The sequence below is a fragment of the Schistocerca americana genome, chromosome 6 (assembly GCF_021461395.2).
Source record: "Schistocerca americana isolate TAMUIC-IGC-003095 chromosome 6, iqSchAmer2.1, whole genome shotgun sequence".
In the NCBI taxonomy this organism is placed as follows: domain Eukaryota; kingdom Metazoa; phylum Arthropoda; class Insecta; order Orthoptera; family Acrididae; genus Schistocerca; species Schistocerca americana.
In genome coordinates this window covers 330,323,408-330,426,898 of record NC_060124.1, presented here as the reverse complement: position 1 = coordinate 330,426,898, position 103,491 = coordinate 330,323,408, and the positions used below count along the sequence as shown (strand labels likewise).

Sequence of the window (103,491 nt, the reverse complement as noted above, 5' to 3'; positions counted from 1 at the left end):
TACAGCACAAAAGCGTACAGGCTGACCTCATCTGTTGACTGACAGACCGCCGACAGTTGAAGAGGGTCATAATGAGTAACAGGCAGACATCTGTCCATGCCATCACAGAAGAATTCCAGACGACATCAAGACCCACTGCAAGTGCTATTACAGTTAAGTGGGAGGTGAGAAAATATGGATTTCATGGTCGAGCGGCTGCTCATAAGCCACACATCACGCTAGCTAATGCCAAACGATGCCTTGCTTGGTGTAAGGAGCATAAACATTGGATGATTGAACAGTGGGAAAACGTTGTGTGGAGCGATGAATCAGGTACACAATGTGGCAATTTGATGACAGGGTGTGGGTGTGGCGAATGCACGATGAACATCATCTGCCAGCATGTGTAGTGCCAAAAGTAAAATTCGGAGGCGATGGTGATATGGTGTGGTCATGTTTTTCATGGAGGGGGCTTGCACCCCTTGTTGTTTTGCATGGCACTATCACAGCACAGGCCTACATTGGTATTTTAAGCACCTTGTTGCTTCTCACTGTTGAAGAGCGATTCGGGGATGGCGACTGCATATTTCAACACAATCAAGCACCTATTCATAATGCACAGCCTGTGGCAGAGCGGTTACACAACAATAACATCCCTGTAATGGACTGGCCCGCACAGAGTCCTGACCTGAATCCTACAGAACACCAGTGGGATGTTTTGGAACGCCGACTTCGTGCCCAGCCTCACTGACTGACAGCGATACCTCTCCTCAGTGCAGCACTCCGTGAAGAATGGGCTGCCATTCCCCAAGAAACCTTCCAGCACTTGATTGAACGTAAGCCTGTGAGAGTTGAAGCTCTCAAGGCTAAAGCCGTCGGCACACGGACCGTGCAACCGAACGCTGAGTGTGCCGAGTTTCTGACGTCATAGCGTGGAATAGCACATTTGGGAGTCTTTCCAAACGTGCAGAGCAATATCTAGCATATCAGATATTCTGAGCATGCGTCTGAGCGTTGACCAACGAGAGGCCACAACGCCACCTATGTCACATGCACGCCGTCTTCCTTCAGTGCAGAGTTGTGAGGCGTCATATTGGCATTCATTTCAAGCCTGTACATATAATGCCGTTTCTGGGCACCAGCAAATTGAGAATCACTGGAAAACCCGTTGTTAACTGTGTGATTAGTTCCAATAAAATAATGAGAAACATCATATTCGTAGCAAAATAATTATTGTAACTTGTGTATTATGAGAGTATGCTATTTGAAGGCAGTGACACACTGAAGATCCACTGAAAATGCATTGTTCTTGGTACAATTTGTTATAATTAAATTTCAATTAGTAACATATCTACGATTAATGTTTTCAGCAAGACCTAACATGCTATGATTGAGGAGTAAACTCTTGGTGTCGGTTTAACTGAGTGAGTAGCGTCACTGATCCCCATGCAGGATCAACTTTGGGCAGTGGTTCGGGACTCGATACTTCGAAATTTTTTTCAAACATTGCGTTTTTATTAGATTCTGATCATTTATTATTAGTTTAATGTAAGTATATACTATAATATTTGATGTTATGTAAATAGTTGACTTTTTCTTGAAGGGTGACTGACTGGCTTAATCTATAGGACAGTTTGTGCTACTTGTATAAAGATATTTTGCTCCTTTTTTATTTATGCTTCGTAATTCACATGTTGCAAAGATTCTGCTACTGGGTGAGAACAGTGATCAAGTCAGGTTGACCTTAGGGTTTTACTAAAATGTGGGAATGATGAAATAATGTTTATCTTGTGCGGAGAAGCATTGCGAATTTGTATCACACTGTTTGTAATGGAACTTTTATAAGCCTTTGTCCATATTGATTGGACATGGTACTATCTTTCTCGTGGGCGATGGAGGAAATATGCGTTTTAATAGAGCTAATGTGGGAATATTATGTGCGCCCTTCTCGTAAACAGTGTGATTTACGAACTAGAAACATCCCGCAACTGCTGCTGGAGTGCGTTGTGATCGCGTATACCACGTTGGGGCCCACGTACCGTAGGGGCCAATGTACCGTATGCACAAGTTGAGTCATTTCTGAGCGTTGAACTCAGCACGCTCAACATTGATGTTAAACGGCACGGCCTGTGTGCCGACGGCTTAAGGATGGGCCAACACCAAATTGAATTCCACTGTTACCGATTGAGGGCGCCATGAACTTTTAAGTCATTTTAAACCAGATGTTTGGATTTTTTGATCATACAGTGTATGAGAAATTCACCAACCTGTGAAGTGTGGAACTTGATGGCACACTAACTTTCCCTCTACAATAATATCTACCTGCTATTTGATTTAACAGTGTTACTTGTAAACAGGCATTTATTGTTATTATAAGCAAATAACTATTTATTCTTTGACAACTGTCTGTGTAGTTATGCAAATATTAATTAAATATTAGTTGTACATGGCAATTGCTTAATTGAAACTGCAATATATTCTCTCTTTTTCCTTAAGAGCACATACCTGATAGAATATATAACTGAACATAATTTTACTATTTGTACTTACACAGTTTATGATTATAATTACAGGTAATTTTTAATTCAGTCTATAGAACTAGTTTTGCAGATACTCCATATCTAAAGAATAAAAAGAATGAATATTTGGAGTTTGTGTTAACATGAATGTACCTACGTCATTTAAAGACTTATTATCAAATGTGTGTAAATGTGGCATTGTGCTGACCACTTACATGTAAGTTATATTTTAAAATGAAAATACATGATAAATATCTTAGTGCTATTTTATTGTTACATTAGAGAGTAAAATATATGGTAGTTTATAATAACTATGTAGTTAATAAATTACTGAGAAAGGGAGTCTGGTGGTCTGTGCAGGAACGTATTTTCTTTATTTATTTTGTTTCAGAAGCACTATTAAATTCCTAGGAACAACTGAATGGATAAATAAATTCTACACACTGCTGTACCACACTGTTACATATACCCACCATGAATGAGAAATGTCAGGAATGTGAAATTATTATACATTAACAATTTGAAGAGGCTGTTGGGAACTGGAGTAAATTATTTGTGCTTATATTGCAAAAATTTGACATAGAAAAGTTAACAAGAAGGCTACAGCTATTGAGATGGGGGACTGCTGCTTTAGAATACAATACATAAGATAGCTGTGATACAGAAATAGCCCAATGCTCTAAGTAAAATCAGTAAAGGGTGGCACAAGGAACTGGGAAATTTTGGACGTTAGTGTTGTTAACACTAGTGCCAGCAATTCAGAACCAATACACAATAGTTCTGAACACAGTGTCTTTTACTAATCGTACAGTACTGCAGTGGTGTGGAATGTGCTACTGCTGTGAGAGCATTTTACAAGCAGGGTGATAGTGTGAGTGCCGCACAAAGGGACAGCATTACAAGCTAGAGATATGGACATGTCCCACCTGCTCATGGATTTAGAATGGGGATGAGCAATTTTGAAGAAACTGATCCAGCCTTGAAAAATATGCCTCCTGATGGTGCTTGTACGTACCCAAGTGACCATTGCAGCAGTTCGCATTTCCATCGTGAAGAAGCCTTACAGATTCATTTGACTATACGTATCTGGGCTATAGTTTGAGTGACAAATTGTGCAAAGAATACTGTACGAATTAAAGTTCCACTCATATGAGTTACAGGTTGTGCAGCAATTAAATCCACGAGATGCTGTGTAGGGAGTTTAGTGAATGGGTCAGGCTAAAACCAACGAGGATGCCAATTTTCTCAGCATCGTATGGATGTCAGAAAAGTTCACTTCCACCTTAATGAATACTTTAACAAACAGAATTTCCATTACTGGGCACTGGAAAAGCCTTTAGATCTTCACAAGTGTCCATTACATAGTGCCAAGGGGACAGTATGCTGTGCTGAATTGTGTCATGGTGTCATTGGTCCTTAATTTTTTGAATGTGAGGATGGCACTGCAACAACATCTGCTCAGAGATCAGGACTCTTATAAACAGGGTGTGAGCCTACAGAAGTACTGTATACATTCACTTCGGGCAATAAAGAATGTTTTACCTGTCCTCATTCATGCAAATAATGCTGCTTCAACATTTCCTGTTTCCTTGCAGCAGCGTGTAAAAAAGATTATCAACTTTGGAAATCTTCAGTAACGATATATATAAAACAGAAGAATCCACCACATGGAATTTTCAAGCTAATTGTAATCTCAGTCTTAAGCAAATGTTAGCCTTTCAGTTATTCAGGTCCAAGTTTAACTTTCATTAAACTAAACAAGTGAAGCATTAAAAAAAATAACAGGTAGCCACACAAATTATTGTGTGTGTTGAGGAATGGATTCAGAGCACGGCATACTATAGAAACAACTTTATTAAAAAATAGTACAATTAGAATCTCTTCATTACAAATTTTATTTTACTCATTTTGTAAAAAAATTACATATTTAATGCCTAAACTAGTTAACTGGAAATAAGGTAAATCTACGACTCACCCTGAAGTCTATTTACAGTTCAGACAAAATTCAATTGAATGGAACTATGTAATATTCACATGAAATCTGCAACAACAGATGTAATAAATATGTACACAACATGATTTATATTTGTACAATATATCACACACAATGGGAAACAAAGACTAGTAAAAACAAAATGATGGTTTGCACAATAGGAATTTCCAAAACAGGCACTATAATATATATATTAAATAATGAATATAACAATACAAATTTTTTTCAACCATGATCTGTATGAATCATTTCCATTATTCTGAAAATTAAAACAGTAACAAATATTTTCATGGTAAATAGTTTACCACTGACCCACTTTCATATATAGGTAGAAAATACAGTTCAGCTCTTTCACATAATTGTGTGTCTGTTTTAATATCTGCATTGCCCTAAATGAAAATGTTCTTAGAATATTAGCACCTGATACTGTGAGTCAAATCCTATTCATTGTAAGTTGATGATTTTCATAAGCTCCAAGACTACTGAGATATAGCCTTTTGGTTTCTTTTAACATTTTTTGAAGGTTGCATACTGCAATAATTAATAGGCATGAGCGACAAGCATGTGGAATGTGCGGATAGTTTCAAGAAATGTTTGTGTGTGTTCAGAATACAATGAAATTGAGATAACAAAAGAAAAGGCAAGACTGAAGAGGCACTAATGAGAGATGCACCATAATTTTGAGCTGATTATTTCACATGGAAATAAGACTTTAAGTGAAACTTATTTAAAATATGGGGAAAATTGGGGAAAAAAAGCTGCACATTTCGTAGGAAATTTATGTCCCAATTAGATCCTTGGGATAAGCAAATGCAAATGATGTAACTTCAGAGAGGGGGGGGGGGGGGGAGAGAGAGAGAGAGAGAGAGAGAGAGAGAGAGAGAGAGAGAGAGAGAGAGACGTGAGTATACAATTGTCTAAGGCATATAAACTGCCATTGGAAGCAGTATTCTCTGATACTGTTTTGATTAACAAATATGCATTTACTGCTGACATCAGCTTTACGTTAGATTTAAAGTTTGGCAAGAATCATTCACATGCACACAATTAAGTTTCCAATGGCAAGATGATGTGCTTTTTGACATATGAACATAATCAAAAGGGAAACAATATGATCAACAGAGCATTTTGCAGGACACATCACGAAACCTTACATTTACAGTGACTTAATAGATAAGAATTAAGTGTGTGTGTGTGTGTGTGTGTGTGTGTGTGTGTGTGTGTGTGTGTGTGTGTCAAAATTTAAAAATCCTACAATCTGCTCTAAAACTCAAATCCCATTTAAATTCTTTCATAATAAGTCACCTAAATGAAGAAATCGTTAGTTCTGCACCATATATAGACTTCATTAATTGATAATTTTTCATATAGCGTGCCACAAATTTAGGCAGTGACTTCACTATCACCTGATTGCACAGGTAATTTCTGCTCATGCGAAGAAGAGACTTTGACAACTCCAGGAAAATTTGGTAAGAAGTCCTAATGTATTTTAACAAGGGAAAAATTTAATTGTTAATATCCCACTCAGTCACATGAATTATCAGCTAAGGTCAAGTGATATGGATAAGGATTGTTGTCAATACACTTTGAAGAACATACAATGTGAAAATGTTGATATAATTAGTATGACATTACACAAAATAAAATGACTGTCCAAACTGTATTAATTGAATCACAATAATAATACTAATGCCACTGCTAAGAAATAAATGAGTATGATAACAGTGTTGAAACCCATGCATGAAGCTGCCAGACCCACACATGTGCAGCCCCCCTCCCCCACTACACACACCCGTGCATGTTGATTGATTTTTATTTATCTTATGTTTTGAGATTCCTTGGCTTCACAACAGATTTCTTTCTTATCCACATAGACTTTGTCCATACATATTTTTGAGGACTGCAGTGTGGAAAACTTCTGCACCAATTGTAATTAGAGCTTTTGCTTGTTAAACAGGAACTAGAGTGTTCTCTAGACCCCTGACTAGATTTCTGACATACATTAACGAGATAAAGGATCACAATGTTAAAGATATTTTGCATGAATTTTAGCAGAAATTTGAAATCACATCACATTGTCAGTCAGAGCATTGCTAATCACTGTGATTAAGCTCAGTTACTCTTATCACCAATTGTGCAATCAGAAAAAGACTTACAAGATTTTTTATGCAGGTTTCGCTGTTGTTTAATCCTTCATGATGAGGAAGTTCAACTTTAACAATAATTATCGACAACTGTAAAAATACCTTCCCACATCAACAAAAGTTAAGCATCATTCCATAAACACAACACCATCAGTTTCAAAGTTTCACAGACAGACATATTCTAATATTACCAAAACAATACACAGTTGTGTGTCACTGATCAGGCCATGGAATTTTGTACTTGACAGTTGCTAGGAAGTTTATTATGAGACAGCAGAAACAAATCTCTGTTGTAGATTGTATCACACCAACATTGCACCATCAATGATAACATCTCCAAAGCAAATATTTGTATACACGTTATCCACCAAGTCAAATCAATTACCAATGGAGACCTATAACAGCATGTTCAGACAATCAATATGCCATCCAAAATGAACTAGATAGCTAGTCCCTCGTAAGAGGGACCATCAGATTCAGGAGATTCTAGTCGCATGCGAAGGTGATCTAATGTATTGCTGAGGTGTTTTGTTATCTGGTCAGTTTCTTCACTAGCTTCTAGATTTGGCAGTTCCTCACTGATCTTTGCAATTAGTTGATTCAGCATTGTCACAGTAACCTGAAACAAAGAGTCACTTTGATAAATTATGTTTTCACCAATCCTCACCCTCATAGTTAACAAAAAGCAAACCAAATCCCTCATACAAGCTCTATTCAGAAAATAATGGAACTATTTTCCAGATGATGTTATTAATTTTACAGATTATTGGTCCTTCTCCTCTTCAAAGTCCTCCCATCACCTGTTTATACACTTAACCTAGTGATGTTGCCATTTCATGAAGCAGTCCTTGACAGCTTTATTCGAGATGGCCTGAGAGATCTGCGATGAATTTGCTTTGACACCCTCAATACGCTGAAAACAGTGGCCTTTCAGTACTGATTTTAATTTCAGAAATAAGAAGAAATGACAAGGACCTAGGTATGGGAAGTGAGGCCAAGGACCTAGGTATGGGAAGTGAGGCCAAGGACCAAGGTATGGGAAGTGAGGCCAAGGACCAAGGTATGGGAAGTGAGGCCAAGGACCAAGGTATGGGAAGTGAGGCCAAGGACCAAGGTATGGGAAGTGAGGCCAAGGACCAAGGTATGGGAAGTGAGGCCAAGGACCAAGGTATGGGAAGTGAAGCCAGGAGGACAGCCATCTGATTTTGACGCAATACTGAGAAACTGAACAAGCTGAGGGTAAAGCTGCATTGCTGTGGTGCAAGAACCACGAATTCTCTTTTTGCAGGTTTTTCCATGTAATCACAGCAAAATGCCTTGACATTACACACGGTTCACTATTTCACCTTTTCTGAATGTCAAAGTCATCAGTTGTAGCGGATGTGGCCTTTCTGCTCGAGGATCATCTTTAATTGGCTGATAACTACTTTTAGATCTTGAAACTCATTTGCACAATTGCATGCAACATAGATCACCATCTCCACAAGCTTATTTCAGAAGATGTAATATTTCTGTAGTAGTTTTCCCCAGTTCGATGCAAAATTTTATGTTGCACCATTGCTCCGGAAAATCACACATTTGAAACAACTCCACGAACACATAAAATGATGCACTCAAATAATGATCTCAGGAAAACTAAATGAGGTAATAACACATTGTTATAAAAGAGGTAATGTGCAAGGTAGTGTTGCCAACCGCATATCACTAAGTATCTCTATTGGCAAGCATTTCAAAATGTTCAGTTATTTTCTGCATAGAACTCATAAGCGTTGTGCATAGTAAAATAATTTATTAATGATTTGGTTCAGCTGTATTGCAATAGAGAGGTCCCGATAAACTCTCATTCCTTCACCCCTGGCCAATGGAAGTAAAAGTATTCTAGACCCACAAAAAAATTTCAGACTTTTTCCCTTTTTTTTTGGGTAGGGGTTTACTTATGATTATACAGTGGAGTCTTGTTAGCACATCCCTTCCTCATAGTATTTTCATTTTTGGAAGTCCCAGTCCCAATTGAATTAAACACACATCAAAATATCTTGTTTATACATTCTCTCTCCCCACTTAGCACATTAAAATTTGGTGGTATCGGTCCTGTTTGGCTGTTGCAACTTTTTCCGCAGAGTGTTTGGAAGTGGACATTTGCAGCTGAGGGGTGAAGAAATGTGTGGGGAGAGAGAGCACATTCAGTGCCGGCAACTTTGTGTGTCCTACAGTTTTGGTGTTTGGTGTAGTAGTACTAGTAGTGGCGTAAGGAAGTAGTTTGTATAGGATGACAATAGAATGACTTCCACTACTACCAACAAGTACCGGCTGGAGGCAGGGGCAAGTTGTAGAGGCCAAACAAGAAACTATTTATTAACATGTAACTTAGTCACTGGTGTTCTTTGTTCATATTTAGCATTTGACTATCAGCCTGTGATTCCTTTCTGTACCGACATTGTGGACAGAAAGACAGTGAGATAGTTAACTGAAGGAAAGTGCAACATTATTTAGGAAGTGACAAAAAATTCTCTTCATGTGAAGCATGTTGATATTGCACGAGACTTTTACTGAGCAAACAAAAAATGATTGACACAATATGTTTGGAAGGAGGAAATGGCTAACAAACACGAGCGTACGATGGCAGTTTCCAGAACTGGAAAATGTGCTACTGAAGTGGATAAAACAAGCTCATGCCTTGAGAGTATTTCGACTGATGGTACTGAGGTTCATGCTACAGCAATATATCTGGCACAAAATCTGGGACTCACAGATTTCAAAGCATCCAATGGTTGGATCGAGAGTTTGAAGAACTGACACAATTTACCTTTTAAATGTTTCCAGAATGAGATTTTCACTCTGCAGCGGAGTGTGCGCTGATATGAAACTTCCTGGCAGATTAAAACTGTGTGCCCGAGTTCGAGTCTCGTTCGGGCACACAGTTTTAATCTGCCAGGAAGTTTAATATCAGCGCACACTCCGCTGCAGAGTGAAAATCTCATTCTGGAAACATCCCCCAAGCTGTGGCTAAGCCATGTCTCCGCTATATCCTTTCTTTCAGGAGTGCTAGTTCTGCAAGGTTCGCAGGAGAGCTTCTGTAAAGTTTGGAAGGTAGGAGACGAGATACTGGCAGAAGTAAAGCTGTGAGTACCGGGCGTGAGTCGTGCTTCGGTAGCTCAGTTGATAGAGCACTTGCCCGCGAAAGGTCCCGAGTTCGAGTCTCGGTCGGGCACACAGTTTTAATCTGCCAGGAAGTTTCATACCTTTTAAATGTGTTTTGTGTGAGGCTTGAAGTGTAAATACACTGTTCAGTCATGGAAAACTAATCTTCCACATCAATCATTGAAATGTACAGTCCCAGTGATGTTTTTAATTCAGATGAAATGGGTTTTTTTGTCACTTTCTGCCTGACAAAAATAAATAAATAGAGTTCAGAGGCGAGAAATGTCACAGGGGAAAATTTAGTAAAGAGAAACAGTCTTATCATGTTGTAATGAAAGTGGAGCATAAAAGCTGGTGCCACTAATTGGAAAGGTGAAGAGTGCACAATGTGTAAAACTGTGTGGACATTTCAGTGTAACTATACATTTACCCATGCTTTCATATTAAAGACAACTACATTCGAACTATTCATGCATGCAAGGCTGGGTGTTGGAAATAAGGAAATCATTCTTTTTACTGATTAGTGTGCAGTGCATCCCCAAGATATGTTGTACCTGTGTAATATAAATGTAGAGTTTTTTCCTCCTAACTGTACGAGTCACCTTCAGACACTCGACCAAGGCAGTATAAAATGACAAACAAAAATACAAGAAGATTTATGTACACAGGAATTTGGCCTGTCTTCATATTACAATGAGAAAGGTAATGATCTTGGACACTATGCATTTTGTAAGACATGGGATTCTGTACAATAGAGCACAATCTCAAGTTGTTTCAAGAAGGCTGGCTTTCATCTGGTACTTACAGAAGACATCACGCCAGAAAATGAAGGAATTGCTGCTGAACAGTGACAGCAAATAATGGGGCAACAACAAAACAAACACTGATTATCTTAGTTTTGATGCATATGTTTGTGACAAAGGTGTGGCCACCTGTCAGTCCATGATAACTGATTAAGTCTTGCAGAAACAGATGGCAGAGAAACAACAAGAAAGTGAATATGTGGAAGAACCAGAAACATTGCCAGTTTCTACACTATCGAAAGCTACTGAAGCAATGGACTTAATTAGGCATTACATGCCAAGTTCTGAAGTCAACAGAAGTGATGACTATATTAACTACAAAATTAACTACAATATTAAAATTAGGACAAAAGATACAGTCAACTATTGATATGTTCTTCAAACCTTTGTGACGACAGGAACATGTACTGTAAGATGTACAATATACCGATAGTTTGTTTTAAATGGCAACCCCTATTCAAACACCAGTAGAGATTTACTAATGTAACTATGATGCTAAATGAACACATTAGAATAAAGAAGCATAAATTTAGAAAATATGGTGACTTGCTGAATCCAGTATGTCAGATTTGTATATTTCTGCCACCAACTGGAATGCACTAGTCATATGACACAAGAAACTCGCCTCTAGCCTACAGAGTAAACTCGCCTCTAGCCTACAGAGTGCAAACCTGCCTGGTAACATGATATTTAACTTTATTAATGAAGTTGGAACATGTTTAAATTGTTGTTTCAAAATATGTATAATAAGGGTATGGCAGTTATGTGTCTATTCTTAAAAGTTTTTTCTGTGACTGGTATAGTGACTGATAGTAGCTTTAAAATTTTAGTAAAACCATTCTCAAAAAGATCCTTACCTAAGAGCTGCAAGTGCTGATAAAAATGAATACTGTATTTTGAAACGGTAACATTCTTCAGCCAACCGGCACTAGTCCCTTGTGCTGGGAAAATATTACATTAACCTCTTCCCAGAATTAGGAATGAGTGTTTAGCTGCTTGAAGAATGTGCCCTTTTGAAGCTGCTCATTTGTATTGTTCATGGTAGAGCCTAAGCAGGGTCCTTTATTAGATTTGTTATACTAATGTTTAAATTATATTCAGTCACTTCACTTGTCGAAGAAAAAAAACTGTGTGGATATGTTACTCACCATAACTTAGTTATACGTATCTAGTAACATTGGCGTAAACTCGTCCCCGCTTCATGAATAAATATAAACATCACATTCCAGGTTTGTATTCTGGACTCTAGAGGCTAGGCTCTCATGTTACATGACTTCCCTGCATTTCAGTTGGTTGATGGCAGACATTTGTGTGTCCAACATGGATTTAGCCAGTGCTTTCAGATTCTTGTTCCTTGCATACTAATGTGTAATTATGAGAATTTCTGGGTGTGATTTTCTGAACATATTTCAGAAAGGTGTATTCTGAATTATAATTTTTTGAGTTAGCTCATATCCTCAATTATGGGACCTTTAATTCTGCATTCTCACAGTCGAAAAAATCAAATCATTACAAATTAGATATTTTTCAGAAGTATGTTCTGTCACTTATGACATTCAATATCTGGCATCCCTTCAAAAATGTGCATTAAAACACACATTCTTTCTGAGACAACTGTAAAATAAAACTCAACTGACACAATAAATGAGCAAATTGCTATGGCTAATGGGATCATTAAGTTTGCCTGTAATCAGTAACACAGAAATGTTCCAATGCTCAGCTCAAACCTGTTGTTTAACTTTGTTACAGCAACTTGAAAAACAATGCACCACGTTGGTAGTCTCACTGAACCTGTTACTTTCACCAACACTCTTTATAGATTGTTCCGATAGCTTTCAAGACCTTTTCATAAGTGTCTTATTGAAAGAAAACTGGTTGAGATTTGTGACATAACTGCTGCAACCCTGTACTTACTTGGTACAGATTGCTGTCTTTGACATATGTGTGTGATATTCATTTGTGACAAGTCAGTTTATGATAAAAACTTGCTTGGTACCGGTATTACTTCTCTGTATGTCCTAACCCCTCTCCCCCAATGGTTTCACTGTTTTTCCTTGCTGAACGTATGCACAAGGAGGGCCACAAAGGTATAATGCTTAAAAATAAAAATTCTAATCTGGCAGTACAAGATTATATGTCAAAATATTATTTGAGAATTTTTATGTTGGTACCTGTTCACATCCCTTCTCATAGAAGTATATGTAATGATTGAGCAATTCAACAAAGAGCTGCATCTGAACCAGTGGATCCATGCACTGGCTGCTGATCCGAACACCTTTCTTCAGGCATTCCAAAACACGCCTTTCATCATGAATCTGAAAGTAAAGAGTTATTTTAGCTGAATTACAGGAAAATTATAAGAAAATATCTAGATTTTTTTCTGTGGCAAGCACAATCCAAATTCCTTTCCCAATTATTTTCAAACAGCAGCAGCTAGTTCTCCAGCTTTGTTATTAGGGCAACATTTTTTATGACATGTATGAAATTACATTGCCATCATGAACAAAGTGTTGACACACACACACACACACACACACACACACAAATCAGATTCACTTGAAAAAATTACAAAATTATGGGATAGAATTGTTTGGCTAGTTTGTTTATCTTAATATAAAGATCTTTGCCTTCCTTTGTCCTCACAGTGGGTAGGTGTGTCTCATTCTAGGGTCTGAGTGAACTGCCTTTACTTTTTCCCCTCCATAAGGAAGGCACTAATGGTTCCAAATAGATTATATAGGGTGCCTGCATTAAACATACAATAATATAAAATGTAATAACTTCAAATGTAATTGAGATTCATTGGCAGTTTGTTTGTTTTCTGTGTTTGCTTGCAGCAGTTGATACTGGCTGCACATGTAACTACTTTGTTTCACATAAGGGCGTCAGTAGTCATGTAAACTCCACAGCAGCAGCAGCAGGTGTTCTGTGTGCTTTCTCTTGCAGAGGTAACATCTATTACACGGACACAATCCTTGGCACAAGTACTGGTTGCAACCAACTGGCAATGTTCACATTTATATGGCAATCAAGAAATAGGACAAGCAGCTTCGGGGAAACTGGAGGTTTGCTCTCGATGGGGAGAGGCAGTCCATCAATTACATGGCCCCCTTGAAGTTCAGACATTATCCCAATGTGTGTGTGTGTGTGTGTGTGTGTGTGTGTGTGTGTGTGTGTGTGTGCGCGCAGCTAGCATTCTAACATTACCTCTGTAACATTTGAAACAGTTTCAACTGAAGTTGGTAAACATGCGACTTAATACCAGGAGACAGTTACCATGTAGGTAATACACACCTATTTGTGAAGATGGAGGGGGGGGGGGGGGTGGGAATGTAGTAATATGTAGGCAAAATTCTGGGGTGTCTGAAACAACTAAAATTAAACTTTCACTTATGAAATGGAAAATAAATTGTTATGGTAAGATGTCTCAGTGCTCTTAGGGGTGGGATGCAGTGGTGCATGTGAAGCAGGTGAAATGCAAAAACGTTCAGAAACAAATTATGGGGTTGTTGTTGTTGTTGTTGTTGTAGGAGGGAGGGTAGGACTCATAGGAGATGTGGGTAGGGAAGGATAGTGGATGAAATTTCAAAATAACTGATATTAGTAATAAATCCACAACTTCTCATGTCACTGGGCTGTTTAGCAATCATTCTCATGACATTTGTGATGGTGTGGATAGAGTATAATATAAAAACAAACAGAAACTGTGGTGAAACTTGCTGCGAAACGCAAAGGTCCCGAGTTCGAGTCTCGGTCGGGCACACAGTTTTAATCTGCCAGGAAGTTTCATATCAGCGCACACTCCACTGCAGAGTGAAAATCTCATTTGAGAAACTGTAAGTATTAGTGTTGCATCCATAAAATTTGCATATTGATCCTGATGACAAAAAATTGTCTACACAGTTAGGTAGTGGTATTGGATGAGGGTGGGATGGGCCAGCTGACATTTAAAGCATAAATTGTGACATGCATGGGGCACTTTCAACTGAATTTTGTACACATGTCAATATGTAGAGAAACATTCAGTTTATGACATGCCTAACACCAAACAACGTGGGGGTGGCAAAGTGGTGACATGGAAAAATAACTGAAAATGAGTGACATTAATGTCACGTCTACAACCTTCAATGTCACGTCTATAACCTTCAAGGTCATTGGTTGCATTTTGATAGTTCCAATGACATTTCATCCCTACTGACAGGGCAGGTATAGTGGAGGTGACATGTCAAAATAATCTAAATTAGAGGTGAATCTGAAGTTTTTGAGGCTGCTAGCTGGTTTGACGAAAGCAGGGACATTGTGATACGTAACCGAACCGTCAGTTAGTTAGTTGGTTACAGAAGACAAGTGAAATTCTCAAACCAGGAACTCTTAATTAGTGAAATGGTGGCAAAATAACGAAGTAAGGGAGTATTTTTGTGAATATCCAGGGAAAAAAATGTGTGTATAGAAACAGGTGGTGGTTTGTAATGAGAATTTCTGAAGAAAAATTATAAACAGTTCCACCTGTGAATTTTGTTGTCTTTATACCAGACAGTCGTAAAACTACATACAAGGATGGCACTGATTAAGAAAATGGAGATACAAATGTGAGAAATGACAAGAAGGGGGAAAAAAGAAAATACTGGTGACAATTACAAACGTGTGCATTGAATCAATCAGTTTAATGAGAGAGTCCTTCCAAAGACGTGGAATGCAGAAGAATAACTATAGAAAACTGATTGTTGGAAATATTTAAATTGCAGGGGCCATAATAATACAGAAATTGTTGAGTGCAGCTTATATAGGCACGAATACTGATTTCTACAAATTCACTTACTCTGTTTATGAGATTTGAGACAGACTCATGGTTTGATATACAACAATGGATAAATAGAAATATTAAGGAGGAGGGAAGTTGAACCTAGTCCATGCACTAATTCATAGGTGGTGAGGCGTAGCGCCTTCGCTTCGCTCCTGTCACTTGTTAGGACGATACCGTTATAGGTATGAGTCATTGACAGATGTCACCAGCTGACATGGACCTGAGTTACAGAGCTGCACGTAGTTGTATTAGTAGGCGGCAGAGGTCATTAGTTGACGGACAGTGATAGCAGCCGTAGTCAAAACAATGTTGTAAAGTTATGTCTGACTAATATTTAATGTATTTGCATAATTATAATTGTTTTATATGTGTAGTAATTAGCAGTTTGTGTGTGTGTTGTATGAGTGAAGAAGAACAGAAGTAAATGAAAATTGTTTTGTTTGTTCATGAAGTACCAGCTAAACTATACAGGGGATTTACTATAATTAAATGTGCAGTCAGTTTATGGTACTAATAAATTGTGAGTAGAACACAAATTAATCGGTAATTTCGGAAGGAGTAATTTTATATTTGATACTTTGCTAAATTTATTTATTTAGCAATTGCCATAGAAAGAAATGTTTTACTATGATTGGTCATTGAAGTAAAGCACAGGTTAGCGCGGTATAATACTACAACCTGATTGCTGTTTGTGATATAAGCCAATCAGAAAAATGCAGGCTTGCGCCAATCTATGCTGGGAACAAAGCCTTTGGTGTGATATAGGAAAAGTTGGGGCTGAGGGTTCAAACTAGTAACATCTCATTGAAAGCAGCTCCGACGAAAGTACTGTATATCGTGGAAAAATGCTAATTACGAGTTCGCGAAGTAGTACGAAGTGTATTTAAGTGAACGGTATAGTGAAAGTCATGTGGAATTTCTGACGGAATATCAAAATTATTGCTTTTGACTGTTAGTTAAAACCACGTGGCGTGTTGTGCGATCTAAGACTGGAACAGGTATTACGTGTAGAGCAGAGTGCACAACATTTGAGTGAGCATTTTCATAACTAAATGATCTAGTGAACTCTATTAACTTCGGTAACGGGTGTAAATACCATAAACTGGCTACGTGTGTGATTGTGGTGTGCATGGAAGCTTTACATTGTGTAGACACTTAGTACAGACTTGGCAGTATTAACTGTGATCTTTATCGTAAAAATACACCTGATTTACATTGCCAAGTTAAAACTTTTATTTCAGTAGCTGGCCACATCCCATTTACTGGACAATTCTATGTATGTTGCGACCTGCAGTAGACAGTAGTGGTCTAGTATTTTCTACTACAGCTTTTAGCTAGACAAATGAACATTGCTGGACATTGGCAGGGCGGTAAAAGGAAACGTGCCGCGCTGCAGTGGGAATTGCTAGAACTTTAAACATGCGATGAAGTCAAGTAGGTATGTTTTGTTGGTCACATTTGTTGGGGTTGGTAAGTGATTTTGATACATGCATGCCAATCAAGTTATGTATGCACTTAAATTCTACATCATTAAACTAGATTTAACAGTTCATGTGTGTACTGCCAGTTAACAATGTCCAGTAGATACACTATTTCAGTGATCAGACATGTGGCCATTGTCAGGTGTTCTGACGAAATGACCCCGTGGGGGCAGAAGACTGACTATTGTACTATCCCCTTGTGGATCGCACTGTTTGCCCATGAGCACGCACTGACAGGGCATTGTGGCTGCGGCAGCATGCAAGTGGGCATCCCACCTGCCGTGGCTGCCAGCTCATGTCGGCACCTCATCCACTGTGGCTGCCAGTTCCTTATGTCTGCTGAGTGTTTTCTTAATCAGACCAAGTGCTGGTTGCCAAGCCTTGCTGAGACTTTACCTGCATTCTCAGTTGACAAGATTGTCTGTGGTGCATACTGCAATGGTCTCTATAATCATGCTGCCTAGTATTTCAAAGTTTATGTTCAAATCCTGGTGTGTGTGTGTGTGTGTGTGTGTGTGTGTGTGTGTGTGTTTTCTGCTGCACGAATCTTGGACAAACAGTGCTCTGTGACTGCCAACTTGTTGGGATACATCAGCTGAGTGTGCTGCTGGTGTTCCTGGCATTGAGATTCTACATCCACATCCATACTCTGCAAACCACTACAACTTGCACAGCCGCCATTCCATTCACACACGGAGCATGGGAAGAATTATTGTTTTAATGCCTCTGCGCATGCTGTAATTATTCTAATCTTGTCCTCATGATCTCTATGTGAGTGAATGTAGAGTAATCATTTACAGTCAGTTCTTGAAACTTTGTTAGTAGACTTTCTCGGGATAGTTTACATTACCTTCAAGAGCCTGATTACTGTGACTCTCTCCCACAGGTCATATCAACCTGTGATCATTTGTGTCGCCTTTCTCAGTATATGTTCAACATCTCCCACTTGTCCGTTTTTCTGCAGGTCTACACATCTGACCAATATTGTAGAATGGGTCACACAAGCGATTTGAAAGCAATATCCACTGTAGAATGACTGCACTTACACACTATTCTAACAGTAAATCGAAGTCTACCACTAAGCCTACATGATCATTCCATTGCATATCCCTATGAAGTATTACACCCAGGTATTTGTACGAGTTGGCCAATTCCAACTGTAACTCACTGATATTGTAGTCATACGATACTACAGTTTGTTTTGATTTGTGAACAATTTTTCATTTCTCAACATTTAAAGCAAGTTGCCAATCTTTGCACCACTTTGAAAACTTATTAAGATCTGACTGAAAATTTATGCAGCTTCTGTCAGACAGTACTTCATTACAGATAACTCATCTCCAAAAAGTGTGAGTTACTATTAATATTGTCTGCAAGGTCATTAATATACAACATGAAAAGCAAGGGTCCCAACACACTTCCCTGGGGCACACTGTAACTTACTTCTATATCAGACGATGACACACTATCCAAAATTTTAGTTCCTGTCTCATTCTTTAGGGGCTGAACACTAACTTTGGTGCTACTGACAGAATTTACATACGACCAGAATTTCTTTGGGTTCTGCGAAGGATCACTTGACAATATTCTGCTACGGCAGTCATTGAAGGCATCACGTATTGCTCTCTTGACAGCCAAACATGTTTCATTCAGCATATCTCTATCTATAGCCCTAACGTTTTGTTTTAGATCTATTATGCAGTAATCTCTGTTTCTTTAGCAGCTTCTTTACAGTAACTGTATAGCATGAAGGTTCCCTTCCATTATGAACTGTTCTACTGGGTATGCATCTACTGAATGCATGGTCAACTATTCTTCTAAACTTGAGCCAGAGTTCCTCTATAGCCTCCTGACCTGTGCTGAAAGTTTCAAGTTTCTAATTAAGATACGACACTACCGATTTTTTATCTAGTTTACTGTTTGTTTGGGTTGTCCTTTGTACTCTGGTAATCATTGTTGCCATAACCGTGTCATGGTCACTGGTAACAGTTTCAATATGGACATACTCAAAGACATCAGTTGTATTTGTTGCCATTAGATCCATGATGAGAAATGAAAAAGCAAGTATATGGGGATAAGTCAGATGAAAATAGATAGTTGGGTAAAAAGTAAGTAAATTGCTTATTATTTCAAAAGTTATCACCTTAAATATTAATACATTTATCCCATTATCAGAGATAACTGTCACTACAATGTTTGTGGTTTCGTAGAGAACCCTGATTGTACCCAGAAATCAGTGCCTACGAATGTCTTTCTTCAGGGCTCTAAAAATGTGGAAATCACATGGAGAGATCTTGACTGTATGGAGGATATGTTAAGGTTTCTGAGCAAAACTTCTGCACTGTAAGCTTGGCAACTTTTAGGTGGGTATTATCCTGCAACAGAATGGTGCCATCCCTCAACATTCCTGGGCCTTTTGTACTTTGTTCTACACAGTCAATGTGCAGAGCGCACTCTTGCATTCACAGGAAAAGGTCATCATAACTTTCCTGGACCTGGTGTGCCTGTTGTTTGAATCACACTGCAGAAGTTTCACTGGGAAGCCCTTACACAAAACCCAATCCACACAGTCCTGATCTCTTCTCTCCCCATCCAGTTTCCATATTTTCTGGAGCCCTGAGTTATGATATTCACTGCCATCAATTTCCTTTGGACAAAGAGGTGCATGGCTGGGTACAATCACAGTTCTGTAGGCAGCCGCAAACTTTTTCAACTGGCCATTTCATCTCACAGAGGAATAAATGTGTTAACAGTTATGGCAATTACTTTTGAAATAACAAACAGTTTATTAACTTTATTTTTTTCAAACTGTTGCATTTCACTTGACTGTCCCATTATAGGTTTCTATGAGCAACAAATTTCTTTTCTGAAAGCAGTTTGGTTTTACTCGGTATTCCAATATACATTGTTATTCCCCATTCTTTTGGATACAAAACCCTATTTTACAGCATAATCTTTGTTCAATGTGACCGCCTCATGCCACCTTACTGGGAGGGCCGTTATGTTCACATGATACCATTCTACTCATTGACGTCAGAGCTAATGTCTTGCTGCATCAATGAGCTCCCCACCATTCACAGGAGATTTTACAGTTTTGCACGACCTTGTTGCGATGATGAGAGGCACCTCACCCAATGATTCACTGTGCTTTTGTTCACTGCCAGGTCTCTGAAGACATTTTGCAAGCACCTACGAATATATGCAATGGTCTAGTTTTCTATCAAAATGAACTCAATGACAGCTCTCTGATTAGAACGCATCTCCATTAGAAGGCTACGTATAGCATTGCCACGTATTGTGAACTTCGTGAAACTCTAGGGGCTGTGTACTGTTCCACAATGTCCCATAGCAAATTCTATGTTTTTCAACTGGAACTAGCTGGGGGGTGGGGGGGGGGGGGGGGGGGGAGTTGCATGACTTATTGAGTGGCCCTTGTACAGTTAAACTGTGCTCAAATTGGCAAGTGTAACTTAATTGTTAGTTATGATCTGAAAGGTGTGTTCAATGCCAATAAAGGGGACTGTTTTATAATGGGCTACCTTCAAAATCGCTAGCAGTTTGAGGTAAAATTGCCCCGGCGGAAAAATGTCCAAGGAAAGACTCACTGTACTGCAGTGTGGAAACATGTTACATGAAATGGAGAAGCCACTGGTGACTGTAAAGATGGTAAAACAGCATTGTTTCAAAAACATATACCACCCAATAGTAACATTATCAAATGTGAAATTCATTTGGTTCCCTTCAGGTTCAACCAGAGGGTTATTTACATGTGTCATTATAGACGATTACTGTTGTGTTCTCTTATTCTTGGTGTTGAAGAAGGTGAAAGTGCATTTACTCTTGCACAGTCAGTTTCTGTCCTGGATGCAGTAAATTGGATTGGCTTGGCAGTAAACAGTCACCAAGTGCTTCAACAAAGCGGGGTTTGGGGGTCACGAACAAGACGCTTCTGTGGCCATCAAAGTTCAAGAAAATGCAGCAGCAATTGCTGAATTAATGAAAATGTGAAACATTTCATGTAGTGCAGATGATTACATGTGAAGTGGTGACTCTGTCAACTCACTTCACATTAGCTTCAGCAACAGATTTAATAGAAATTTGCAACGCAGAGGATGATGATGATGAAACAAAGGAAGAAAAAGAGGAGCAAAATGATATCCATAGAAAAATAATATGCCTGAAGAAGCCATTGCATGCATAAACAATGTTATGCAATTTGCAGCAAACACAAATTCTCCCAACTTATTGGAACTATTGTATGGTGCAAAAAATTGCGTAGAACAAACAATTTTGAACAGGAAATTAAAACAAGTTTCCCTACTTGATATGTGGCAAAAAAGAGTGAAATGTAATGCAAATAAACATGGGAATAATATGTATGTACATACAGTAAGAAATGGATTTAAAGTTCAAGTAAAAATATACAGGGCTATTACAAATGATTGAAGCTATTTCATAAATTCACTGTAGCTCCATTCATTGACATATGGTCACGACACACTACAGATACGTAGAAAAACTCAAAGTTTTGTTCGGCTGAAGCCGCACTTAGGTTTCTGGTGCCAGAGCGCTCGAGAGCACAGTGAGACAAAATGGCGACAGGAGCTGAGAAAGCGTATGTCGTGCTTGAAATGCACTCACATCAGTCAGTCATAACACTGCAACGACATTTCAGGATGAAGTTCAACAAAGATCCACCAACTGCTAACTCCATTCGGCGATGGTATGCACAGTTTAAAGCTTCTGGATGCCTCTGTAAGGGGAAATCAACGGGTCGGCCTGCAGTGAGCGAAGAAATGGTTGAACGCGTGCGGGCAAGTTTCACGCGTAGCCCGCGGAAGTCGACGAATAAAGCAAGCAGGGAGCTAAACGTACCACAGCCGACGGTTTGGAAAATCTTACAGAAAAGGCTAAAGCAGAAGCCTTACCGTTTACAATTGCTACAAGCCCTGACACCCGATGACAAAGTCAAACGCTTTGAATTTTCGGCGCGGTTGCAACAGCTCATGGAAGAGGATGCGTTCAGTGTGAAACTTGTTTTCAGTGATGAAGCAACATTTTTTCTTAATGGTGAAGTGAACAGACACAATGTGCGAATCTGGGCGGTAGAGAATCCTCACGCATTTGTGCAGCAAATTCGCAATTCACCAAAAGTTAACGTGTTTTGTGCAATCTCACGGTTTGAAGTTTACGGCCGCTTTTTGTTCTGCGAAAAAAACGTTACAGAACACGTGTATCTGGACATGCTGGAAAATTGGCTCATGCCACAACTGGAGACTGACAGCGCCGACTTCATCTTTCAACAGGATGGTGCTCCACTGCACTTCCATCATGATGTTCGGCATTTCTTAAACAGGAGATTGGAAAACCGATGGATTGGTCGTGGTAGAGATCATGATCAGCAATTCATGTCATGGCCTCCACGCTCTCCCGACTTAACCCCATGCGATTTCTTTCTGTGGGGTTATGTGAAAGATTCAGTGTTTAAACCACCTCTACCAAGAAACGTGCCAGAACTGCAAGCTCGCATCAACGATGCTTTCGAACTCATTGATGGGGACATGCTGCTCTGCGTGTGGGAGGAACTTGATTATCAGCTTGATGTCTGCCGAATCACTAAAGGGGCACATATCGAACATTTGAGAATGCCTAAAAAAACTTTTTGAGTTTTTGTATGTGTGTGCAAAGCATTGTGAAAATATCTCAAATAATAAAGTTATTGTAGAGCTGTGAAATCGCTTCAATCATTTGTAATAACCCTGTAGAATTGCCGTGTTATTTGCTAATTAGTGCCATGTTATTTATTAATTAGTGCAATAGTCTAGTGTTTTGTTGTCCAATATACATTAAATGAACATCTACTGTGCTGGAGTGAAGGTACATAAATACAGTAAATGCATAATTAAAAATTATGGCAACCACAGGTGAGAGTGGGACTCCCTGCATACCAGTATCAGGTTCAGTATGGGCACTAGGCAGAGGTATGACCACCATTCCTGGACCTCAAGGTAAAGAGAAGAGCAAATGGCACTGTGAACCACAGTTTATACTGCAAGCAAATACGCACCGACCTGTACCTACATGCAGAAGACTGCCAACACCCTGTGCAGTACACAATGTGTGCACCATCTCAATTACACACTGTCTCCCCCAGGAACTGGAATACCTCAGAATGGTCTTCTGGAAAAACATTTACAAGTAACAGCAGATGAGGCACATTCTGGACCCTACCACTATAGTAAAACCTGTGGAAATGGACTACATTATGGAGGAGGAGGCGACCACAGTCTTTACACTGTACACCAACACACTATCAGGAAAATTTGAAACCAACTAAAAATGCACAAAGTAAAAATTGTCCTTTGCCCACCTAATAAAACACTGGTATTTCTGGGGAGTATGAAAGATGACGTCTGTTTATGGAAGGCTATGTATAGCAGATTCCATGCCAATGTGGCAAGACGTATACTGGGCAAACAGTGCACAACATCAAAGACTGTTGCCGAGAACACCAGTGGCACACTATACCAATGTATCCTACACAGTTAGCAGTCACAACACACTTTTTGTCAAAGACATCAGATGATGTAATAGAAACACATCCGGATTTTAGCACAAACTCTTAAATACTGGGACAGCATAACTGAAGAGCCATCAATGCATGCATCAGGTACAATCTTACTGACCTGGAATGTGGCTATGGTCACAGAAAGGCTTGGGAACCAACACTGGGCCTTATTATGAAGACACTCAGCAAACACAAAATGGCAGCCAGGCAGCCTACATCCAAGTGGCCACAGTCATCACACCCCATCAACTTATACCCTCATATGGAGTGGGAAGAGTTTTCCAAGTTGGCTGTGCATCCCCATGAGACCAGTTCAACAATGCACCTGACAACAGCGGACTGTTTGATCAACTAACACAGAGTGAAAGTGAAGAATCACAGAAAAACTTAGGTCGTGGCTGTAAAGTAAACATGTATTACAGTGGCACATACAGACTGTTTCACTTTGATGAACCATGTCACACTGTGTGACAGTCTGATGAACATATGCAGTCATCATAAAATCCTTGTGTACTAGAAATCCTTGTGTGCTAGGTCAAAGTGAAATTTTGTGGGAGAGTCATATCTTTTGGTACTTTGGTCTTGGTTCATTGCGGTCTTTTGATCCTTATCCAACCAATACTTTCACGCGATCGGCTAATGTTCACCTTCACATGCAGTGATATTCTGTCTTTCAAGCTACTGCACTTTTTATGGCTTCTGGGTTATGTGCCGCCCCCACCCCAAATAGGGAAAAACACACCCTCACACACATTCACAACTCACAGACATATGGCCATTGCCTCCAGGCACTGGAGATAGTGACCCTAAAATGGTGGCTTGATATTTTAGCAGTCTTTTTCATTTTGCCTGCCTGTGACTTGACACAATGTCTATGTGGAGAGAAAAAATATAAACAATAGATGAATCAATAATACCATTACCAGTGATTTATCATGGCCTGCTTTATCAAGAACACAAAAGAACTGTAATTTGGCATCTGACATTAAATGTAGGCAGTATGCCAATCACTTAGATTGCATTTTTAATGAGTTCTTGTCCATAATAGTGTGCAGCTAATCACACAACTTGAGCAAAGGGTCTTAACTATTCTGGAATCATGTGATATTGTGTATATTGTGACAGCAAAACTAGTTATACACAGTTCTGAATTTTATGTCCCTCAGTAGAAACAATTTTTCCAATACAGAAATTCCTCGTTAATCTTAATAGGAGAATTATAATGCCTGTACCATTTTCAGTGACAACAATTCTGTTTCGTAGTGGTTTACACTTAGTGTTTAAGGAACAAAGCCATCAAAGCAAGGCATGTACTTACCTCCTTGCCACCAGTTGCGAGGCTCTTTCCAGACCAAAAGAGATGCGCACACGTGGCAACACCACGACACTGGTCTGGCTTCTTCAGCAGTTTAGAAGCTGCAAGTGCACACTGTGTCCGTAACGGTTCATGGCTCTCTTCACTAAAACAGGAAGTCTGCTCCACAGTTGCTACAATCAGTGTTATAGCTGCCAACTGGGCTTTGCTGTCCGAGATTTCATCCTCATACAGTGAGAATGCCTATGAGAGAGAGACAGAGAGAGAGAGTATAAGTGAAAGTCAGAGAGAGAGAGTGTGTGTGTGTGTGTGTGTGTGTGTGTGTGTGTGTGTGTGTGTGTGTGCGCGCGCGCATTACCACCGTACTTTGTTCAAAGCATTTAAACACTGTCAGCAGAGGTGCACCATTTGAAAACATGTTTTAATATATCTACAGATGAAGGTTGTATGGAATTAACCAATGGACAACCCCAAACAGGAATATTTCTTTGATATATTTCTTGACAAGTTATGAATGAAGCATCTGATCATTTTGAATACATGTACAGTACATTTGTGTCTGTTCTTTATGGTGATACTGAAGTTAACAACTGGATTCACACTGAGTAATGGAGGTTACACACACAATAAAATGTATATGTCACTGTATTACTATGCAGCTGGTTACCTGAGACATAAATTCATATGCAACTGTTTCATGATTATCAAAACCCACACGACCAACGGCCAAAGCTCCCTGTAGAAAAAGTCTTAGTGGCAACTCAGCCAAATCAGCTTTCATAAGAGCACTGATAGTCTGATGGCAGAACTGGAAGATTTTTTGACATTTCTTCTCCCACATGTCATCCTGCAAATGAAATGTGTTGTCCACTAAGTTGAAATACTTATCTAATCACATCATCAGTAATACAATAAGAGGAAAACAGTACATATTACACATGTGATATGTATTCTGTTTAATTTCTCTTTTAAGTCAGTGAGCATAATTTTTGTATTGAATGATAGAAATACTATAGGAATATGATATCAGAAATGCATTTTAGTGTTAGAAAATTACCCCCGTTCAGGTTACACAACAGCGAGGGGAGCAGAATATGTGATACAAAATGAATACTTACATACTTCATTTGGCTAGTCTGGAAGTAAAATGATGAAAACCAGTTTGAGATACCTTACATCTTAATAATAAAAAACTTAATCAATCTGATGCGGTGACATGGGTAAGATTCCACACCCACGATCGAGAAGAACAGCTGTACGGCATGCCATACTAATCGCAAGACGCCAGTACTGGCAGAGGCCCTCACTCTTGGATGCGCATGCAGCTGCTCTGTAGTGCACTCTACCGGCTGACGGAACTGCTTAAAGAGCCAGACTCACCATCTGATGTGTACTTTAGCCAATGTGGCCTGGACTAGTAGGGCTGCAACTCTGTGGCAAGTATTTTTATTGTACTAACATACCTGAAGTAATAATGTCCTGTGTTCTTTATTATCTGTATTCTTGTAGCCAGAACACATTGACAGTGGGTAGGATCATTTTGCACAAGTTACATTCTGCCTTTGCTTTTTTCATTTGGTTGTGAGATTTTTCTTGTGGTGATAATGAAAGCTCTGCATCGAACACTGGTGCAAAAACAGATAGAACTTCATATGGTCCTGTAACAGGTTGTGCTGACATTGCTCTCTTCCCCTTCGTCAGCAGCTACCTTTCCTCCAGTGTTCACACCGTTAGGTGAGGTGGCAGAAGATTGGGAAGCATACGAACACCGCCCATGACAATATTTACATTCCTTTCACATTGACAAACGTGGATGTATGTCGTGCACTGTTCTTGTCCTGGATTTTTGCTGCCTTGCATCAGGTGTTGCGGCTGTTACAGGAAGTTTAGTCGTCGTCGTTTGAAAATTTATGCTTGTTGTTATCTTCATATGATTGCCACTGCACACACATTGTGGGTACTAGGTTAAATTTTACCAATGCAAAAAATGGCCCCATCAGTCTTATCGTGCCTGGGCGACTCTCCATGGCCTTAGTCACAAGTGCCATTTTGTCATGTCCGAGTCAAAATACCTGTATGCAGTCAACGTGATTTGAGATGGTATGAAACACTCTGCTCTGGATAAGTAAGTCTGGCAATAGGCCCTCCAATTAGAAAACATTTCCCTTGACGAGGTGTTGCCCATTATCCAGTTGTATGAGGTCCTCTCACGCTGCTGGTCGGAAGTCGGAAACATGGTGTGGCAGCGAATGATGGCCTGGCTGCATCCAATGTGTCCGGGGAGACTGTGTAGTGGTGGTGCAAGCCAGCTGATCCAGTAGCTTCCACACAGCATGTAAACAGCATTCCAGCCACTGCTCCCTGTTGTCGTCATGTGCATCATTTTACTCCCAACAAGATAGATCAGAGTCACCAGTGTTGGGCTGTCTGTCATGCAGGAAAAAAGGCCACATTGCAGTAGTCTGCCAATCAACAGCACAGAACGCAGTATCGGACAACATGGATATCCAGAAAATGTCATTGTCACAACCGGTTCTCAATCAGGCATCAACTAGCTTTTTATCTCGAGGTTTTGATTCTCTCACAACTGTGTCTGCAGGTGAACACCAGCATGACAGTTCCCCTGCTTAATGCCCAAGCATATTTAGACCTTGGCTCTCCTGTGCTGTCGCCGGTAAATGGCTGCCTTTTTGGATATGGTAAGCAGCAAATCCCCTACTTGGTCAGTTCACAGCTCAAAAAATGTTACCTATAGATTGGTAACTTGGCCTTTACCTTTATTGTTGTTTATAATACCTTTCAGACCTTTGGCTTTTCAGTCATGGACTCCATACAGTTGGTATCTGCTGACGTTCCCTATCAATCATTGGAATTTCTGTGCTTTGAATTTCAGGATATTTTGTGGAAGGCCTAGGGTGCACCACAGACTTTAAAAAAGCAGTCCGCTTGTCCTAGATTTTTTCATGCTTGGCAGATTCCGATAGCTATTCACGTCCAAGTCAAGGCAGAGTTGGACTGGCTGACATCTCTCAGGGTTGTAGTTCCTATTTCCTCTAGTGAATGGGCCACACCCCCTTGTTGTTGTGATGAAACCCTTGGGTAAACTGCAACTTCGCAGTGATTGTAAGGTCACTGGGCCATGACTCTGGGTTACAATCTACAGAAGTCTTTATGGACCTGACTAATCCATCGTCGTTTCTTGGAATTGCCTATTAGCACTGGTTCATTTCTGGGGCATCCATCATTGTGTGCCCTCTCTACCTTCTTCTCCTCAAGCATGCTTCCTCTGTACGACCTCCGGCGTGCAACCAGGCCTTTTCTATGTTGAAGGACCGCCTCAGGTCGGCACTGAATCTAGCTACTTCTGATCCTAGCAAACCATTATTTTGGCGAAGGATTCCGTACAGCACCGACTGGGGGTTGTCCTTGCCCATTGGAATGCCGATGGCTCTGAGCAGCCACTGGTGTTCGCATCCAAAACTCTCAGTCAACAACAGGTACATTACTCTCAGGGCGAGATAGAAGCTCTGGCCATTTTGTATGCAGTCACTGATTTTCACATATTATTCTGTGGCATCAAATTCCAAGTCATTATGGGCCACAAGATGTTAGTTTTGTTAATCAATCCATCAGCTCGAGTCCTTGATAAGGTGGCCCACAGGTTGGAGCAGTGGGCACTGTTCCTCTCCAAATACCACTATGACATCCATTTTCGCCCCAAATGGGCACCATTGCCAATGCGGGCAGCTTATCCAGGCTGCCTGATGGCCGGGAATTGCTCTCCCCTTTTGCCTCCGAGGCCTCTGCAGATGCGGGCACCATCCATACATTGTGGCTGTCCAATCCTGACCTGGGTTATCAGCAATGCTCCGCCCCCAAAGGGGGATGGGTGTAGTGACCCACGTACGATTCCACACCCGTTATCTCCAGGCGCGCAGCTGTATGGTGTGTCACAGATGTGGCAAGACACTAGCATCGAGCTGGTGACTTATAGAGTTGGGCCTGCCAACTCTGCGCACAGTCTTATGTGTACTTCAGCCGATGTGACTAGGACTAATAGGGCAGCCACTCCATGGCAATTTTTTTCTTTTTCTGTACTAATATACTTGAAGTAATAAAGTGTTTGTTATTATCTGTGTGTTCTTGTAGCTACAACAGTGCACAGGACAATTTCTCAGCAAATGCCTGAATTTAAAAATATTAAGTGTCAAAAACAAGATTCCTCAAGACAGTTAAAAACAGACATAGTTGCTGGCTACTACTGATAGATATCTTTAAAAATAAAAGTTACAGCACTATTCTAGATTTTTAAGCTATGACACTCTTCCTTAGAGAGGAGTGAGGAAGACAAAAGCTAGAATAGCGTGTGTACTTTTGTATGTGTCTATCAGCAATAACCAATATTTAATAATACTAGTTTAGAATTGATACATACATCAAATTTTATATAGTTATTAGAATTGATACACACTTCAAATTTTATATAGTTATTAGGTGCATTTTCCCTTAGTGACACTTTTAAAGCAGACCACTTTTTCTTACCATATGATGTATATAACAAATAGTGTTGCTTATTGTTCCTACAAAGACAACTATTGTAGCATACACTTTGTTTCTAGTATTCTGTCCCACAAGAAAAGGTGAAACTGTAAAGACGATGTCTTTCTGCTAGTTTCATGGGGATACATTAAACGAACTTGTAGGAGCTTCTTCAAACAAGTTATCTCTACCGAAATGTAAAGCGTACTGCTGAAGAAACCACATTTTAACGGCAGAGGCTCAATTCACAGGACAAACCCCTACTTAAAAATCATTATCCGCAGCTGCTCCTATTGTGCAACATCAATTGTAGTTGTTAAACGTGAAACACTACAAACATTGACAATATAATCACAACTACTATGAAAATGCAATAGCCAGAAAAGATTAAAAATATTCACTACCAGATCGAATATAACTGACTAACAGTATGTGGTGTAGCTCCTTTATTCCCTGATCTCCAAGTACAAGTCGAACGTCCTCCATCAGAAATAGTGTTTATGACAATAGCACAAGCTTTGGAGTTCAGCAACTCGCTAGGACTGACAGAGATCTTACCACATGACTCATTAAGCATACTATTAACTCTCAACACTGCAGCAGAACAGAGATGTTTGTTCATCTCACGATCTTAAGATCAAAGCAAAGAGAATCAACAAGCACCCACGAACTCAAATATTTGGTTGCAGACCAAAAGGTGTCCTATTGTATGTGGAAAGCCTTAAATTGGCTAAGGACAGGAGTGTCATGAACCTGATAATGGTTGCAAATGTGGCAAAGAACACTCGAAGGTTCATCTCCTTGCCTGCCTCAAGTGAATGACAGATGCAGAACTGGAGATTTAGCCCTGGAAAATGACGGTGCAAAGCTAAGTTAAGAAGCACTGGGGTGGTGCTATTTAGTTTGTTATTTATGGACTTGGAAGATAAGTAATAGTTTAATTATATTTGGAGTCTATCAGTTTAGCCTGTTGATAACCACATTCACATTTCTCTTTAAAATGAGAGTTTTGCTGTCAGAACCCACCTGGTCCTTGATGGCCCTGTACTTAAAAGCGAGCTGGTATGCCTGAAACACTATTGGTGGCAGAGTGTACTTGATCCTTCTGTTTCCACCTGCTCCAAAGTGTTTCCGTGCAGTGCTTAGGATGAGGTACTGCTGATCAGGAGTGTCAGAACGCAGGTGGTGTATAAATCTGCCAAACACAACACATACATTGGAACATTTTTGAATCAGTTCACAATTAATACATAACTTCTCTCTCTCTAAATATACCTATTAGATCACAACTTCATGCTTTGTTAGTAATAAACAAATGCCTTAATTAACCTTAAAATAAAATGACTGCAATCTTTGGAGAGGTTTCCTTACACGTTACTCTTTGTGGAAATTTCAGTAGTAGGATTTTCAACACGGAATTGGAAGGTAACTACAGGGCATTAGTATTTATATATGATTACACCGATTGTAACAGCCCATATGAATCCTCATATGAATCAGGAGCTATAACATCAGATAACAGTTCAAAATCAGAAATAAATATGGTTGCCTTATGGGTAGTGATCTGCAGCTTGCAAGGTGGCTAGTGAGTTATGAGAAAAGATCAGAATGAAAGTGACAGACATGGAACATGGTATTATAGCTGGAACAAAATCATGGGTTTACTTTAATATCACCCAATCATCTGCAATTAGCCAAAGAGTATAATGTCACAACACTAAAGTGTGTGTCACATCAGAAGTTAGCCCAGTTTTGATACATTCTGCTCATCCCCCTCTACGAATCCCCAGCAGCCAAGCCACATGGCTTATGGGGAACAGCACTAAATGGTGATAAATGCCCTCCTTCACACTGTGACACAGCCATACTTCAGTGGCGACACACACACACACACACACACACACACACACACACACACACACACACACACACACAAGGTCTCTCTCCTGTAAGTCACCAGGTGTATTTTCTATGGTGTTTTGGCAGATATTTGCAATTTAGTTTTTGCATTGTGTAGTGGGAGTCAGCTCAAACAATTAGTGCTCATCACATCATTTATGTGACACCCGGTGACAACAAGGCTTTGGTTTGATTACCTATTACAAACAAAATTATTTTTAAATTGAAATTTTATGTGACCATTCGATAGAGCGCTCCCAAATTAGTCTAGTTCGACATTTGTTTTACCAATATGTATTAACTGTGACAGTAAAATATGAAGAATAAACAGCAATCCAGCAGTGACTCAGTAGTGCTGGATGCTTGGCGGTAGCAGCCAGCGCGATTCGTTTTTTATTGTCCCTTTTAACACACACAAAATTAATATCGAACCACAATAATGTGGACCACCCTATCAAATGGGCACATAAAATTCTGCTTGCAAAATCATTTTGTTTGTAATGGTAAACAAATCAATGCTTTCCATGAAATGCCTTTTGATGTGACATATAGTAAAACCAATCATTTTACAGATAAGAATTGCTTGGTTGAAAACTATTTCTGAGCTTGGCTGCTTAGCACCTCCTTGCTCTGTAATATGTGGAAAAAATTAAGTCTCAAAATTCATCATCATTGAATAACATTAATCCAAAATTTGTGTTCTCTGTAATTAAGATTCATTCACAAACACAAATTTCGGTTTTAAATTATATGACACAGGGACATTCTACACACCTTCCAAGAAGTCCTTGTTCTTCTGCAAAGTCCTCTGGGTCATCTTCAGCTGCAGGCTGGTCTGGCTGATCTTGGACCAGTGGCGAAATCATTGCTAATACAGCATCCACCTGGAAATCAACCAAGTATTAAAAATGACTTCATGAAGTTTATTAAAAGTGGAAAAGTCACCTTCATTATCCTCATCACTTCCCCAACTCCAGTTGCCTCAGTGTGGTGCACAAGCTGCAGCTATTTCTTGTTCTGGCTACATAATTTTTGGCCCACAACACATTCCCACTTTTTCATTCTGATGTGTCTACCTAACATTTCCTTGCCTTTCCTCTTGATCTTTTACCCAGTGCTTCTGCATTAAAGTTGCATCACTGCATTCTTCATTTTTACCAGTGACCATACCATAGCACTTTTCTGTAATATCTAAACTAAACCCCTCCTGCACTGGCCATGAAAGCCCAAAGGTACCAACTGGCTGCCGTGTCACCCTCAGCCCACAGGCATCACTGGATGTGGATGTGGCGGGGCATGTGGTCAGCACACCGCTCGCCCGGCCGTATGTCAGTTTCCGAGACCAGAACCGCTACTTCTCAATCAAGTAGCTACTCAGTTTGCCTCACAAGGGCTGTGTGCACCCCGCATGCCAACAGCGCTCGGCAGACCAGGTGGTCACCCCAAGTGCTAGCCCAGCCTGACAGCGCTTAACTTTGGTGATCTGAGGGAACCGGAGTTACCACTGCGGCAAGGCTGTTGGCTTTCTATAATATTAGTAATTGGCATTTTGATGTCGGATTCATTTCTGTTTATTTCATTTTGCAACCTGTCTATCTTAGTCGTCTTGCAAATTTACCAACAGGAGGGTACACGTTTCCAAATCCGCAGGTCAAAATTGGTACAAAGTAATTGTGAATATGGTTAATTTAGCTAGTATTTTGCTATCCCACAGTAGCTTTCTCACTTGGATGTGGAACTGCAATGCCTTTAGTGTCCTGTTGTGTATTTCCTGTCCTGCTATATTGTTCATGGATAAAACACTCTCCAGATATCTGGAGATGGGAGCCAATTCCAACTAGTTCCATCTAAAATGTATTTGAAGTTGTTCCTTCTCTTCTGACTACCATTTCTACTCTCTTAGTTTTTATTAATTTAAGCCCAAACTCTCAGAACTGGTTATTTTCAAGAAATCAGTCACTCTTGTAATCTTACTTCAGATATTCTCCATATGAGAGCATTTGCATGTACCAGGATATTACGTTTGCCATAACTTTTGTTATTGGATTTAATGATTTGGTCTGTAACTAGCATAAACATTAGTGATAATGCACTTTCTTGTTGAGCTCAGCTCCTATGTTTCAAACCAATCAGATATTCACTCTGAACACAGCTGTACCATTTTTAGCTCATCTTATTAATCATGAAGATTGGCACATTTACATTTAACAGGAATTTTCACATTGATGTACCTTCACTCACAATGCGCGCGATAAAGAGGATGCCCTTCTGTACAGTTCACAGGCTCACTAATAGAGGCCGCCTGGCCACCTGGTATACTCTAGTGAGCTGCCAAAAAAACAGAATTATTTAAGCATATCGCAAACGAGTACTCTGCCTATTCTGTAACCTACATTACTGCTGTCCGGTCAATGTATTTGGTGCTACGCACACCCTGTCCTTTATTGTATCTTACATGTTGCTCTATAAAGCACTATGCACCATAGATAAGTCTTTGTTCTTGCTATAGCAAAATTGGCGACAAGTGAGGTATACATTTTTCTCCGCCAGTTAGTGTCAGTGCTAAGTCACCTGACAAACATCTCGATGGAAGAAATACTCCAATATACCGTTGCCCAGCAGCAAGCTTTCGTGGAACAACTACAGGCTCTAGCCACTGCTCTCACTCAAGTAGCATCTGCGTATTCATGGCAGGTTACTTTCCTGTTAGAGCACTTGCATATGATGAATCAGAAGACTGGGACACCTACAAGACACTAAACCTATGTAGGGCTTTCTTCCTTCCTTTTTTTCCTGGCTTTCACTGTGCATTATAAGTTGTTGGGCCACCAAGTACCCTTGCAAGAACTGGCCAGCTTATTATTTGATGAAATGTGCAAGCTTCTCTCAACCTATTACTGTGACAGAATGCATATCACTCAATGCAAGTAGAATTTTACCATTGTCAGAAGCCCAAACCAATCTTTCAAACCCTGCACTGCAGAATTTCACGGGTTGAGCCATCGCTGTAAATTTGTCACTAATATCCGTCACGAATCCTACTCTGATCACAAGGTCCGTGATTAAGTGTCACAGTCTGCAGGTGATCAGATCGCTGCGTGGGGGGAGATATTGGAAGTTGCTCAGTCAACCCCTATTAGGCACGCTGCAAGGGTTCAGGATGACAGGAAAACCACTGCAGCAATAAAACCTCGACTCAGTATCGCATGGGGCAGAGTCGGTTATGGCAACAGCAGCAACAGAGCCGTCGCAAGAGCAGCCGCATGGCCCCCCTTCCATCTTGCCCATACTGCTTCGTCCAACATAAGCATGCTGCATATCCTAAGTGTCGGAAGAGAGGCCCCATTGTGTCGACAGAACAGAGAGGCCCCATTGTGTCGACAGAACAGAGAGGCCCCATTGTGTCGACAGAACAGAGAGGCCCCATTGTGTCGACAGAACAGAGAGGCCCCATTGTGTCGACAGAACAGAGAGGCCCCATTGTGTCGACAGAACAGAGAGGCCACATTGTGTCGACAGAACAGAGAGGCCACATTGTGTCAGTGTGTAACTCCTTTTCAAAGCTGCCAGACACAGTAGTGCCAATGGACATAAACTGTATGCCAACAACTGTTTCCCAAAACAAATTGTTTATTCACTTCTGTGTGTTTAATAAACCTCTAAAAATGCAACAGGACACATGAGATTTAGTAAACACACACCGCAGTGACTTTAGCAAACGCACAAACATATGTGGACTTGGGCTCCCCTTGCCTCACACAGGTTCCATGGAAATTGGTTAGCTACAATAAACAGCAATTCTGATCCTAGGTCAGTTCTCCACTCCTGTCTCTTAAAAATCTGTTGTTCGCCCTCTCACCTTCCTTGTTGTGGATTCTACCCATACTACAGACATGTTCATGTTAGATGCATTTAACGCTTTCAGTTCTCCATTGTTGAAGAGGTAAATTTAGTGTCAGATCAAGTTCCATATCAGCAACTGGAGTCCCTACGCTATGAGTTTTCTTCTCTATTTTCCCCTGGATGCAGTTGTGCTATCGTTTTTCAGGCCCACATTACCATTAAGTTTTTAGTTTTTTTTTGGTGTGGCAGGCAGCTGTCATGTCATGCAATTTTGTCATAGCCGAATTACACTATTTGATGTCACTCAATGTCATTTGGCCTGTTTCTCCCAGTAAATTAGCTACACCACTGTTCATCGCTAAGCAGGCGACAGGGAACCTCCACCTCTGTGGCGACTTAAGTTTCACGATTAATGCACAGTCTGTGCAATACCCCTTGCCCCGTCCTGGCGAATTGCTCACAAAATTATCAGCTGGCCTCTACTTTTCAAGACTGATTTGTAAGAAGCGTACCTCCAGTTCCCCTTGTATGAGGCCACTAGGTACCTTCTCATTGTCAATAAACCTTTCATCCTATACCAATATCAGTGCTTGCTTTTTGGCATCATCAATGCGTTCACAATTTTTCAGCATTTTTTTTAGAACAGCTTACAGCCTCTGTGCCTGGCTGCATCAATTACTTCGATGATATTGGTTCATATTCTTCCGCCAAAGACCACCTTAGAAATCTCCAATAGTTTTTTTTCTGTTTTGCAGTCTGCAGATCTAGTGGATTCTTGCCAAATCTCAATTTTTTCAGCTGTCAATGGAGTACCTTGTTTTCGAGGTTTCTTGCACAATGATCAAGCCGTTGCATCACCTAGTTGATGAAATTGAGGCTGTGCTGTGGCCGACCTCGGTTAAGGAACTGCAGGCATTTCTACTTTAAGTTACATACTACCAAGAGTTTTACTGGACACATCCGCTGTTGCTTGGCCCCCTGCACGTGCTTTTGTATAAAAATGCTTTTTCCTGGTCGTCAGCTTGTGGCCAAGCGTTCACTTTGATTAAATCTAATCTTCAATCTGTTCCGGGTCTGGTCACTTTTCACCCGGCTCAGCATCTTGTGCTAGCTACAAATGCCTCTCAGCATGGTCTTGGCATGGGGTTGCTACACTAATTGCAGGTGGGTCTGAATGACACATTGCTTACACTTCTAAGAGCTTTAAATCCTGTTCAACAGCTGAATTCTCAGATTGGAAAGGACGCTTTATCGACTGTGTTCACCCTCAAGAAAGTTCACATCATCTTGTATGATTCTACGTTCCATTTAAACACACACCACAAGCCGTTGGTTGCTCTTTCTAACCCTTCTACTTCCTTGCAGGACAAGGGAGCACATTGTCTGCAGCAGTGGGCTTTCTTCCTCTCCCGTTATCATCATCAGATCCATTACTGGCCGACGCCTTATCTCACCTTCCAGTTGAACTGGACACACCATTTGATCAGGATGAGTTGCTTTGTTTCTATTTAGATACTGAGAACCACAACATGGTTGATGGTTTTCCTGTCACTCGTGTGATGCTAGGATCTTGACATGGATTCTGTACTTAGTCAGGTCTCTCTTTTGTGCAGCATGGTCGGCCAGAAAAAACCCCGGGCCGGGCCTTGGATGACATGTATAATTATTTCTCCCTCCAGCACTGCCTTTCTGAGTTTGATGTGTGTGTGTGTGTGTGTGTGTGTGTGTGTGTGTGTGTGTGTGTTTGTGTGTGTTTTTATTTTTATTTTTTTTTTATTTTTGTTTGCTGTGGAGAGTGCTGCTCCCCAGGTTGCGATTCCCACTTCCCTACGCCATAACATATTGCAGCTTCTGCATTTTGGTCATTGGGGGACCTCTTGCACCAAACTTTTGGCCTGTTGGCATATGTATTGGCCTGCCATAAATGGGGACATAATGCGGCTTATCGCCACTTGCAGTCACTGTGTTCAGCAACAGATGGCTCCGCTGGTGTCTTTTTTTCCCCGTCTGATGCCGCAGTGCCTGTGGGAGCACCTAAATGTCTTGCTGGGCCCTTCCTAAATCAGTATTGGCTCATTGTAGTGGATGCCTACTTCAAGTTTTTCTGTGCCTAGTGTTCTTATGAATACATGTGGTTTTCCCACCCCATAGGCGGAGGAGGAGGAGTGATGTACCTTCATTTGCGATGCATGTGATTTTAGAGATTGGGCTTCTATACAGTTCACAAGCCCGCTTACAGAGGCTACATGGGTTGGCCCCCTGGCACATTCTGGTGAACCGCTGAAGAAACAGTATTATTTAAGCAATTGCAAATGACTGCTCAGCCTGGTCTGTAACCTGTGTCACTGCTGTCAAGTCAATGTGTTCTGTGGTATGCACAACCTGTACTTCACTGTATCTTACGTGTTGCTCTATGAAGTACAATGCCACATAAATAGTGTTTGTTCTTGCTGAAATATTTCTTCCATCCTAAATTCCCATAATTTTTGTAGTGCAAGTATATATCCAAATCCTGTTCTTGACTAGTTTATATACTAACTGGAAACGTAAGTGAAGGCAGGTCAGCAGATCCATCCTCTGTGGGTCTGTAAACTCAAGAGTGAGCAGCCCAGTCCCCAATAATTCTACCCTCCCCCCACTGCCCCCACCTCACAACAAGAAACTAAAAAGTTGTTTCACAAAGTTATACCAACACTTCCACAGCGTACTTCATAAATCAGTGGCGATGCAGTGCGCAGACATTTTCTGCAATAATATATTTACATTGCATAGAAAAAGAACTGGGTTACTAATGCAAGAAATGCATATGGACAGAATCTGCATAAATCTCTGCACAATGCTCCAGGTTGGAGGAGGAAATTGATTCTTAGTTATCCTGTTCAGTAGTTTTAACTTTCTTCCAGAAAAGATGACTTCTCATAACACCAGCATTGCTTGTTTTTCAGTTTACAGGCACACTATACCTCACCTGCATTTCCTGACCAGTTTCTCTTACATGAGTAGACAAAGTAAGTTTACTGTGCTTGTGTTTATATGGTGGAGTTATTTTCTGTCTATTAAGTTTGCTTTCATCTTCCATTTAAAAAGATTTGTTTGCTATGTGTGGTATTCTTCAAAGTGCACAGGCAAACAAGAAGAAGGGACAGACATAAAAACAGCTGCCACAATAATCTTGGAAGATACAGAGTTGATAAGAGTATGACATTTAGGTTTTCCATCTTCTGTCAAATTCTGTAGTGTGGCTGAGGAAATGGTATTTCATAAACTCCCTATCTTCAACAATGGAAAATCCAGGATGGATATAACAATATTATGAAAAGGTTAGCTGCTACTTACCATAGGCACAACAAAAAGATGGTCAGAAAATTATCTTTCTGCCAAAAAGGCCTTCATTGGAGACAGAACATACATACACACTCACTCGAATGCAATGCGTACACATATGACCACAGTCTTTGGCTGTTGAGGTCACACCTGTGTGTGTGTGTGTGTGTGTGTGTGTGTGTGTGTGTGTGTGTGTGTTCTGTCTCTAACGAAGACCTTATTGGCCGAAAGCTCATCTTCTGACAGTCTCTTTGTTGTGCCTATCTGCAACTATGGTGAGTAGCAGCTATCCTTTTCATAATATTGATACACTATGTTCATGGACCACATTTCCGAGAAAAAAGAAAAGTGACAAAAAGCTGATGTCTGTATCCTATGCCCTCATTATTCCCATTGTCCCCTATCACCCATATCTTCTAAGCTACATGCTGACATTGTCTTCATTCACACGAAGTTTGGATGAAAAAACTGGTTTGGGATTAAGTGATATTTATCATGAAGCTGAACAGCAATCTAGCTTCCGCAGCAATCCAGCCTCAGTTCTCCCATCATCTAGAGAGTTTCACAAGCTTAAATTGGCTCAATCTGCAACAGCAGTAGGTCAACAATATACAGCAATATATTCCAGCCTGAAATTTCCACAATAGTAAGTCACCTAGGTGTTATGGAATGTCAGATGTTTAAACATCTGACAGCTAATGCACTACAGCAGATTACTGTTCAAGCTTTAAAACTGATCAGACCCATTCCTCAAGATGTATTAATGCCCAGTTTGTAAGATATGCTGTTGATGTATGGGACGTGGCTCCACTCAATGTAGCACATACTACACATATAAGCAATTCCTTAATGGAAGATATTTATGCAGTCTACCATTAACACAATTAATGGTGAGAGAAATGCAGTAACCTTCCTGCCATTCATAAAGTCACCACTAAGTGACTACAACATGGTGTAAACAGCTTTACAGTACGCCAGCAGCAAATTGCCATGTTTAACAATGCAATACTGTCCCCACTAACATAACATAGGTCACGAACATCATCACATTTACAAATTAACACTTCTCAGTAATTCTTTATAGGAACATATTTTATGTAAAGACTCACTCAATAATTGCTCAACTTACTCAATCAACTGAAAATAATTCTACTATGTAAACAAAAGCACAGAGAAGTAATTTTGTCCACTCAAGTAAGGGAACTGGCTAGGAAGGTACAGTCTATAAACTGAGGAACAAGCAGTTCTGGTGGCGGGAAAGTCATCTTTCTGAGAAGAATACCACAACTATCATTCCTCTTTACCAATGTACTGCAGTGCGCAGATTTTAGTTGGGCTGCAGCCTCCGGAGATAATGGCTCTGTGTGCGTTTTCCCTATTTCGGAAGTACTTCGTCCAATAGCTCAAAATTTTGGCAGTCTTTTTCATTGTACCTGTCTGTGACTCAACATCTCATCTATATGGTGAGTAGCAATCTATCCTTCCCCTTTCTTCTTATTCCAACTAGTGCTTTCCACTGATCCATTTACTTTTCTTGCTTTAGTGTCATTAGTAGCTCCTATCTGTATCCCATGTAGTGATAATGCATTTTGTGGAAAATAAACAATCCCTGGGCTTGTTCTGGACACTATACTGCCTTTAATTTACAAGGAGCACTGTGGTAGTGTTGGCAATGGCTTTGCCGCATTGGATACACCGGTTCACGTCAGATTACCGAAGTTAAGTGCTGTCGGGTGTGGCTGACACTTGGATGGGTGACCATCTGGGCCACCATGCGCTGTTGCCATTTTTCGAGGTGCACTCAGCCTCCTGATGCCAATTGAGGAGCTACTTGACCGAATAGTAGTGGCTCCGATCAAAGAAAACCATCATAACGGCTGGGGAGAGCAGTGTGCTACCCACACGGCCCTTGTATCCGTATCCTCAGCTGAGGATGATATGGTGGTCAGATGGTCCCGAAGGGCAACTTGTGGCCTGACGACGGATGGAGTACTGTGGTAGTGTTGGTATAAGTTTGTGAAATACCCTGTGCCTGCTTGCTGTTAATTTGGAAGGGGGGTGGGGGGAGGGGGGGGGGGAGGAGGAGGAGGAGGAGGAGGATGATGATTGTGGATTCGGCAGCTCTGTCTTCAGTTTACAGAACCACAAAGGAGATACGAGCATGACCACAATCTGGTGACCTGCCTTACTTCACACTTCCAGCCTCCAACCCCACTCCCTCCCCTCCACCCTCATACATCCTCAGTATACAATTATCCCTCTAAGTGGATCTCCAACTAGATGTCGCACACACATTTAAAGAAATAGTATCGACAGAAACTGAGAGATTTACACCAAATAAATTAACAAACATCGGAGCTGATAGCCCTTGGTACACAAAATGAGTCAGAACACTGTTGCAGAAACATAAAAAGCATGCCAAATTTAAATGGATGCAAAATCTCCAACACTGGTGATCTTTTACAGAAGCTTTAAATTTAGTGCGGGCGTCATTACGAGATGCTTATAACAGTTTCCACAATGAAACGGTCTCAAATACTGCCAGAAAATCCAAAGAGACTCTGGTCCTATATACAGTACGCTTGTGGCAACACACAATCAATGCCTTCTCTGTGCAATAGCAATGGAAATACTACTGACAACTGTGCAGCCAAAGCAGAGTTACTAAACACAGCCTTCTGAAATTCCTTCACCGAAGACAATGAAGTAAATATTCCAGAATTCAAATCAAGAACAGCTGCAAACATCAGTAACTTAGCAGTAGATACCCTCAGAGTAGTGAATCAATTTAAATCACTTAATAACCAGTTATGTTCCTTTCAGAATATGCTGATGCAATTACTTAATAATCATACACAACCACTGATAATAATCATATACAACCACTGACTCCACGAAAGATCCATACCCAAAGGCTGGAAAGTTGCACAGGTCACCCCAGTATTCAAGAAAGGTACGAATAATCCACTAAATTAGAGGCCCACATCATTAACATTGATGTGCAGCAGGATTTTGGAACATATATTGTGTTCAAGCATTATGAATTACCTTGAAGAGAACGGTCTACTGACATAGACATACAGTCAACGTGGATTTAGAGTCATCGTTCTTGTGAAACAAAAGTAGCTCTTTACACACATGAAGTGTTGAGAGCTATTGGCAAGGTATTTCAAACTGATTCCATATTTCTATATTTCCAGAAGGGTTTTGACACTGCACCACACAAGTGGCTTGTAGTGAAACTGCTTTCTTATGGAATATCATCTCAGTTATGTGACTAGATTTGTGATTTTCTGTCAGCGAGGTCACTGTTTGTAGTAATTGATAAAGTAATCAAGTGGAACAGAAGTGATTCCTGGCATTCCCCAAGGTAGTGTTATATGCCCTCTTGTTTATTGCGTAATAAAGTCATCAGAAGATCAAAACAAATCACAAAACAATTAAGACAAGATATCTGCACGATGCGGAAATTGGCAATTGACCCTAAATAATGAAAATTGTGCGATCATCCACATGAGTGCTAAAAGGAATCCTTTTAAGTTTGGTTACACAATAAATCACTCAAATCTAAAGGCTGTAAATTGAACTCAATGCCAAGGAATTAGAATTACGAACAACTTAAATTGGAAAGAAGACATAGAAAATGTTGTGGAGAAAACAAACCAAAGACTGCGTTTTATTGGCAGAACAGTTAGAGGATGCATATCTACTAAAGAGACCATACACACTACACTCGGCCCTCTTGTTTTGAGTACTGTTGAACGGTCTGGGTCACTTGCCCGATAGGATTAATGGAGTATATCGAGAAAGTTCAGAGAAGAGCAGCACATTTTATATTATCGTGAAACAGGGGACATGATACAGGATTTGCTATGGACAGTTGTAAAACTAAGGTATTTTGTTGAGGCAGAACCTTCTCATGAAATTTCTATCACCAACTTTCTCCTCTGAATTCAAAAATATTTTGTCGGCGCCAGCATACATAGGGAGAAACAATCATCATAATAAAATGAGGGAAATCAGAGCTCGCACAGAAGGACACAGGTGTCTGTTTTGTTCAGGATTGGAATAATAGAGAATTATTGTGAAAGTGTTTTGATGAACACACTGCCAGACACTTAAGAGCGATTTGCAGAGTATCCATGTAGATGTGGATGTAACCCACTTCATTTACCAAAACACATTAATATCATACTGTTAAGTGCCATTTTTAATACTCTGCATTTTTTAATCCCTTGCACAAACCATTAGTGCAAGAGAAAAAAATGAATAGGATCTTTCTTGTAAGAAATTTAGTGTAGTTTAACTTTGTTCTGGTATATGTTTTCACTAGGTGCTGTGGCTGTTAAGTTATTAATGAAAAACATAAAAAAGTTATTCAAACACCTGCCCCTGCATCAATAAGTACTTTCAGTATGTTGTTCATTGCACTCACTCTCTCTCTCTCTCTCTCTCTCTCTCTCTCTCTCTCCCTCCCTCCCCCCCCCCCTCCCTCCTGCCACAATACAGAATTTTAGAACTACACAATTTATTTCTCCTATTCGACCTTTTTTGGGGTCCATAGGCTGTTAGCATTTTCCCTCTAAACTTTTCGAAGTTTTCCAAAAACTGGTGAATACCACAAAAAGCAGCAATTTATTCTTCTAGCCGGTTGTCTACTGCGCTATACCCAACATTTTGCTTCGCTTAACTGCAATCCATTGTTTTATCTATGAAGATGGTAACTTCAGTGAATATCTTGAACATAATGGGGAAGAGGCTGATAGATCTGTATTGTTTTCTGTCCTATCTGTCTTGTACAGGAGAACAAATACAGCATTGCCCAGGACTGGAGAGTTATCTTCTTCTCAGACATTCTGTAAACAATTTTGCATGTTCCTTTTTTGTTATTGTCCTTCTGTTCTACAGAAATGCAGTCATCTGAAGGTATCTTTTCTACCTTGTATATTAGATGCATCATATGTCATTACATATGAAATTTCAGTATTAACTATCAATGCTTCCGGTTCATCTCTTAAACTATACAAACGTTTAAAGATATATTTGAATTCATGTATAGTTTTCTCTCTGTTGTTGGTGACTTATCCATCAGCTTAAATGATGAAATGTGATGTAAAGCCTACATAGTTTCCTATTTTCTCTCCTCCACACTACTATTGTTCTCAATTGTTTCTCTTCCCAAATTTTCATTTATCTTCTCACATTCTCAAATACTTTCTGTATTATTATACTGAATTATTTATTACCTGCAAGAGGTAACTACAGTAAAACACTACATAACTACTTCTTACTGAAAAATACAAACCGTTAATACACCCATCAAAAAAACTTTTGCATCACCCTGGTTCCCAGAACTCCTGAAGTTAGACGTTGACTGTGGATATTGTATCACAGACACAGTCCCTTTGACTGTTCAGAGATGTCACCCACCCAAAGATGTAAACAACCATGCATGAGCAGCGTTTATTAGACGGAGGGGGGTCCGACAGCTAATCAGTTGCAGTCATTCCACAAAGAAGGAGGTACACGGCTTGGGTTATCTGTAGTTCAACCATGCCTAGATGGTCAATACTGAGGTTCAATCATGTCCGCATTGTTACTTTGTGCCAGGAAGGGCTCTTAACAAGGGAAGTTTCCAGGTGTCTCTGAGTGAACCAAAGCGATGTTCGGACAGGGAGGAGATACAGAGAGAGAGAGAGAGAGAGAGAGAGAGAGAGAGAGAGAGAGAGCAAATGTCGATGACATGCCTCGCTCAGGCCACCCAAGAGCTACTACTGCAGTCGATGATCGCTACCTACGGATTATGGCTCAGAGGAACCCTGACAGCAATGCCACCATGTTGAATAATGCTTTTTGTGCAGCCACAGGATGACGTGTTGATTCAAACTGTGTGCAATAGGCTGCGTGATGCGCAAACTTCACTCCCGGTGTCCATGGCGAGGTCCATCTTTTCAACCACGACGCCATGCAGCGCGGTACAGATGGGCCCATCAACATGGCGCATGGACTGTTCAGGATTGGCATCACGTTCTCTTCAGCGATGAGCGTCGCATATGTTTTCAACCAGACAATCGTCGAAGAAGTGTTTGGAGGCAACCCGATCGGGCTGAACGCCTGAGGCACAATGTCCAGCAGTAGGATGGAGGTTCCCTGCTGTTTTGGGGTGCCATTATGTAGGGCCGACATACGTCGCTGGTGGTCATGGAAGGTGTCATAATGGCTGTAAGATATATGAATGCCATCCTCCGACCGATAGTGCAACCATATTGGCAGCATATTGGCGAGATATTAGTCTTCATGGACAACAATTTGCGCCCCCATCGTGCATATCTTGTGGATGACTTCCTTCAGGATAATGACATCACTCGACTAGAGTGGCCAGCACGTTTTCCAGACATGAACCCTATCGAACATACCCGCGTTAGATTGAAGAGGGCTGTTTATGGACGACGTGACTCACCAACCACTCGGAGGGATCTATGCCGAATCGCCATTGAGGAGTGGGACAATCTGGACCAACAGTGCCTTGATGAACTTGTGGATAGTATGTCACGACGAACATCCATCAATGCAAGAGGACATGCTACTGGGTATTAGAGGTAAGGGTGTGTACAGCAATCTGGACCACCACCTCTGAAGGTCTTGCTGTATGGTGGTACAACATGCAATATGTGGTTTTCATGAGCAATAAAAAGGGTGGAAATGATGTTTATGTTGATATCTATTCCAATTTTCTGTACAGGTTCCAGAATTCTCAGAACCGAGGTGATGCAAAACTTTTTTTTTGATGTGTGCACAATTATTAAAGATCATTATGAATTACGGTGTCATACTCTAACAAAAACAAATGGAATTTTTTTTAGCTCGACTACTGTTTTGCTTACCAGGTACCTTTCTTACATATGACTATCAGTTTTAGTATGGATAATTTCTTGTACACTGTTGACAAAAATTAATAAAACGATTTACAGTATTACTTCTACGAACTACTTAACGTGTTGTTAAGACTTTTAATACTTGCAGACCTGTTCCTGATTGGAGACATATGTCTCATTTTCCAGAGCATTGCTGACAATATAGGCTGCAAGCGATTTACGGCCATGATAGTCAAAGTGTTCCAGTACAGATGGGTAGTTCTCCAGTTGCAATACTGTTAGCAAGTTACTGTAATGGTCCACTGGAATCTTCATCAGTCTTGTCAGTTCACGAGCAAGAGGTGTGTTGTATTCAATCCTGGCAACATGATAAATGGATAAATATTGAACTATTATACAACTACTATGCACAGTATTCCAACATTAATTCTTAATTCCAAATCTAACCCTATTTTAAATACAAGTACCTCAACTGGCATCTTTGCCAAAAATTAAATGGTTCATGTTTATTAAGCAATTCAGTGTCACTCAAATGCCAAATAACATGAGGGCTGAAATAATATGAGGGCTGTTCAATAAAGAATGATCATAATTTTTTTATGGTCATAATTTCTCGCACTAAAATTTAATTGTAATTTAATTGTATAATATTCTGTGCAACAAACATGCCATAGTAGTTTCGTTGTTGGGAGTCCTGGTCCCACCTGTGAGAGGCAGGCAGGGTCAGTCATGTTCAGTATTATCTGTTGCTGTAATGTAGGTAACATGTGAGGAACAATAGGTGGCTTTGAAATTCTGCTTTCCTGTCAACATATCTTCAGATGAAGCCTATACAATGTTACAAGAGGCCTATGGAGAGTGTTCTTCCCCACAGCAAAGCTGAAGGTGGTTTAAAATGTTTAAAGACGGGAGACAATCAATTTCAAAGTAAGGTGGGTGCTCCACTTACTGCTCTTACAGAAGAAAACATCAACAGCACTGCTGCTGTCATTGCGAGAGAGGATCGACAAATTACCTTAAGATACATTTCATTGGGTGCCACCCACATGTTGCTGACAGAAAAATTACACAACACGTGTTTGTGTGCGATGGGTTCTAAGACAGTTGATTTCCGAACAAAAAGACATTCGCGTGCAGGTCTGCATATAGTTATAAAGTTGATGTTAGAGGAAGATCCGGAGTTTCTTTCAAATGTACTCACTGCTTACATCATTTTGATCCTGAGAGCAAACAGCAAAGGCCAGTGTGGAAATCTCCATCACCAACCCCCAAAAAAGCAAAAGTAGTTGTTTCTGCTAGGAAATTTACGGTCATCTCATTCTTTGACATTCATGGAATGGTTTATCAGCATTTATACCTGCACACACACACACACACACACACACACACACACACACATGTATATCAGTAACTGGACAATACTACAGGGATGTCCTGAAAACATTGCAAGTCCATATCAGGCGCAAAAGACCACATTTATGTGACACAGGCTGGATGCTGTATTGCAATAATGTGTTGCCGCATATTGCCAATGTTGTTGTTGAATATGTTGCAAAAATAAACGTAAAGTGCAGCCCTTCCCTCCCTATAGTCCAGATTTAGCCCCATATGACTGTTTTCTATTCCCTAAGGCGAAGAAATGGCTTCGTGGGAGGGATTATCAATCATCAGAAGCAGTGGTGAAGACTGCGGAGGTGATTTTGAAGGACCTCTCAAAAGGTGGTTTCCAGCATGTATTAGAAGACTGGCAGAAACAGTGGGACAAGTGCATTGCATTCATGGGAGACTACTTTGAGAACGACCATCAAAATTATGAGGATGAGCAAAGGTACATTGTCAAAAATAATTATGATCATTCTTTATTGAAGAGCCCTCGAATATTAATTGGTGAAGACCTGTATTGAAATTTCCTTATAGAGCAGCAGCACTTTCTTTGACCACACACCATGCATATATATGTCAGCCTGAAGACAAAAAGTAGTAAAGAGAACAGGAAATCTATTTGTGCTTTCAACTTGTCTTAGAAAATCTGTCCTTGTGTAGTAGTTTATAGATAACATTCCTTACTCTCTTTCGAAATATATACTTCTCTGATACTGAAATCCTTAAGGTCATCAGAGGTCCCACACCAAAGAAATAGTGAAATATTACTTTCAAAATGCCTACCTTATAAATTTAGTTCAATACTGACTAATAGTTAACTTTCCTCTGTCCAGAATAACAACAAAAAGTCCAGAGCACAACTGTCTACAGTCACATATTTGGCAACTTTGAGAAATTTCTTACATGTATTCAGAACACAATTGATAAGAGGGGGAAATAAAGGTTCAAAGAATGCTATCAGTTAAGTACATCTACACAAAATTGAGAAAAAACTCATAACATTTAATTAGCTGTTACACTGCCACATTTTTCACCATACTTTCCAGTGAGAGAGTGAGTGAGAGAGTGAGAGAGTGAGAGAGAGAGAGAGAGAGAGAGAGAGAGAGAGAGAGAGAGAGAGAGAGGAGCAGTAGCTGTCTGTTACATGCATGTATATGCCACAAATCAATAATCTGCATGGTGCATTCAGTCAGTCAGGGTTAAGTAGTGGACATGCGACCATAGTGTGTCAGTGTTGTTGAGTCACAAATCACAATGGAGCAACCATCTCTAAACCAGAATGGTTTGAAGAAGAAAAAAGTGTTTTTGACTCCCGAACAAAATCAATGCAATCACGCATACTGTGAGGTGACTGAAACGCAGAATGTAAACTGTTCTTTCCTGGAAAAATCATCATGGATAACAAGACTCGATGTTATCCACACAGACTGCTACAAAATGACAAAACTGCAGAGTCACATGAAAGATCAATGACAGCCAAGCTTATGTGACATGCGAGTTAAATAACATCCCAAAGAAAGTCTTTTCTGACAGTTAAACACAGTTGTATGAATGTTCTGTGCACTGTGCTAAAGTTGGCGAGACTATACAGAACACCTTAAGCAGTGAGACTACGACCTTAACTTTTATCCATATTTTATTAATGAAATCTCAAAAGCTTCTGGACTGACGGGGTAGATTAGGTCAAGTGCCTAAGAGGAATACAGTGAGTCTTTTTCAAACAAAATTCTTTTCTTGAACAATGGAAAATGGAATAATGACAATTTTACGAAAAGGATAGTTGCTACTCACCATATAGCGAAGATGCCGAGTCACAGACAGGCACAACGAAAAGACTATCAAACAAAGCTTTCAGCCAAATAAGCCTTCTCCAGCAGAATTAATAAAACACACACACACACACACACACAGTGGGCATTGTGAGAGTTCCATTTGCCTGTTTGGTCAAAAGCTTTGTTTGACATCTTTTTGTTGCACCTATCTGCGACTCAGAATCTCTGCTATATGGAAATAATTTTATTATATATTTTCAGCCTCTTGTATAACAGGGCTGGCCAATGCTATCTGTCTCAGCATTGCTAGGTATAGCATGACATGTAATTTAGTACTCTGGCGTGACCTTTTTTCCATCAGAGCAGCTATCTTCAGGCCGGCAGATTCACGATGTCAGTAAAGTTTTCCCTTTGCTATTTGTTTGTGGTATGAAGTATGCTTGTAGGGCCAGTGGATGTTTGCACAAAAAGAGGCAGTCTAGCAATCTATCACCTGGCAGTCTAGCAATTAATTGTCAGAAGCCTTTAAAAATGAATGGGAACAACAGACAAGAGGGATGAGAATTCTCAATATAAACAATCACGTAAGCGACAGGTACTGCAGATTTGCTATGGAATGGTATTGATGCGAACTCTCAATATACATTATACAATCATGTAAGCGTCACGTACTGCAGATTCGCTATGGAATGATATGACAATACCATACAGAAAAAAATTTAAAGATTTGGTTGACAGTTAAAAAGCAAAAATTTATGAAGTGCAACTGACAGGATTCACTATTTAGTATATCAAGAAGCATTTTGTACTAAATTTGCAGATATGCAGCGTGTTAAGGTATTGGTTGTATGAACAAATTCCTGAAGTCGTTTTCATAATTCCACTGCGAGTTTCAACATTTTTTGATGGAACCGAACAAAGTGTATGAAGACTATATGTTACAACAAAGTATGTTGGTTAAGTCAGATGGGCATGTCTGGAGAAAAGGAGTGCAAGAATGAAAATTAGAACATCTGGAGTGGCTTGCAGATGGTGCATTTCAAGGAATTTGACTGCACATTCCCCACAATAGACAAAAGTTATAGAAGGAACATGTTTTGATAAACACAGTCCAGTTCCATAAGCTCACTTCTGTTAAATAAAATTCGAGGTTGGAAGAATTCATTGTGGCACTGAAAGAATTACACTGATAGTTTCCTAATCATTTTGAGGACACTCTCTGTCTTACATTTATTTTTGAGCTGTTTTCAAGACAGCTTTCGATTTCACGTGGAAACACTCCTGTGGATGAGCACATGTAACTGACTGACCTGCAAGGTAGGGCTAATTTCTGTTTTAATGACAAATCCTCTTACGCTAAAACTGTCTAGGATGTCCACATTGCTTTCCTCAGGTAGAGTTTCTAAGTCTCCATACTAACATTGCAAAAGTACTACAATATTTAGATTGACATATCTGTGTGTAATACCATTTTTCGATTATGAAAGTATGTCACGATTACAGGGCAACTTGAGCGCGAAAATCTGAAACTCTAAATCAATCCATATGCCGACAGTTTGTACCAGATAAAAATATATTGTCTCCAGTGCGCCTAAAATAATTAAATAATACTTAAAATTTGTTTTGTGTGTAATCTGTGTTGTTGTGAAATGTGAAATACAAAACCAAGTCATAAGCTGTGCGACTGCACTGCCATTTAAATGTGATAATTTCACAGTTTACCAATCTCCTGCTCAGACAGCGCATTGTTGCAATGGGGGAAACATGCAGCACGGCTCTGCGCTATGGCACTCGTTCCAGGGCACGGCTTGTGAGCTGACACCTTGAGCAACCCTGATGTACAATGTGCGATGTAATGGCTTTCTTTTTCAGAAAAATCTATCGCTATAAGCTACAATTAAGGAGACACTATTCCTATATATTGTTGCAGAAGCAGCTGAGTAGCACCGTGATGTAGTGGTTATGATACTAAACTGTTGCATGGAGGGTTGTGAGTTCAATACTCACCTGGACTGTACAATTTTAATTTCTGTATTCAGTTCAAGTACATTCTAGAAGTATCCGCAAATGTCAAGCATCATTGTACTGGAATGTTCTGCAGCCATATATATACTGTACGTGTTCTGGCCGGAGGCAGTTTGCTCTGTGCTCTTATGTGTGAGTGCTGAATAAACTTTCGTAAAGGGAAGTTAGTGTTTGTCGTTCATCAAATTACACCTTCTACATGACATCACATTCTGTTGGAGATACTGGGTATTGGAACTTGTCATAGCGCACATTATCGATGACACAGTGGCTCCCATCAGGCCACGACAGAGCCGTCGTTTACGTGGGGAGAAACCCAAGTTCGAGCCATATTCAACAGATCGCAATCTATCAGAGACAGGAGAAGGAGAAGGTTGAGAAGAAGAAGAAGAAGAAGAAGAAGAAGAAGAAGAAGAAGAAGAGGAGGAGGACATTATGATGACAGCAACTGTGTGCCACCACATCAGACATCCTTCTGGGTTCTCTGGTGACGATGGCCAAGAAAGTGGCTGAAGGTATATGAGAGTGTAGCCAAATTTAACAAATGGGATGACACTGAGTTTGGCTAACATATTTTTCTACTTAGAGGGCACTGCCAAGCAATGGTATGAGAACAATGAGGAGAAGTTCACAAGCTGGGAAGTATTCCAGGCAAAACTGAAAAGTATTTCGGAGACACACAACAACAGAAGTGCAAGGCTGAAGGTAGATTAAAGTGCAAGGCACAGCGTCCAGGAGAAATGATAGCATCCTACATTCAAGATGTCTTGGAGCTGTGTAAAATGTGGATCCTAGAATGGAGGAGGAAGATGGCTGCACATCTCATGAAGGGTGCTGCTGAGGACATGTATCAAGCCCTAATCCTGAAGGAGGTTTTAACAGCAGACAACTTCATAAAATGGTGCCAGTATATCAAGACAATGCATCAAAAAAGAATTACATGCAGGAAGTTTGAACGGATTCCAAATGTCGTATCAATGTCTGTGATGGAGGAAGTAACTGATTTCACAAGTGTTATTCGTCAGATAGTGAGAGGGGTCATCAACACGCTGATCAAGGTCTCCATCACCGTTTAGAAGCTCCATCTGATCATCTAGCCGCCGCAGCCTGGGAAACTAAAGGGTGCAACCTTCCTTGGAGGTGAGGCCACCAAAGAGAAAACTCCTCCCCCGTCGATCACTACAAAAATGATAGGAAACTACGTCGATATTCTCATGGAAGGCTGACCAGGCCAAGCTCTTGTGGACTCTGGAGCATCATATTCGGTCATTTCGGAGAAGTACCGTCGCCAGTTGCAGAAAACCGTATTCGTCGACAACGAAACATCTCTGCTGAAGGTGGCTAATGGGAAATATGTAAAACCTACAGGAAGATGTACCATTCGTGTGGGTATAAGTGGCCATACACAGCCCTTAGAATTCATCGTCTTACAAGAGTGTGGTCATGATGTCGTTCTCGGATGAGACTGTTTGAAAGCTTCTCAGGCAATTATAGACTGTGGTCGCTCGAAGATTCTCCTAGACGAGATGAGATACTGTGGACAGGAAGACGTGCATCCGTGTGTGTGGAGACTGTGTGTGCTGGATGAAGTGATCATTTCCACAGTCAACACTAGAAAGGTACCTGTCATGTACCATGCCATGCATCAACCCATAGATCTTTTAGTGGAATGTAAGAGAAGCATACCACTGTAGGATAACTTGGTCACCCCAGCCTCTGTTGTCTCATTTAAGAACGGATTCATTGAATTGTGGATAGTTAACTGTCGCTGAAAACCGCAGATGCATGTGCGTAGCAATTCTGAGCCGTTAATTACAGAACAGCTGAGCATCATAGAAACCTCCCATGCCGAGTCTGTGCGTGAAATGAGCGCTACCACTACGAGACAATATCTTATAGCTCGACTATCACCAGATCTCCCTAAGGAACAACAGAAGAAGCTACTTGCCATTCTTCAAGAGTTCTCTGAAGGCTTCAATCCACAGGTGAAGAGCAAATTAGACGAATCGACTATGAAGCACTGGATTAGCATTGGAGACCATCAAACGATAAGTCAGAGAGCATACAGTGTGTCAACAATGGAATGTTGAATAATTCGCGACGAGGTAGAGAAAATGATGAAGAATGACATCATTCAGCCTTCGCAGAACCCATGGTCATGACCAGTGGTTCTCGTCAGGAAGGAGGATGGCCGTTGGCACTTTTGTGTTGATTACAGGAAGCTTAATAAGATAACTAAAAAGGACGTTTACCCTCTTCCACGAATTGATGATACACTAGATTGTCTGAAGCGGGCTAAGTTTTTCTCAACCATGGACATGTACCCGGATACTCGCAGATTGAAGTAGATGAGGCTGATTGAGAAAACTGCATTCATCACCCCTGAGGGCCTGTATGAGTTTAAGGTAATGCTGTTTGGTTTGTGTAATGCACTAGCAACTTTTGAACGGATGATGGATAATCTTCTAAGTCACCTGAAATGGACAATGTGTTTTCATTATTTAGATGACATTATAGTGTTCTCAGAGACATTTGATGAACACACAAAAAGACTGAGGGCCGTTCTTAAGTGTCTCCAACAAGGCGGACTGAAACTTAATCCAAGAAAGTGTCTCTTTGGAGTAAAAGAAATCAAAATACTTGGACACCTTGTGTCAAATGAAGGTGTGCGGCCAGACCCAGAAAAGGTGAGATTTATTACGGAATTTCCTATTCCTACAAGTATTAGAGATGTGAGAAGCTTCCTTGGATTATGTTCTTATTACCGTTGTTTTATCAAAGACTTTTGTATCAAAGCCAGACCACTCCAAGAGTTGTTAAAAGCTGATGCTAAATTTATCTGGGGTGATTCTCAACAAGATTCTTTCGATGTGCTGCGAAAAGCTCTGACGATTGACCCTGTACTTGGTCTGTATAATGAGAGAGCACCTACAGAACTACACACAGATGCCAGTGGGTATGGGGTCGGTGCTGTTCTGGTGCAAATTTCAGATGGAAAAGAGAAGTTTATAGCCTGTGCTTCTAGGACACTTACAAAAGCCAAGAGAAATTACTCAACTACAGAAAGAGAATGTCTTGCTGTGATCTGGGCCATGTGCAAATTTCGACAGTATCTCAATGGAAGGTCATTCACTGTTGTTACAGACCATCATTCACTTTGTTGGTTGACAAGTCTTAAGGATCCAACAGGACAACTTGGCAGGGGGGCACTACATCTTCAAGAGTATGACATTACCACAGCGTACAAAAGTGAAAGAAAACACCAAGATGCCGACTGTCTCTCGAGAAACCTTGTGCAAGACTTTGATGAAGATAGTGACTGTCTCGCTGCACTCCAGGATCTCTCTGCTGAGCAAGAGGAGGATGCCAAGATATCTCAAATTATGCTTCTTAAATCGGTCAGAGAATGTGAAAAGACAATTTAAGGTAGTCAATGTATTACTTTGCAAGAAAAACTTTTATCCATTTGGAAAGAAGTGGCTACCAGTGATTCCTAAACACATGCGCTTAGATGTTTTACAGAAATTCCATGACACAACTGAGGCCGGACATTTAGGATTTATTAAGACATATGATAGGATTTGCTAGAAATTTTTCTGGCCAGGTTCATTTAGGAGTGTCCGTCACTTTGTGTCGCACTGTTGAGCGTACCAGAGGAGAAAGGTAGTTCCTCAGAAACCACCCGGCCGATCATACCAATTCCACCAGCCAAAACGCCTTTCCAGCGTGTTGGGATTGACCTCCTCGGACGATTTCCAACGTCTGCTACTGGTAATAGCTGGATTATTGTTTGCACTGATTACCTGACGCGCTACGCCATTACAAAAGCCGTAACACCATCCTTGTGTGAAGTCCTGCATGGCAGAGAGCAGAAATGAAATGGCAGATACTGCTGCATGGATATTTTATGCACGGGTAACTATTCCGCTGGAGGCAGAAGTATCTTCGCAGTATGGAAGCTCAATGGATTCTGGTAAGTGCACTATCTTCACAGTATGGAAGCTCAATGGATTCTGGTAAGTGCACATGTAAATTTGCTTAATTATTGTAATGCATGTACGCCAACCAAATTGTAGGATGCAGGACCTCAATATTGTATTATGATTCTACCAGATTATTTTGATCTTTCTTTGATGGTGTACCATTCTCTCCTGGAGTGGTGTTGTATTAAAGTGGAATCAGAGTTTAATATAGCAGCACAGTGCATGAACAAATGCATAACAGGTAAGGGTAGGGAAGGTTAAGAGATCGAGCATGTGTGTCTGAAACGAGTATTCAATACTCACCATCAAAAGGTAGGTCTGTGTTGTCACTATCCAAAAATGGCACATTGACTATGAACTGTCTGCAAGATAATGAGGTACTCCAGTGGCCAGCAAGATCCCAACCTCTGTCCATGATACAACATGTGTGCGTCCAGCTTGGATGCAGTATCGAGTGTCAGTATCCAGAATACCAACAATATCCAGAATACCAACAATCAGTTGCAACAGCTGTGGGCCAACTTGTCTCAGAAGAGGTTACAACAGCTTTACAACACCCTACTGAACTGAATCATTGCATGCATCCAGGCAAGAGTGGGTGCAACGTCATTCTGCTAATCCTACTGAGAACTGAACGAGTGACCTCATGATTATGTTAAAAATGTTGTAGACTTCAAAGCACTCCCAAGTTCTTCAAATATTCAAAGGCAGTTTTTTTAAGTCTGAGAAGTTCAATCTGCTGCTTTAGGATATTTATCTCCAAATGTTGATATTCAGATTTTATAAGTATGAAGAAAATCGAAAAGGGCCAGTCTGCATGGTCCCTTTGTCAGCAGGGCACTCTGTAGGCACTAAGGTGGGTAGGAAAGGGATCGGTTGAGATGGCAGTTGGTGAACTTCAGTAGTCACAGGGAGGCGATAGTGCCATTTCCGAAGATGGTACCAATCCGTCTGTACTGTATGACGTCACATCTGTCAGGATCTGCAGTGTATTGCTTAATTCGCATTCCTATGAAATGGAAATTTGATCCATCCTTGGATTATTCTGGCCTTAAATGTTTTGCAAATATAAGGGCACACTGCAAATAGCGGCAGCAAGAAGTTTCATCTTCCAAAGCCAGTGGCAGTGATACTGTTAAAAGGTTGAAAATCATAGTTCAACTAAAAACAAAAAAAATTTATTTAATCTTGTTCTTTATTTAGTTACAGTGACTGACCCACTTACATTTATGACAGAAACTAACACTTGTTTGCTCAAAGAAAAGTTTACTCTGTCCACAAGAGACAGAGGCAGAAGGTGAACAGCAATGGTGTTCAGAAGCATTAGTTCATACTAAGTCATCCACAACAGCAATGAGATTACAGAAAAATGACAAGTGAGTATGGAGAAGGTAAGTCAAACAGAAAATTAATTCTGGATGACTTGTCTCTTATTGGCAAGTCTGTTAGCTACATTTCAAAGAGGAATCTCAAGAAACTTGCTGCTAGAATCTTGTGAAAAAGGATGAAACACTTATATTGAACAGAAGATACGATGACTGCAAACTGATGTATTTCATAACACTGTATTCTACACTACACTGAACATACGTACTTTGTCAAATACCATCTCATTACATTTTCATACAAGTAATTGCTGTCACCTGACAGCAAACATTTACATTACTGTTATTGTTGAACTTTATGATATTACTAACTGATCACAGTTCATGTGCGCTGATTAAATGCAAAGAGAAAGTGCATCTGATGGGCATTAAGATGGCAGTTTGAACTTTATGCCACTCCTGCTACATCAGTTTGGCAGCGATACAAAAAATTTGCTCATCAACATAATTTATGACCTGGGAACAAACATAACTGCAGGCAGTATCAACATGAGACAGGAAAGTTTTTTTATGGCAATTCCATGACTCGTCAACTGCTGCATTCACCAATCTCAACATCCAGGAAAATTATATGCAACCATTTATTGGGGACACTACACATGGCAATTCGTGCACAAGCATACAACTAATGATCCGATAAAGAAGGAAACATTATTTGAAATTTTATGGCCATTTTTTAATACAGTGCAGTTTGCCATAACAAATTATATTAGTCATGCAGAGCCATTTTACATCTACATATGGGGAGGCAACATACTCAATGCTCAAATATATGTCTCTGAGAAATCATGCACTGTCAGGTAAAGGTTTCTGCCGTTTCTGTTTGCGGAGCGTGATTCATTTTTGCCGAGAGAACTATGACAATAAAAAGAAACGTTGGCCTCATAGCATGACACATGACAGAGGAGAAGGGTTGGTTGGTTGGTTTGGGGAGTAAAGGGACCAAACTATGGAGTCATCAGTCTGTTTTTACTCATTAAAATAGGTCTCGAGTTAAAAACAGTCCCAAAAGAAGTCATGGAAAGTTAAAGGCATAAAACTAACTTCAAATCACACTGAAAGACAAAATGACAGCAGCTAACAGAAAGGAAAAAGTACTGAAAGATACCGAAAAAATATAGCAGATGGCCTGCATTGGCAGACTCCAGGTGGACCAAGTTGTCGGTGGTGGAGAACCCTTGTCGAAAACTGCACTGGGATGGAGCCAGGAGGCTCTGAGACTCAAGGAGCCAACACAACTGCTGGCTCGCCATTCGTTCAAGCAGCTTGCACAAAATGTTGATGAGGCTGATAGGACGATAGCTAACCACATCTAGTGTGTCCTTACCAGGCTTTAGCACTGCAATACTTTCCAGCCATTGCGATGGGAATTCACCATCACTCCAGATGTGGCTGAAGATGGCAAGGAGGTGGTGTTGGTAATCTGCTGACAGATGTTTAATCATTTGGTAATGGTTGTGGTCTGGGCCAGGGCATGAGTCTAGACAATCAACAAGGGCACTGAGAAATTACCACTCACTGAAGGGAGCATTATATGGCCCAGGGTGGTGTGTAGCGTAAGAGAGGTGTTTTAGTTCCACCCGCTGTTTGAGGAGACAAAAGGTGGAGCAGCGATTCTCAGACACAGAGATGGAAGCTTTATGTTCAGCAAAACACTTTGCGATTACGTCTGGATTGGCTGATACAGCTCCAGGTATGAAAATTCCAGGTACAACTGCAGGGGTCTGATAGCCGTAAAGGCATTGGAGCTTGGTCCAAACCTGGGAAGGAGAGGTTCGTGTGCCAATGGTGGAGATGTATCGTTCCCAACACTCCTGCTTCCACTGTTTGATGAGTAGGCCAACCTAGGTGCAGACTTGTTTGTAGGCAATGAGGTTCTCCACCGACGGGTGGCCCTTATGACATTGCAGGGCCTGCCTACAGTCTCTAATGGCCGCAGTGATTTCCGGCAGCCACCAAGGCACCGACTCCCGCAGGTGGAGGGGGGCAACCTGAGAAACAAGGTATTGCCAATTCAGCTGTGGCAACAATTGTGGTAGTGATGGTGTGGATCGCTTCATCGATGTTGCCATGGAAAGGAGATTCAATGGTGGATGGTGGTAGTGGAGGTGAAAGCGCCCCACTCAGCCTTGGGAAAAGCCCATCTGGGCAAGCATCCAGATGAGTGACACTGGGATACGGACAGGAAGAGTTGAAAGTGGTCACTACCACACAAGTCGTCGTGAGCTCTCCAGTGGATAGATGGGAGAATACCAGGTCTGCAAACCAAGAGATCAATGGCTGAGTATGTGCCATGTGGAACACTGAAATGTGTGAGAGCACCTATACTTAGGAGGCAAAGGTCGAGCTGAGTTAGTAGGTGCTCGACATCTTTATCATGGCCAGTAACCTTGGTTCCCCACCCTCACAAAGGGCTATGGGTGTTAAAATCACAAAGATGTAGCGAAGGTGGGGGGGAGTTGGGAAATTACTGTAGCTAATACATGGGAGGGCACTTCACCATCTGGAGGGCGGTAGATGTTACAGATGGTTATTTCCTGCGTCATCCTCACCCTGACAGCCACATCTTCTAAAGGTGTTTGAAGGGGCACACAGGTTTTCTAGACAGACTACTCCCAATAGCCACGAAGGGTGGGGTCCACATTGCGGGAAACCAGGTTTTCTGAAGGACAATGCAGGTGTAACGCTTAAGAGTTGTAGTTAATTCAGCCAGGTGGGAGAAAAAACTGCTGCAGTTCCACTGGAGGATGACACTTTCTGTAGCTGGGGAGAGCATCAAGTGACAAAGGAAACAGGTTATGCCTTAGCATCACCTGCTGCCATCGGCTGAGTATTTGTATCCATTTCCATTGTGGATGAGGCATCAGCGAGATCCAGGTTCTCAGGCGATCGTAAAATCTCCACCTCATCCTCAGACGCAGAACTGGTATGGAGTGGTGGTGTTGGGGCCACCGGAGGGTCCTGTTTCTTAGCAGACTACTATTTCATCTGCTTGCTCTCTCACTTCTTGTTAGAAGCTTGCTGGGAGGGTTTCTCTGAAGTAGCTTCAGGTACAGAGGAAGACACCTTTCGTTCAGCAGCTCATGGCTCCTTCAGCTACTGGCGAGTGTCCTCTTTGGCATTAGTGGAGACCTTGGTACCTCTTCCATGTGAGAGTAGCTTGTGGAGGCTGTGGCCTCTCTGGCACTTCGGGGGTTATTGTTCCCGAAGCTGGTGCTTTGGGGACAATGGAAGAAGAGGTGCCTCCAACAACCAAGGGGACGGTTGTATTTGGGCAGCCCAGAGGGCCCACTGTGCAAGACAGATATGTCAGAACTACCACCGCAAGTGAGGGTGAAGTCAGCGTAGTTGCAGCATACATAGATGTCAAGCGAATGGTGTGCAACCATTCAAATTTACGTTTAGTCTCTTGGTAAGTCAGCCGGTCCAGGGTCTTTTTCTCCATAATTTTCCGCTCCTTATGGAGTACTGCGTAGTCTAGTGAGCAGGGGGGTGGTGCTCTCCACAGTTGACACAAGTGGGAGGAGGTGCACATGGAGTATTTGGATGAAGTGGACGTCCGCAGTCTCTACATGTGGTGCTGGAATTGCAGTAGGAAGACGTGCCTGAATTTCCAGCCCTTGAAGCACCATACAGGAAGAGGAGCGTACGCTTTTACTTCACATCGGTATAGCAGCACCTTGGCCTTTTCAGTGTGAAAGGCCAAGATGAAGGCACATGTAGCAACCCTATTGTCTTCAGGTCTCTATAGACGTGCCAGATGAAGTAAACACCCTGCCGTTCTAAATTGGCACAGTGCTTGTTGTCAGACTGCAAGAGAAGGTTGCAATGGAAAATAATCCCCTGGATCATGTTAAAAGCTTTTATGGGGGTGACAGACACAGGAATACCATCCAGCTGGTCACAGGCGAGCAATGCCCAGTACTGGGCTGGAAATGCTGTCTGAATGAGGACTGCCTCATTTCTCTTTTTCGACAGCGCAGCCACTTCCCCAAACTCATCCTCCAGGTGTTTGACAAAAAGAGTGGCTTTGTAGCTGGAAAGGAGTCCTCATCCTTTCTGCTGCAGACTGAATACCTTGGCAAATAAGGCTCGCTCTCTTCCATAGTTCTACGTTGCTGCCATGGCGTGGCTAGGGAGGGGAACGGTTTGAGGTCATTTCTCAGTATTAAATTCGACTTTCCCTTTTTTAGACACATTTGGTCCCCAGTAAAAGATAACTTAATCCACTTCATTGTGGGTCATCTGTCCTGATACCACCCATTCCAATCAGGGGCTCTCCCCACAGGAGCCACTCAGCCACAGCAAAGGCCATCTGGCGTGATAGCCATTGCTGGGAGTTCTGGTGCCCCAAGAAGATTAGTATCTACTCCTAGGCATACATGGGGAGTATGCAGCTCAGGCATCAGCAATGTAATAATTGTGTTGCCAGGGGGCTACCACCTAATGGGTACATGATGGCCCCACAACGACGGACTGGCTGCAGCTGGATATTAGGTGCCGAGACATCCAGTATTGTCATGGGGGTGAAAGATCAGCGGACGATGAAAGTAGATTATGTATGCTGTAAGGCACTCTTGCCCGGATAACTGGATTGAAGACAGAATTGCAAATCCAGGACAATATCAGGTGCAGAAGGTCTAATTGCACACTGGATATATGGTGCCCCAAGTAAGGCATCCTTCCACAAATGACCCGCACTTCGGATAACTTTGAAAGGTGTGTAGATCAAACCTTAAAAGTGAGGCCATAACTGATTAGGCCAAAAAATGGGAGACTCCTTTTAGTCACCTCTTGCGGCAAGCAAGAATACCTCGAGCCTATCCTAAGCTCGCACCCGCAGGGGGCCAAGGGAGAAGGGACAGCAGTTCAGTTCATTCTCCGAAAAGATAATGCTTCACTAAATCCGAATGATAGAATGGTCATACTTTAATTGCAACCAGCACCACCACAACGCCTTTCCATTTGTGAGATCTCTCAGTGTGTGGTAACTTTATGTTGAATTTTTATGAAGACAGAATTTGCATCCCTCAACATCCATTAACTTTGTCAGGGCTCAGGAAACAAATCAGAATAGCTACCACATCCAGTGCCTTTGTCAAGGCTGAGGAAGCAAATCAGAACAGCTAGCAAAAACATCCAAACATAACTATTTAGGTGTGCCTTGTACAAACAGAATCACTGGCTGCACATCGGTTGCATTACAATTGAGACTGTCTTTTGGTGCAAACCAGTCTAATAATTTCAAAATTTGAATCTTTGTTGTGTATTAAGCTGATATTTTTACTATTAGTCTTGACTGAGATATAATGATATGAAAGTATTAAATAATTTGTTATCACTCTTTACTTCACAATTAAGCATCTTATTAAACAATGGAATACGAAACCTACATGACACCATATGCTGCATTTGCACCATTACTCACCTATCAATACCAAGCCTCTGGAATATTTGTACAGTAGTGAGCAGCACCTTGTCTACATAGTCCACCCTGTCAGGGTAGCACTTGTGAGCCAGGTTCACAAGTGATACTTGCAAGGATATTATGTCAGCTGCTGGCATGTCCTGGCGGCACTGTAAATACAATATACGCTTCAGGACTATCTGAACACTTAGGACACACATATAAAACTTACAAACAACAAGAATCATACAAACGTCTTATGTCAATCACAAACTGCTCTGAACAAGAAGCTTTTTTGTCAAAACCTCCATTTTTCTAGGAAAATAACTTTTCAATGACAATTATTTGAGGTGAGCAAATAAGAAAATCATGTGCGAAGAACTATAGTGCACGATAGAATGTCTTGTAAATCTTCCCAAGTTAAACATCTAATTTTTTGCATGGGGATGCTGACTTAAGTTCTCAGGATGACAGAGGGGAGGACAAGGAGACATGCAAGGGGCACAGTTGCATGTTTGTGGACTTGTGGAGTTAATTTTACAAGCACACTGGAGTTAGTTCTAGGTGCAGAGCAGCATGTTCGTGGCACAGGAGGCATCATCGTGTGTTGTTATTATGTGCAGCGATAAATAGCAAAAATATGTTTAATATTACAGTTATCTGGAACAAACTGTGTGTAAATCAAACAACATTGGGCAACAGGGACCAATCAAATGAGGCAGCGCAGTTGTCATGTCATGAGCTCATATTCGGGAGGATGGAGTTTGCTCTGCCTGGCAATCCAGATTAAGATTTTCCTAAATCACTTCTAGCTATTTATTTTCATAGTAATTAATGACAAATCCTAAGTAGGTAGTTAGTTTGGTGTAGTGCCTCTAGATGTTCAGAGAGAACATGTGTGTTTTTAAAACAGAGTGAGAGACCATTCGCAGAAACCAGATACTCTTAACAACATTGTTTACCATTTCTTCTGTTGATTTATGTATGTTTGGAATGATTAACTAATTCTACATTTGTGTATTGGACGAAAGGTCACTTACATATATGGGAAACAATACGGGACTTAAGACTTAGCCTTCTGGAGCTCAGTAAGTGATTTCTCTCCTGTCAGAAGAATCTCCCCAGCTATACATTACATTGTTGAATTATTAAGTTCAACTTATTGCATTCTTTTAGTTATGTCTGGCATTATCCTTTGGTTGCCTATACCATAAATGGCCTAACACATTAGTTTATCAACAAGAATATTGTGATTCAGGGAGTGAGATGTCTTACATAGGTCACAGAAAATACCAACCATTCCTATTTTGTTATTTAGTGCTCATAGAATTTGAGGAATAAATGCGCAAATGGCATTTTCAGTTGAACAACGCTTCTGAAATCCAAATTTTGATTTACTGAGGAAATCATTGTTGCCCAGGTAGGATTCTATTCTAGAATACATAGCCCTCTCAAGAATTTTGGAAAATATTGTCAGTAGTGAAATAGGTTGGTAGTTGTTGACATCTCCCCTATCACCTTTCTTGTAGAGGGCTTTAACAGTGGCATACTTCCATCTCTCTGGCATAGCATTAGATATTACATTTAAGACAGGACTTGTTATATGGGAACAAATCTTTAGTACTGTGTTTGTAATATTATCAATACAAGATGAGCTTTTATTTTTGAGAGTGTGTGTATATTATTTTCAGGAGGAGGAATTTGTGACACATTCATATGACTGAATTTTATGAGGTATGCTGTTCAACATATTGCTTTGATTTTTCTCTTTAACAGTTTGTCCCCACATTTTCTACTACGTTTAATAAATGCTTATTAAACATATCTGCTACCTGTGTGTAATTATTTTTAGACCATCCATCTAAATAAATAGTGACGAAATTCTGTACTGTGATCTTCCATTCTGTCTCTCATTTTACTGCATTCCTTCTAGACAAAGTCTGTTCTTGGAGTCAGGGATTTCTGATATAATGTGCATGTTCCTTCTTTTTTAAATAACTTTTTTTTATTGCTTTTTAGTAGTTTTTGTAGTGTGAAGCTACTGCAAGGTCTTTACTCATTCTTGTCAACAGACAGATTTCCCTTTTCCTTTCACAAGATACTTTAAACCCTCAAGTGATCCATGGTTTTGTACATGGCTTTTTAATGCCCCTTCTGATTAGCTTATGCAGAAAGCCAATTTTAAACAATGATATGAATTTATCATTGAACAGGTCAAATTTTATGTCATCCTTTGGTTCATTATAAATTTCATCCCAGGTCATCTCTTGTAAACTATTCTTAAAATCATTTATTATAGTAGATTTCCACTGAGGAGTGTCAATACCCATAATGCAGTAGCTTATTTAACCTAACTAACTTTGCATCATGATCAGAGATGGTATTGTTAAACAGTATACAGTTATTTTCCTACTCTGGGCTTCATCCCTGGAAACATTATCAATTAGGATCCTATTACCTTCATCCACCTGCATTGCAAACCTAATTAATGAGATTAAATGTTATCCAAATAAGGTTTCTAGATAGTTTCTCCTATCTGAATACCATAAAAAACTTATATTGAAATCACCACAGACCATTAATTGCATGCTGCAGTTTGACTGATAGGTTAGTAAGAAATTGTTATGCATCTTCAACAGCTGAAAAAATACTTAGTAACAAAAGTGAAATATTTTACAGTAATTAATACAAAAGCATACACTTGTCTGTGCTGAAACTACAAGATCTACCTGTTTCAATGTTTTTGAGCTTGTGTTCTGTCTTTGTGTAAGTAAAAACTCCTCCCTTCCCATATTAATTCTACATATGATCCTGAAACGTAAACATTTTATTTAACTTCTCAACTCTGTGCTTATGTGGCAGTCAATAGGCATAGGAGGTCATTGTTTCATAACTCTCTAAATTTCCCAAACAGATAAGAAACTCTTATACCTTATTACTCAATCCTCTTTTATGGTGATGAAATAAGCTAACCTTACTTTTCCGTGCATTCTTCATTATTTTCCCTGCTCCACCTACTATTATAAGCTGATCCTCTTTGTCAAAACATTTAAGCAGTTTCCCTATGTCCTCTGTTACCTGGCTAAGATAGCACATAGCTTCACAATACTTGTGACCTGGTACCCTGTTCCATCTGGCCTACATCCTTGTCATGGCTACTACCTATCAACAACACTCTCTTCTTCCTGCTCTCTTTGGTACCAACCTACACACAGTATTTTTACTAGAAGCCTGCTGCATGCTTCCATGATCTACAGCTGAATGAGACTTTTCCCCTCCTGCTTCATGTAAAAATTCACTGTTATTAGTTACTATAAGCTCAAACATACTTTTACCACATCCCCTTTCAACATAACTAGTAAAAAATTCAAACACAGGGTGTGCCCAGAAAGCAATGTGTCTGATTTTTTTGGGACACTATTATATGCCGTAGAGTGCTTGGGCTGGTTCAGGAGGGTAAGGAGGACCCTTAACTTTCCAGCAGTAAGCCACTAAATTGCCTCTGTGCTCTTGGAGGGTTAGGATGGCTTCTTCCGAGAACTTCTACATGTTGAACTTAAGATCACGAAAGCTTTAAAGCAACACTATGAGACAAGTTTTGCAGGAGGATCAAAAATAGCTACAGGTTGCCCAGATGTTTAGAGGCGGCCAGCATGAGGTCGTTGACAATTTCCGTCCAGGGCACCCGTCAACATCATTTGACTCGCATGCAACGGTTACTGACTTCAGAGTGAATGAGTGTTCGTTTGATGTTGAAATTATTTTGACTTGCCGAAAATGGCTGTTCATGAGATTGTATCAGATGACTTGGCCATGTGGAAGTTTTGCGCAAAACTTGTGCCCAGAGTTTTGATTGATGCAAAGCAATACCAAATGGAGGTGTGTGAAGAACCCGTGCAGCTCTGTGAAGATGATCCCAATTTCCTGGACAATGCAATCATTGGGGATGAGTCAGAGGTCTTTCAGTAAATACTGGAGGAAGTTTATACACAACTTAGTTAAAAACAGTTTTCATCATTTCAAGCCTGTGTAGCTGAACAACTGTCATAAAACAAAGATAGTATGGCGTTAAAACTTGGTAACTGACACAACCAATATTTCTTTGTGTCGGTTACTAGGTTTAAATGGCATAATGCCATTGTTATATGACCACTGTTCAATTGTACTGGCCACAAATCATGAAAAGCTATTTTTAACTGTCATGTACCATTGTTAACATTGTAAGAAACATTTTAACATGGTGTGAATCTGTAATGGGCATGAACACTAATAATGACTGTTTTATGGTCTGAAGATGACTAAATTGACTAAATAAACATGATTTCATATGCAATCTTGTCTTTATTGGGTTTCAGTCCCTAATGTAAAACATGAGTATATCAATTTCAGATTAAAACACTTACATAAAAAGGTTAAGGCTATGTAAAACTGTAATGTTTCAAAATGTGTTGAGTGTTGCACACTTCAATGACAAGATTACAGACCAGTAACATTTTACCAAAAAATACCTTACTGTAATACTTACCAACTGCTAACAGTAATAAATGCAGTCATAGGCTGAAATGTTGGGGGAAAAGGTAGCAGAGGAATGATCGACAAGTTGCACAGAGAAGGCCTGTGTGTGTTGTGGTGTAAGTTTTTAAATAGCTCTTCCTTTCTAATAGTGATGAAAGCATCATGTAAATGTTCGTCCAATTTAAATGGCAGACATTACAAGAGAGACATTGTGTAACACACTGTGTATCACTGCTTAAATCTGAAGAATGTACATTCCTGGAAGAGGCAACCAATATATTGCTTCATACTACATATAAGAGTGATGGATCAAGAAGTAATGCCTTCTGTGTCATAAAAAGTTAAATAATGAACCTATAAAAGCAGAATTAGTACAAATCATAGTGTACACATTTGCGCCATCATTGAACCCAGTCATAAAAACCAGTTTGGAAAAATCTACCGTTTTGCTTTTTGACCCATGATTTTAAAAACCCAGGTTTTGCTGTTGATTATGAACTATAACACTTCTAAAGGTTATACTCATTACAACGTCGACACATACATTTAAACAATCTTTCTTCCTACGCTTCATACATGTATGGAATGGGAAGCTGCTTTAATAACTGGTACAACAGGAAGGGCTCTCTGCCAGAGAATGGATGTAGATGTGCACTGTACTGACTGTGTGTGTAATAATGTGGACATAGACTCCTGAAAGTGCAACTGTGGCGAAATACCCAACGACAAGAAACGTATTTCAGCTCATTAGCTTCATTATATTTGAAAGGTCAATAGACAATACATGAAAAATATTTTATGAAATGTATGTAACACTAACAGTAAATAAGAAAGATATGAACAAGGGTTCTACAAAAACACTGCAGTTCGACAAACACACTACTACCTGAAAGTTAAAACAAAAAATAAGAAGAAAAAGGACTGTGATCTCTCACATGTTTGTGGATAATTTCTGATGCAGAACGAAGTCAGACTTGCTCCCCTCCTCCATTTTATGAATATATTTCAGCTACCACCATATATCACATACCTCCAGATATATACGTCAAAATGGTTGAACTTTTGTGAAGACCAGGCTTCCAGAGGACAACAAAGACATAAGAGAGGAACATATGACAGTCTGCCATACCTGAATGTGCATAATGTAGCTCTCTTTAAGGTTTAGGTATTCGTCCATTTTCGAGTTAGTACATTCTATTCCTGGAGTGATTCTGAAAAGTCTGCAAAATATGCATCTTTGACTGCTATAGTCTTTTCACTGAATTCAATATTTGTCCATCTATAAATTTCTTTACACGTAGAAAAAGGTAGAAAGTAAAAGGCGCAAAATCTGATGAATAATGTTGATGTTCCAATTTCAAACAGTCAGTATATCCATTGTTGAAGTGCATTTTATTGTCTTGATAAAATATGAATTTTTCCCCTTTCTTTTGTAACTTAGTCCCCTTTAAATGTGTGTATTCATATCATTTGTCTAGACGTTTTTTGTAGTATCTGCCACTAACTGTTTAATTCTTTGCAAGGTAATCAATGCAACAAACTTTTTGCACCCCAGGAAATGATGGCCATAAACTTTTTGGTGTATTTAACAATTTTGGGACTCATTTTGTATGAGGTTACCACACAACTAATTACACATGTAAATGTGCAGTGCTGCTCTTGATATCCTAGAGAGTCACCTATTTCAAACACCTCTTATCACCAGCTGCCCAATGCCATATTGTGCATTTCTCAATGTTTTTATTTATTGTGACAGTTCAGGGACATCCTTCACACAGATCATTTTTAAGAAAGGAAAAGAAAAAAAAAAAAAAAGAAATATCCATGTTGAATTCAAATGTACATTTGGAAGTGATTAAATACAAGGAGTGGGCTGTTTACACAGCTTGTGAATGACTTTACATTGGCAATCAAGTGTCCAAAACAAAGAATTCTACGATGATGCATTACAGTATTTTAGTTCATCCTTTTAAACGAAACACACAGAATACAACTATTTTATTAAGTTGTATGAATGGAACAATTCTGCCGATCAAGTTGAGACTTGACTTATGTTATTGCAAAACATGTACCAACACAATGGAAACAAAATTCCATTCAGGTCAACACCTTCTCTGTGCTAGACTGAGAAATTTCCAGCTCACCCATGCAGCTTAACATTAGCACCTAGTACATAGCAAGATAAGGGAAACACATTGACCTAAAGGGAATATACTGTAATTAGCAGCTAATTCTATTTTCTTCTTGACAAATTATCATTTACACAAAATACCTCTAAAATTTTCAGTTGTAGGCTACTTCTTATTGCAGATATGATTTAAAACAGCAAACTAAAATAATCTCTTTGTGATATTTAAGTATGTTTCAATACACTACTGACCTGTATGATAGTTGCAACCTGATCAGAGAACACATCAAATAGCTGCACATCATTGGGCAATGCAGCCTCTCCTTCACTCGCACGTTGTGAAAACGTTGATAATCTGTCAATCAGTGATATTATAATATTCTTTACATTAACACCTGGCTGGAGTTCTGCACAAGATTTGAGGAACGGGTGCAGAGTTTGAAGGTGAAACTCGTCTGGAAACACCTAATAAATACAAAGCAATGAATTAGTGCTTGCACAAGGATGCTGACTCAGATTTTGATACCAGGTGACGGGGTAACATGGAAACATGTTAAAAAGGTATAAGTGTTATGGTATTGACGTCAGTCAAACGTACGTGTGTGTGTGTGTGTGTGTGTGTGTGTGTGTGTGTGTGTGTGCATTTATAAATTGGTTAATGTGCTTATAAATGTGTATACACAAAAAATATATATAAATAAATGTGCACAACATTTAAATACTTTGTCAGCTAAACTTATCTGTAGTAATATGGCTGCACCTAGAAGACAAGTTACAAAAAGGCAAACCTATAGTGTAAACATAGAGAAAGTTTTGAGAATTTTGATTGGAGTACACTCTTTGGAATTTTAAAGGCACCAGGGGTAATATATAGGGAACAAAAGGTTACTTACAGTTCGTACAGAAACCAGACAGCAGTTATGAGAGCTGAACAGGAAATGGAAGCAGTGGCTGGGAAGGGGGCCAGTGTTATTCAACCCATATGTTGAGCAAGTAGTAAAGGAAACCATAGAAAAATTTGATTAAGGTTAAGGGAGAAGAAATAAAAGCTTCTTCCCAATGACATTGTCATTCTGTCAGAGAGAGAGCAAAGGACTGAATAGCAGCTGAATGGAATGGAGACTGTCTTACAAGGAAGATATAATGTTCATTAAATACAACATCATAATTCAAAAACAGCCTGTTTTGAGTTATAAATACCAGTGTAATAGGCCTTCCATGCACTTTTAACTGGTAGAATGTCATAACCCGTAATTCAAGAATGTAGCCACAGTGTGGTTTTTACCCTTCCTTTCTTTGCATACCACTTGAGTTTTTGGCCTTGGCACTGTGTGGAATATGTGCTACTGTGGTTAATAAAGAGTGACCTATTTCGAGCCATGACACCATTGTTATGAGGTAGGTATGTTATGTCATAGAATTTTGCATGCATAACACATTATTTAGACACAGTGCAATATGGACTGTAAGTCTGCCCTTATTATACAAAATATGACATTCTTGCCCCCAGGAAACATATTTTATTTGTACTATTTCAACTTTTGACATTATTCCTACAAATTACAGAAATAATTTTAGGTATAAATTTAATACTTACTACTATTATGCTGCTTTAGTGACAAAGAAGTCTTGTTAAATGCCATTGGATTATTTTTAGTTACGACATTGTTGCTACAATTGGTTGCATCCAGTGCTGGGATAGGTCAAGATTATTTATTTTTCGATCTCTGTAAAACATCATCATCTCATGAGAGAGTGCTGATTCAGCTAGCCCTTACTGATATTAAATTAAGAGAAACAACAGAACTTCATCTTCTAGTTTTTTGTATTCTGAAGATTGCAACAACTTGCTTTGTGACAAAATGTATTCTCCCAAAGATGAGTGTGGAAATAATAGTGATGATGGTTCTGACATTGCTACTGATGTGGCTGGAAATCTTTGTAAGAGAAGCCTTTGGAAAAAAAGGAAGAAATGTTGGACAGGCATACAAAACACTCGCACAAAGTAAAGGTGTGACCCCAGAGGGACATTAAAGCAGGATGTAAAGAAAATTGCAAGCTTCAGTACTCATCAAAGTGCAGTAATGAGTGCAAACTGCAACTGTCTTTGGCATACTGGTCATTAGGTGATAAAGAACTCCAGAGGCAATTCATTGCCAGTTCAATGGAGCATATTGTTCCTAGATTTTGCTATACTCATTTTGTAGGCAACGGAACTCCACAAAAACTTAGTATGGCATTTTATTTTTCCCTGAATAGTGAACATGTTTGTGTTTGTAAAATGTGTGTGTGTTTTTCTTTAGACACTTAAGATATCAATGGTCAGTCAGTCCCAAACAGTTTTGGAGGAACATAATAATGTTGTGGAGACTTTTTAAGCTGGATCAGAGGAAAACATGGCAAACAGAAAACACCGTATCCAGGTATGTACACAAGTAAACTGTAGCATTTTGAAGCTATTCCTAAAATTAAAAGCCAATACACCTGAGTTAATACTTCAAGGCATTTTATAGATGGAAGTAGGTTACTTGCTGATATTCACTGAGATTATATTGCAATCTGAGAAGCAAAAATGGAGCCATATTGATGTTATGCAGTGTTTCATCACATACTTTTATGTAAGATTATAATTTGTCTCTTTTTGTGTCTACGTAGGCTCTATGTGTAACGTGCACATTGCCTACGAGAAGTCTGATTATCAAGGAAAGAAACTGCTGAAAGTGAACTATGATGGATGTTTGGATGAGAATAGTTTGTCCACAGCAAAATAGAAAAATGATAAAGAAAACTTCCGTGGTACAGGGGCAGTATATGACATCCAGACTGCTGCATAGTTGCCAAAGGGAGACGTTTCTGCATTTTATTTGTGAGCTCAAGACAATGCATATGACTGCTGTGTTCGGTATGAGCCCAATAGTCATTGTGGAGTGAATGATAGAAAGCTGTATTGTTATGCAGTTCTTTTTCTTGGAATAAAATCCATAACCCACAAAGATCTTATAAAAGTTGACACGCAGAATGAAGGAGGCTCATCTTGCTCTTTGACTGAGACAAGTGAAGCACCAATTGAGAGCTGGACCATCTATACCACACCACTGAATGGTTTATAGCTGCTATTTGAGCTGCTAAGAAACAGGGCAAATCTTTTATGTGTACAAATTATGTAACAAGAATTTTTTATGATGTGAAACACGTTGCTTCTGTGGTCAGTTCTCTTAAGCTGAAATATTTGAAAGTGACAGATGTGAAAGTTATCAGAGTTACCACAAATTGTTCACTTTGTGTTTTTTAAAGAATTCTTACAGCAAATATTTACAAGCAGTAACTGTGTTGTGAAAAGAAAGACTTAGTTTCTATGAAGAAAGAATGCCTTCAGGATTTATTGGCAAAGAAATTTATGTCAAAGACTTACACACACTTTTAGATGTCTTCATAAAAAAAGTGATATGTTAACAAGCAATGAAATCATCTTCAAATTACTGATGATGGTCATTTCTGAAAGTATTTGTAAGGAGTGTAGCCATGTATGGAAGTGAAACATGGACGATAAATAGTTTGGACAAGAAGAGAACAGAAGCTTTTGAAATGTGGTGTTACAGAAGAATGCTGAAGATAAGATGGGTAGATCACATAACTAATGAGGAGGTATTGAATACAACAGGAGAGAAGAAAAATATGTGGCACAACTTGACTAGAAGAAGGGATCGGTTGGTAGGGCACATTCTGAGGCATCAAGGAATCACCCAATTTAGTATTGGAGGGCAGCGTGGAGGGTAAAAATCGTAGAGGGAGACCAAGAGATGAATACACTAAACAGGTTCAGAAGGATGTAGGTTGCAGTAGGTACTGGGAGATGAAGAAGCTTGCACAGGATAGAGTAGCATGGAGACCTGCATCAAACCAGTCTCTGGACTGAAGACCACAACAACAACAACGGTATACAGCTGATTCTTATGTTTTGTTGCACTTGATGGTACTATTTCACTGTGTAACATTTCATCGTGGCCTTTCCCTTATTTTATTTTGTTTGCGTAAGGAGACATGGACATTGGTGACAACTATCACCAACATTAATTTGTGACAAGAATGCCACATTTCGATTTGGGTTGTACATTAAGCAAAATTTTTGTAACAACAATGACAAAAGTGTGCATGTGGGCTACTTCATAAATTCAATACTCATTATTACAGCAATAGTTTATATTGTCAAATAGTCAAACTTGGTACTTGCATATATATGTCTTGAAATGACAGCCCTTGATAAACTTTCAAATGCTCTTTCTTAAAAATGACTGTTTTTGAGTTATGACAATGAATTAAATGAGCAATAAGAGACCAAAACATACAAAACAAGGGCAGTGGAATATAGCTGAATTAAATCGGATGAAGCTGAGAGACATTAGGAAATGAGACACTAAAACTAGCAGATGAGTTTTGATATTTGGTCGGTAAAAAACTGATGGTGGCTGAAGTAGACACAATATATCGTGCAATGTAGGTTGGCAATGGCAAGAAAAGTGTTTCTAAAGAAGAGAAATTTGTTAACACTGGGTACAAATTTAAGTGCTAGAAAGCACCTGTCTGGAATGCAGCCTTCTATGGAAGTGAAATGTAGACAAGAGGCAGTTCAGACAAGAGAATAGAAGCTTGTGAAATATGAAGAATGATGATTAAATGGGTAGAATGAATAACAAATGAGATAGTATGGAATCAAATTGGGGAAAAAAGAAATCTGCGGCACACCTTGACAAAAAAAGGGATAAGTTGATGGAACACATCTTGAGGGATCAAGAAATAGCCAATTTGGTAATGGTGGGAAGTGTCCAGATTAAATATAGTAGAGGGAGACCAAGGCCTGAATACACCAAGAAGGTTCAAAAAGAGGTAGGCTACAGCAGTTGTGCAAATGTGAAGAGGTTTGCACAGGATAGATAGCATGTAGCGAGTTGCATCAAACTAGACTTTGGACTGAAGACCACAGCATGTTCGAATTAACTTTTTAAGTCTCTCTCCCTTTGTATTAAGAATAACATATGTAAATGATATGTGGCTGAAACAACTAACTATTCTCAGTCTTAAATATAGTATTTTATGCAAAACTATTTGTTAACACCATGAGAAAGATAATACTGGCAAAGGGCGAGCACCACAGTGGGGAAAGACATCCACTAATAAATGAGGTCAACAATTATAGATAAAGCGTTCCAATATTTGGTGTCTGCATATATACAAGTGTTCATAATAAATTATGAATCACTACCAACAAAAACCTTAATCTACACTCCAGTTCTTCTCTGGCTATCTAATCTCAAAGGTCAAGGTAATATGGAGATTTAATGTTCCAAAAGCAGAGCAGACATCTGCATTATCTCTTCTGTACACAGTTAATTCTCTCTATACAAGGCATTATTTACAACTAAAGATTTTAATGTCACAGGAAGATCACCAAGGAGCTATTGTGGAAGCCCTATATGGCAGAGATTTTAAAGCTTAGTTACAGCTATTGGATTCACCACAGCAATGGTAACTTACACAGAAGTGTTATGTTCCATAGTAAAGCTCTAAAAAAACTATTATTGTTACCCAAAGCATAATAAATTGGTGACTGTACTGACATACACTTTAACATGTCAAAATATATCTAAAAACAAAGATGATGTGACTTACCAAACGAAAGCACTGGCAGGTTGATAGACACACAAACAAACACAAACATATACACAAAATTCAAGCTTTCACAACCAACGGTTGCTTCATCAGGAAAGAGGGAAGGAGAGGGAAAGACGAAAGGATGTGGGTTTTAAGGGAGAGGGAAGGAGTCATTCCAATCCCAGGAGCGGAAAGACTTACCTTAGGGGGAAAAAAGGACAGGTATACACTCGCGCGCACACACACACACCCATATCCAACCGCACATACACAGACACAACCAGACATTTGTAAAGGCAAAGAGTTCAGGCTGAAACTCTTTGCCTTAACAAATGTCTGGTTGTGTCTGTGTATGTGTGGATGGATATGTGTGCGCGCATGCGAGAGTGTATACCTGTCCTTTTTTCCCCCTAAGATAAGTCTTTCCGCTCCTAGGATTGGAATGACTCCTTACCCTCTCCCTTAAAACCCACATCCTTTCGTATTTCCCTCTCCTTCCCTCTTTCCTGATGAAGCAACCGTTGGTTGCGAAAGATTGAATTTTGTATGTATGTTTGTGTGTCTATCAACCTGCCAGCGCTTTTCTTTGGTAAGTCACATCATCTTTGTTTTTAGATATATTTTTCCCACGTGGAATGTTTCCCCCTATTATATTAACATGTTGAAAGTTACAATTGGTTATTAAATTTTTATCAGAAGCATTACTATACTATTACGAACAGTAGAGATCTTCACAATTACCAAAATTAACTTTCCCATCTGGTCCTGTAGATTTAAGTGTTCATTCTTACCTGTATGATGCATTCCATCAGGTATTCCTGAGCAATTGCATCCCTACAACTAACAACTTGCTCGAGAATTCCTGGTAGCACAAGCTGAAACAGGAAAACACAAATATCAAGCATTTCTACATGGAAGTGTTATTTATATACAGTGATATAAGTTTAAAAAGGTATGAGTAATAAACATAACAATGATACCTTCATTTAAAAAGGAAGAGTGAAGTCAAGAATTTATACAAATGTAGTATTTTACTGCAGAGTGATAGGTACAGGGTATTTTGCACAAAGAAGAAGAAAAATTATGTTTACTGCTAATGCTATTACCACCACCACCATCCCCGCCGCCGCCTTTGCTTTTAGAACTAGGGGCAATCTAGTTAATTTTAGCATGACAATTAATAATAGTTGATGATTAAAAAAAAGTATTTGTATATTTGCAGAAGGCTTTTGATATTGTGGAATGGATAAAATGCTTTCCACTCTTATGATACTGTCGTGTTAACTACAGGGATTTTGACTACTGTGCACTTAGTGTTTGCAGCTCTCATGTCACATGCTGATGTTGGTTATTTGTTAATGTTGGTCGTCGTCAATTGGATGATTGGATACAATAACCAATGAGAATTGCTGAATTATTACATTTGTTTTTGATATGGAGAGTGCCAGAATAACTTTTACTGATCTGGTTATTATAAATTTTAAGGTTGGTTACTGATTTTCGAATTTCTTTGTTGATTAGGGGGAGGAAAAAAAAAAAACATATATATGACTGATTTGCAGTGAAGCTTGATGTCTAGGTTACATTGGAATATCAACAATATTATGAAAAGACAGACTGCTACTCGCCATAAAGATGATATGCTGAGTTGCAGACAGGCACAATGATAAAACTGTTACAAATAAACTATCGGCCCAAAGCCTTCTTCAGAAAAGAAACACACACACACACACACACACACACACACACACACACACACAAGCAAGCACATCTCTTACAAACATGACCACTATCTCCAGCCACCTCGGCCAGAATGCATCTGATATGCATAAAATAGGAGTGATAATCTGGAGTGGGGCAGAGAAGTGGGAGGGATAGCAGGGAACAGGTGAAGGGAGAGGAATCGGAGCTGCCTGGCAGAGCATGGGTGCACTGGCAGTGAGCAGCACTCAATGAGGGCGAGGGGAGGCAGCAAATTGTGGGAGGTGACAGGACAGATGACAGGGAGGCCAGAAACTGTTGGATGGAGGGTGTCACATCCTATACCACCTCTGCTGCAATCATTGCTTAACTTTTTATATTGGTATGCCAACTTACTTAAATCTTGATAACCTGCCACTGTAGCAGCGGTAACCGATCTGACATTTGCGCCAGACACTTGTGTTATAAAGGTGTTGCCGATCGCTGTGCCGTGGTCTTCCTGTTTACATATCTCTGCATTTGAATATGCATGCCTATACCAGTTTCTTTGGTGCTCCAGTGTAGAAGTAACTGAACTACTATCCTCCTCTCCCAAACCCCACCCTTTCCCCCTCACATTTTGACGTAAGCTCATTTGGTCTTCCATTGTACATTCCCTATTTATTGAACTAGTTTCTGCTATTAAGAGAATCTCCTTCAAGCAGGGATATCTATCAAGTAACTTTATCTAGGATGAAGTCTAATCCTTTTAGAATTTATCATGAACTGATTCTTTCATTACAATATAACTTTCAGCTTAATCTACCAACCCATTCCCTTTGTATTTAAGTATACAGGAAATTTAGTACAAGCTGGTGTGGGGTTAAGCTAACAGTGACCAACAAAATATACAGTTTGTCAACAGTCTTCAGAACATTGTATTCCCCATACTAACTTGCATTACAGCTGTGTCAATTTGGGACTGAACATGCTGCCTGAATAAGTGCACTAAGTGAACATTACTGATGAGAGTCTCCAAACCTTTCAGTCATCTATAACCTTGGTCCTCCTCTTGGCCATTTGCTTCATCTCCATTTCATATATCTTCTTCGGAATCCTCTTGTTTTCCATTCTCTATAAGTGCCCATACCATCTTGGCCTTGGTGTTTCTATCCTGCTCTGCAGAGGTTCCTCTTTCACGGTTTCTCTTACCCTTTCATTCCTCATCCTCTCTCTTCTTGTTACTCCCTTCCAACTTCGAAGGAATCTCATTTCATATTCCTGCAATCTGCTTAGATCTCTCTCTTCACTAATCATCTTTCAGATGTGTAGGTCAAGTGTTGGGTCGTAGCAACTTTTATGTATTACTTCCTTTCTTTTTTAGTGGGATGTTTTTGTTCCAAACCAGACTCCTGAAACTTTGCAGAAATGCTTCTGCCTGTCTGCCATGTTCACTGATTTCTCTCTCATTTCTTCCATAGACCTGTATCACACGTTTGTTTATCTCCAATCCTTATTCTGCTAGTTGGTTTATCTTTCTTTCGCACTGTAATCAGGATCTTAACTTTGTGTATATTAAATTTCATTCCATACTGTCTCTCAGTATCTTCCCAAGTATCCAACTGTTCCTGAAACTTAACAACAACAACAACAACCACCACCACCACCACCACCACCACCACCACTAGTTTTCTCAGATCAAATCATCCACAAAACACTGCTTTAGTCTTGTTTTCTCCAGTTTTTTTTCTTTTTTTTCTGAAACCTTATTCATTATATCATCTAAGAACACAATGAAGAGGAGAGGTGACAATGCTCTGCCCTGTTCCACACCACTTGTTTCCTGGAATAAATCTGGATTTGAATAATGTTCCCTAATAATGGTAAAATCTGCTGCATTCTTACTGTTTCAATTCTTGGAGGCTCTTCTCCAATGGACTCTCGCAACTTGCTAAACAAACTGTTAATGTTCCACATAAAGGTATCGCCATGTATTCTCTTGCGAATGGACCTTTTCACATTTGCATTTGCACTCCTTTCCAAACTTACCCCACAGCATCCAACTGTATCACCTTCCTTTATGCCTGAAAGGCACAGAGTCTGTATTCTTGCTTCTAAACCAGTGATGACTATTAAATACGTTTCAACTATTGGAGATGTCTCCACAAGGCGCTCATTAGCCAACCTGTTACAGTCATTCTGATGAAACGACTAGCTACAAGTTTGTGCTGTACCTCACAATGCACGAGAGCCTAATTTTCCCGTTACTCACTTGAGGTAATATTTTATAGTAGTTTTGTACTAAATAAGTAAGAGAAACTAAGCTGTGTAAACATACCAACAGTTTCACTGTAACTACTCACAGCAATCCTTTATAGGAATAAACAAACTGTACAGATAATCACAGGGGAAAAAGCACCAATTTTCAGCAAAGAAATGCTGGTACACATGATAGAATTCACAGGTTCTCCAAGTAAAGAAATGTGTGCTGAAATGTACAAACACAAACCAATAACTGCACTCTGAAGAAGCTCAGGCAAAGGCGTATTTACTTACCTGAAATATCACAAAACTAGAGACATAACAATCTTGCGCACAATCTCAAATCCTTGCAAACATTACGAAGGGTAGACAAACTTTTAACCACTATCTTAAGAAATGAAAGTTGTTTTATTAATTTTTTGTTTGTTAACAGGTACATGTCTGTAGCCTTGGCACACATTAAAATCACCACACCACAGGCGTCATTAGAGGGGCAAAAACGAAATGATACAGCACATCAATACATAAATCAATAATTCATTTTTTGCATATGAAAGAGTAAGTCCACGCTGAGTTGGCTGAAGTGCACAGAAATCATGCTTCACCATATGACACAGTGGTTATGTGATGCAGATGCTTCCATTGTGGTCAATTGAATCTGAATGATGATGAACCAGTAATCACAATGATGGTCCTGGTACTTCAAGATTGGCTTATTGCATTAAAGCGATAGTGGGAAAAGTGAAAATCAGTCATAGATTAGTATTTTGCACAATATTTTGAACACAACAAAGATCGTTACCCCCTTGGTTCTAAACCTGTCCGGACCTGCTCAAAACACCTGCCAAACTTAGGCAGCAGTTACCTAATTACCAAAGCACATGTTGGGGGTGTCAATACGACTCTGCAGAGAGCCAACTGCAGAAGCATGTGAGGCAAAGACCCAACCATAATTGGGTAAGGTGTTGCTGAACGTTTCCTGGGACTGTCATGGTTCCGTAGGATGTTAAGATGATGTGTCACAGGCAGCTGTCCAAGGGGCGTTTTTGCTCTAAGATAATACCCCACCCCTCATTCTGCGCAGGGCAGTCACATATGCTGCATATTTGGGCTCTAAACTTTTGCCTCAACCCTTTATTTTCTTGACATGGCACCTATACCTGTTCCGCTGAAATATATCATTTGACAGCTCGCATGTAGTGGATTATACTGTGATCGCGAAATTGCAATAGCTGCCACCGCACATGCCCATGGCTGACAGCTCTGAAGCATGTTTTGTAAATGTAGGTTACAATCAACATATATATAAGCCATCACATAATAATGTATGTATACATAATGACAACAAAGAATATTTTTCCAACAATGGAGAGAACGACTACAGAGAAAGCATTTGACAGTACACAAAACTAGGAAATAAACAACACCCAAAGTTAATAACAATGTCTGAGACATCGTTCCAAATTGTAACCATAATAGCAGCACATGAAATGTTGTATAACAATGTAAACCTAAGCATACGAAAGACTACTCTATTCACAATTGTAGAATGAAATAAAGAAAAAGATGTACAGCATTCTTGGTTGAAGAGAGAGACAGACTTAATTCTGTATACATTTACACTCACCAGTTTACCAAGTCATTGGCTCATCCGGTTCTCTTTCACCACCAACTGAATTTTTCACTGCCAGTATTTGGCTGGCAAGGGGAGGAGAGGCAGTGGCCTGAAGTTCCTGATCAAAAGACTTTCTGCCAATTTCCTGGTTTAAATACCAAACCTCTCCACAGTGTGCCTCAAAGTGAGAGCATCTGACACTGCTGATAGTGATCTGTCAGTCGGATGGAGATGTGCAGCATGGTGGACCCCCTTGTGCTATTTGCGAGGGGTAGGAGGCAATGTGCAGGCACAGGGTTCCGCCCTCTCCCTTCCCTCACATCATCATCCAACACAAAACAGTAGTACACCCCCCCCCCTCCCCCCACACCCCTAGTTTTACAAATACTGTAATGGAGCACGTTGTAAATAAATAAACAAAAGTTATCATCGGAAACAGCACCAACACTACCATTGTGGTTATGCATCAAGAGAAATCATTAACTGTTCATTCTAATTCAGAATTCTACCTATGGTCTGTGCTTTTCTAATAAGTTTACTAACAAAGTCTACATTTTGGCCCATGAGGTGGTGCCTACGGAAGCAAAACCTGATGTAATAGCCTTTCTACTTCCGTTATGGTAATAGACTTGTTATTATTTCTAATTTAAGTCTTAACATCACTCCAATTCAATTGGGTTGAAATGGGAGTGATAAGGTGGTAGACGAATTACAATATGACCTCCTTTCCTTGCAATTTCATCTACAACATATACACATATCACAGGCTTATTTTGTTTTACAAGTGAAAATAACAGCAGCTTTGTCATGTTCATGTCGGCAGCAATGTCTCTCGCCTGCAACCACGGCAGCATAGTTTCCTTGTTGTCACAAGTTGTTGGAGTTTTGTCTAATATCACAGAATGATAAAGTGCATTATCTATTACAACCATTGCTGTAACATTAAGAAACACCGGAGAAATAGTGGATGGTCCATATCTTCCTGGTAGTTACAGGTTTTTCTCGATCGAAAGTCTAAAAGGGCTTCACGCATAAAACCATTTGAAGAACCTGCATGGGCCACAACTTATGTGGCTCCTCTTCGCATTAGCTGATGACCACTGCTATTCAGAGAATCACCTATCCAGCACTTATCAACTGCTTCTCCAGCTTGGGCGCAGGTTTCATCTAACTGCATGTATACCCTTCCCAACAATTTTATGTACGGAAATACTACAAGCCGCACTAACACAAGCTTTTTTGAGCAAAAGTTTCTGTCCAGCTAATTATTTTAAGCGACTGCTCACACTTTTTAGTTCTTTGATTGAGTCCTAGAGTTTTTGAGGTATGCTCTAAACCTTTATCAGCAGGAACTGATACATGGCCCTGAAAATAAATATTCTTTTTCTTGCTAGTAAAACTCCTGCATCCTTCATAGCAATTCCCAAGCATGACTAATGCCACAAATGGTAATAAACAAACAGTAGTTGAAGTGGTAACATAACACGACTATATAGAAGCAGGCAGTTGCACACTAACGCACAATGTTTACACAGAAGCTGGCAACATGGTAGTGTTGATGCCAGAACCAGATTCTGTAGCTGGGCTGTAATTGGTTCAGAAGACACAGTGCCTCACGTTTCTCATCTGTTTGTCAACCATACTGCCAACCCACGGTGCATATGTAGTGACTATGAAGTGACATGTTTCAGTGGTTCAGGTTTTTTTTGATTTTTGACTACTTCCTCTTTTGTCAGATAAAGAAACCACTGAGTGGCAGGCATTTTCAAAATCATGACAGGTGGTTTTTTAGGTGGAACATTTCCTGAACAGGCCAAACCAAAACTTCTATAAACAAGGTCTCCACCAAGCCATCCACCATTCGGAAAAATGTATTGAAATTAAGGGTGAATGTGTAGGAAAGGATTAAAGCATTACCACATTTCATATTGACTGATTTCAGATGAGTAAAACTTTATGGCAACCCTGATAATTTATAAATATTTTCTGGGACTTTGTGCATTATAAACTAGTTCTTATAAATTTTGTTAATAAGATGTTCTCACAGTGATGCCTTACCTTGCGGTACTTATCAAGGTTGACTGTCTCCAGTTGTGAAAGACGCACAAGGTTTGTCCCAACCAAAATTCTTAACTCCTCACGTTCCTTTTCTCGCCTCTCTCTATCCCTTGAATGTCCTTGATGTTGCATACGCACCCACAGTTTATTCATCTCAGCAAAGTTCATTAATACAAAATCAATTGAATCTCGCACCTATAAATGCATCACAATTTCATGTTACTAAATATTACACAGTTCATATAAATAGGAAGTAGAAATTTACTTTTCTTCAGAATGAGCTAATTAGCAACAGAGTCACAGAAAACAAACATTTATTTACACAAGTCTTTAACTGTCAGGAGAAAGTAAGTGTGTGTGTGTGTGTGTGTGTGTGTGTGTGTGTGTGTTCTCACTCTTACCGTTCCCTCAGCTTCATCATCTACGTCTGCAACATCGGGCAGCACATTACGTGTACACTGCAAAAGATAGTTGCGAAGGAAGAGACCACGCAGGGGATGCTGCACCCCGCGGCACATCTCCACCAAATCACGCAATAAATCACGCTTGCGGCATGTGCCAGTCTTTATGTAAACAAGACCTACAGTAATCAGCAGATACCTGAAACAGTATTTCCATTTCAGGGTTTCATCACTGGCAATAATATTATACCTGCAAGCCAGTTACAACTTTTATACACTACAGTAAATAAATAATACAATCACTATAACTATTCTTTCTTTGACAGATAAATATCTACACTGATGTCAATGCTATTGCTGCTAAAAACCTATGTTGTATAATCTACGACACAGTCAAATGAAAATGAGACAGACAAAAAGAGTAAGTAAACTATTTATTGTTTCAAGAGTAATTGCCAAAACTGTTAATACGTTTATCCAATTGTGAGACAAGATGATCAGTGTCTGCATGGAAAAATGTTTGTAGTTGCCCACAGAATCCTGACTGTATGCAGGTGCTCACCTTTTCAGGCCTCTAAAAATTTGGAAATCGCATGGGGAGAGATTGAGACTGTATGGAGGATGTGTAAGAGCTTTTCAGCTTCTGCAGTGCACTCTAAACAATATTAGGGCAGGCCACATGTCGTCAAGGTTGTTTTGACTACACTGCTGAAGTTTCAGTGGGAGGTCCTTACACGTCTTCCATACACTCCCAATCGGCCCCTGTGTGATTTCCATAGTTTTGGAGCCCTCCAGAAAAACATCTGTGGCCTCATACTATTCAAGAGTCATCCTGTGGTGTTTAATAACCAACATGATTGCCTGTGTCCATCACAGCACTGGTCTCATGGGCCTCTTGAGGAAAATGGTATATAAAAAGTTTAAACACTAGGGCTGCAGACCTTGAGGTCAATGGCTAAAAAATTATCGAAGTTCCGAACTGAAATGAGTGGGGAAGAAATTACTCAGTATTTAAAGGTCAAGTTTAGAGTTGCACCATGAATTGTTAGTGGCATTACAGTCACCCAGTAAAAGGGAGTGGGGGTGTAGCAGGGAGATCAACTCTATGATCTCACAGTATGAAATCTATTCCTTAAGAGGGAGGCAGAGTTTCTTTTTGTTATGGTTTTAGGGTGCAAAACTGTTACGATCATTAGCGCCCGGTCTGTGACTTAGGAAAATGTATACACTCGCGCACACACACACACATATCCATCCACACATATATATACTTGTGTCTGTATGTGTGTGGATGGATACGTTTGTGTGTGCGAGTGTATACCTGTCCTTTTTTTTCCCCCTAAGGTAAGTCTTTCCGCTCCCGGCATTGGAATGACTCCTTACCCTCTCCCTTAAAACCCATATCCTTTCGTCTTTCCCCCTCTTTCCTGATGAAGCAACTGTGGGTTGCGAAAGCTTGAAATTTTGTGTGTGTGGTTTTTTTATTGTGTCTATCTACCAGCACTTTCCCGTTTGGTAAGTCACAGAATCTTTGTTTTTAATATATTTTTCCCATGTGGAATGTTTCAACTGTTGCTTTATCAGGAAAGAGGGAAGGAGAGGGAAAGACGAAAGGATGTGGGTTTTAAGGGAGAGGGTAAGGAGTCATTCCAATCCCGGGAGCGGAAAGACTTACCTTAGGGGGAAAAAAGGACAGGTATACACTCGCACACACACCCATATCCAACCGCACATACACAGACACAACCAGACATTTGTAAAGGCAAAGAGTTCAGGCCGAAACTCTTTGCCTTTACAAATGTCTGCTTGTGTCTGTGTATGTGCAGTTGGATATGGGTGTGTGTGTGCGAGTGTATGCCTGTCCTTTTTTCCCCCTAAGGTAAGTCTTTCCGCTCCCGGGATTGGAACGACTCCTTACCCTCTCCCTTAAAACTCACATCCTTTCATCTTTCCCTCTCCTTCCCTCTTCCCTGACGAAGCAACCGGGAGTTATGAAAGCTCGAAATTTTGTGTATGTGTTTTTTATTGTGTCTATCTACCAGCGCTTTCCCGTTTGGTAAGTCATGGAATCTGTGTTTTTAATATATTTTTCCCACGTGGAGCTGACAGTTGTTTTTGTCTCTATTTGTAGCTAATTAAGGAGATGTACTGGGCTTATATTCTTCCATGTTAAAGTAAGTTGACTGATCTGATGATATTGCTGGGCCCATATGATCACTAACAGGGTTTAGCTCAATACTTTCTACTGGGATTCATTTGCCATGGTGCCATCCAATTTGATCATGAACCTTCCCCCTAGATTGCCACTCCACCCAGGCAATGGTCACCTGACAAGGAGGTCATTGTCCCAGGTCCCAAACAACATACAACACACACTCCTGCAAATTCACAGTGACATATCAGCTCAGGCACCGATGGTGTGTTTCCTGGTAATCATGAGACTACCACAGTGTGGATCACCCAAAATGCAGACCACTGGTTACCGTCCTGGACATGGGTGACCTCCCACATGTGGCCCACACTACTAAGAGGTCAAACCTTGTAATGGAGGAGCCATTTGTAAATTAACTGAAAGGGGTACAGGATTCAACAAAATGGCAAAGCTAGCTGAAAGCAAGCACTGGAGGTAGGGCCGAGTCGACATCGAACAGAGCATCCTGTGGAGGTTAAGTTGAAGGGGGAAAAAATAATCAGAGAATAATACTGTCACACAGGAAGAGGTAAAATACTGCAATGACTCGGGGCCCCACACTTGCCACGCATGTATTCGCAAAAAGAGATGTGAAACCATATTCAGGGTGTGTCCAGAAAGCAATGTTTTTCTTTTTTTTTTTTCTTTTTTGTGATTCCACTATATGCTACAGAGCAGTCAGACTGGTTGGGGAGCGTGAGATGGGGGTTGGGGCGACCCTTAGCTTTCCAGCAGTAGGTCACTTAATTGCCTCCTTGCTTCTTCTGTGAGCCTCCATGGAGTGGTCACGTCAACTCACGATGTAGAAAACTTCAGAGCTCTTCTAGGCGATAAAAATCTTGAATTCTTGGTGCTCCACAGCTTTCAGATATTTATTACAATATATCTTCTACACACCACATGAACTGCACTAGAAATGTTTTATATAAAAACTAGTTTTCAGGTTTATAACGCATCGTCAGTGGCATATTATGCACTTCTATACCAGTGACATGCTTGTCAGTTAATTCAACAGGATCTGAAATATGCCCTATATCATTGTACACAGTTTGTGTAGACTGCTAGACAAGTGCATAATATGCAACTGATGATGGGTTATAAATCCAAAAACTGGTTTTGGCAAATAAAACATTTTTAGTGCAGCTCATGATGATAGGAGATGACTTAATAATCATGCAATAAAGCTTAGCGAGAAGCTCAACAAGGCACTGCTGGAAAGTTTGGAATGCTTAAAGAAGACTCAAGCAAAGCCTACTTGACCAGGATTAATGTGGCAATGATGCTACAGCAGCCCTACAGACCCAACCTGTCCCCGACAGACTTTTTTTTTGTTGGCTGAAAAGGAATATCAAAAGAAAGCCTCTCAAGTTGGTATATAACGTGTAAGCTACTCTGAGCACACCCCAGTTGAGGAGTTCCAGAAAGCTTACAACACATGGAAATCATGCTGGCAAAAATATTTTGTTGCAGAAGAATCACACCACACTTCAAAGAATTTGAAGTTGTTTAACATATCTGGAGGGGGGGGGGGGGGGGGAGGAGTGATATATTACTTTAAGACAAACCCTGTGTAAATGAAAAATGTGAATAAAGAATAGAAATTTACAGGGCTGAAATCAATATAAACTCGCTGCCTGTCACACTATAATGAAACAGACCTTTCTGCTCCATTTTGATTACATACGACTGAAACCAACAGCAAGATTTTTCCCTAGTTCCTTAACGGTGTAATTATTTTAGTACACAATAATAAAATCATAAAAAAGATTCCAAATGATAGCAGCTTTTATTAATACTCTCTACTGCAAAAAATACATCAGATATAGTCACAATTGTTGACCCATTCCTAAAGCTGGGCTGTAAATGTGACCTCTTTTCTTTTTAAATGTCAGTTAGCACAATACTATCTCTTATTAAGACATTTGAAAATGCAAGTAACTCAGATTCTTCCACTTAGCCATCTATATCTCATTGTTATTTCCTGTCACAAAATCTCATAACTTCCTATTTAAGACTCTCTCTAAAACAGATCTACCAGAATACATTACATGAATGTCCAAATGTGCTGCTCACAAAGTTATATAAAATTATGACTGGGTGTGTGTAAGAGAAGTTCTCAAAGACTTTTCTTGAATGAGCTCTTCTGTCATAACTGGGGAAGCTCTGGATAGGCTTAGGAACAGCAGTGCAAATGAGAGGCCAGAAGTAACATTTCTATACTGATTGAAAAATTAGCTACTAGGAAGAGGCCTTTACAGAAGAACTGTCACCCTAAGCACACCATTAGCTTTGAGTTCCTCTCTGGGAGACACCACCTTGACGAAGCACTGTCCATGCGGGTGGAGAGGCTTGCGTATCCGCGGGATGCTGAGGTCTATGCCGAAAGTAGAGGACCTACTGCCGGAAAGGCCTCAGCCGATGGATCAGACGAAGAGTGTCCCACAACATCCCTTCTTCCCTATCCACTCCTAGTCCTACCCTATTCCCTGACCCAACCCAAGGTGTTATGCGATCCGTGCCGAGGGGTGCGTGGCACATAGGAAGATGTGTCGCAAACGGAGCCTCAGGGATACCGTGTGACCTCCCTGAGTAATTAGGCTTACTCCGCGTGGGGTACTCGTGGTGTGGACCTTCTAGATCCCCAAATCTCGTGGGACCGACATGGACACGATTACAGAAAAAGAAACTGAGGGGCACATTGAGACCTCAGATACCCAAACATCGGGGACTGAACCGATGGAAAGCACTTCCACAACTGAATCAGGGTCTAGATCTGAGCCAGAAGTGGGAACAGTAACCGAGAAGTTAGACCAGATTAAGATCAAAGGTTTGTCTGGGGCCCAAAGGAGGAAGCTACTCAGGGAACAGAGGGAAAAGGAAGGAAAAGAATGGCTTCCTAAACACAAATGGAGGGAAGTAAAGGGACTAGAACCCAAGACCCCCAGGAAAAAAACTATCTCAGGTTGAAGGGGACACACAGAGCCCCACAACGTCAAAGACAGGTAGTAAGCGGATACGGGAAGAATCAAAGGCTCCCTCCTCCCTGGATAAGCGAGTCCAGAAAAAACTGAGGCAAGAAATAGGGAAACAAACCTATAGTACTGCAGTCTCGGTTTTTAGGATGGCAGTTATCCAGGAAGGCTATCCACTGGTGGCCATTACCTTGCAGCAGGAGGAACTAGTACAGATGGCCCTCTTTGAAAAGATTGGGCAGAGGGGAAAGGGGGGGGGGGGGGGGGGGAAGCTGGCCCAGATCCCAAATTCAGGAGGGTCTATCTAGACCGTGGTGCACTCATTTTCATCTGTGAGGGGCGCACACAGAAGAATGGCTTAAGGACAAGGTGCCAATGATATCCCCGTGGGAAGATGCGAAGCAGCTGGTCAAGACGGCAGCAGAGCTTCTTAAGACCGCAAATATATCATTATGGGTACCCAAGATTCTGTTCGGGAAAATAGGGGCCCAGAACCCAAAAGTCCTGACAGAAGAGTGGAGAGTGATTAACAAGAAGGTTGCTCCAGGAGGACGAACCCTGGTGATGGTGGTTGGTGAGAAGTCCCTGAAGGCGATGCGGGAGCAGGACGTGAAACTGCTTTTAGGGTTCTCGCAGGTCACCCTCAGGGTTCTCAAAGATGGCAGTAAGACGGAGCCTGGAGGTGCTGCAGATTAATCTGCAGCACAGTAAAGGGGCCTCTGCTGCTCTAAGCCGCTGCATGGAGAGACAAAGGGGCTGTATCGGGCCTCGGAGGCACTGGAGGTAAGCTGATCTATGCTAGAAATCTAAGAAACTCCAGAACATGCATCTATGTAAGAAACTGCATTTCTTTCATGCCAATGATGGATTTCTGCTCTAGGGACTTAGTGACCATCACAATGCAGCAATGTGAGGAAGGTATCACGAGGGAAATTGTCTTGGCCTCAGCATACCTTCCTTACGAAGACAGTTCTCCCCCTCCCTTGGAGGTGAGGAGACTGGTAGAGACTTGCCATCGGCAAGGTGACCAACTGCTGGTGGGGTGCGACGCCAATTCCCACAACCTAGTGTGGGGCAGCAAGGACACCAACAGTAGAGGTGAGTACCTTCTTGAATTCCTCTTCGCTATTAAGTTAGAGGTCCTGAATAGAGGCAATGAATCTACATTTAGGAATAGCAGAAGGGAAGAAGTAAGTGACATAACATTTGGTTCCATGACGATGGGTAGCTATGCCAAACAATGGCATGTGGTGTTGGAGCCATCCTCATCGGACCACATGTACATTAAATTCAAGGTTGAAATGGGAATCAGACAGACCATGACTTACAGAAATCCCAGGAAAACAGACTGGGAGACATACAGGAGAGACCTTGACTTAGGCTTATCGGAAATTAAAACCACGATAAGGAAGCCAATAGAATTTAAGGAAGTAATGAGGCTGTTACCTCTGCCACAGTGGCCTCATATCAGGATAACTGCACAATCACCAGGAAGTGCACAAATAGGAATGTTCCTTGGTGGAATAACAAATTGGAAACGCAAAGAAAACAGCTACAGAGACTGTTTAATATTGCGAGACGCAAAGTACAATGGGCTAAATATCGTGAGGCCATTGTCAGGTACAACCTTGCAATAAGACAAGCAAAGGAGGGATCCTGGAAGGCATTCTGTGAGGAAGTGGAAGGCACGGCTGCACAAGCCAGACTTCACAAGATTCTCACTAGAGTACCAACTAACCCAGGAGGTACGTTGAGGAAGGAGGATGGAGAGACAGCACATGAGACACTGGAATTGCTCCTAAAAACTCACTTTCCTCAATATGCTCTGCCGGCTAACACAGACCAGTATGTGACCCCAGAGAGATAACAGTTCTCACACATTCGAAGAGAGGACTGGGAATCGGCCAAGGAGTGTGTGAACTTCAACAAAATCCAGTGGGCAGTGGGAACATTCCAGCTCTCCTGCAACAGGCAGGAGGAAAGTTTGTAAGAATCCTATGCAGGCTATTTAGCTTAGCAGTAGGAATCATTCCCAATGTTTGGAGGGCAGTGAAGGTTGTCTTCATTCCAAAGCCAGGGAGAATTGATCATATCAAGGCCAAGGATATGAGACCAATCAGTCTGTCCTCCTCCATTCTCAAATCACTGGAAAAACTGGTTAATGTATATGTTGGGGAGAGGAGGCTATGTAGGGTCCCTCTACACCTGAACCAACATGCATACCAACCAGGTAAATCATGTGAAACAGCTCTCCACCAACTCGTCGGGAAGGTGGAAAAAGCACTTCACTTCCAAGAAATAGCCCTCTGCATCTTCCTGGAGATAGAGGGGAGGTCTTTCGCAACACGACCTTAGATTCCACGGTAAGGGCAGCAGACGTGCATGATCTGGGGACCACTATATGGAGGTGGACCAGAGCCATGCTTAGTGGAAGGAAGGTAGAGGCTACCATGTTGAATGAAAAGATGGTATTAAGACCACTAGAGGCTGCCCACAAGGAGGAGTTTTGTCCCCTCTATTGTGGAATCTAGTGGTGAACGAATTCACTGAGGAACTAAATTCCAGACAGTGCTTTTGCCAAGCATACGCAGATGACCTTGTCATGGTAATACTTGGCAAATTCACTGACACAGTTAGGAATATGGCACAAGGAGGGTTGGACATTGTGCAAAAATGGTGCATTAAACAGGATCTGAGAGTTAATCCTAAGAAGACTGTCATGGTGCCATTTACGAAGAGACATATTCAGCGTGCAAGTTGGAATCTAAAGCTCTTCGATGAAACTGTGAAATATCTAGGGGTAACCTTGGATGAGAAGCTAACTTGGACCCCTCATATTAAGAGTATCTGCTCCAAGGCAAAAAGCACTTTAGTGGGTACTAGGAGGGCTTGTGGCAAAAACTGGGGCTTAAGCCCCATGGGTATGCACTGGATATACACCACAGTGGTTAGAGCTAAGATATCCTATGAGGCCGTAGTGTGGTGGAAGAAGCTAGAACAGCAGGTTGCTGCTAAAGAGCTTGCTAAGGTGCAGAGATTTGCCTGCTTAGCCATAAAAGGCGGAATTAGCAGCACACCAACCACTGGAATGGAAGCCATGCTGGACATGCCTCCACTTCACCTTTGGGTTAAGATGGAGGCAGCAGCTGGGGCATACAGACTTAAAACTGGCCAAAACTGGGTCTCATTTGGATATCCAGAATCACACACTAACATAGTGAGTGAGGTAAATATAGGTATGGGTGGGGAAGTGCCCGCTGATTATATAATAGCTCCTAACTGCTTTGACAAGCCTTACAATATAATAATTGGAAGTAGGGAGCAGTGGGAGAAAACAGTTCGACACTGTACAGGGGACATCGTTTGGTTCACTGATGTGTTGAAAACAGATCAAGGCGTTGGGGCAGGGTTGTACGGGGTTCAGCCAAGACTGGAGAGCAGCATCTCTCTAGGGAAACTGGCCTCTGTATTCCAAGCTGAAATTACTGCAATCAGGGCATGTGTGGAGGAGTAGGAGTAGGTGCTACAATGATCATAGCATCTACATCTATTCAGACAGCCAGGCAGCCCTGAAATCATTGGCAGCTCCTGCAACAAGCTCTAAGATTGTTGCAGGTTGCCACAGGGCTCTGGTGGAGCTAGGGGGAAGCAATAGGGTGTACCTAGTGTGGGTCCCTGGCCACTCAGGGATCTGTGGCAATCATTAAGCCAATAGATTGGCCAGTATGGGGGCAACAACTCCATTTATTGGACCGGAACCTGTCTTGACAATCACCAAGGCTATGATCAAATTAGAACTACGGAACTGGCTTAGGAAACAGCACGTAGCATATTGGACCAAGGTCCATACACAAAAACATGGTAAGGTAATGATGCCCAAGCCACGTTTTAAAAGAAGCTCTGTAATCCAGGGATTGAACAGGAAAGAGATCAAACTCATGACTGGACTGATGACCGGCCATGGGAACTTCAAAAAACACCTACTCACTTGGGTATAATGGAAGAGGACTCTAAATGTAGGATCTGTGATGAGGGTGAAGAAACTGCATCACACCTAATCTTTGAATGCATGGCATTGGAGAGTAAAAGATACAGAATCTTCAGGACAACTAGACCTGAAGAAACTGTGTCTAACAAAAACTGCTAGAGGGTCTCCTTGCACTATTTAAGGGCACTGGTTGGCTTCACTAGATATACAGGGAGTGATACCACACAATAAACCTAGTTTCGGTGCGGGCAGTGGTGGGTTAGACCTAAGCTGTTTTAGATCTCCTGATCAAATCAAATCAGCTTTAAGTTACAGGCATGCCAGGAGGAAAGTCACAAGTTATTAACATATTTAAGTCCATTGCAAGATTTAGTCAATAATAGAGGAGCTGGAAGCATAATGAAAATTCAGTATTAGTGATGGTGGAATAAGAAATTTTACAAAGTTAGTGCAACAAAGTAAGTGGTAACTTGGTAGACAACTTGTCAGACTCGTTGTCACAGCGCGTACATACTCAATGTCTTTATTAGCAGCAAACAGTGACACAGGTTCATTTAATCAGCAAATATAAAGTATAATGATTATGTCTGACATTAAACATATTGCTTTGGTATTAGTCCATGCTATTTATAAATGTAAGTTCACTATGTATCTAAATATTCTTGAAGAATTATAGCAACACTTGTTTCCCGTATACAGCAAACAAAAAAGGGACAAAAGAATGCCATGTCCATAACAAAAATCCTCATTCAGACAACAAATTGGAAAGTCATGAAATGTTGCAATAGGAAACTGTTTAACGATTAGATTATCAAAATTTAAACTGCAAAACCTAATTTTCAACCTGTTCCTCTCCTCCCTCGTCTCCAGTGTAAACATTTCACTACTGCTACAGAAAAACAAACTTAATCTTAATCACATGAAACATGTCTGTGGTCGTTATGTCCAACTTTTAAAACTACTACTGATTTAAGGAAAACAAATTTCACCATTACCAGCTCTTTTTTTCGCCCACCATTAAAAACAATTGTTAGAGGTAGTTGACAAAAGTATTACAAATAGATACTTACAACCTAGGAACAATATTGCCTGCATACTGCACCAGTTCATAGAGATCTGCAACTTTTCGACCCTTTTGAAACTCATCCAGGAGGTAGAGCTCTAGGTGACGTAATTCATCTGTGATTGACATATCTACACATTCGTTGTCAAGGTGTCTACAAATGAACTACCTGCATAAACAGCTGTAACAAGTGAAAAGCAGTTGCTAGGGCAGGGCTCAACACCTAGCAGACCCACATGAACCTGAAATGGAATTCTCCTGTCAGAGCATGCCGGCAGTTTCCCCTCCCTGGTAACAGACTAATCTGTAGCATGGCCCAAAATCTACATTAGCTTGGAGCATGTCCCTTTGGTTGTGAACATGTGTGAAGGCATGTAATGTGACTATGAACTACAGGCTGTGGTAACAGATTGATCTACGGTGTAACCAGGATACATTAGCTCCATTAGTTAATGGAATTTTTGTTATAGAAAAACAGAAGGTAAATTCAGAAAAGTTTTTATTGCATAACTAGACAAATTAGCGCATTTTATGAGCTATATACTGCACATCAACTGTGAAAATGAGTTTATATGACAAGACCACTAGTATGGAGCAAAGGTTGGATTGGTGTAGGAGGAGAAGGAAATTGGTCGAGTCCTTTCAGTGCCACCATTACAGCATTAGTCATTTCGAGAAACAAAGAAAAACATAAATCTGGGTGTCCAGACAGAGATTTGAACCTCTGTCAGATTGGAGTCCACTGTCTTACCACTGTGGCGTCTCACTTGGTGGTTAGATTGGAAAGTAGCAAACTGGTTATGAGTTGGCAAAGCCAACATGTGCAAATACAAGTTAAAAGTTTCTGTCACAGACTTATTTGCAGCATAGGCCAAGATGCTTATTTTATGTTCTTTCCTTTATAAATAACTAAAACACGATAAAATCAGGAAAGCCGAACTATTTAAACAGAGAAATATCCAACATCAGCACATTATGTGGGGGTACCCAGAAGAAACTGAACTAATTTTATGGAGGGAAGAGCTTCTGTAATACCGCATTTTGCAGAGTGAACATTCCAGAGTCTGTACACAAGTAGGTCAGGACTAGTTTTGGCAGAGTTTATAGTGGCAAGTTTTTTGTGCAATTGTCATTTTTGCAATGGCTTATTTTAGTAAACAGCATCGGGTCGTGAAATTCTGTTTTCTGCTTTGGAAAAAAATGGAACAGAAACTCTTGAAACGTTAAAAGTGGCATACAATGAAGATGCTATGGGAAAAACTCAAGTGTCTGAGTGGTTTTCCCATTTAAAAAAATAGTGAAATGTTAACTGATGACAAACCTCATTATGGTCGTCCTTGCCCTGCCCAAACACATGAAAATGTTGAAAACATTCATGCAATCATCAACAGAGGATGACAATGGACCACTGAAGAAATTTTGGAGCTGTTGGGAATGACGGAGTTTAGTGCAGCGAATTGCGAAAGAATATTCAGGAACAAAAAGGACGGCTGTTTAATTCAAGCCATGACTGCTGAACAAAAACAGAGTTGCATGAAAACATGCTATGCTTTGAAAGAAGAGGCCTGAAATCATCCAAACATTTTTTCAAAAATTATAACAGGTCATGAAACTTGCTGCTATACTTACAATCCTGAATCAAAGCAACAATAAAGTCGGTGGAAGAAGTTCACCTCACCCCTAGAAAGAGTGTCAGGTGAAACCTAACATTAAGCAATACTGATTTATTTTTTCAATCTGAGGAGTCATCCATTCAGAGTTTGTTCCGCAGGATCATACAGTAAACCAGGCTCTCTCTACATGGAAGTTTTGAAAAGACTGTGCAACAGTGTGCAGCGGAAGCACCTTTATTTGTGGCAGTTGGGTGACTGGTTTTTCCATCACAATGTCCCTGCTCACACAGCCATATCTACATGACATTCTTGACCAAAAATGGTATGACCCCTGTTCCTCCCCCCACCCATACTCACCAGACCTTGCAGTTTTTTCTTTGTGTCCTTGAACAAAGAGAGACATGGAAGTAAAGTTATTTGACGATGTTGCTGAGGTGAAGAAAGGAACGATGGAGACCCTGACAAGCATCACAAAAGATGAATGTAAACAATATTTTAAAACATGGAATAAAAGATTAGACACATGTATTATTGGAAGTGGAGAGTACTTTGAAGGGATTGATGGTTTATGCTCCAAATGTGAATAAATAAGTTAATAACAAAAAAATAAGTTCAGTTTCTTTTGGGCAACCTTTGTATACATTCAAGGCTTAAGAGACGGGTGAGGGCAGCAAACAGGCGAGGCATGCTTGGGAGTGTAGAGCTAAAGTTTGTAATGTATGTAGAAATTAATATTGGCCCAAGGGAGGCACACAGGTTATTTGCCCAAGGAAAAACTCTTGTAACATCCACACACAATAAACTTGGTTTCTCTGATTTTTCTACATAATAAGAGAAGGCTAGAGTGAAGTTCACATAGTAATTGATATTCTGGCATTACAATACTGAACACACACTACAGTATAGATATATAATATAAGTAAAGGATACAAAGTTCATAATAGCTCTTAGGTGACAGCAACGACGTTCTCAGTTCACCGAGCATAGTGGATGCATGCTTTAGCCCATCCATGAGCTTGTTCTTATCTAGGCAGCGCTTCATCTGGAAGGCCTGCACCTTGACCACACCAAGGGCCTCATCCAGCAGCTTCTCCTGCTCCTCCACAGGAGAAAGCTGCACTGGGCTGGTTGGCTGCAACAAGGAGATAACAGATGGGGGCAATGCATCACAACACGCGGAACATTGATATATAAACAACATATTTCAATGAGGTGACTTCAAAAAGTGAGTTACAGATTATTACACTATGCCAAGTAAATTTTACTGAATTCTGCACTACACTTCAAAGCCATACACCGTTTTTCAAGTCACCAAGTTTCTTTAAACATCAGTTGGAATGTTCTACCAATCACTCAATTCCTCGACACTAGAAATCCACTCCTTGGTCACGAAGACATTCGTGAGCTGCTATGTGAATGTCCTCATCACTGCAAAATCATTCATCCCAGATGTTCCTTCAGCTTGCTGAAAATATGGAAATTGTATGGGGCAATATCCTCATTCCTTCTCAGTTAGCATTAGCCTTATCTGTGTATCCTTGGTCAAACTGTTGGTATAATTACACTATAACTGGACATGACATTGTATTTGGACCATATGCTGCCAGGATTTCATGCTGAATCTGTATGCAGTTTAGACATTTTATCCACAAAAAGCTGGGTATGCCACAAAGCTGAACGCAGAGGCACATTTGAAGGTCATCAGGAAGGATGTTGGGAGGAGGGGAGGAGGGAAGGAGGGGGGGGGGGGGGGAGGAGGGGGGGGCAGGGGCAGCAGTAGTTCCAATGAGGGAGCAAAGGTGGAGTACAAGATAGGTAAAAGTTCACTGTGTGGTATTCACAATCTGTGTATCTTTATCTACGATCCACAAGCTACCTCGCAGTGTGTGGCAAAGGGTACTTTGTGTACCACAGCACTTCCTCCATTTCCTGTTGCAGTCTCTGACAATTTGCGGAAGAATGATTGCCAGTAAGCCTGTGTGTGAGGTCGAATCCCTCTAATTTTACCTTCATAGCCTTTTCATAAGATATGCATAGGAGGAAGGAATATAGCTTTTGACTCTTCTACGAACATACATGCTTAGAACTTTTAACAATAAACCACACTGTGATGCAGAATGCCTCTGTTGCAGCTTCTGGGACTGGTGTTAGTTGATTCAGCTCTATGATGCTTTTGTATTTACTAAAAGAACCTGTAACAAAATGTGCTGTTCTTCTTTGAATTTCCCTCTATCAGTTCTATCGGATAAAATACTGACAAGCAATATTCAAGTATTTGTAGAGCGAATGTTTTGTAAGCTACTTCCCCTGTTGACGGGCTATACTCCATGAGGATTCTTACAATTAATTTGTGATTATTTTTATGTAATCGTTCCACACCAAATCTGTACGCATCTACTCCTACATATTTTATGGAAGTAACTGCTTCTAGTGATTGTTCTTTAATTTTGTAATCATAAATAAAATTGCATCTTTCTGCCTACATATATGCAATACATTACATTTGCTTTACGTTGGGGGTCAACTGTCACTCCCTGCAGATCTTCCTGCATTTTAAAACAATTTTCTAGCACTGTGTCTCCTCTGTATGTAACAGCCTCATCTGCGGAAAGCTTCATGGAACTTCTGACATTATCTACTAGATCTCACGCATGTTGTGAAAAGGAATGGTCCACTATGACGCCCCTGGAGCATACCCGAAGCTACCTTTACTTCTGAAGACATATCTCCATTCAGAATGACATGCTGGGTAATGGTTGCTAGAAACTGTTCAATCCAGTCACACAACTGGGCAGATATTCCCATAACCTTGTATTTTGTTCATTAGGCACCATGTGCAAGTGTATTGAAGGCATTCGATAAATCAAGGTACACGAAATCTAATTGGGAACCTGTATCTACTGATTACTGGGTCTTAAGATTGAACAGAGCAAGCTGAAGTTCATGCAATTGTTGATTTTGGAACCCATTGTGGTTCCTTTGGCCTCCAGAAATGCCATAATACGCAAACACAAAACATGTTCCAAAATTCTAACACTGACCAATGTCACATGATACAGACCTACAATTTTGTGCATCTGCGAACCTTCTTGAAAACGGAAATGACCTGTGCTTTTTTTTCTAATCATCAGGAACACTTCACTCCTCTGAGACAAATTATTTTGCATATCTTATGCAGAATCATACTGGTATCCCATCAGGTCCAGTGGCCTTCCGTGTTGAGCTATTTCAGTTGATTTTCTAAGCAGTTGTCACTTATTTTGATAGCAGCCATTTTGTCATTTGTTTAAAGGAGTCGCTATAGCATGATCTTCCTCTGTGAAACAGTGCTGAAAAAATGTTTAGTATTTCAACCTTTTTTGTATTGTCTTGCATTTCAATTCCATCATGGTCACAGAGGCCTGAATAGATGGATTCAATCCATTTAGTCATTTAACAAATAAACAAAATTCTTAGGGTTTCCTGTCACAGAGAATTTTACTTTCAAATTTGGTGAACTCTTCACACATGGCCATCCTTATATTAATTCTGGTTTTGTTTGTCTGTGAGACTCTGGCTATGCTTGAGTTTTCAGTGAAGTTCTCTTTGCTTTTGTAGCAGTTTCCTAAGACAGCTGTCTAACCACAGCACGTCTTTTCCATCCTTCACAACTCCACTCGGCAAATGCCTAGGCCTATCTAAAGTGTATGGTACAATGCTCTTCTATTTTGTTCATTGATACTCAACATAATTAGTGCTGGAGATGAACTTTTCCTGCTGACCAGTTAGGCAATCCAAAACCTGTTTCTTCTCGCTCCTGCTATCTTCTTGAAGTCTGTATTTGTCCTAAAGAACAGCTGCATCATAGTTTGCAGTTGGAGGTAGCCAATGGGAGGATGGTAATTGAGTAGCCAACAAGCTCTTAACCAGACATCACCTATGTGTGGGGGAAAAAAAACAGAAATCTTTTGCATCCTGAGAACACCCCTTCATTCACCTGCTCTTGAAATTTTTTATATGAGTATGTAATACTTCTGCATTTACTTGTAAATGTTGTAAAAGTTATTGATGTCTGATAGATAATACATAGTTTGGGTCGTGATGAACTGTTGTATTGCCCAAGGTCTATGTAGGTCTGATGGTAATAGTTTTATTTACACAAAATAGGGTTTATTCCCACATGGACTCCTAAAACTTTCCATTAAAAACTTATCCTTATTTATTCCTGTGACAAAAAGCACTTGATAACATCTCAACATCACTGAATATTGAGAATCAACTGCTGCTTTGAAATCTTAATTATCCACAATTAATCATTGCAGCTATATCAACAGTGAACTGCAGAAATAGTCAATGACATATTCCATATCATTTTGTTTTGGCACACATTATGAAACGTCAATTCTGCTGATACTACAGCTTTTATTATTCTAAACATTCACATGAGGACGCCTTATATATGAGAGGGAGGGGAAGAGAAGTTGTTGACAGTAACATTAAAAAGCCTACTGGAGTGATTTTTAAATATTTTCCAGCTACTAGAATAATTACTTTGTTGACAATTTTGGTTCTGCAAGATATTCAAATGTCATTCAAGTTACTTGTTCTACAACTTAATGTACGGTTCAAAGCATGAATATGATTTCCAGTGTCCTTTGTACGCACCTTGAACATATCTGGTTTTAACTTTGTGTTCTGGTTTCTGAAAGGTGACAAAATCATCAATAACACTACCAAAAATAATGTACTAAATTGTATAACAGCACGTGATAAATGGTATGCATTTGTTTCTTTTTTTTCGTTTACAACCTTGAAAGAAGAGACGTCCAGTACCGGTGACACACATAACACTAGAGCGACCGTCTCGGCCTACGAGGCAATGCTAAAACTATTTAAATCGGTAAAACGGGAAAACTAGCTGTTCTGTGTGAAGGAATAGTAAAACAATTTTCTCTATCGCCAAACTCGGGAACATAACCTAGATGACATAAATAATACTAAACATCAAATGAAATGCACCACGAACGTTCGATGTGCAGAAACTGTTGTGCACTATAAATCTACTGTACGCTAAGATCACAAGCGAACTGTTGTCAAATAGCAACAAACATGTAGACCTGCTGCACTAGCAGAGTTACACCTACCATTTTCCTCCCATCAACACCACGCAATTGACGTAACATGGAAGACGAACTCAAATGTACATTTCTATGTCAAATATCTGTTACTCAAATGTAGCATCGTATAAGAACATATCATTGTAATTAACCTTTATCATCTTACTTCCTTATGATTGGTAAATCTGATAAGTGTGTACGATAGAAGCTGAAATGACTCCGCCTCGAAATAGACGCGCGTAATTCGAACAACATACGGTTTCTAATCGAAACAAATTGACATAAATAGCTGTACAAAGGTAAGTATTTTTAACCTAAAATATTTCGTACCGTATATTAGTAACACAAATCTCTTTGTTGCATGTTATTATACGTTAAAATGAAAAACACCGATATAGACTTTGCTGGTCGTTCTATATAATGTTAAGAATTTAATTCAAGAGCAGATGAGATTTTATTTATAGTTATTTTTTAGATCCGTGGATGCTCGACATGAGTTTGTCGCCAGGATGTAGAACATTTTTATGGATGTACTGGTATGCGCTTTCAGAAACTCACTAGGAATTTCCAGCACTGAACAATCAGAACCATAACTAAAAGACAAGAGACAGAGATGATTTTCACAGGCATACCTCTAAAAGAGCTCTCTACCAAAACAGTGTTCATTATGTACCCAAAATACTTTTTAGTACATTGAATGCTACAATAAAGAAAATTTAAATGTTCATAAATTCAAGATAGAGCTAAAACAATTTTTAATAATGCATAGCTTTTATAACATGGAAGAATATCAGAATGTGAAAAAGTATAATTATTTTGTTATACTGGTGTAAGATGATTGTATTTATATGTAAGTTTGTAAATAACTCTAATATAAGAAATTTTATTGTAATTAGCCCTGGCTATGAATTGACACATCCATACAACAGATGAACGACGAGACTAAATGAATTGAATGGAACCATATGGTATTGGAATAGTTATATGCTTGCTCCTTTCTGTGTCATACTGAAATTTTAATATTTTTGTGAAAATCATATTTACTTTTTGTATCATGATCATAATATGCACTGTTGATTTTGTAAATGGTGCAATTCTTGTTGGCAAAGTATGCAAGTGGAAAAACATACTTACATGGTATGATGTGGATCCCCAGCTTCTGTAAGAACATCGAGGGTGAACACCACCAATAACTTTGATGACCTGTTCTGTGTAATAAAGACTTAATTTGCTTTTGACTGGTTACCCCAGAATGGTATGTCATAAGTGAATGGAAATCTCCAAGGTATGAAGCTTTGAGTATTTCCAAGTCACAAATAAGTGCAATAGACAAAAAAGCAAATGCTGTCGAATTCAGTTTTGGTCAAAGATGTGAACTGATCCGTTAGGGTTATTATTAATAAGTAAGCCCAGGAATTTGGAAGACTTAACTCTAAATATTTCTTCATCACCACATTTTATTTTTATCTTCTTGTTTTGTATGTACTGTGTGCAACTGAATGATGCTTACGTTGAGAGACAGACTGTTTGAAATGAACGAGTCTAGAGTTTCTTTGAATATAGTGGTCACAATGTTTTCTATGATGCATTTGGATCCTTTGTTAATCATAATGTTTCTGTTCATCTGTGAATAAGGTGAACTGTTTTCTTGGCTCATACACTATGGCAGATCAGTGATAAGGATTAAGAGTAGTAAGGGGCCAACAGCACTGAGCCCTGCTAATGCTATTACTGTACTGTTCCCTGAAGGCATCATTACAGTAATTTCCATATAGGTCATTCCCTGACAAGTCAACCAGAGGTACTCACCTAACATATCCAATTTTGTTAAAACTTTTACAATAGCTACAGGCACATTTCAAAGGAAGTTCTATAATGTTTTAGCTCAACACATGTTTCACTTTTGACATCGCAGCCATTAGTTTGGAAGTTACTCAGCCAATGTGCATATTATTGCAAATAAATGATCATGCTTAACAATACTTTATAAGATGACTATTGCAGTATGAAATATGTAAACACTGACGAATTCAATGAAGTAGCATATTTTTCCACAATTGCTGCTCAAAGTGGGCAGCCCACTGCACGAATGCCATCTCAGTTTCAACCATTGATATTTCCAGCCTAAAAATATTTTTATATCACTATATTGTTTTTTAGCAATGAAGTTGATGTAAGACCACATGATACACTACTGGCCATTAAAATTGCTACACCACGAAGATGACGTGCTACAGATGCGAAATTTAACTGACAGGAAGAAGATGCTGTGATATGCAAATGATTAGCTTTTCAGAGTATTCACACAAAGTTGGCTCCAGTGGCGACACCTACTACGTGCTGACATGAGGAAAGTTTCCAACTGATTTCTCTTACACAAACAGCAGTTGACTGGCGTTGCCTGGTGAAACGTTGTTGTGACGCCTCGTGTAAAGAGGATAAATGCATACCATCACGTTTCAGACTTTCATAAAGGTCGGATTGTAGCCTATCGCAATTGTGGTTTATCGTACCGCAACATTGCTGCTCGCATTGGTTGAGAATATGGAATCAGGGGGTTCAGGAGGGTAATACAGAATGCTGTGCTGGATCCCAACAGCCTTGTATCACTAGCAGTCGAGATGACAGGCATCCTATCCGCATGACTGTAATGGATTGCGCAGCCACATATCCATCCCTGAGTCAACAGATGGGGACTTTTGCAAGACAACAACCATCTGCACGAACAGTTTGACAACGTTTGTAGCAGCATGGACTATCAGCTCGGAGACCATAGCTGCGGTTACCCTTGACGCGCATCACAGACAGGAGCGCCTGCGATGGTGTATTCAACGACAAACCTGGGTGCACGAATGGCAAAACGTCATTTTTTCAGATGAATCCAGGTTCTGTTTACAGCATCATGATGGTCGCATCCGTGTTTGGCGACATCGCGGTTAATGCACATTGGAAGCATGCATTCGTCATCGCCTTACTGGCGTATCACCCAGCATGATGGTATGGGGTGCCATTGGTTACACGTCTTGGTCACCTCTTGTTCGTGTTGATGGCACTTTGAACAGTGGATGTTACATTTCAGATGTGTTACGACCCGTGGCTCTTCGCTTCATTCGATCCCTGCGAAACCCTACATTTCAGCAGGATAATGCACAACCACATGTTGCAGGTCCTGTACGGGCCTTTCTGGATACAGAAAATGTTTGACTGCTGCCCTGGCCAGCACATTTTCCAGATCTCTCACCAATTGAAAACATCTGGTCAATGGTGGCCGAGCAACTGGCTTGTCACAATACTGTGGTGTCACCGCCAGACACCACACTTGCTAGGTGGTAGTTTTAAATCGGCCGCGGTCCATTAGTACATGTCGGACCCGCGTGTCGCCACTGTGTGATCGCAGACCGAGCGCCACCACAAGGCAGGTCTCGAGATACGGACTGGCACTCGCCCCAGTTGTACGGACGACGTAGCTAGCGACTATACTGACGAAGCCTCGCTCCTTTGCCGAGCCGATAGTTAGAATAGCCTTCAGCTAAGTCAATGGCTACGACCTAGCAAGGCGCCATTAGTAACATTGCACGTATCTAAAGAGTCTCACTTGTATCGCCACAATCTCCAGATGTACCAAAAGGATGGATTAAAGTTAAGTATTCCAGAAGCTACGTACTTTTCTTTATAGCATTCATTACGTATCCTGTTTCAGACCTCACGCCATCCTGCTTTAGCTTAGCGCGTGCCTTTCGGCTTCCTCTCATTGTGTCTAGGCTGTCTTGTCTAGACACAACATTTTTTGGCGACGAGTCAACGAAAAGGGTCTTGTTCTTTCTAATTGCTTATGTTTACTTGTGTCATGGCGTCGCCAGATGTACTGTCCGAATTTTATCGCTTGCAGAATCAGCAGACGCAGGCGTTATTGGATGCCCTTGGACAGCTCGTCCAGGGTCAACGTGCACTGTCACACGATGCGGCCGCCGCCGCTTCACCGCTACCGCAGCCACAACATGCAGTTGCACCCCCATTTCGTCCCTACGAACCAGCTAAGGAAACCTGGACAGAGTGGTCACGCCAGTTTGGATTTCATCTCGCCGCCTACAGAATTTAAGGTAACGAGCGGCAGCCTCATTTATTGGCGTGTGTAGGGGTGCAAACGTACCGTGTGATAGTGAAATTATTTCCCTGACGCGACGTAGCAACTCTGTCCTACGAAGAAATTTTGTCGGCATTGGGCGCCTATTTCAAAGAACCAGTCAATGTCGTTGCAAAAAGGTATACGTTCTTTCGTTCAAAACGTACGGCCGGTCAAACTAATAGGGAGTGGGTTCCAACATTGCAAGGCCTTACAAGGGATTGTGCTTTTGAGTGTGAATGTGGACTCCCTTATTCAGATACTATGGTGCGTGATGCAATAGCACAGAACGTTTCTGATGTTCGCATACGGGAACAGATTTTGAAACTCGTCAATCCCTCCCTTCAACAAGTGATAGACATATTGGATAGACAAGACACGCTTGACTTTGCTCAGGAATCATTTGCAACTTCGCCAGCCGTGTGTAACATTAGCCGGCCCGCCGGGCGCGTTGCACGGCCCGGTAAACTGCCCAAGGCATACATCCGAGTCCAGAGCACCTCCGTGCCATACAAGACTTGCCTTCGCCGCAGAATTTGAAGCAGCTACAGAGTGTGTTGGGTAAAATTAACTATTATCATCACTTTCTGCGCAATGCCTCTTCCATTTCAGCTCCGCTTCATCGCTTACGCCGTACAGGTGTTCCGTTCGTCTGGACGACGGAATGCGAACGCGCCTTTCGCCAGTTGAAGTCGGCGTTGCTTTCAAAGACTTGCCTTACGCCATTCGATCCCCAGAAACCCCTTTTGTTGATGGTAGATGCATCGGATTTCGGGATCGGTGCTGTGCTTGCGCACAAAGATGGATCGCATGATCGCCCTATTGCCTTTGCGTCCAAATTGCTCTCGTCTGCGCAAAGAAATTATTCACAGATAGAGAAAGAAGCTTTGGCTTTCGTGTTTGGTGTTACCAAGTTCCATGATTTCTTGTATGGTCGTCTGGAATGCTCGATGGT

General features: G+C 40.5%; 1 protein-coding gene across 3 annotated transcripts; it reads right to left on the bottom strand.

The window, feature by feature from the left end:
• Positions 1-4,377: 4,377 nt before the first annotated feature.
• On the bottom strand, positions 4,378-98,549 carry LOC124619291 (vacuolar protein sorting-associated protein 35). 3 transcript variants are annotated; one of them, XM_047145565.1, is made up of 16 exons: positions 98,106-98,413; positions 97,962-97,998; positions 94,248-94,449; positions 91,712-91,835; positions 81,491-81,689; positions 81,090-81,284; positions 74,266-74,349; positions 68,078-68,290; positions 61,204-61,352; positions 45,378-45,585; positions 31,960-32,069; positions 30,313-30,481; positions 25,415-25,594; positions 24,751-24,990; positions 12,751-12,894; positions 4,378-7,254 (listed from the first exon to the last, which is right to left on the bottom strand). In XM_047145565.1, exons 2-16 carry the CDS (start codon positions 97,968-97,970, stop codon positions 7,075-7,077), a joined length of 2,406 nt encoding a protein of 801 aa, XP_047001521.1. In that variant the 5' UTR covers positions 97,971-97,998; positions 98,106-98,413; the 3' UTR covers positions 4,378-7,074. The 3 variants fall into 3 exon arrangements, with proteins under 3 accessions (XP_047001521.1, XP_047001520.1, XP_047001519.1); XM_047145564.1 differs by lacking the exons at positions 97,962-97,998; positions 98,106-98,413 and adding an exon at positions 98,441-98,549; XM_047145563.1 differs by lacking the exon at positions 98,106-98,413 and having other exon boundaries at positions 97,962-98,059.
• Between the last annotated feature and the right edge of the window lie 4,942 nt (positions 98,550-103,491).

Coding starts and splice junctions, on each gene's coding strand:
- LOC124619291 (XM_047145563.1), bottom strand. CDS start 98,018: ATGATTTTGTCACCTTTCAGAAACCAGAACACAAAGTTAAAACCAGAT. Junction 32,070..45,377: donor ATGTCTCCAATCAGGAACAG/GTCTGCAAGTAT, acceptor GTTGATTTCCAG/GTGGATGCTGTATTAGCAAT. Junction 30,482..31,959: donor GAACAAGGACTTCTTGGAAG/GTGTGTAGAATG, acceptor TGTGTTTGGCAG/ATTTATACACCACCTGCGTT.